The sequence below is a fragment of the Rhinolophus sinicus genome, linkage group LG06, assembly GCF_036562045.2.
Source record: "Rhinolophus sinicus isolate RSC01 linkage group LG06, ASM3656204v1, whole genome shotgun sequence".
In the NCBI taxonomy this organism is placed as follows: Eukaryota; Metazoa; Chordata; class Mammalia; order Chiroptera; family Rhinolophidae; genus Rhinolophus; species Rhinolophus sinicus.
The window spans coordinates 71852105-71996283 of NC_133756.1; the positions used below are offsets into that span (position 1 = coordinate 71852105).

Consider the following 144179-nt stretch of genomic DNA (forward strand, 5'->3'; position numbering starts at 1 on the left):
TTCGAGCGTCATCCTCTGATGGGTCTTTTTTGTCACCCAGCATACCCATTGCAACACGCCCACAGCCTCTTCATCCCTTCCTCAGCCACCTGCTAGGGCAGCTCAGAAATTTCTACTTCACCCAGCATTACCCATCGGTGTCTCCAGCAGAGACTATGTCCATCCCCTGCCTTGCCTAGATGTTAAATCTTGACTCTGGAGAAATCGCCACTGAGTCAATGAATTTCTGCTTTCTTCATTCTTACATTCTGGCCCCCTTGATCAAGTCCCCTCAAAATTCAGTGCCATGAGTGCTCCCCTAACTCTTGCCAGTAGATATGGATAATTCTTGCAGCAACTCTGGTGTGTAATTTCTTTCATTCCCTACCAGGCATGGCACATCCCCAAACAGGTTATGCTGGACCTGACAATAGTTACCACCTAGGAGTGGAGCGAAGAGGTGGAGAGATGCCAAGGGGCACCAGTTACTTTTCAAGGAAGACTGGGAGGACCCTCAGTGTTTTGCAGGTTTAACCCCAGTGGAGGGCACAGGAAAGGAAGAGCACCTATGGTGCAGGTCTAAGAAAGTTTCAGCCAGGCTGGTGAGGAGTCTTAAAGCCAAAGTTGTTCATTAAAGGAGTCCTGTATCTCCCAGACACAAGGCATCCCTTCCCTTCTGAGTGCAAGACACTCAGATCCTGGTTTATGAAATGAGACTGGTATTTATTGTACAGAGAGCTGGGAGGATGGAATGAGACAATGCCTGAAAATGGACTCCACAGAGGATGGCAAAATATGCCACTCTCCTTTCCATATCCAAGGCAGATGTCTCAAGTTCATGGCAGCATTTCCCCGCAGGGAGGCCTGATTCAGCCCCTGAAAATATTCTCTATATAATGTAGAAAACAGTCTCTGAAATAAAACCTTATTCCCAAATGGGATTTAGGCACCGGCCTGACTCTCTGTCCCCAGAAAACTCTTTGTTGGAAGTCCCAAGACATTTCAAGGGTTTATTAATCTGGTAGCTATGTTTAATGAGTATATTCTGTAACTTCCAGGTATTCTGTTAGGGTACTATTATCCAAACAGTGCACAGCAACACTTTGGTTCTTGGGGAGGACATTCATTTCCTTGAGTTCTTTGCCAATTTTTGATGTAGGGAAGTTGAGGGTGGAGGCTCTGGTAACCATGGTGAAGAGAGGAGGGAAGACAGCTGGATTTGTATGTATGCAGAAATAGAGTGGGTGGGGTTGTGGGCTGGGTTGTCAAAGGGTCTATTTCTCTATAGACTGAGGTGAAGTTATGTGCTTCTGCGAGGATCCCCACAGGGTCACAGGTCTCTGTCAACTGACTGAGTGAAGGTTTAGAAATACGGTATTCAACCCAAAAGTCACCTGTATTAAAGAGAATGAAGAAGAAGGGAAAGGGACAAATTTTCTTCTGTCTGCTTCTTTCTCTTTCACTCTCTCAACCAATCCGACTGGCCTTTGGCAGCTCTGGGTGGAATGCAAATGGATTCTTTTCGAAGCAGCCTGTAGGTTCTATCAACACACACACACACACACACACACACACACACACACACACACTACCACCACCATCACCACCACCACCACCGTTTTCAGCAGTGTTCATACAAGAGACATTGCAAGGAGGCTGGAAGTATTTCCTGAGTCAGCAGAGCTCCGGCCGTGCTGTGTATTAATAGCTTACCAGCTGACACATATGCACAATATCTGATAGTGACACCATCTTCTCATTGTTTCATTAAAATTTTTTCTTTTTGACTGGTGGAAGAAATAGATCACACTCTCTCCCCTTCCTCTTTTCCCCTAATAGCTGTCTGTGTACATTTTTCTATTTAACTCCTTGGTGTCAAGGAAAGACAATTCTCATAATTTTCAGGCATATAAAGTTCTGTCTCTAATGCCTGTTGAGCTTGAAAGACAATCCTGCTTGCTTTTGGACAGCCTCAGGAAAAGCCCTTTTCCCAGCCCCAATTTACCCTTCTGAGGAAGAATCTGTGTCATGGATGCCTCTCTTTGTGCAGGGTGTAAGAGACCATGATGGTTATTGGCTAAAATTGGAGATTTCTGTATTTTCCTTATGCTTCTTTTTCCTGTTGTTCCTTTTATGACATCTGCACATGCTTGAGTTTTGCTGATGATTTCAGATAAGTATCCTTCAGCATTTAATGAGGTAACTGGTGTGTGTGTGTGTGTGTGTGTGTGTGTGTGTGTGTGTGTGTGTGTGTGTGTGTTGGGAAGGGAAAGGAAGAAAGAAAGGAAGGATAGGAAAGCAAATATTGGGGTAGAAATATAGCACAGTCACTGCTGGGCCAGCAACATTGAGCAACGTTGTCTATGAAGACGCCTGGAAAGGATTTTCTAAAGCAGTGCTCTGGTGGAAGAGGCAGGTGTGGCTGTTTGACTCTGCCCATTTCTAGAGGACTCTGACTCTCAGGAAGAGATGTTTTCATTTAATGGCGTGTGAAGAACAATTGAGGCTGCATGTGCCAGGGAGTGCCATCTGCAGGCTAGACTAGAGGTGGGGGGTTGGGGGAATCCTGGTGTGGGGGCGCGTGGCTGGCTGTTGGAATTCCTCAGGTAAAGGGAGAAAGGCCTGAATTGTGACGGAACAGTTAGGGACACAATGCAGCAGTTAGATGGGAAGGGCATTTCAGAGGTCTGTGCACAACCACTGGTGGGGTCAGGAGTCAAGGAAGAGGGAGGAGACAGAGACAGCTCCTCCGGAGTCAGAGGGTACGGTCTGGAAGGTGGCAGGGCCTTGGGGGAAGCAGGATGATCAGAAGGAAGAAGAGATTTTGTGTGGATAGATGAGTTTCATTTGTTTTTGTTTTACATATGTACAGCTGAAAGTGCCAGCAGAATGCCTGGGAGGAAAGGTCCAGTTTGACCCAACAAATGTGGGTCAGACTTTCAGGAGAGAGATTTGGACCAAAGATGTGGATATAAGCATCATCTGCTTAGAGGTGAACATTGACTGTAAAAGGAGATGAGACCCCTGATGGATCATGATTAATTAGAAAATTTAGATCTCTAAAATCCTTGATGACATTTTTATTTGTAGGATATCTATCTATCTGTCTGTCTGTCTGTCTGTCTGTCTGTCTGTTTGTCTGTCTATCTATCTATCTGTCTGTCTATCTACAGTTATGTATGTTAGGGGCTGAATCGTGTCCCCTCAAATTTGTATTTTCTAGTCCTAAGCCCTATAATCTCAGAATATGGCTGTATTAAGAAATAGGGCCTGAAAAAGGTGACTAAGAAATTTAGACACATAAAGAGCCACCAGTACACTTAAAGAGACACAGAGACACATGTGCACAGAGGAAAGACCATGTAAGGACTCAGGGAGAAGACAGCCATCTACGGGCCAAGGAGGAGGGCCTCAGAAGGAACCACCTCTGCTGACACCTTGATATTTGACTTCTATACATACGTAGAATATCTTTTTTTCATACAGAAAAAACAAACACAAAAAAATGTGATAGTATAGTTGGACAGGAGGCTAAATAACACAGGCACAGAGGAACCGCCTGGTGGCAAATGGTCTAACAAAGATACAGCACATTAGCACTAATGATTTTTGAGTATGAAGGCAACTTAGATGGCCCTTTTATATTTTTCATGCCCAAGGAGTTTTCTAAGGCCTAATGAACAGATTAGAAAGTATCATAGGTATATCTTCCTATGCAGTAACTCTTTGAAATGTGCTATCGTGAAATTAGATAAGCAGGGAAAAGATAGGGAGTCCACCTGCCTAACATTCACATTAGAAAACTCTCTAGGAATCTAAAGAACAGAATAAATGAATAAACAAAACAGAAATAGACTCAGAGAAATAGGGAGAAAAAACAACAACTGAGGGTTGCTAGACATGAGGGAGATGAGGAGAGGGGAGAAGGTAAAGGGATTAGAAAGTACGAATTAGTAATCACAATATAGCCACAGGGATATGCAATACAGTTTGGGGAATATAATCAATAATGTTGTAAAAATTATGAAGGAGGTCAGATGGGCACTTGTCTTATTAGGGAGACCACTTCCTGGATGGTGTAGATGCCTGACCACTGCACTGTACACCTGAAGCTGAAGCTGAATAATACTGACTGTCAACTGTAATTATATATATATATGGTCATGGGCTGTGGAGTACAGCATAAGGAATAGAGTCAATGAAATTGTAACAGCTATATATGATGTCAGAGGGGTAATCGATTGAGAGAGGGAGCTTATCCCTTTGTGAGGGGTATAAATGTCTAACTATTACATCATTTATATGCCTGAAACTAATAAAAGAAAGAAAAACTCCCAGACATTTGCATCTGATGCAGCCGTGAAAAAGCAGTGACTGCTGGAAAGATCTGCCATTTTCCTGCCTCATCCTGATGACTAGGTACTGCGGTGGCCTGGGCCCATGAAAGGAGTACCTATCGCATGACTCACATCCTCCTTGGCCCCTGTGTCATGGCCTGTACACGTGGAAAGGAAAGACAGGCAGTGTGTTACTGGCTGGACCTATCCTGACCCATAAGCACATGGCATGGGCATGTGCAGACACTGAACTCAGAAGGGTGACGTCGCTGTGGTCCACAAAGGCCTTGCTGATCCTCCCCTTCTCTAAGCCATCAGAGCTCGTCCATGGCGCTTGGAAAGTTTCACCTGTGCTGAGGTTATTCGGAGGCAATGCATTGTAAGAAAAGCACTTAGCACTGTGCCCCGCCTTGGAAAGCTGTCAATCAATGTTAGCATTAACCATTGTTATTATATACTTGCCATTCCTCTTACTCAGCTGCAAACTATGTGAGGGAAAGATTTGTGTAACCTTGCAATGTGGGTCCCTTACACAACTTAACCGTGGTAGGTTCAATTATGTTTGTTAAATGATTAAGAGTAGGGCAACAAGCATTTTCTTCTTCACATCACAGCGTTACAAGCAGTCTTTGCTTTGCTTGGTAGTGTGGGACTGGGCAAGCTGAAACTGTGAGGCAGCCTCAGCAATCAATGATCAATAATCAATGAGATTGTTTCATGACCTGCAAAACTTTCGTTAAAACATTAAGAACTCTCTTACTGTTGGTTATAAACGTGTAAGGAAAGTTTTGAAATAGCAAAACTACTATTTATTTAATATAGTATCATTTAAACATTAGAAATATTGAGAAATAATGTCTTATTACTTTGAGAAAAAGTTTCAAGAGTTTTAAACAGTGTTTGCCTACTTCTTAATGTAAAGTTTATAATGTGACTAAGTATCTTTTCCATGCCTTGGTGAGTTGTCATACTCCTTTCTAAATTTGGGTCAGCTTCCAATATTTTATTTTTTGCACTTTCAATGCCATGAAATATCTCCAATACTTCCTTTAATATGACCTTTTCCTGCAGCATCCATACCATTTTTGTCACAGCCACTTTCCTCATTTGTTTCAGTAAAGTCCACTGAGCCCCTCTGGCTGCGTGTCTAGAATCTCATGAACAACAGCAGCACTGCTGCTCCCATGGCCAGGTTTTATTTTATAACTCTAGTCACATCTGATTAAACTTGCACTTCCAGACTTATCACTTTTTGTTTCTTCCACCTTTGTTGGCTAATTCTCTCTTTAATTATCAATTTCTGTAAAACGTTACGTGGGTTTATCACTGGATGACAAGGTGGCCACACAACTATATGTTTTGCTGTCTGTGTGTGAACTGATAATAGATGCAAAGTGACCAGCCACTGAGAGACCCTGAAGGAAGTGACATGATCGTCCCTGCACATCTGTAATTTACGTAGTGATGTGTGGGCTGAGGAGCAAGCAGCAGGACTGTTTGTACTTGATGCAACTGCTCACAGTTAATATGCGGTGGTGACTGATACTGGGACTGGCCGTTGTGGGGAATTGGTATTACTTAACCTCAGGCACCAGGGAGTAACTGAAATTCGTGCACGTGGGAAACGTGCAAGGGGAGGAAGGACGGACATTCCACAATGAGATGTGTGCTTGAGAAAACAGGGCATAGATTATCAGGGAGTTTTGTGTTATTCTTGACCTTCAATTTATAGAAGTTCTTGTTGATGCCATCAGGTTGCTCATGTGTGAATGAGCTTTACCCCTCCATGAAATGGCATCCCCAGTCCTCTTTTTCGAATCCATGGCTCAAAAGACATCTGAGGGAAGTGTGCTCACCCAATGCTTTCCACAGAAGCTTTCGTGCTGTGCTACTCAGAGTGCATTTCTAGATGGTAATGAAGCATTGAGGAACAAGCGTTAAAGAGGTTGCAGGCTTTCTCACATTGTGAATCTCCCTGAGATATATCAAGTTTCCTGGATTCTGAACTGTTATCATTTTAAAAGTGTCATTGAGTTAATAACAGCTTTGTAGGAAGTGTCTTAGTTTGCTCTAGATAAATATATCTACTAAAATAAGATTTTGTTCGGGATTTCCTGGTTGTCTAAATATGTTCATAGAAAATTTACCACAATTACCAGAGGCTTAAACTCTTGTTCTCCAAATACAAGTGTAAGGGCTCCCGAAATGTTGTCAGTTGCAAAATGGTGCTCTCCAGTGGGGGTGGTCCCTTCCTTCCCTGATGTTCCTTACTCTGCGAGGCTACTTAGCTGCCAAAGCCACACGTCATCAGTCAGGACTCTGGGTTGCTCATCTGCCTCATCTCAACGTGGAATGGCTCTCGTTTCCCGACACAGTTCCAACCCCACAAGGGACATGTGCAGGCCCTCTCCAGCATTCAGATGTGCTCAACCGGGAAATAGGGGCCAATGGGTCTAGGGGGCCAGTGGATAAATGTTTCTGCCTTTCATCCTTCAGGCACATGATACTGAGATGTGCTCTAAATGTCCTGGCAAGATCTTTCTCCCAGGCTTCTGCCTCGGTGGCCAATTTGCTAACACACCCTGGTGTTGACTTTTCCTTTTTCCCTCACCCCTATTCCCTGGACCCTATTCCCAGATAAGCTACTGCATGTAACATTCTGCTTTTGGGGAAACCCAGGCTAAGGCAGATGGGGTCTTATAAGTAACCAGGCCCGAGTCCTGGGTCTTTGCCTAGGGCTGCTAAATGGTAGTGAGATAGGATGGAGTGCTGTGGGTAAGGTGGGGAAGGGGCAGATGCCCGATGGAAAGGAGAGCTGTTTCCAGAAGCAGAGGGGAAGTAAGCTGTTCAGGCCAAAAGCAGGAGAGAGAGACAGAATAAGAGAGAGAATTATTCACTATCTATGTGTATAATGGCCTTGAGCAGTGGTAGAAACTAGACTCCTAGGAATATGGTTTACTAACTGGTCAGGCTGGAAGTTCACCCACAATTACACTGCAGTGGTATTTAGCATTCCCTCTATGTTCCACCCTAGAGAATACAAAACAGCCACGTTTCTCAAATCCTTAGCCCTCAGAACACACTTGTAGAGGAGGTAAAACTATTATTCTCATTATAAAGATGGGAAACCAAGACAAAGTGAAAAACTGATCTCCCAAAACCATAACGAAAGTCAGTGCTGAGTTTGGGATTATGTGTTGGGCTTCCCACCCTCTGCAGCTGAGCCCCACCTTTTACTGGAACCAACCCTGGGGAAGAAGGTTTGCTGGGTTTCCTGGAAGGCAGAGGTTTGTATTTGCCTGCCCTGTGTTCAGGCCTTTATCTGGATGCAGACAGGAGAATGCTGCAGTTGGTATGCCTAAGGAAAGGGAGGGGAGAGAAACATTCTGAGCAAGCCAGGCTTGGAACCTGCTGTGTCATCGCTAATCGTCTCCCATGACGGGACTTGCCACTGCCACAGAAGAGTCTGAGTCCATGGACACCGAAGGACAGACAGAACTTGCTGCTCTACAGACTTCAGTCATGCCAACACACTATCCTTTACAAAATTGTCTGTTATTTTTTATGTGTTGGTAAAAAAATATATATATATGATTTGGAGGAAGGATTAGTTCAACTCAGGAATTTCACTGAAATACAGACAAAAACATGCTTCAGTTTTGTTTTTTCTTAGGATGGTTCTGATTTATTTTCAGTCTTTGGGGGTGATGGCTGGGGCTGGCTGCATTTTTAAGGAGGAATCAACAGGGGGACCAAAACATATTGACATTTATTAATGGCATTTACATAGGTTACTTTGTTTACCCTGTATGACAACACTGTGAGACATGTGCTATAATTATCCTTTCTGTAGATGAGCAACCTGGAGCTTAGAGGCTCGGTAACCTGAGCAGCACTGGGCAAGCTGAATGAGAAAACCAGCATCCAAGCGTGGCTGTACCGACCCCCACGCCAGGGCTGTTCCGTCTCACTGCGCCTCCCAGGCTTCCGAACGGCCCAGGTCCAGCTTCCCGCTTCTCACACTGTTGGTTGACACTGTGAACAAGCTGCAGACGTTCTGGCGGGTTGACTGCCGCAAGAATCCCAAATCACGGGTTTGCCATGTTTTTTTCCAAATGTGTTTTTTCTACTTTTTATTATGGATGCCAGATTTCCCCCCTTCCTCAGCAGTTATCTACACACACACACACACACACACACACACACACACACACACACCTTTATCTGGGTGGGAGGACGTGGAGATGGGAGACGGCAAAAGTACATGATAAGTCCCAGTGACCCTATGTTTCAGCTCAGGCGACAATAACCAAGTGCCACACACTGGGTCACTTAAAACAACAGAAATTGTCCGAGAGCAGGGTGCCAGCAGGATGAGGTGGGGCCCTCCGTCGGGTATCAGACTTGTGTCCTCACATGGCAGAGGGAGCGTGAGGGAGCTCTCTGGGGTCCCTTTACAAGGGCGCCAGTCCCACTCCTGAGCCCTGCACCCACAGAACCTCATCACCCCCCAAAGACCCCACCTCCTAATACCATCACATTGGGAGTTAGGATTTCAACATAAGAATTTTGGGGGGTCACAAACATTCAGACCATTGCACCCCATTTCAATGATTCTAGGAGGAACACTTTCTCATACTCTTACCATTCTGAAATCTCCATGTCTTATACTCGCTGTCAGCTAAGCAGCTGTGTGTCATAGGTGTTACTTTCACTATATGAGAATCAAAGCTTAGAGAACGAGGAATGGGTGCCAGGGGCTTGGAGGAAAATCTCAAAGATAATTGTGGAGCACTTTTAAAGAAATTATGGCTTTACCAGAACGCTCCTGAAGGATCTTGATGGCTCATAAGACAACGGTGTCTGGGAAAATATGGATTTCAAAGGTCCTGCCTCAAAGAGTGATTCCAAAGAGACACATTCTGAATGTGAAACAGTTTTAAGCATACCTTAATCAGTCTATTTAGCCTATATGCCCTTTTTGTGTGTGCAGAAGAGTGATATATGATTAAATAGGGCTAAAAAAGCTCTTTTAATGTATTTAAAATGAAAACTCTAAAAGCATAGTCAGATATAGCGTTTTTCCATTCTTAGTGCATCATTAAATAGCAGCGTGGAGTTTTAGATCCCTAGAAATATGGTAGTATTTATATTTTATGCTTCAATAGTCATCAATCTGTTTCCAATGTATTTATGGAAAAATATGTGAGTCATCTTGCCATTAAACTGTTTTCAAAATCTTATGGAAGCCTGCCAATGTTTTTAAAATTTAGCTAGGAAACTCTCTTGCTGGGATGGGAAGTTCCAATATTATAAGGCTGTGTTTCTGGGTATAGTTTTGGTTAAGTTTTTCTTAATCCTGGCATTTGTCTAAAGCAAAACAAAATAAAAGGAGAGCAAAATTAAAATGCTTGTATTATAAAGTGTGGATTCTGGAGAAAAAAGACTCAGTTGTGCCTCGTTGGGGTGGCTTTGATGGAAGTGTTTCCGTTCCAAACCCTTACCTTTCTGCTCCTGTGTTGACCAACTCATGATGAGGGATGTGTGTGTCCTTGAATTCCCTTGGTTTTGCCCCATGGATATATTTATTAATGTATTTAAACAGAAAAACTTAACCTTACCATTGGTGCTGCAGGTGTGTTTATTTATACTATCTCTACTTTTAGAAAAACACTATTATAAAAATATCGCAACCTTAAATTACTTCCCACACGCCTCAAGTTTCATGCAGCTCATATCTGAGCAGAAAGAGAAATCAATATATTCTGGCTTGAAGGGCAATGGACTTTGGTTTTGTCAGACTTTTACAGATAACAAATGCCTCACATAAAATAGACCCATTCTTTCCATTTTGCACCATTCTTTCAGTACTGGCACTGCTATGCAGTCATTATGTCTGGGCCAATAGTGACTTCTAGGTTTGGAGGAAATTGCCTTTCTAAGAAAGCAGAATGCGTACATCCCCCAACCTATGTGCACCTGCATTAAACATAGCTCCCACCTAACTGAGCTCCCAGACCTGGGAGATGGTGCCCTGTTGGCCTTTAGAACAAGCAACTTCTCTCCCTCCCCAACACAGAGGCCGACGTCTTCGGGGTCCCCCTGCCTGCCCACCATGGCCAGAGCCCAGGCTCCTCCTTCTGTGTGCATGCTTCTCCCTGCTGGCCTTTCAGGTTCCAGATCTGGGGCCAGAGTTTCCTCCCACTGTCCCAATACCTTGTCAGGGAGAAGGGTTTCAGCCTTTCTGATGAGGTGTCTCCCCTGCTTAAAACCTTTTGATGTTGCCCCGTTTCCCTCACGGTAAGGTCCAAACTCCTAAAGGAGTTCTTCATCAGCTCCTCTGTGCATCTTCCACTGTGTCACTCTCTGTTCCCTGGTCCTCTGCATCAATTCTCCTGCCACTCTGAACTTGCTTCAGTCCCTCAAAACATGTCAGATTTCCCTGGTTCCCCTTTCTCATGAGGCCTAGAGAGGATTTGATTGGATTTTAGGGAGTCCTGCAAATGCACCACCCCAAGCCTCATTGTTTTAATGGGGAAACACATTGCGAATCACCTTTCAAACCAGCATTTGGAGCACAGTTAGTCAGGGCTTACACAGGTTTCGTTAAATGAATCCAGTTACATTAGAAAAGTTTGTGCCTGGCAGCTAACCCTGCTCCTCCTGTAGGACCGACCCCTTCCATACAGAAGCGTGACCCATGATGTGCCTGCCTTGTTTGGCACGGGCGGCATTTGGAATAGATCTGGGCCAATGCTGAACTCCGAGGTGGCTTTGGCAAACAGTGTAAGTTCTCATGGGTCTGCGGGCGAGAGCAGCCAGCACACCTGGCCCCACAACAAGAGAAAGTGGCACACCTAATTCACCTGCAAAAGATACCTAGGGCCGGTGCAAGCTCATGCTCTGGGTTAATAGGTGTGAAATTGGTATTTATAGACAGTGCCTTTTCATTGTGTGACTTCTGCGAGTTCCCACCTTCTTTCTAACCTTGGCAGGACACCTTCCCTCCTCTGTAGTTCAAATATGTGCCAGAGCATTGGCTTGGGCTCAAGGTTTCTGATTCCATATAAGCAAATATTTCTAGTTACTCTTATCAAATCAGCAGGTGACTTTTCTCTGGCCACAGTGAAAGGAGAAGCCTGGTCAGGTAAACCTTGGATGGTGGCCCAAAGTCAGGACCATCCCAGGGGTGCAGAATGTGAGGGGGCTAAACCACAGGGTGGGCCCTCTGGAAGCATTTTCATATGGATAGAAAGGAAAATCTCCAGGGCATCTTGGCTGAAGCAAAGAAGGGATTAGGCAGACTTGGTGGGTGTGTGTAAGATGGAGGAGGGACTCTATGCCCGTGCGTGTGTGTGTGTGTGTGTGTGTGTGTGTGTGCAGGGTCTTTATAGATCTATGCGTTTGAAGAGCCTCAGGGCAGGCTTAGCATCTGCTGGTGGTTAGCTCTATTTCATGACCATTTCCAGGTCAAGTTTCTGTCTCTGATAACTACTGTTTATCGAGTGCTTTCTACAGCTCAAGCTCTGTCCTAAAGACTTAAATATGTGATCTCATTTAATCCTCATACCAATCTCTGCTCCAAGTACTGTTTCCCTATTTAACGCACAAGAAAGCAGAGGTTTGCGAGCTTATGCTACTTTTCCAAATCCTGGCTCTGGGTCCCTCTGATGCTACAGCCCACCAACTCTTCTGCTATCATTTATCTCCCTGAGGACTACATGGAAATGGGGGGCTGCTTCCCCTCCAAAGATACAGTAGAGAAAGGAAACTAAGAGCTCATTGCCAGACATTTCTTCAGCATTCTTCAAAAGACATTATCAGAGATGCACTAAAGATGGCTGGATGCTGAGATTCAGGGATAGAAACCTGTTTAACTTGAGGCCTTCCTACTGTCTTCTTTTCATCGCCACTTCTAACTTCAGTTAGCTGTCTTAACAGCCCTGCTTAAAGGCTCTGAATGATGCTCATTGCCCACAGGGACAGGTCTCGACTCTTTAAGTGGCTTCCCAAATCCTACCCTTCGTTGTCTGAGCAGGCACACTAGTTCTGTAGCTTAAAAAGTGGCAATAATACCATTTTAATTAAACCTCTCTCAGGAAGAGAGACCTGTGTTTACAAGAGAAAAGCCCTTGGGTGTTGCTGGTGGGAAAACACTTGGTTGGAGTGACTCGGGACTTGGGAACAGCTCTTACCTCAACGGTTATTCAGCTTCTTGTTATTTCCTGCACAGCCTTGCAGCGTGCTCAGCCTTCCGGGAGCTCTGGCCAGTCTAACAGCTTGGCTGGGTCCTTCTCCTTCAGATCCCTTCCCACAACCCAAGGGCCCATCTCAGAAAGTGTGGGGCTTTCCTGCGGGGGAGTGTGCCCACTCTGCTGCGTAAAATGCGCAGCTGCGTTTTGCTGCTGGAAAAATATTTATTGAAGGTCTGGCTATAGCTGGGATACTTTGACAACTTGTAAGGCACAAACATTCTTTATCTGCAGGATGAGGTTAGTTTCTGTTTGGGCCTGGTGTTTTTGTAAGAAGGAAATCGCTTTCATAAGCATCCTATTAGATCCAGGAAGCATCCGCAGGACAGTGAAAAGCTGATAGAGGCAGAGCAACGGGCTTTTATCATTGGTCACTACTGCCATCTACTGGATGGTCATGTGAACTACATAGTATGGGCTTTTTAGGGAAACTGTATTAAGATTACATAAGCCACTTTGCCCCCTTTTACAAGCTCAGTGTGGTGCAAAAGAAAAATGAGAAAAAAATATTACTTAGATAGAGTATGTATTGGTATTTTTCATATTAGAACAATGATAAAGCAGACAGAAGAGTGATGAGTAAAAACATAGTGAACTGTTCTCACTTGAGGCAATAAAGAATTCATCAGAGCAATCTATTATACCTTCTAACTTAGCTTTATCCAAAGTAAGTTTTCAGCCCTTATCTGAGTTTCTAAAACTTCCTACCCACTCTCTAAAGCTGCAATTTTAGCAATTTTAGGGAAATTTACCAATCATTTTGGAAAATTAGTGTAAAATTAAGGACTTAAGTGACATTACAACATAAAAATTATTAGGTTTAAGACATGTCTTTAAATTATTCAATAAAAATATTAGGTTTGGTATCCATCCATCCTCATCATTATTTCATACTGGTTTTATTCTTAGGGACTTATTCTCTAGAAGTTTAAATTCTAAGTTAGAAAAAGGATTATTGCAGTACACATACAATACACATATATTCACAAAGGTGGAACTGAATTTTACTAGCTCTTTAAATTATATTTTGGGGGCAGGTTGCATTTTACCTTTAATATCAAATGTGCTGAGATGCTCAGGTGGGCTATGGCTGAACTGTGTTAAGGATACTGGCAGAGAAGTCTCAGAACCCTTTCTCTCCTTTTTCTTCGACGATAGAAACTGCAGATTTCCAGCTGGCCCATGGCCACTGTGTTAGCCTGGGTATTATGAGAAACAGATGCTAAGAAGGGATTAAACATGCAAGGAACTTATTAGGGGGACCATCTGTTAGAGAAGATGGGAGGGAGCTAAGGAAGACTGGGAGGGCCACCAGACCACAAGGCAGGTCTGACTCAAGTGCAGGAGACAGGGAAGGAAGGGAGGGAGGAAGGAGGGAAAGGAAGATGGAGGGAAAGAAACAATGAAGAAAGGCAGGCTGGCTGGAAGCATCTTAGACTCCAGTGTAGTTCTTTATGTTTGTTTTGTTTTGATGTTTTGTTTTACCTCCTTTATTTTTTTAAAATTTAATTTTTTACCCAAAGTGATTTTAAAATTATTTATTTATTTTTAAGATTATTTATTTATTTCAGTTACAGTTGACATTCAATATTATTTTATATTAGTTCCAGGTGTACAGCAAAGCAGTTAGACATTTGTATAATTTATGCAGATATTTCCCTTGGATTAGTCTAGTACCTACCGGGCACTATATATAGATGTTGTAACATTATTGACTATATTCTCTATGCCGTATTTTACATCCTAGTGACTATCAATTTGTATTACGTAGTCCCTTCATCTTTTCACCTAATGGCCCCAACACTCCCTCCCCTCTGGCAACCGTCAGTTTGTTCTCTATATCTATGAGTCGGTTTCTGTTTCGTTTGTTCATTTATTTTGTTCTTTAGATTCCACATATAAGTCTGTCTGATTTATTTCACTTAGCATAATACCCACTGTGTCATCCATGATGTTGCAAATGGTAAGATTTTATTCTTTTTTATGGCTGAGCAATACTCCATTGTGTATATATACCACCTCTTCTTTATCCAATTGTCTATTGATGGGCATATGGATTGCTTCCATATCTTGGCTATTGTAAATAACACTGCAATGAATATATAGATGGCCATGTCTTTGTGAATTAATGTTTTGGATTTCTTCAGGTAAATACCTAGAAGTGGAATTCCTGGGTCATAAGGTAGTTCTAGTTTTAATTTTTTGAGAAACCTTCAAAGTGTACAATTTGGCTGCACCAAATTGTAATCCCACCAACAGTGCATGAGGGTTTCTTTTCCTTTGTGTCCTCACCAACACTTGTTGTTTGTTGATTTATTGATGATAGCCATCCTGACAGATGTGAGGTGATATCTCATGGTGGTTTTAACTTGTGTTTCTCTGATAATTGGTGATGTTGAGCATCTTTTTATATGTTTATTGGCCATGTGTATGTCTCATTTGGAGAAATGTCTATTCAGATTCTCTGCCCATTTTTTAATTGGATTTTTTTTTTTGGTGTTGAGTTGTTTGAATTCTTTATAAATATTGGATATTAACCCCTTATCAGGAGGAATATCTTCTCCCATGCAGTAGGCTGTGTTTTTGTTTTGTTGATGGTTTCCGTCGCTGTGCAAAACCTTTTTAGTTTGATGTGGTCCCATTTGTTATTTTTTCTTTTGTTTTCCTTGTCCTCAAAGAGAGATCAGAAAAAAGATCACTAAGAGTAATGTCAGAGAGTTTACTGCCTGTTTTCTTCCAGGAGTTTTATGGTTTCAGGTCTTACATTTAAGAATTTTGAGTTTATTCTTGTATATGGTGTAAAAATGTGGTCTAGTTTCATATTTTTTTGCATACAACTATCCAGGTTTCACAACACCATTTATTGAAGAGACTGTCTTTACCTCATTGTGTATTTTTGCATCCTTTGTCATAGATTAATTGACCATGTAGGCATGGGTTTATTTCTGGGCTCTCTACTCTGTTCCATTGATCTATGCGTCTGTTTTTATGCCAGTACCATGCTGTTTTGATTACTACAGCCTTGTAGTAGTTTGATATAAATAGCGTGATACCTCCAATTTTGTTCTTTCTCAAGATTGCTGTGGCTATTCAGGGTCTTTTGTGGTTCCATAAAAATTTTAAGATTAGTTCTGTAAAAAATTCCATTGGTATTTTGATAGGGATTGCATTCAATCTATAGATTGCTTTGGGTAGTATGGACATTTTAATGATGTTAATTCTTCTTATACATGAGCACAGTATATGCTTCCATTTATTTTGTATCTTTTCCAATTTCTTTCTTCAGTGTCTTATGGTTTTCTGAGTACAGATCTTTTACCTCCTTGGTTAAATTTATTTCTAAGTATTTTATTTTTTCATGCAATTGCAAAAGAGATTGTTTTCTTAATTTCTCTTTCTGACAGTTCATTATTGGTGTATAAAAATGCAATCAATTTCTGAATATTTCTGAATATTAATTTTGTATCCTGTTACTTTACTGAATTTATTTATTGGTTCTAATAGTTGTTTCGTGGCATCTTTAGGGTTTTCTATACATAGTATCATGTCATTTGCAAATAATGACAGTTTTGTTTCTTATCCAATTTGGATGCCTTTTATTTCTTCTTCTTACTTGATTGCTGTGGTTAGGACTTCCAGTACGATGTTGACTAAAAGTGGTGAAAGTGGGCATTCTTATCTTGTTCTTGATCTTACGGAGAATGTTTTTAGCTTTTCCCAATTGAGTATAATGTGAGCTGTGAGTTTGTCATATAGGGCCTTTATTATGTTGAGTTATGTTCCCTCCCACTTTGCCGAGAGTTTTTATAATGAATGGATGCTGGATTTTGTCAAATGTTTTTTCTGCATCTATTGATACGATCATATGATTTTTTTCTTTCATTTTGTTTATTTGGTATATCAGGTTAATTGATTTGTGGATATTGGGCCAAACTTGCATCCTAGGAATAAAGCCCACTTGATCATAGTTTTTGATCTTTTAAATGTATTGCTGAATTCGGTTTGGTTATATTTTGTTGAGGATTTTTGCATCTATGTTCATCAGGGATATTGGCCTACAGTTTTCTACTTTGGTAATAGCTTTGTTTGGTTTTGGAATCAAGATAATGGTGGCCTCATAGAATGAGCTTGAGAGCTTTTCCTCCCCTTGAATTTTTTGGAATAGTTTGAGAGGAATAGGTGTTAATTCTTCTTTGAATGTTTGGTAAAATTCACCTGTGAAGCCATCTGGTCTAGAACTTTTGTTTGTCGGGAGTGTTTTGAATACTGGTTTGATTTCATTAGTAGTAATTAGTCAGTTCAGATTTTCTGTTTCTTCTTGATTCAATCTTGAAAGAGTGTATGTTTCTAGGAAATTATCCATTTCTTCCAGATTGTCCAATTTGTTGGCATATAATTAATTGTAATATGTTCTTGTAATCCTTTCTATTTTTCTGTGGTGTCAGCTGTCACTTACCCTCTTTCATTTCTGATGTTATTTATTTGGTTCCTCTCTCTTTTTTTCTTGATGAGCCTGGTTAAAGGTTTGTCAGTTTTATCTTTTCAAAGAACCAGCTCATGGTTTCATTCATTTTTTAAAATTGATTTTTATCCTCTATTTCATTTATTTCTGCTCCAATCTTTATTATTTCCTTCCTTCTACTCACTTTGGGCTTTGTTTGCTGTTCTTTTGCTAGTTCCTTTAAGTGTTAGATTAGATTGTTTATTTGAGTTGTTTTTTTGTTTGTTTGTTTCTCAAGGTAAGCCTTCTTTTCTATGCATTTCCTTCTTAGGACAGCTTTCACTGTGCCCCATAGATTTTGGGTCATTGTGTTTTCATTTTCATTTGTCTCAAGTATCTTCTGATTTCTTCTTTGATCTCACTGTTGACCCATTCATTATTTAGTTGCATGTTATTTAGCCTCCATATGTTTGCCTGTTTTTAAGTGTTTTTCTTGTAATTGATTTCTGGTTTCATACCACTGTGGCCAGAGAAGAGGCTTGATATGATTTCAACCCTTTTAAATTTATTGAGACTTGTTTTGTGGCCTAGCATGTGGTCCACCTTAGAAAATGTTCCATGTGCATTTGAAAAGAATGTGTATTCTTCTGCTTTGGGGTGAAATACTCTAAAAATACCAATTAAATCCATCTGGTCTAGTGTTTTTTGTTGTTTTGTTTTTTTTAATTGGGGAATCTTAGGGAACAGTGTGTTTTTCCAGGATGTCCAGTCGTTGTTTTTCAATCTAGTTGTGGATGGCGCAGCTCACACCAAGGTCTTGGTGTTATGAGCACTGCACTCCAACCACTGAGCCATGTGGCCACCCACTGGCAGCTCAGCTCCAAGCTCAAGTTATTGCTTCTCACTGGTCCACGTGGGAATCGAACTGGCGACCTTAGTGTTATGACCACCGTACTCTAATCATTGAGCCAACCCATTGTCTTGTTTTTTAAGGCTGCTGTTTCCTTGTTGATTTTCTGTCTCGTAGATCTGTCCATTGCTGTCAATAGGGTGCTAAATGCCGCACTATGATTGTATAACTGTTGATCTCTCCCTCTATGTTGGTCACTATTTGCTGTATATATTTAGGTGCTCCTATTTTGGGTTCATAAATGTTTATAAGGGTCATATCCTCTTGTTGAATTGATCCCTTTATCATTATGTAATGTCCCTCTTTGTCTCTTATTACTCGTATAGCCTTTGTTTTAAAGTCCATTCTGTCTGACATAAGTATTGCTACCCCAGCTTTTATTTTTCATTTTTATTCACATGAAACATCTTTTTCCATTCCTTTACTTTCAGTCTGTGTGTGTCTTTTGATCTGAGGTAAGTCTCTTGTAGACAGCATATGTATGGGTTTTATTTTCTTATCCATTCAGTTACCCTATATCTTTTGGTTGGAGCACTTAATCCATTTACATTTAAAGTGAGTATTGATGGATACATTGTTATTTCTATTTTATTATTCATCTTTATGTTCTCCTTCCCCCCATCTTCTTCTTCTTCTTAAGAAGTCCCTTTAAAATTCCTTGTAATACTGGTTTAGTGGTGATGAACTCTTTCAGCTTTTCTTGTCTGGGAACCTCTTCATCTCTCCTTCAACTTTAAATGATAACCTTGTTTGGTAGAGTAATCTTGGTTGTAGTTACTTGCTTTCATTTTTCATCCCTTTGAATATTTCATGCCACTCCCTTCTGGCCTGCAAATGTTCTGTTGAGAAATCACCTGACAATCTTATGGGAGCTCATTTGTAAGTAACTAGTTTCCTTGGTCTTGCTGCTTTTAGGATTCTCTCTTTGTTTTTAACCTTGACCATTTTAATTATAATGTGTCTTGGCGTGGGCCTATTTGGGTTCATCTTGTTTGGAACTCTCTGTTCTTCCTGGGCTTGTATGTCTACTTCCTTCACCAGATTAGGAAAGTTTTCTGTCATTTCTTCAAATAGGTTCTCAATCTCTTGCTTTCTCTCTTCTCCTTCTGGTACCCCTATGATGAGAATGTTGTTACACATCATGTTGTCCCAGAGGTCTCTTAAACTATCCTCATTTTGTTGGATTCTCTTTCCTTATTGCTGTTTCAATTGGGTGTTTTCTGCTACCTTGTTTTCCAAATTGTTGAGTCAATCCTCTGTTTCATCTAGTCTGCCGTTGATTCCTTCTAATTCATTCTTCATTTTAGTTATTGTACTTTTCACTTCTGACTGGTTCTTTTTATGGGTTCTATTCCCTTTTTAATATTTGCTATCTTTTTGTTGAAGTTCTCACTGTGTGCATCTATTCTTCCCTAAGTTCCTTGAGTAACCTTCTAAGCATTGTTTGAACTCTGTGTCTGGTAGGTTGCTTGCCTCCATTTCATTTAGTTCTTTTTTCTGGAGTTTTTCTCCTGTTCTTTCATTTGGGACATATTTCTTTGTTTCCTCATTTTAGCTGCCTCTCTTTGTTTGTCTGTGTGTATTAGATAGATCTCCTATGTCTTCCAGTCTTGACTGGGTGATCTTATGTAGTAGGTGTCCTGTGGGGCCCAGTGGCCCAGTCTCTCTGATCACCTATGCAAGGTATTCCAGGAGAGTCCCTTGTGTGGGGTGTGTGTGCCATCCTGCTACAGTTGAGACTTGATTGTTATTAGCACGTCAGTGGATAGGGTTGACTCTCATGCTGACTAGATGCAGGGATTGGCCACGTCCACAGCTTAAGGGCTGCTATGCAGGGGGCCTACCCTGCAGAGCAGGATTTGCCCAGTGAGCTCTAGTGCCTGTTGAGACCTCCCTTTGGGTGTGCCACTTGTGGGGTTAATTGGGTGGTGCTCTGCTGTGGTCTGAAGATGACCTCCAGGTTTGTTGGTTCTGGGACCTCTTGGGAAGGGCTTCAGTGCAGGCCCAGGTCAGCCACTGCCCATGACCAGCTGGGGACTAGCTGGTAGGAGCTACAAAGCGATCCATGGTTGGTTGCTGCCTGTGCTAGACCTGGATGCATGTGGTAGAGGCCATGCTGCAAACCAAGGATGGCTTCCAACAGTACTAGGCCTGGAGTATCTCCGCAAAGAAACCTAAGACACCCTGAGGCATGCTGCCACCTACTGGCTCCCATACAGATCAGCTGCTGATAGAGTCTCATGCAGTACACAAGTTGGTTGAGATAGGGTCTCGGAATCACCAGGGTGGGATGAATGATGTTCACTTCGTTAATGTAGAATCTGGTTTGGTGTCAGTGCTGAGCCTGGATCTACTCAGCAAAAGTCTCAGTGCACACTGAAGCCAGCTGCTGCCTGCGTGGGACCCATGGACCCTGGGAGTTGACCAAGAAAGAGTGGAATGTTGGGGCTGGCTGCTTGCTGAGAAAGTGCCTCTGGTTTTGCATAAGTTGGGTGGGGCTGGGCCCCAGGGAGTCACCAGAGTGAAGTGATTGGAGCTCACAAGGCCAATGCAGATTCAGATTTGGCTGGGTGGGGTGTGGCTCAACACAGGAAAGATGGCAACCTCCTGCCATCTGCATGGGAGGAGAATTCTACACAGGGAAAATGACCATTGCTTCTCCAGTCTTTGCCTTGAAGCCACACAGCTTAGTTTCTCCCTGTATGTGTCTGATGCCACCCAATTCACCATCCCTCCACCAGAGCCTGCGATTGAGTGATTCTGTGTGGGCCCTTTAAGAGGATGTCTGTGTTTCCTGCAGCCTTCCATCCCACCCAGATGGTCAGAATTCCCACTGTTTTTCATAGCCAGATGTTGGGGGGGCCTCCTCTTCCCAGCACCAGTGCCCTGATCTGGGGAGCCTAGTGTGGGACTGGAGTCCCTTGGTCTTTTTTGGGGAAACTTCACAGCTGAGATATCTCTCCTGATTCTTTACTGCCACACAGGATTGGGGCTGGCCCACTCCATGTCTCTGGCCTGCCTACCACTCTTGACCTGGCTACTTTATATCCTTACTTACAAAACGTCTGTTCAACTAGAATTCAGATAGTTCTCCAGGTTGATTGTTTTATAATTTAATTGTAATTTTAATGTGGTCACTGGAGGAGGCAAGCATAACATTTATCTACACTGGATCCTTCTCCCAGTGTAGTTCTAAGGAAAATTCTGCAGGGCTGTCAGGGATTCTCCTGACAGGTAGATTTCAGAGATGACGCCCAATGACCTCTATCTTCTGGTGCCCATGCCTTTATGTATCCCTTCCCTTTGAGGGTAGACCAGACACAGTGACTAGCTTCTAATGAACAGAATGTAGCACAGGTGATGGGATGTCACTTCCATGGTGCTGTTATAAAAGACGGTGACTTCCGTTTTACTAGAATTCTCTCTTGTTAATTTTGATGAAGCAAGCTGCCATGTTGGAAAGTCCCATGTAATAAGGAACTGAGGGCAGTCCTCAGCCAACAGTCAGGAGAGAACTCAGAACCTCAGTCCAGCAACCCATGAGATGCTGAATACTGATAACAACCACTAAGTGAACGTGGAAGCAGATACTTCCCCTGTCAGGGCTCAGATGAAACCACAAACCTGGCTGACACTTTGATTTCAGCCTTATGAGATCTCTTGAAGCAGAGTACCAGATAAACTGTGACTGAATTCCTGACCCAAAGAAACTGAAATAATAAATGTATATTGTTTTAAGCCACTAAATTCTGGTGCAACTTGTTATATTGCAATGGATAATTAATACAGTCATCTAGCCAATGTTTCCCATCAGAGAAGTCTTATGACTCCTAGAAACGAGCCTGCGTTAATATTCCTGATGTGCTCAGTCACTGGCTGGGAGTGGTTTTTGAGAAGCTTGATCTCACTGCAAATGTGGTGATAGATTTCAGAGCACAGTAGCTAGGGCCCTAAGACAATTACACTCCCTGTAGTCGGCGATCTCAACAACTCATTCTCATTGCTGCTGAAGACACCCAGAACAAAGATTATGTTTCCCATCCTCCCTGGAAGCTTGGATGATTGTGATTGAGTTCTGCTCAATATGGTATATGTGCAAGCTGTATATACAACTTTCAGGAAGCGTTCTTTAAAAAGAGGGTTATTCCTTTTCTGTCCGTTCTCCTCTCTTGTTGGCTGGAATGTGATGAGATGACTGGAGCTGGACAGCCATTTTGGACCATGAGACAGAAGACATCTATGCAGTATGATGAAGCAACAAAATAAAACAAGCCCAAACCCCACTGATCATAGATTCCTAGGTTCATTGGAGAGAGAAATAAACATCTAACTTGTGTAAATCACTGCTTGATTTTCTGTCCCTTGAAACAGAACGGAACTTGATTCTAATTGAAAAAAATCTACATTTTCTATGTAAAGTCTGAAGGTTAAAAGAGTAAATTTTCCCCAGAGGTCTAATATAGGTGATGGAAAGAGAACTGACTCTGGGTGGTGAACACACAATGTTAGATATAGATGATGTATTACAGGTTGTACACCTGAAATCTATGTAACTTTACTAACAATTGTTACCACAATTAACTTTAATTAAAAAAAAAAAATTCCCAGAGAAGTAATCATGGCACAAAGAAGTTCAATTTCCTAGAATTATTACTGGAAGATGACAGTTATTCCATGTGGTGAGGGTAGTAGCAGATCTCAACTTCTCGTTGCTGGGAGAGTGTCCTTCTTAGCAAGGATAAGAGAAAGAAACCACTCATGTTAATCGTGGAGAGGTCTTTGGAATCAGCACATAAGAAAGCAGCTAAAACCCGCTACTGTGTTCCAGCCTAACAGAATTTGTTGAAGGAAGGGACCAAGAAGAAAACCAGCTTGATTTTAATTGTCTGTCACATCTGTTGAAAACTAATTTTTTCTAAACTAATTCTTTTTGAAGCTTTCCAAGATTGAGAACAAAATAAATGTTCCCGCTTGTCAGGCTTGTCATTGATTCAACCCAGACCCATTCTTTGGCCATGGCATTGTGTGTGTGTGAGGGGTGCGTTTTCTGGAAGAAGATAGGGTTCTCTTTGATGACTTTCAGAACATGAATTTATTCATGAAAACTTTTTGGCTATATTATCCATCGCTCAAATGTATTTTCAATGTGTGGTGTCAGAAGGTTAGCAAGTTCATGTTTACTAAGTGTTGCATACATAGGTCAGGAGGCGGTATAGGGGAGTGGTAAATATATGGGCCTGGAGATACATGCACAGGTTGTAGTTTGAGCTCTCTCACTGAGCAGCTGTGTCACCTTGGGCACATGCTTAATCTGTGAGACTGTTTCCTCATTTGCAACATGGAGTTAAAATTGTTCTTAGCTTATGGGATTGCTTGAGGACTAAGTTTGATAATGCATGAAAAGTCTTAGAAGCTCAGGAAAGTGCTGCAATTTTTGTAAATACACAGTAAGCATTACCTATTACTATTAATATTAATACCCAATCTCTAGTCATGTGTTGTCCAATATGGTATCCACTGGCCACAGGTAGCCGTTAAGAACTGGAAATGAGGCTAGTCCAAATTGTAACATACTATAAGTATAAAATACAGACTAGATTTTGAAGTCTGAGTAGGAAGACAAGAATGACAAATATTTCCTTGATAATTTTTAAAAATATTGATTACAAATTGAAATGAACATTTTGGATATATTATGTTAAATACAATCTATTATTAAAATTAACTTCATGTTTCTTTTCTTTTCTAAAATGTGGCTACTGGAAAATTTAAAAATCTGTACATGGCTTGTACATCAGATTTCTTTTGGATAGCATGGGTCTAGGCAGACAGATGGGGTGGGGGTGGTAAAGTGAACCAAGAAATCATGCTCTACTTGATCAGTATCTGGTGGTGATCAGGGGCTTCGACAAAGAAGGCAGAGCTTTGGGGGGGAATATTGACTTCCCAGGCAGTGTGGATACTGATGCAATTCAATTTCACAGGTATTGACTGAGGCCAAGGGGCGATCACCTGAGGAAGCGGCACTCAGCCATGGAAGTCTAAAGATAGGCTGGACATCTGAAGGTTCAGGCCGTGGAGGCTGGAGGGGGCAAACCAGGATTTGGAGCGGAGTCTCAGATTCAGGGTGAAGCATATTGTTGACGGAAAACCACATGACAGGGAGTTGTCATGGGCCTTAAGCAAGGAGGCAGTAGCTTAGGGGTAGGAAATCCACTTCTCGGGATGCTATTGGTAACAACACAATTGAATTCTGCAGAACTTACTGAGTGACAGACCTCTATTAGAAACGAGAAAACACAGTGCCTGCCTGCACAGTGCTCACAGTCTAAGGGGCAGACACATGGTAGGAGACAGATAGGTGAACAGATAACGGCAGCACGGAGTGATGCAGTGCTGTGATAGAATGCAGTGGGAGCTCATTGTAGAGAAAGCGAATCCATTCTGGGGAGAAGGAACAGTTTCCCAGAGAAAGCAATACCTCAACTAAGACTCACGGGAAAAGTAGCCAGGAAAGAAGGGAGACTAACATTCTAGGTAAGGCAGAAGCATGTGCAAAAGCTAGGAGGTCAGGAGAGCGCTACTGCTCCAGGAGCTGCCGGTGGTTCAGTGTTGCTTCGGAACAGAGTAAAAGGTGGGGATGGCTGGAGCTGGGCAGAGGAGGAGAGGCCAGATTATGAGGGGATTGTATCACAGATGAGAACATGAGGTGGGAGTTTTAAAGAAGTTTAAGCAGAGGAGTGACATACGCAGCTTTGTGCTTTCGAAAGATCTCTCTGATCTTACTGATTTTATTGTCAGGGTTCTGGTTCTGGATAGTGTGAATTAAACACAATCCACTCGATCTCTCCCACTGAAATCAGCTGTAAAACCTGAACCGAATGCCTGGAATGGCTATTTGAGGACTCCAAAGCTTAAGCAATAGCAAGTGGATTGGGGAGGAGGCAACCGAAGGGTCACTAAACCGGTAATAAATTCACATTTTCTCCCTCTGGTTTTTCCTTGACTCAGTATGGCCTGAAACCTTAAAGGTGGCATTAGCACAAAGAAGGATCCAGGAGAAACAGCCTGATTCAGGTTTGAGGAGTGAGAAAGGCCATCTCCTTGCGGGAAACCCATATTATTTTTCCTGTTCTCCATTCTCTTGTATCTCAGCCCCTAAGCAATCCTGCAGTGGTAATAAAGAACAGTGGCAGCAATGGGAAGCCCAAAACTCTGAGGGAGGGGGAATTTCCTCTCTAGCTGGAGGAGCTGTGGTCTCAAGAGGATGGGCTGAACCCTTGTTGCTTTTGTTCCATCACTTACCGTGTTTCCCCCAAAATAAGACCTAACCAGACCATCAGCTCTAATGTGTCTTTTGGAGCAAAAATTAACATAAGGCCCAGTCTTATTTTACTATAATATAAGACTGCGTCTTATCTAACAAAATATAATATGATACTGGGTCTTTTATTAATTTTTGCTCCAAAAGACGCATTAGAGCTGATCGTCCGACTAGGTCTTATTTTTGGGAAACATGATAGTTCCAGACATGGAATCAGTTGCAGCAAGTGAGTGGCAGAGTAAATAAATAAAGCCTCAGCTTTCTGGCTGGAGACTGGAAAGAAGAGTCCTGGGGACCAGAAAACACTGGGGAGATCATGGAGAAGAAGGAGCTCAGGAAAACAACCTCACATTTTGTTTATGAACCCCTGGGCTCACCCCTGAACTGCACAAGCATGGCTCTGACCTTGGACAGAATGTCATAGACTTTGAGAAGTGGACCATGCCATAGCTCACAGTCCAGCTCTTGGACCACCCATTGGGTGGCACACATGTGGGACACATCTGAATAGCACTGCAAAAGCTTTGAAAATGGTACTGACATTTAAACCACATGGAGAGAAGGTCAGTCAGTACTTACAGCCTGAACCCAACAGAGTCTGCTAAACAAAGTGGTTTACCTGCCTAAACAAAAACATTAACATTCCCCATAGGATTAAAATAAAACCTAGTGTCTTATAGCATAATATCCAAAATATCCAGGAAATAACCAAAAATTACATAGTATGCAAAGAACCAGGAACACTTTGACTTGTATGGAAAAAGAACCACAGATGCCAAAGCCAAGATGTCACAGATGTTGGAATTATCTGACAAAGACTTTAAGGCAGCAATTATGAATGTTCCAAGAAGTAAGAGCAAATCTTTTCCAAATTAGTTTCAAGACAGAAAGTCTCAGCAAACATATAAAAAACACTAAATAGGAAAAAGAACCAAATGGGAATTTTAGAAATGAAAAACAATGATAACCAAAATTTTAAAAACTGAATGGGCTCCATGGAGATGATAAAGGAAAGAGTCACTGAACTTGAAGACAGATCCCTAGAAATGATCCCATATCAAGAACAGAATGTTCCGCTTCTGACGTTCAAAAAAGATTTTTACAGCCTGACCATAAGGTTTGGTAAAGGAGAACATTTTCTAATATTTTTAGGTCCTGTTTAGAATCTCAACAACCAAGCCTGGGGGGTTCAGATGGTAGAGGTAGGGTACAGAAGACGCCTAACTTGGTTCTGGGTAGAGGAAAGAGGGGAAATGCATCCCTTCTCATCTTGGGAGAAGATGAGAGGAAACACTAGTGAGAAAGAGACAGGAGAGAGGTATCTGGTTGGAAGTTTGTTGCAATCTTCTCTCTTTATGCTGTAGAGGATTGAGAGTGTCAGGGTGTCCAGGTGTGTTGAAGCTCATTTGTAGCAGCTCTTGAGAGCTGATTGTTAAAATTTCAGAAATTTTATAGGCTGATTGTTACATAGTTGACAGTTTGAAATTGGACATGGTGGGAATATTTGCAAACACTTCAAATCCCTTCCAGCATCCCGCTGGTGAAAGATCAAAGAGAAGATGGAAGTGGGAAGAGGGTGGGGCATGTTTTCCCTCTGCACCATTTGGAAGACTGGAGGAAAATGCTGTGCGGGGACTTATACTAACATGGCATGATCCAGCATGGTGGTGGGACATGGCTAGACAGAGGGTGAGTCTGGTTAATATTCTCAACCCTACGTAGTGTCTCACCTTATGTAAATGCTGAGTTGAAAGCCAGTGAGTCAGTGGGACTCACTGTGGTAAGGTGAGGGGCCCCACCACAAAGCCTGGCCAGGGAACTCAGACTCTGTGGTCTGTTGACCAATGAGAGCTGAGAAAGGCTGAATCAGTGGGCGGACCCACTGGGGACTCACAGGTTCACGAGGCTTAATATCCTCAGCAGACTGGCAGATCCAACAGACAACGTCAGGCCAACTCTACCTTAGTGCCAGATTGGCCAAGACAAACATGGGGCTGAAGATAGTTCCTGGATCCCCAAACTCCTCACACCATCACCAGGAGATCACAGGAGGGCTCCTACCTCATACACCAGGTACCATCTTGGAAAAGGTGGGCATGGAAATAGGGGACTGAAATATAATTCCCCTAAGAATAAAGAGCAAAGGGTCTGTTTACATTACTGCATGTAACTAAGGTGGACAATCAGTCTATACATTAATGATCTTTCGTCTGCTACCTGACAGGCAGGTGCTCAGGAGGAAAACAACATCAGGTATAGACCAAAACAAAAGAGACTGCATTTTGTCTTCCTCTCTGACTGGTAGTATAAATTTGCCATCCAGTGATACCTGGAAAATAAACAAAAAGCATAACTTGTGCTTGTTCAAATATATGATTCATAAATTGTTTTTAAAGCACAATCATTCTTTGCAAACTGAAGTTTGACTTCACTTTTATTTTATAGATGAAAAAGAGGCTGGAGCTTATTGCACTTGAGGAATTTGAAGACAGAATGATTAAATCTTCAGTGCCTCTCCATGAGGTGGGCCTTTGCTCTCAGGCTGGTAAATACAGAAACTAAATTTTATCATTTCTCCCCAGAATAACAAGGATCAGAGGAAGTGGCTCCTCTTAAAACTCAGGAGAGGTGAACTGATACAGAAATACTGAGTTCATTTAGTTGCTGTGAAAAATGCAACTGTAGTTGACTGGGATGCTTAATGATACAGGATGTTAGGGCCAAAGAGATATTTGCGATAATTTAGTCCAGGAAACTGAGTTTCAGAAAGGTGAAAACATATACTCAAAGTTAGATAGTTTGTCTGTGGCAAGGTTGGAACTCAAACCTTGATCTCACTCCCTGTTTTATAAGGACTCTAGGATTTGCCCCAATCTCTGCCTTTGCAGAAGCGTCTCTGTGAGAAACCAAGTCACAACTAGAAGGCTGCTTAATGACCACGGAATTAGAATAAACAGGGGAATTCTCCTCTGAGCCCATCTTTCAGAGATACAAATTCAGACTAATCTTTTTCTAAACTCCATGAAGAAAGACCACTGGATCTTTACTCAGGTTATAGCAATGGTTAGTTAGGGTATGTTATTTTTGAGTGAAATGCTAAGCCCAACACACATTCTTGATTGGATTGCAATATGTCCCAACTCATTTAGTAATAATAACAGATGATGATAGCTTCCATTATTGAGCATTTGCTGTTGAGTTGAGCACTTTATATGCTTCAGCTCTTTATTAACAGACTTACAAATAATCTCTAAGGGTCTACTAGCTTCCACCTCAGAACGTGGTCTTTCCCCCACATCTCTGGCCCTGTGTGACCTGTGTAGCTACATGGCTGACTGGCCACATCGGCAGCGGAGCTCAGTGTGGCTGCCCCAATGTCCGACCTCTCCTCTCTCAGCTCCCAAGGAGCCCGTGTGCCTGTGTCTTGAAGGACTTTGAGCCCTGGGAATTCTTGGGGTTGCCCAGTCGAGCTCACACTTTCTCTCTCTTTTTTTAAAATTTTGTTTTATTAAATTTATTGGGGTGACAATTGTTAGTAAAATTACATAGATTTCAGGTGTACAATTCTGTATTACATCATCTATAAATCCCATTGTGTGTTCATCACCCAGAGTCAGTTCTCCTTCCATCACTATATATTCGATCCCCCTTACATGGATTCAAATCTCCCTGTTGGCTTCTGTGTGAAGCTGGTGCGCTGCTTTAGAGGTACTTGTATTTTGTTTTCAACAAGGTGAAGGGAAAAATAAATAGAGGCACTGACTGAGAACTGGAAATGTTTACGAGAAATTTAATCTTCCAGGGATACACACATAATATAGAAAAGTGTGTGTAAGTCATCTGGATTTATGGTCTACACCTTAGGATTTGGAGCATTGTGAGTCCCTTCATAAGAGGAAATGGTGGGCGAATCACCTTGGGCTGCCCCGGAACTGGGAAGGAGGGACTGAGAGTGGGGAAAGCTACAGATGCTGGTAGAGCAGCTGTGCTGCTGTTAAAGAGCTCCTGAGAAGCTGACTGAAACAGGAGATTTGGGAGTGGGGTGGGGAGGGGAAGATGTGACAAGGAAAACAAGAAAGAAAACCTGGCTTAGATGCCAAGGCAGAGGATGTCACGCTGGGAACAGTGGGCCCCATTGCTCTCTCTACCTGGTCTGCCCATTCAGATCAATGTGAACTTCAGGAACAGAAGAGCTGATAACAACAAAGACTCGACTAAGAGACCATGCGCTTCATCAGTGCTTCTCTGGTATTTCTGTTTCATTTCTTAATCAATGATTGAAATGTAAAGAAATCCACAAAGTCCTTTTTCATTATGATAAAATATGCATAATGTAAAATTTATCCTCTTAGCCACTTGTTCAGTGTCATAAATTACATTCACATGGGTGTGCAACCATCACCACCATCCCAAACTGAAACTCTGTACCTGTTAAACTTTAACTCCCCATCTCCTCCTCCCTCCAGCCCCTGGCAACCACCCTTCTATTTTCTGTCTCTATAATTTGACTGTTCTAGATACCTCATATAAGTGGGATTACACAATATTTGTCATTTTGCGTCTTACTTTACTAAGTGTATGTCCTCAAGGTTCATCCATTTGTAACATGTGTCAGAATTCCCTTCCTTTTTAAGGCTGAATAATATTCTTTTTTATGTATATTCCACATTTTTTAATCCATTCATCCACTGATGGACACTTGGGTTGTTCCTACCTTTGGTTATTGTGAATAATGCTGGTATGAACATGGGGGTGCAATATCTGTTCAAGTTCCTGCTCTCAATTATTTTGGGTATATACCCAAAAAGGGAATTGCTGGATCATGTGGTGATTCTGTGTTTAATTTTTTAAAGAAATGGAATATTGCACACAATATTGCGTACACTCTGCCAGCTCAGACAAAACCATTATCTCTTTAAAACTAACTACTGGTTTCAGATTATCAGAGATTTTCTGTTACGTGGTCGTACTGGGTTGGAATATTTTAACTTAACAAAAGATCCCTTTCATTTTTTAAAAAGTATGGAAAGAGTCTCACTGAAGTCAGCCTCTGCTTTGGGTGCCTGGCCTGTGTCCCTCAACCTCATTTGGTGAGGAAGATAGAATAAGGGCCCCAAAGATGTCCCCGTCTTAATCCACAGGACCTTATGTGGTAAAAGGGACTTTGCTGGTTTGATTAAGGACCTTGAGATGTGGAGATGAGCCTGGATTACCCAGGTGGATCCAATGTAATCACCAGGGTCCTTAAAGGTGGACATGGGAAGTAGGAGAGATTCCAAGGAAGATGGGACTATGGAAGAAAGATACAGAGAGAGGCAACGTTTTGAAGATGGAGAAGAGGCCGTGAGCCAAGAAATGTGGGTGGCTCAAGGGCAAGGAAATGGATTCTTCCCTAGAGCCTGCAGAAGAACACAATCCTGCCTCCACCTTGATTTTAGTTTAATGAGACCCATTTCAGATTTCTGACTTCCTGAACTCAAAGATAATAAATTTGTGTTGTGCAAAGCACTAAATTTGTGGTGATTTAGTATAGCAGTGGCAGGAAACTAATACAGATGGGTCCCATAGGTCCTGTGTTCACATTTTGTACTTTCCATGTTGTCTGCCCTGAGAGCAGACGCTGTGCCCACCTGCTCACAGTGTGACCCCCAAACCCCATCACAGGGCCTTGTGGCAGAGACCTGACGAACACTCGCTGAAGAAACACGGGTGACTAGATCACACTGTGTGTCAGCACAAAGGGGACGAGGAATAAGCCAGGCCCAGGTGGGGCGCCATGCTACCCAAGGCACGATGGCTTCACCTAGCTTTAAGAGCTTGGACAATAGCCCCAATGGGGGACTCATGTACTGCCCACTCATGCACCTGGTCTCCATACTTATCAAAAATGTGGTTCTGCTAAGAATGGTTCTACTCAAATTATTGACCAGATACTAGTTTCAATCATGGTAAATGGGTAATTCATTTAATCTCTTTGAACCTCATTAAAAAAAATCTTTTAAATCAGGAGAGTATTACTTTACAGGGTAACGATAACTTTTAAATTACCTAATTTATGAGAAAGTACCTTAAAAGCCAGCCAATAATAGGCATTTAAGGACTGAGGAAACCATTTCAGGGTAAATCCAGGGTCAAGGTGCTCAAGGTCACTGATTCTCAGTGAAGTGTTGTCTTCTCCCATTTTCACTCTTTCTGGGGTATGTGAGCAAATTCGTTTGCTTGCCTTGCATCTCAGCCCCTTGTTACCTTCCTTTCTTCAGGAAAAGGGAAAGAAAGAGAAATGGGTACGTGAGGGGAAGCTTCTCAGTATTATGAGTCTCAAGAGAGCCAAGAGCTTCGCTCTCTGTATTTCTCTGCTGTAAGATATTTTTCCTATCTCATAAGAGAGTTTGAATCTGTTCCCAGCCTCAGTTAAAGGGACTGCCACCCTTACAAAGAACACAGGTTTTTGGGAAATTTAAACAATGCCTTTGAACACATTTTTATTATAGTTTCAATGTTTGTCAAAATTTTAAGATCAAAGAATTCTGAATGGATTTATACAATAGTGAATGAGTTGCAAAATATACTAGATTTTTCTGAAAGGGTGTGTCAAGTATTAAACATTCATTGTTCCATTTTTTTTTCTTTTCCCACTAAGGAAAGTAGTCTCGAACGAACTCTTTCTTATTTTTAAAAACGTAAAAAATTTTTGCTAAACTATATATAACATAAAATTTATCTTTTCACTCATTTTTAAGATTTCAGTGGCATTCAGTACATTCACTTTGTATTATAACCATCAACATTGTGCATCTTCAGAACTTTTTCATCATCCTAAACTGACCTTTGTATTTCTTAAGATACAAATTGCATCAGGAAATTTAGAATCCACATTTTCTTCTTGACTGTATTTACAATTGTTCTAATGTTCTATATAAATATCACATGCTTGTTGGAAAGTAAGCAGCTGAAAATGACTCAATGGGAAAAGGAAAGGGAGGAGGAAATATTTACCAAGTGTCTACCAAGCTCAACATGTTACATATTCCACACAACAATCTGTGAGACAGAAACTGTTTTCCCATTTTACAGATGAGAAAGCTGAGGCATAGAAGAATTAAGTAGCTTGTGCAAGGTCATGTAACCAGGAAGTGATAGAACTGAGACTCAACCCCCATCTGTTTTTCAATAGTACCATGTTCTCAAGTTTAGACCACTTTCAGCACAAAGGAAAGGAGGAGGAAGGGAGTGGGTGGGATGTGAACTTTAGGACTGTTGGGTTGCTAGATACACTTCCAGCAAAGTATGGGTTTTGCTTTGTCAGAGGTCTTTAGGACCAATAGTCAGCTCTGTTCCTGCCTTATGTATCCTCAGACTGAAAGAACCTCTAAAGGATTTCTGTGATTTTTGGTTACATTAAAGTAGTCCCATTGTTACCCATCTTTATGAAATAGTGACAATAGGGACAAAGATGGGGAAGAGACAGATATAGAGATCTAGAGGCAATGGAATTTCATGGCAGAGAGAAAGACGTCTGGGCAGGGTTGCTGCCCCTGGACATCCCTGTTTTGCTCAGAATATCAGATTCGAGCTGGAGGAGGCAAGTGCTGAAAAGGCAGCAGATGGCTTCTTCATGGATACAAGGAGAAATCTCATCCTCCACAGAGATAAACTGAAAACTTTGGCCTCATTTTTCACTGAATCCTGGTTCTGTCCTTGGGGCTGCTTCTTAGAAAGATGTAGTTGGAGGTATATCATGCCATGATAAGTGTATTAGTGAATTTTTGTCCATCTTTGTGATAGATGTCATATGATAATTGTTTTACTTGCATGAACCCCCAAATGACATGAAGACTTAGGTTCTCTTATTGTCCCTGTTTAACAGATGAGAGAATGGTGGTCACGTGGACTGAGGTGGCTGGAGCAGGACTTTAATTGAGGTCCATCTGTACCCCAAGTCCATTGTCATCTCCATCATAATGCTCTTATGTCCTGATGTCACATGCATATACTCATAGGTATTAAACTTGGCTCCACTACTCACTGCCCTGTGCTACTCATTGAGTCTCATCAGTAATATTATGGATAATGGGAATTGTACTACCTACTTCACTGGATTGCTATGTGGATTAAGTAAAATTACCTACACGAAAATGTTGGCTAGATCATAGGCAGATGTTACGGGTTGAATTGTATCACAAAAGATATGTTTTTTTGGGGGATACAAAACATGACCTTATTCGAAAATAAGATCTTTACAGAGGTAATCAAGTTAAAATGAGGTCATTCGGGTGGGCCCAAATTCAATATGACAAATGTCCTTATACAAGGGGAAATTTGGACACCAAAACAGACCTGCACAGAGGAAAGATGATGTGAAGAACAGGACTAAGGCCATATGGAGACGGAGGATTGGAGTGATGCATCTCATCTATAAGCTGAAGAAGCTAGCACAGGCACAGAACAGCTTTTCCCTGGCACCTTCAGAGGGGACGTGGCCCTGTTGATACCTTGGTTTTGGACCTCTGGCCTCCAGAACTATGAGATAATAAATTTCTGTTGTTCTAAGCCACTTAGTTTGTGGTAATTTGCTACAGCAGGCCTAGCAAACTAATACAGTGCACAATAAATGTTATTTTTCTTCCTTAGATCATTCATGCAACAACAAATATTTTAAACCAAGTGCTGGAGATTTCTTCAAGGTGAACAAGACCTTGTTTCTGCTCTGCTTAGGACATGACGCTAATGTCCTAGTAGGGTGGATACAAAGTAAACAAATGATTACAATAGCATGTGTCAAGTGCTGTGCTGCAGTCAAGGCAAGAGGGGAGGGTGCTGGGAGCCGGAAAGGGGCCTTTGATCCAGCCTGGGCACCAGACGTGAACGGCTTCGGGAGGGAGCGATATTCCGAAAATAATGTGGTAGTATTTTGGATAAGAGCAAAGCTGTCATGCTACAAGATTGTTAATGACTTTGTTGTTATAAGCTCATTCCAAGTTGATATGAAAAATGAGAGGGAACAAGGAAGACGAGAGGAAAACCGATGTGTTTGTTTCACTTTGCAGTTTTGCCTCCTGAATAACTTGTAGCAAAGCTGCCTCCTTATTAAGTTTGGCTGGTTGGTAATGGTGAGTGGGCACCGGGGTAGGGTGGGGCGATGAGCTCAGGCACCATCGATCAACAGGCTGAGACCGACGTCGTTCTGAGGCAGAATATTCCCTTTCGTCAGCTGTCCTTCTTCGACATGTACCATATCTAGGGAGAAGATTCCAAAGATTGGCCTCGGCCACTGGGTAAGGTTCTGTAGGTTGCGGACTGTACAAGAGGAGATGGGGGACTGAAATCCAGAATGTCCTCACTTACCAAGCCATGTGTCTGGGCACGAACCTTTGTTTGCCCAGAGGACAAGTACCCCTTTGCTTTACATAAAGTTGTCATCTTCTGGCCAAGTCACATGCCACTGATTCCAGTCCCACCCAGAATTCTGGTTTCTAATTCAAACAAAGTGTCATTAATCCTAGTGGTAGGCCCAAGCGGGGCACTTGGTCTGGCTATATGAAAAGGCATTTGTTTCTTTGAAAATAAGTCTATCCTATGCGCTGGAAGGCTGTCCAAGGAATCCTTGTTATACAGTTAGAGACTGGATCCGTGGAAGCTCTAATTGTGCTCCCATCTCGTTAGCTAAATTACTACCTGCCAGTTAACTTGCTAGTCTGAACCTTTGCTATATGGCTTTTGGCTCATGCTTCTGAAGTTGAGACCATATCTGGTTTTTGTGAAGCCTAGAGAGCAAGGGATACAAAAAGGCTTAAGCAATTAGTTAATAAATGTTAGTGATAAATATTGTCTGTGTGGCTAGGACAGTGTTCTCTACCAATTTCATTCTTGTCATATGCATAAATGTTTACTACTTTGTAAATTACTCTGAGTTTGGAGCTTCTTCTCCTCTGGGCCACAACACATATTTACTTTCAGAATAAGATAAATGGAAATGCTGAGGGGGTTGAGGGGTGAGCTTCAGTCCTGAATATAAACAGACAACGGATCCTTATGCTGTTCGTCAGGGGGATGGTGAGGAAGCGACTCTGTTCGTAGCAGGAGCAGCACATCCTGTCTGCCTTCCAGTAGAAGGAAGAACAATGGGGACAGTGCAGAGGTTATAAGTAAGAGCAAACGGACTTGCAGATGTCAGTGGGGAAACAGAAGGGGCTGGGGGGAGAGTCCTGGTAAGGAAATGGATTCCTGTTCTGGTGTGGCTCTGGGGGAGGGAAACCCTGCTCACCAGCAAAACTGGAATTTCTGAAGTGTTTGTGGGTTCGCAGAAAGACACTCTAACAATAGTAACTTAATTAAATATCACTGACTTAGCACTTCACTTGTATATTACAGAATCTCTCCAGACCCTCCTCACATTCTTCGCTGGTTATTCCTGGGCGTCTCATGTCAGCTCAAGAGCAGTTTTTTCCTGTTTTATTCTTTAACACCCTCCTCCTGGGGCTGCTGTCCGACCTCTTAAAGCTATGGGGAGGCAAGTGTTGTTGTGGTTGTGTGTTTGGGGGAGCAGCATGGAGCTCATGCCCAGGCCTGGTTGTCCCTCCTCTTTCTGTGCTGTCTCGCCCGAGATTTATGGAACAACCCTCTGCCCTTGTACCACATTGCCATGGGGGCCCCACAAAACGCCCCTAGTGCCCTGGAGTTTTTCTGAATCCCTTGTAAAGTCAGCTTCTGGTCAGATTCTGGCTGCAGCTTCTCTTCGAGGCTCTGTCATATGTCTGAGTCTCTGGGTGGGGAGATGGGATACCAGGTCCTCCTTCCCTCTCCTCTGCCCACAGGAGCTCACCCACAAGACGATGTCAATGCCATCACTTCTACCCCAAAATTATTCTGAAGAGGTGACACCGTACTTTGCTAAGGTGAGGACTGATTTTCTTCCAACCTTGTTCTGATTCTAACTCTTAATTTTTAGGTCTGTCCCTTGAAGGGCCTATGGGAATGAACTCCTTGAGAGAAAGAACAGGGACCACTTGGCTCTCAGCGATGACTTTGGTGGCTTGTTCCCGACACCAAGATTCTGGAAACCTGAATGTGGCTGTAAAATATTGAAGTCAAAACACATAAAATATTGAACAATGGAATCCAATTAAAAAGTTGAGCAAAAAGTAAACAACTGTAACCAAACAGCCCTCACGGTATGAAAATGAAGCAGTGTGTTTGTGTGGGGGGTGGGGGAACTGACATGAACAAACAAATAGTTGGCATCTTGTGATGAAACAGTTGGCAAATCCAATCTGATTATGAAAACTTGTGGCCAGGGAGCAAAGGAGGAGAGATCAGCACCTTTCTCCTCTGCGCAGGCTGGGGAAGGGAGACATTGTGAGAACTGCAGACTTAGCCCACTCGGGCTTGACCCCAGGTAACCAATAGAGGAGTTTCTGCATTGAGATGGTTTTCAATTCCATACAACAAAATGAGGCGGGAAAGGAAAAACAGAAGGGGAGGTTTGTAGTCTGAATGCTTGTGTCCCACAAACTTCATATGTTGAAACCTAACCCCAATGTGATGGTATTAGGAGGGGAGAGGCCTCTGGGAGACGATTAGATCATAAGGATGGAGCCCTCATGAATGGGATCAGTGCCCTTATAACAGAGACCCCAGACCTAGTTCCCTCCGCCTTCTGCCATGTGAGGGCACAGCAAGAAAACGGCTGTCAAGATCCAGGAGTCACGTTCTCACCAGATACCAAATCTGCCAACACCTTGGACTTCTGCTCTCCAGAGCTGTGAGAAATAAATTTACATTGTTTAAAAGCTTCCTGTTCTGTGGTATTTTTGTCACAGCAACCCAAATGGACTAAAATAGGGGGAGAAGCTATGAAGACCATGATCCTGGCTCTGGTAAAAGTTATGGCTCATGAGTCTTATTTTTTTGTGGAGTACTGTGTCAGGCTCTGAAAAGTAGTGGTGGGAAGAAAGAGCGCCAGTGGCCGTTGGCTCTGCTTGTCTAGAACTGGGCGCATGTAGAGGCTGCTGCCAGAACGAGTCGGCCCGAATTTTCTAACACCTCCTTCTCAGCACCCTCAAAACAGTTGCTTCCTGCCCCCTGCCCCTGCCCCTGCCCCGGCCCCTCCAATCTCTGCTTGCCTCATGGATCATTTGTTTGGGGTTTGATGCTGCCCGCTTGTTCAGACATGCTTCTCCGGCTAGCATCCTCTCTCCTTTCTCCATTTGTCCCGTCCCCGTGGAACCCTGCGTGAACCCTCGCCCCCACGAGGTCAGCCCCACACCTTCCACCACTGAAGGGGACTCAGACAACATGAGTCATACATGAAGAGCGGTGAAGATGTGCTTGGTAAAGAGAGTAACCTCTCTCCAGGGATGGGTGCAAAGGAGTTGTTGAAAAGGATGACAACTGGACCCTTTGGCAAGGGGATGGGCTTAGAGTGATATCTGGGTCCACAGTAGGCCTCAGTGAACAACACTTGTTGATTTATTGAATTTCAGGGATCACAACTAAGTGTTAACACAAAAGCCTTTACTTGGGTGAAAGTCTCTTTTTTATATACCTTTAGTCTAAAATGGAGTTCATTACCCAATGGTGGCAGAAATTCAGTGTCTCCTGATCCTCGGGAAAGAGATACCAGGGTCGGTAGGCAGGGAACCACAGCTGGGACTGCTCCCTTTTTGGACATCTGAACCTCTAAGGCCTTATCCTTCCTTCGAGGTCCAGGTCATGCACATTCCATCATGACGCCAACCCAAATGCCATTCCCACAAAATCAGTGTTTCATTCTTTTCTTTGGTTACCACTGGCTACTCACCATAAGAGACTTTCAAAACTTCCTTTCTTCCATTTTCTTAAAATAGAAGTTGATTTTAGAATAATATATAAATAATATTGCATATTATTGATTTTTATATTTTATGATCTATATTTTATGTTCTATCCAATACAGGGGCCGGCAAGTACTTGGTGCTGAATAAATACAGAAGGAAGGAAGGAAGGAAAGAAGGAAGGAAGGAAGGAAGGAAGGAAGGAAGGAAGGAAGGAAGGAAGGAAGGAAAGAAGGAAAGAAAGAGTAAATGAAAAAGCCAGACTATTCGGATCCATTCATCCATGTGGGTTTGAGAGTGAATGACCAAAGATTTCTTTTGTTGAAGAGTACAGTGGAATTCCTCCAAATCACAAAACTCAAATCACTATACTCCTTAAACATCCACAGTCATTAGTTTTTCCTGCTGTGCCCTCATCAGTAAATTAATCTAGTCCCTTTTAGCCTACCTTTGTTTTTAGCCTGTTTGCTGCTTGACTTAACAAACTCTACAAGCTCACAACTAAAACCATAAAGCATTCTTATTCTATAATCTCCAACCAAATAGCCAGGGCAGCATCAGCTAGTAAGAGCTTGGGATGGAGTAAGATTTGAATCCCAGACTGCTGAGCTCAGAAGCCTGGGTAAGCAGTAAACCCACTTTAATAACCTCCACGTCCTCTTCTAGATCGGGGGAGGTCATTGTATTGCCCACTCAGGGGCTGTTACCGAGATTAAGTATTGACATGCAGGTAAAATGCCTCACACAATGCCCGGCACATAGAAAATGTTCAAATAATTCTTAGCTTTTAAAAATTTGTTGTTATTATTGTTGTCTTTCTATACTCACACATTTTAATCTTTTTAGTCTACATTTATGTGCAAACCATGTTGTATTCCTTTGATCATTTCAATAATATTCTTTGGCCCTTTCTCAAAGGTTCTTCCACATTTCTGAGTAGAAGAAAGGGAAGGAATAGCCACAATAAAATGATACAGGCTTATGTGGCATGAATGTTTTCTTTCTTTCATCGTTCATTGGGTTTTAGGAAATCCATAAAAATATCACCTAGGGAAAGAAATAATTGCTTTTAGTTAAAATAATATCAATGCATGCATTCTTTTCCTCAGGATTGAGAAGACCAAGATACTGGAGGAAAGAATTTTGTTTTCTCACACCTTTTAAAGGAAAGCTGGCTTAGAGGAAAAAAAAAATTCAGGCCGGTACATTTGAAGGCAGTAGAAGTCTTCAGTTCCAAAAATCAAAACAAAAAAACAAACAAAACAAAAACCTGACGTTATTTTCAAACTAGATGTAGAATGATAGCTCTTTTCCAAATCCTCTGAAACCCCTACTTGCCAGATAAAATGATTGGGAAATTAGGCAAAGGAACTTGTTTTGCTGACTGAGAGAAACATACCTGATTCATATCTGAAACTGAACTGCTATGACAATAAGCTTTCTCTCCCTAACAATCCTGTTAAAATCAGGATATGGCCCTTTCCGTTCTCTCACTAGCTATTTTTGGGTTATTTTTTCTGAAGGCAGATGTAATTGTTAAATTTGCAGACGTTACTCTCAGTTCTTCACATCTTGCATATCTCTCTCTCTGTTTTTTTTTAAACAACTTTAATTAAAAATTACACACATTTTCTTTCCCAGGTCTTTGGGGCCTATTTATATGTTTCTGTTTTTGGGAAAACTAAGTGTTTTCCTTAGATTCTTTTTAGAGATGTAGCTCAGTGAACATGCTTCCATATATGTCAACACTTGGGAAAAATCAAGGTGCCAAGGAAACATTTCAGGACTTAAAAAGGAATGTGGGCTTATGCGTGAGGGCAGGGCTCAAAGACGTTTTGCCCCAATGATACAGGAGGGATAGGAGAGGCAAATTAAGAAACGGGTCTTTAGTTCCACAGGTGAATACTCACCTCTTAGGCAATGAATGTCTTGTCTCATGCCCATCCCTTGAATCTATTTTTTTGAAATCCTAACTCCCACCAATGTGATGGTATTAGGAAGTGGGCCTTTGTAAGGTGATTAGTTGATTAGTGCCCTTATAACAGGGACCCCCGAGAGCTCCCTCACTGCTTCTGCCATGTGAAGGCAACAATGAGAAAACAGCTGTCTTCGTATGAAACAGGGATCAGGCCCTTACCACACCCAAATCTGCTAGCACCTTGGTCTTGGACTTCCCAGCCTCCAGAATGTGAGGAATAAATTTCTGTTGTTTGTACGGCCCCAGTTTATATTTTTGTTACAGTAGCCCAAAGAGACTAGGTACCACCTTAAGATAATAATAACTCACTTTTATTGAGTTACAGGCCAGGTATTGTTTTATGCACCTTACATGCATTCTTTCATTTAATTATCACAGTGTTATTATCCTCACCACTTACAGATGAGGAAACTGAGGCTCAGAGGATTTAAGTCACTTGCCTAGTTAATAGCTAGGGAAGAGTTATAACTGAAAGCTGGCCTGTTTATTCTGGATGTATTCTGGACTCCTACTATCTCTCTCCTTTTTTCTACCCTTTTCACACTCCACGAGTTTCCATTTAGGGAATGGTGTGGTTCCAGGGAAACTAACTTCAATCCAGGTTTGGGGGTGGGTCACATGACTTAGGATAAGCCAATCCTCGCAGAGACAAAGAATTGGTCCGGAGTGGTCATGTGACTCAAGATATTACACTCAGAATAAATGGCAGTTTTTGTACTTGGCACAAGTGTGAAACCATTTGCTTTTTTAGGAAGGACTGTCTGTGGGTGAAGCCAATATTCAGGCAGGACAGAGATAAAAGAGCTGCAGAGAAAGTGCTGGTGACAGGGAGGGCCTGTGGCCCCAAAATGACTGGAGCGGGCTGATTCCCACAGGAGTTCTTTGGTTCTGGGAGCATAGCATAATCTTCAACCAAAGTGATTTTTTCAGGAAAGCTTATCGAGGAGCAACTTTTAGAATACTTGGTGGTGATTTTGAAACAGTAGTAAACTCTGTTTATGGAAAACAAGAAGTAAATTAAGTTCTCTGTCCATGCACGCTCACCCCCCACACCAGGCGCACACGTAGGTTTGCCTAAGAGAGCTTGTCTGGGGTTGGCTCCTCCACCTTAGTACCACCTGCCTCCTGGATGGCAATTCCTAACTTCATTTTAGTTACTATCTTCTGCTGGAGTGTTAAACAACGATAATGATTCTGGCTGTTTCTCCTACCTGGATTGTTTGTATTTTAATAAGAGACCTGTAAACAGTGAAAAATTTTCTCAACTTGCAGGAGTGAAACTCAACAGTGAAATTTAAGGCCCATGAAAGGACACTAAGGACAGACAAATCTGGGGGCCAAGAAACACTTTCTTTTTCTCTCAAATCACATCCTTAGTGCAACAGCTGTGTACTCAGACATGGCTAGGGTCAGCCCGTATGTGAAAATCCCTGTTTAACCCAAACCTATAGCATCTCAAACCCTCTCTCATTCACACATGCATACACATATTGTTGAATTTTAAGAAGATGGTGAAGAGTAGTGAAGGGAAGAGTTGAGTTGAAAAATAGAAAGTGAACTTGTTCCCTATTCCCCGCCCCATCTTTGGAAGGTGGTGACAGCTGTCCTGAGCTGTTGGGACATGCGTGTATTCAGAATCTACCCAGGGCCTTTTCTAGAATAGGGGTGTTTCCTGAAGAGGGAGCAGGGGGATATCTCGCTAGCGGGAATGGCGAAGGATCAGAAACTCAGTTTGCTGTTTGTGTACCGAACAGTATCACCCCGTGTGTGGTCAGAGGTTTGCTCCCGAGCCTGGCATGCCCAGAAGTCTTTTCTCCTGAACACTTAAGGGTATAGTCAGGGACACTGCTGTGATTTTGTCTCTCCATAACCTGGAAAACCTCAGATGCTGGTTTTAAAGTTTTGATTCACCAGGCATTTGCAGCCTGCTATTCTAGGTAGTTCAATTACATACATATAAGAGTTAATCGTAATGAACATTTTTCAACTGTGGATTTTTTTCCTCTTTTAATCTCTAACAGAGTGGCACTTTTATGGATAGAAAAGACCTGCAAACGACAAAGTTAAGCCAGTCACCTGGCGGCAGCCCCTTAGTTCTTGGGCCCAGGAATACCGGAAGGAGAAGGAAGGAGAGGAGGGCCCAGGATGGTGAAGGGGCTGCTGGGGAGACCCCCATGCAATTCTGCACATGTGGGGACAGGAGAAGACGGGGCTGCCAAAATGGCTCTGACAGCAGACAGTCACGCTGCCCACTACGGAGGGCACTGAAGTGCTTCTGTACATGAATGAATGTGTCCACTCGTCGACATGTGGCTTTTTAGTATTTCAGGGGACTGCGAGCTCCGTGAAGGCAGGGGCAGTATCTGTTTTGGTCCTTGGAGTATCCTAAGTGTTGAGCACAGGGCCTGCTCTACAGTGTTCAGCAGTTATCCATTGAGTGAATTAATGAATATATTAATGAAAGCCATCGTGTGCTGAGGCCAAGAATAGCCTTGTTTTTGGAGATGAGGCTATAACAAGGTTTGGTCAAGTAAGATTTTGATGCCACTCTTTATGAGGTTTCATCTGCTTCTGGGCCCTCATGGTCCAAGAATGCAGGGCTTGCCCAGAAGAAGTGCTCTAACTTGGCAGGGCTGCCATCCTGAATCTCTTAGAATTACATATGGTACACCAGCCCCCAGCACTTTGTCTAGAGGAAATTACATTATAACTGCAGTACTGTACTCAGATTCTTTGAACAACCACAAGGAACAACTGTGGGCCATCTTTCTTTATTCTGGGTAACAGAGGAAGTGCTCCTAGGAGCTGAAGTGCAGGGGCATCTGGTGTGAGGTCCCACACAGAGAAAACGGATAGACACTCAAGAGTGCTTAGTGACTCCCAGGAGAGGAGGCTCCTTAGAAGCAGGACATTTTAGGTGCTTCATTTCCGCTGTGGAGGCTGGGGCTTCCTGGTCCTGGGGCTAAAGCCAGAGGCTGCACCTTAGGCGACCCTTGTAGAGGCTCTGTTGTCAACTGGCTCTTCTTAGACAGTAGGTGCAGTGTGAAGAGCTCAGAGTTCCCGTGAGACAGACTGCTGTGTTTCTGAACTACTCAGGAGGAAATGACGGTGGCATTGGCACAGGCCACTATGGAATGCTTTTCATTATATAGTTTCAGCAAAACCTGGTATTCTCCCTGAAAGGAACATAGGGAAAGCATGAGTGTGTGACCAACAGAACAATCAACTATTCAATAAATCGTTAATGAACATCTTCTCTATGCAGGCACTGTTCTAGACACTAAGGTAAAGTTGAACCAGACAAACTGAACTTTGCCCTGTGGAGCTCATGGCTCACTGGGAGAGACAGACAATGCACTAGCGTGTCTATGGTATGTCACATGCTGATGTTACACAGAGAACTCAAGCAGAGAAGGGGGGAAGGAGACTGCTGGGTAGCACAGAGTAGAGGGAGATGGGGTGAGTGCTGTTTGCAGGTTTAGGTAGGATGGTCAGGGCAGGCCCTGCTGAGAAGGTGAACTTTGGACAAAGATCTGAAGCAGGTGCAGGAGCACGCCATGTGCCCTGGGGGCTGTAGCTCTTGTGTTTGAGGAACAGTGAAGAGGCCAATGGGGCTTTGGGGAGAGGGAACCATGTGAGGAGTGAGGAGGAATGGCCTCCCCAGCCATGGTGGTGACGCTGGCTCCCACACTGAAAGGGACGCAGGTCATGAGACTGTTTTCCTCAGAGGACTAGTTTGAGCTGATATATGCATATGTGTTAATAGGAGCCCTCTGGCTGCCATGTTGAAAGAGGCTGTTGGGGGAGAGGGTGGAAGCAGGTAAGAGGTGTCTGCAATCAGCCAGGTGAGAGACGGTGACGATTTGGAGCAGATGGTGGGAATGCGAGTGGGAGTTGGATTCTGGCTAGATTTTGAAAGAAGAGCCGATAAGATTTGCTGAAGAAACCCATGTGGGTGGGAGAGAAAGAGATGGGTTAAGGGTGAATCCAAGGGTTCTGGCCTGAGCAACTGGAAGGATAAAGTGTCATTTGCTGACACAGGGAAGACTGTGGGGGAGCGGAGTTCAACTGCATGGAACTAGAATGCTCTATCAGGAAAAGCACTGCTGCCTTTTAGTGTTCCTTTCTGGCTGCAGCACTCTGCGGACGAACCCCTTCATCTGTGCTTCGCGGCTGTTACCCTGGGCTTTGTGGAACTGCAGAAAGAACCCAGGGGTTGAGCCACATCTGTTTCACTTCCAGTTGAGGCCCTGCCCAGCCCCCACAGGCCTACGTGTAACATGTCTGTAGATTCAGCAGTCTGGAGGAGAAAAGCTTGGGTGGGGGAGGTGGTGCTGAGCAGAGCAAAGGGCCCAAGAGGGAAGGATGCAGAAGACATTCCTGGTACATCTTTGATGTGCCTGTCACCTGAGGAAGGAAAAGGGCTTAATCTATGTAAGCCAGAGGGAAGAAATAAATCAGACCACGGAGTAGAAGTTTCATGAAAGAGGCTTTTTGTAAGAACTTCCTAGCAATTAACAGAGGTCCAGGAGCAGGCAGGTTCCCTGCCACTGAAAACTGTATTCAAGATACCCAGGCTCCGCTCTGGAAGGTGTCTGAGCATGAAGACTGATTAAATGCCTCAGGCACCTTTCAGCTTGAGGATTCTGTGCCATATAGGCTCCTGTGGGTCTCATGGCTCAAATATCGAGCAGCTGTGATTTCAGAAGCAGTATCAGGAATTTAACCAAAGCAGTGTAAAAGTTAGAGAATTAATTATGAGGACAGAGCAGCTCAAATTTGCATCTGGTTGTGTTGAATTATGATCATCTACTTTTCTTTTAACTCTCAATGTGCATTGAGGTACACTCTACAAAACCGAATGAAGTTTTCATTATTGCTTTATAAGCCTAAGAAAAGATGTAGCATTTAATGGAAGCGCTTCTAGATTATGAATTACAAGATATATATACTCTGGTTTAAGAGGCAAGGGTATTTAGGCAACTGTGCCCATCTGTAGGCAGGTGGAAGTACATGCTAGAAGACAGGAGGGCAGAGAAGCGACAAGAGACAGAGAGCAGTGGCCTTGAGATGAGAGAGGAGCACTGACTTTGTGAATCAGGAGTTTGTAATGCAGTCCAGGCTGTACTACATGTTGTCCTTGTGCTTTGGAAGCCCAAGGCTCTCTGAACTCTAATATAGAAAAGAGTAGTTATTGACAGATGCAGGGCTCCAGGCAGGGCAATCCGTGCCAAGGGATGGGTTGTGTTAAAAAGTAAAGAATACCAAGACGCCGAAGATTGGCTGCTGAGTGGAAAAGTTTTCAGACAAGCCGGTACGGTATTAGCACAGAGACCATCTCCCGGGATTTGGTGGGAGGAGGGCATTTTTAAAACCAAAAGTGTTTGCACTGTCTCTGTCCCATATTAGGATGCAAAGTCTCTGAAACTTGCTGGCTGGGCATCAGCCAAGGAAGTCTGAGCTGCCTGCAGCTGGTCCTCAGCCAACATGGGAGTTCATGTGGGGATTAAGGTCTCCAGCTGCCTCTGCTTCTTATGTGACAGGTCGCATGTGTCCCACTTAGGTTATGTCTCCTGTCAGGTCTGGCCAGGTGTCAGCAGGCTGGGGTGGGGTCAGCGTTGGCCAGGTTTCTGCTTCCCAGGCTCAGGCTTCAGAAGGGGAAGAGGCAGGAGGACCAGGCAAACAGAGTCTGGATGCTTAACCACCCAGACCCAGGGCCATGTCTCCTTGCCCTTACGTTGGACAACAATCTTGTTGGGCACTGTTATTGGTTGACAAACAGGTACCTCCCTCACCCAAGCATCCTGGGTGATGACAATAAAGCTTTTTGTACCTCTGGTAAATTTTCTCTCAAAGGGATTCTATGACTTTAAGAAGTTCTTTTCTCCTCTATTTCATAGCAATTGCTAAAGGGAACGGGTTTATAAAAAATAAAACATTATAATCTCAAGATCCATCCATGTTGTCACAAATGGTCCTATTTCATCTTTTCTTACCCCTGAATAGTATTCCATTGTGTATATATACCACAACTTCTTTATCCATTCATCTATCGAAGGACATTTTGGTTGTTTCCATGTCTTGGCCACTGTAAATAAAGCTGCAATGAACATTGGAGCACATGGGTCTTTATGGATAAATGTTTTCAGATTTTTTTGGTAGATACCCAGGAGAGGGATTGCTGGGTCATATGGCAATTCTATTCGTAATTTTTTGAGGAACCTCCACACTGCCTTCCATAACGGCTGCACCAGTCTGCATTCCCACCAACAGTGTATGAGGGTTCCTTTTTCTCCACAGCCTCTCCAACACTTGTTACTATTTGTCTTGTTGATGATAGCCATTCTGACTGGGGTGAGGTGATATCTCATTGTGGTTTTTATTTGCATTTCTCTGATGATTAGTGATGTTGAGCATTTTTTCATATGGCTATTTGCCATTTGTTTGTCCTCTTTGGAGAAATGTCTCTTCAGGTTCTCTGCCCATTTTTCAATCGGGTTGTTTGTTTTGTTGTTGTTGAGTTGTATGAGTTCCTTGTATATTTTGGATATTAGCCCCTTATCGGAGACACTGTTTGCAAAAATCTTCTCCCATTCAGTTGGTTGCCTTTTTATTTTGTCGATGGTTTCTTTTGCTGTGCAGAAGCTTTTAAGTTTGATATAGTCCCATTCATTTATTTTAGCTTTTACTTCCCTTGCCTTTGGAGTCAAGTCAGACAGAAAAAGCAGAGAACCGTATGATTTCACTGATATGTGGTATATAAACCAAAAACAACAAAAGAACAAGACAAACAAATGAGAAACAAAAACTCATAGACACAGGCAATAGTTTAGTGGTTACCAGAAGGTAAGGGGGGAGGGGGGTGGTAGATGAGGGTAAAGGGGATAAACTATACGGTTATGGAAGGAGAACTGACTCTAGGTGGTTAACATGCAATGTGAGTTATAGATGATGTAATACAGAATTGTACACCTGAAATCTATGTAACTTTACTAACAATTGTCACCCCAATAAACTTTAATTAAAAAAAATTAATACACACACAAAAATAAAATAAAATAAAACAAACAAAAAGCCAATAATGCAAAATGAAAATCAATTGTTTGCAAATTTTAAGTCAATCTCCAGTGGGGGTGAGGGTCAGAAGGAAATGGGGAAGAAAAAGAATTCAAATAGCAAAGATTTAAAGAAAAAACTATCTGGAGAATTTAGGTCCCATATTCTAAAAGTGAAGAGAGTTTGCAAAACTCATTATACTGAAAAGCTGCAGAGAAAACTGGAGAAGAAGAACCCCAGAGGGGGACGGGAAGGTGGGAAACGTCCCAGCTGCTAGAGCAATGCTGGTGAAAGTCCCAGATGGTCTAGAGACATGTGGCTTTAACCTTAAGAACCCAGAGGCTGGGATTGAAAGGAAACATGCAAGAAAAATGAAACTAAATTAAATAAATTTTTCATGGAGAAGGAGATCCGTTTCCAGAGTCATGTACAGGTTTTGGAGGATGGAAAGGATGACATTGAAAAAAAAATTAAAATTGTTACACTTTTGTGATTCTTTTTATGTTGTTCCATAATATTCTCTCAGGAGTAGCATACTGAAAATTTATTGCTTATGCCAGAACTGCTTGAGTTCAGCCATCTGATAAAGTCACACTAGTTTGAGAAAAAAGAAATTAGTGGAAACTTCTGCTCTTAGCTGTGAGGCTCGCAAGCGAATGCTCGGGATGTGGACATTTGACTTACTTAGTGGCAGCCCGTGAATACTAGTGCAAGGATGGTAACAGAGGGACCCATGAGCCCTCGTGGCTGTGTTTCTTCCTTTCTCTGAGTGGCCAGACTTACTGAGCGCTAAGGACAGCAAGCCTGTGGCTGCCTCCCACACCCCAGCAGCTCCAGCCATGTGGACACTCCTGCAGGGCAGGATGCCTGCGTCCCTCCAGGTGGGAGATGTCTACCCAGAGGGTCCCAACGGGTCTGACAAGACATAAAATGTTAGAGGCCAAAATGACAAAGCCAGTGTGCAAAGCATTTGTAAGCACCCACTATGCAGACCAGCTTTACTGAGAAAGAGTTTTTTTAGTGATGGCCTATCATTAAGTGATGGTAAAGGTTCAAACTGTTTAATTCCCTGCTCCTCTTTCTTCTCCACCACCTCCTCCTTCTTCTGTTCTCCTACTTCAAGAATCTGCTCAACACATTAATTAAGCAACAAAATAAAGTAGAAAAGCAGAACCTTACCTCAGGAATTTCAAATCCAAGATTATTGGCAGGGCCAGCATAATAAATCTGCTCTGGAAAATATACAAAATAAACATAGTGTTATTCAACCATTTAAAACAAAAATGATTTCTCCTATTATCTGTGCTTCCTCTACCCTGGGGATCCAGTGATGAAGAAAAAGAGACCTGCAGGTGATGTGAGAGAGGCCGATGGGGTGCTGGTTAAGAGGTTAGGCTAAAGCCAGGCCGCGCAGGGTTAAATTGTAAGACCATCTCTGACAACTGTTTGACTATGGACAGTTATTATCCCTTTGGGCTCAGTTCCCTCATTTTAAAAATGGGTATAATAATGACAATAACAGTGCCCGCTTCGTCAGGCTGTGAGGATAAAAGAGTGAATCAATGTAGAGCACTAATAACAATGTTGGGAAGTTCTCAATAAATGATTGCTAAAAGTATGACCTGGAAGATGCTGCATTTGATAGGATGGCTGGTCAGGGAAGGCATCTCTAAGCGGATGCTATTTGAGCTACGCCCCAAGGGAGGAGAATGAGGCAACCATTTAAAGAGCTGGGAGAAGAGGACTTTGGGACATCAGAATAAGGAGAAAGGCCTTGATATGGAAAAGAGTGTGTGAAGCTGGAAGGACAGAGGGGAGATGGGTGTGAGGAAACACAGTGACCTAAAGAGTCTGTGTTGAGAAGACACTGAAAAGATTGAGGGGAGACAGGTATTTTAGGACCTTGAGAACATGGTAAGGAGAAAGGTGGTAAAAAGTCAATGAAAATACCTAATTTATGTTTTGAAGAGATCATTCCACTGTTTGCAGAGCCCTATAGTGGAGACCGATCGGTAGCTGAGGTGAGTGAAGGACTGGTAAGGTGTGCTGGTGATGGTGGAGATGGAGAAAAGCAAGTGAGGTCACGACTGTCCCGGAAGATAGGATTTACCGGGGTTGTATGTGGAGAGGACAAGGGGTTTTGGCTTGAGCATCCAGGAAAATGGGGGCGCTATTTACTAAGATTAGGGGTTCCAGGGAGGAAGAAGAGAGAGAGAGAGTGTGTGTGTGTGTGTGTGTGTGTGTGGCGATGAAAGAACTCTATTTCTAGGAGGTGATTATTAAGGGTCTGTGAGAGCAGTTGGATACATGAGTCTGAAACTTTTGGGAAGAGGTCAAAAATAGAGCTATGAATATGGGAGTCATTAATATGTACATGGTGATAAAGCCATGGGACAGGATGAAACACCCCCCCTTCCCCCCCAGGAAAGTAGAATTAATAGATAGAAAAGGGGAAAAGGCCAGAACCACTTCTGAGGCCCTCTAACACTCAGGAGTGGAGTAGAAGAGGAGAAGCCAGCCAAGGAGACCAAGAAGGAAGGAATGGCCATGGAGTGGAGGGCAGCCAGATGTGGGATCAAAGAAGCCAGATGAATGTTCTTCAGAAAAGAGGGTCCAATCAACTGTGTTGAATGCCACTAAGATTTTGTTTAAGAAATGTGCAGTAGATTTGGCAACATGGAGGTAATTTAGTGAGCTTGAGTAGAACACTGGAGCAGTGAAAACAAATGCCCAAATGGGGTGGGTTGAAGAGTGATATGGAGGTGAGGAAGTAAAAAAGTTTTGTTATAAAGAGAAGCAGAAAAAATGAATGACAACCACAGATAGGTGTGGGGTTAAGAGTGGGTTGATTTTTTATTTAAGATGGGAGATACTGTACCATATTTGTCATTCGAAGCGAATGATTTTGTAGAAAGATTGAACATGTAGAAGAGAGGGAATAACTGAAGGATTGAGGTGTTTAAGAAGATGGGACGGGAGGGACTTTTGCCTTGAGAGGAGAGCACAAAGATTGCTCCTGTAGTTACGGGAGAGAAAACAGCAGAGGGAGTTCAGAAGTAGATAGATTTATAGATTGGCCAGTGGACCAATGACAGGGCTACAGTCTGATTGCTTCTGTTTTCTCAGTGAAAGTCATGAGCAAAGAGGTAGAGGAAAGTGGAGGGTGAAGATGTGGTCCATTGAGAAGCAAGAAGATGTTATAGAGAAGTTATCTTGGACAGTGGGGAAGAAATTTACTGGAAAAGGATACTGGGATTCCTGGGTAGTGTTGAGTGCTTTTTAATTTTTTTGACGTTTATGGCCATGAATTTAAAGATACTCTGGTCACACCAGATGTCTATTTTCTCAGCAATATTCAGTAGTTCTGATGCAAAAATAGGTAGGGCAGATGGTTGGGTTGGAATTTTGCTGGACAAAACTAATAAGGATAAAAAGGCAAGGGTGCTGGGAATTGATGCAGGAGAAATCTTATAATAATAGAGCATGGAATCTAAGGAGGGTCAGGAGGAAAAGGAAGGCAGGATGGGTTCATTGATAGTAAAAATAGTGATGGAGTCAGTTGAAAGGAGTTTCTAGTATTGCAATCAAGGTCCTAGAGTAAATGAGCTGGAAGGATATGGTGAAGCCAGAGGGCAGAAGTATTGACACTGAGATTTCAGAAGCGATGAATTTACTGGTGATGACAAGATGCAGAGTGGACAGGAAAGACAGTAGTTGAGGTGAAATGATGAACATGGTCATTGGAAGTAAGGTCAAGGAGCTGAGACACGGTGCTGGGTGGGCCACCCATGTCAATACTGGAGTCAGCAGGAAGGATGGGACCTTGCCCGGCTCCCAGAGGGTGACTGCCTCCTCCGTGATTCCTCAGCACTGTGCATGCAGCATATTATAAGAAGAGTGGCTAAGAGCACCAACTCTGGGGCCAGACTCTCTGGGCGGGGCTTGAGTCTTGGCTCTTCTTCCTACTAACCGGCCAAGCCACCTAACTTTCTGTGCCTCAGCTCCCTTACCAGGAAATGGGGGTGATAATAATACCCACCTCACAGGGTTGTTGTGAGCATTGAACGAGTTAACGTATGTAAAACTCTTACAATAGCACCTGGCACAAGGTAAGCACTCAGTCAGTGTTTGCCATTAATATAGTCACTCACCAATCCATACTACGGGCATCCATCTGATACAGGCCAGGCACTATTCTATGTGCTGGCTATAATAGTAGACAAGAACAGTATGTGAACCGTTTGAGTCATTGGCCACCTGGAATTGTAGTCATTTGTTTACAGGGCTGTTTCCTTCACTGGCCTGGGATTCAGTGCTTTCTTGTCTGCATGGTTCTCAGTACATTGCACAGAGTCTAACGCACAGCAGAGCGTGACATATGGTTACTGAATGAGGTTCTTGGACAAGCAGATCCAGTCAGGACATGGGTTTGCCAACCAACTTCATTCTTGCGCCTGCTATTTTAATCCTCTACCTGCTGGAAGGGTCCGGTCTGGGATGTGCTGACACAAGCGACTGGGGTAGGGAATGAGCCATTCAGAGTAGCCAATCTGGTGATGAGGGTGGTGGCGGAGGATGAAGGTGAATGCATGCTGATTGGTTTATTGATGGTGTTAGGTACTGAGCTCTAATGGCACAGTGACGTCCTGCTTCACACAGTATCTGGCACTACACAGCAGCTCAGTAAATACTTGGAGACACACCAAACTGTCCTTAAAAGGGGCTTTGGGCCAGGTGCAGCGTGGCTGGGGCATGAGCAGCTGCCCACACGGAATAATACCAGAAGCACAAGGATAATCCCCTTTCATAAAGGCCTCCCCAGGGAAACCTGAGGCTGAACTTCTACCAGGAGACCCGTCCTCAGCATCGACTTTGGCCTCTGTTAAATGTCTATGTCCTCCACATATCTACCCTTCCCTCCCGCGGCCAATTCCTGGTACTTTGCAAGGATAACGTGCAAACATGGCGAGTGACAGGGGGGTGACATTCCTATTTCATTGCACTCTATGTACTGGTTCATTCATTTTTATTTTAGTCTATACATATTTTTTGGCAAGAACCTGCAATCATTTTTCATCACAAATTTTAGCCAGCAAGAGACCAGGGAGTGAGGTGGTGGGCAGCCTTGAGGCGTAGTATTCAGGCTAGCGTTCTTGTTGGCCTGCACCTCCAGGATGCCCTCCACGTAGTCCTCGTGGGGGCGCTCCATGGTGCCCTGCATGGTGCCATCATGCCTGCCTCTGCACACACAGCCTTGCACTGGGTCCTGCTTAAGTCATTCGTACAGAGGGCCAGCTCCTCACAGTTCACAGCAGGAATAGCATTTATCTTTTAGGAGTGGATCTGCATGATTCTGGCCCGGGCCTCCTCATTGGGCATTGGGAACTCAATCTTTGGTCCAGGAGGCCTGAGTGGAGCAGGGTGGGGTCCATGATGTCACCCTGTTAGTGGCTGCAATTACCTTTACTTGGGTGTTGGGCTGGAACCCATCCAGCTGGTTCAGAAGCTGTAGCTTGTCCTATACACGCCCCAGTCCCCGGCCTTCTCACTGTCAGAGCACTTGGTGCTGCTGGCACCCAGCTCGTCAATGAAGATGATGGATGGAGATTACTCCTTGGTCAGGCAAAAGCATCCTGGACCAACTTGGCACATCCCTGCTGAATATTTGCACCAGCTGGGGACAAACCAGCTTTAGGAAGGTGGCCTTGGTCTGTGCAGCACAGGCTGGGCTAGCAAGGTCTTCCCTGTACCCAGGGGCCCATACATCAGCACCCCCTTTGGAGGGTGGATCCCCAGGTTCTCAAAATTCTCCTTGTGGTTTATTGGAAGGACGATGGCCTCCACCAGCCCTGAATCTGCTTGTGCTGGCCTCCGATGTCACTGCATTGTTCCATGGGCCTCTCGTCCACCTCCACAGCCTTCACCCACAAATCATACTCTGTGGGCAGGTCTCAGGGTCCGACAGGAATCTTTGTTACCCCTATCAAGTCTCCTGGCTTCAGTTTTTTCAGCATCCACCACCCCAGTTACAGGAAGTATGTCTGTCATGTTGAGGTTTGGATCGCTGCACAGCCGCCCTTCCTCAGGGAGTCCAGGTCAATATTGGCACCATCCTGCTCTTGGTCATTAAGGATCAATATCCAAAAGCTGGATGACATTCCAGACAAGGTATGGCAGGGTCTTGTTCACTTAGATTTTCCCATTATTCTCTTTCATCTTGCCCTTCATGGCTTGGAGTTCATGGGTAACTTGTAACACTTTGCTCTTCACAACCTTGATTTCATGTCCAGCAGCCATGTGCACTGGATAATACCTTCTGTGGAGATCTTAAGCACCTCCCTTCCAACTCCATCTTGCTCAGCCTCATCCCACACGGTTGCCATTTTCTCCTGCTGAGGTCCATTCATTTTTAAAAGGAAATATATATTTGGTTGTGGATATAAATAAGAGTTTTATTGGAAACTACCACTTTGTGTGATGTGGTATTAGAAATTGAGATGTAACATTCTGAATCCTATCCTTAAGAGTCTTCCAGTGCAATATTGGTTCAGCCACTATGGAAAACAGGATGGACATTGCTCAAAAAATTAAAAATAGAACTACCTTATGACCCAGCAATTCCACTCCTGAGTATTTATTTGAAGAAATCCTAAACATTAGCTTGAAAAGATATTGCATCTCTATGTTTATTGCAGCACTATTTACAATAGCCAAGATATGGAAGCAACCTAAGTGTCCATCGATAAATGACTGGATAAAAATAATGTGGTACATATGTATATGGAATATTACTCAGCCATAAAAAAGAATGAAATCTTTCCATTTGCGACAATATGGATGGGCCTAGAGGGTATTATGCTAAGTGAAACAAGTCAGACAGAGAAAGACAAACACCATGTGATTTCACTTATATGTGGAATCTAAAGAACAAAATAAACAAACAAAACAGAAACAGACTCATAGATACAGAGAACTGACTAATAGTTCCCAGATGGGAGGGGAATTGGAGGGCTGGGTGAAAAGGTGAAGGGATTAAGAAGTACAAATTGGCAGTTACAAAATAGTCATGGGGATATAAAGTATAGCTTAGAGAATATCATCAGTAATATTGTAATAACTATGTATGCTGTCAGATGCGTACTAGATTTATCAGAGGGATCACTTCATAAGTTATATAAATGTCTAAACACGATGCTATATATCTAAAACTAATATAACATTGAGTGTCAACTGTAATTGAAAAAATAATGTTAAAAATAAATGAACAGTAAATATGTGGTGATAAAAAGAAGAATCTTCTAGTGGAACTGGAGAAGATACAATAACTAAGCCATATAGAAAGTTAATTGTGTGAGGAGTGAGTGGTGTGTGTGGGTGGTGTATCTAACAAGCAAAAAGTTCAGAGGGGCTGCCTGAGATTTATTTGTACTGATAGTGTGTTGTACAGCCTGAGGGCATATCATTCACGCTATAATCTTTGTGAATGGTGTCCCCTGGAGTGGTGTGACACAGTGGCCCAGCTACCAGCACATTTCATTTTAGGAAATTATCTCTTCCCCAGTGGATACTCTCTGACCCAAGCCAGGACAACTGAGCAGAAGGACAAAGAGACCCAGGACCAGTCTATTTCGGCAAGAGGTGGTTTGTTTCATTTCAATTGGCCATTGTCTAGAGCTGCCCACTTTCTGCCTGGTGCAGCAGCCTTCTCACTGACTCCTTCAAGAAAATGTCTTTGTTTTCGTTGACTGGAATAGCTTTCTATTGCCTGCAAGTCGGGGATTTTGACTGCTATGGGCATGAACCAGTCAAACTCACTCATGCTGGCCCTCAGGGTATGAGACGCAACATGGCGCAGGAGCAGAGTCCAAGGATGGGACTGTGTATTCCCATCTATTTCGGATCTGAGTGGTTCCTTTGGACACGTTTTATACCCACACTGTTTTTCTACTTATTGTGTTAAGGTGGCATAGTGCAAACAACTTGACCTAGGAAGCAGGCAGATTTGGGTTCAGGCCTCAGCTCTCCTACTCACTAGCTAAGTGTTGGTGGGCAGTTTGCTTAACCTTCCTGAGCCTCAGCTTCTGCACTTTGCAAAACGGACATAGGAATGTCTCTGCTGGGCATTATGAGGACTCTAGAACTCTCATGCAAACTCACCGAGCAGAATGGAGTCCCCAGTAAGGGCAGAAAAAGTGGTTGTTTGTTGTATTATTGTTCACCGGATGTGAAGAAGAGTAATGTAATGCAGACTCACTTGGCAGATGCTGAGAAAGATACCAGACTTGTTTGGGAACCTTTTTGCTGAGCCAATGTGTGCAACCTTTAAGATCTGCTGGTGTCTTTTTTTTCAACTTCTGTTTTTTAAAAAATGGATGAGTAAAGGTCTTTGAAGAATACCATTAGAATGATATTGAGCAATCTGTTATGCTCATTTACTGTTCCAAGACTTCTAATTTGTGCTCTTCAGTATTAATGGGTTATTTACTGGCTGACACTGTCATTAAATCGTTCCCTAACACTTTGTAGTTTCAACAGGAGCTTTTCCAGGGGCCCAGAAGTTTTTGGGAATTGCTGCAAATAATGCATGAAACTTTTATTATTTTTTTAACCTGATGAAACACCACCTAAAAATAAATTCTTGCTCCCACTTTTCTCAGATCCTCTCTGATTCTGAGATTTCTTTAATTAACATCCTCACACTCCAGTACTATAAAAAGATCCCCAGTATATCTGTACCCACTTCTTTCTCTCCTTAATTTGAAATCTTTATCAGTTTTTAATGTGCAGCGGATTAAAGAAGTTCACTTCCCTGGGTCTGAACAATGAAGTCATTTCTGTGAATCGGCCTTTTGTTTTGTTTTGTTTTGACCCAGATCTTTGTGCGGTTGGCACATACTGTCTTTTTAGAGAGGAAATTGATTTGAAAATTGTGGAAATAAAAGGTCCCAAAGGGTTTTGGATTAGATGGATGTGAGACTTGTGCTGCAGCCACAGCCTTTTATTCCCCGTCACCAGCACGGGTGCTGGCCTGGAAGTGCTGGCTGATGCAAGGACTCTGTGAGGCGGCCTTCTCACCGTTTCTCGGCCCTTGCAAGTATCTTGTTTGAATTCCTTCCAGTCTTCCACATTTATTACAAAAACGTAATCAATATTTAAACATTATTAGGGTGCTAGGCGGTATGCCATACTTACAGTTTCAATTTATCATAAATAGGCAAATTAGTATATTCAGAACACTTTTTTAAATGATCGTTTATTTATTTACTCTATATTCGAGCCCTTTTCCTATCTGCCAGGCCCAAAGGAGTCCTGGGGAGGAGGACAAGAAGGACATAGCCCTCACCCTGCTGTCCAGTGAGTGGGGGTCCTCAGGGTCTGGGAAGATTTCATTACAACGGCTTCTGTGGGCAGTAGTCTCCCAGTGAGGAGGGAGGTGGGCGGAATGTCCCAGGCAGACCACGGCCTCATCTCCGGAGTAAGAGGGAGCGAGTGTATTACTTCATTTTGGTGAGCTCTCAACAGTCTTTCTTCCTCTCCATGCCTTGAGTATTTCCTTAAGGAGACCCAAATTTGGCAGGTGGCGAGGCCCATCACCCTGTGCCTCCGCTTTTCTCTGACTTGGGCTCTGCTTTCTTCAGTCTCTGACCCTGGAACCTGCGGTAAGAGTTTCCCCGTGCCACAAGGCGCTGAGCTGGTTGTTGGTTAGAGCTTATTTAAATTAATAATGAACTTGCCTAGGGCTGGAGACTCAGAAGAGTGCCTGCTGCCTCCGGAGTGAATGCGCCTGTAGACAGAACTCCCGTTGGATTCCAAGCAATGTAGGTAGGTAGCTCCAGGCTAAGCCCAGGCTCAGTTTTTACTTTTATTATCTATTTTTGGTGTGTCCTAGTTTGTCAGCTTCTTCATCTCCCAGGCCATTGTACCTGTTACTCACTAGGGCCTCAGCAGTTCTTTTTGTCTCTCCTGAAGGGAGGCCACCAGAGGACTGCAGTGTCATAGGCATGTCTGTGTCATCTCAGAAATGATCCTGCAGATGCACCACATACAGTCGCACAGACCAGGCCTGGCTGAGGGGCTGAGTGGGAGCAGAAATCCAGCTCCTGTCCCACTGGGCCAGGCCATGCACTTGGGCGCTGGACTGGCTCCCATCTGCAGATGTCCCGTTTCCACTGTGAAGTCACAGCAGCCATGGTGGGTGTCAGCTGTGCCTCCGTCACGGGCCTGCCTCCTCTCCACAATTGCCTGCTGCACAGCAGCCTAGGAAGGGCAACTGGAAAGTACCAGGACATTATCCCCTGGGGAGGGCCTCAACCGAGGAGGACTGGAATCAGAGATAAATGTCGCAGCCTCCTGACCTTCAGAGGGACAATTCTGAGACACACACTACAGTTCCTCAAGGGTCTCGGGGCTGAGCCCAAGTTTCCCACACTGGTAATCAGCTCCTTGTCACATCACTTCCTGGCTTTTCCTCCTGCCCGAGTCCCTCTTGCCCCTCTCTAACTCCTGCTTCCTGGCGTCACGTTTTAATAAACTACTCACCCCCACGTCCTTATCTCTGGCTTTACTGGGAGAAACCCCAAACTAAGCACACTTCCTGGTAGAAGGTGTACCTTTTTCTAATTTCTATGAAGACCACTATGAGTTAGTGGTGGTCCTAGAAACCTGGCTGTTGATATAGTTGGACCTGTTTTTGATGACGGAGCCACCCAGCCTAGAAGCTAAATCTGAACTCCCTGGAACCTCTTTTCTGACTTTTGTGCCAAAGAGCAGGAAGGAGGTTGAATACCCTGGATTGTCCCTCTGGGGCTCTGAGCCTCCTACTTTTGGTAGAAGACAGGAGCTGAGAGAGGGACAAGGCGGTGAAAACCACAGCTGTGCCCAGAAGTGGGTGAACAGGGGTGGGTGGGAGGTCCTGAGGGAGCCAGCAAGTTTGAGAAGAGAGGGAGCAGAGGAAGGAGGGGCAGGTGCACAGCTAGCCTTGGTTTCTGTTTTCTTTATTCCATTGGATGGAGCTTTACGGTCACTGAATAGTGGACCAGTGTGGTGTAACCTGCAATAAATAAAGTGTACTCTAATAAACTGCATTTGCAAATGGGTATTCCTTGGCATGTCAGATGACCCTTTTATCGGTAGGAACGTTTCTATTGCTACTGGGAGCTCAGTAGTTAGAACATGTTCAACTTTATTTCCATGTTGTTTGGTCCCTTTGACTGTGTGTAGGGTCAATGTGTCCTGGGAATTGTTGCTTTGCTCCTTTACAGAATCACAGCTGTACCTGGGAGCTCATAAGTATCTAATTAGAGTTTGGATTACTACATGAATTATCTCCGCTTTCCCTATGCTAACTTGTCCCTTCAAGCAGGCTGGTGAGACCTTCTTTATAGCCTATCTCTACTGCAGAAACGTCATGCTATTTAAAACATTCACTCTGTGCTTGCAATGGATCATTCACAAAACCGTCAAATAAGAACCCTTCCAGGGCTTGTTCACTCAGGTGCCGCTACTTCCACCTCTCCAGTGACTCGGAGATGTGCTTGTCATCCCTGCTCTTCTTTCCTAACAGCACTCTGGCCTCCTCTCGGTGATAAAGTACTGTCAGGGACTCACTGCCATCTTATCCTCTTTCTCTGCCAGAAATGGTTCCAACACAGGGGTCAGGTGTGATTGACTTCTAGCCAAATATTTTCTCCTCCTGGAGGAGCCATGGAAGAGGGGGGCTTTATAGGGGCGAGAATAATGCCCAACAAGGCAAACCTTTTCTGAGCAGTGATAGGATCGCCTAACAGATAAATGCATATCTCGTCTCAGGTAAATGAATGACGGTGTTGTCTGTGTGGTTCTCAGAATTATTTGACATCTATGAGGGCACTTTCATTAAAAACATGCAGAGTTTGAGTTTTCCTCGGATCATGCACAATTTTTTGGCCTCTTCACACGGTGTGCAGAGGTCAGACAAGGTGTATTTGTTGTTTGGTTGGGGATTGTGCAGGCTAGTCATGGTCCAAAGATGCCCAGAACCTGTGAGTATGGTACCTTATCTGGCAAAAGGGACTTTGAAGACGTGATTAGGTTAAGGATTTTGAGATGGGGGGATGATCCTGGATTATGTGGGTGAGTCCAGTGTAATCACAGGAATGCTTATAAGAGGGCGGCAAGAGATCCAAAGGAGAAGGAGACATGAGGATAGAAGCAGAGTGGAGTGCTGTGGCTACAAGCCAAGGAATGCCAGAAGCTTCTAGAAACTGGAAACATCAAGGAAATGGATTCTTCCCTGAAGCCTCCAGATGAACACAAGCCTACTGACACTTTGATTTCAGACCTCTGACCTCCAGAACTGTAAGAGAATACATGTATGGTGCAAGTTTCTAAGTTTGTGGTAATTTGTTACAGCAGCAGTAGGAAATAATACAGCAAACTTGGATTACTCCAGGTGCTTGACCTGGGAAGGGACACAAAGAGTGGTGTCTCCCAACAAATGGCCCTTCAGAAACAAGACACAAGCATAGTCTAGGATTTTAGCAAAAGAGAAGGTACTTAGGCCTATGGCTGGACTAGAGAGTGAAATTTCTAACATAAACTTGTACAAACAAGTTCAGGACAGACTGTTAAAAAAATATTTGGAGCAATATAGACACTACTGGGTCAGTGCTGCCTAATAGAACATTCTGCAAAGATGGGATGTTCTATATTTGCATCATCAAATGTGACCACTAGCCACATGTGGCTATTGAGAAGTTGAAATGTGGCTACTGTGACTGAAGACCTGAATCTTCAATTTAATTTAAATGTAAATAATTTAAATAGCCATAGGTGACTAGCGGCTGCCACACTGGACGGTGCAGTTTTAGGTCAACCGCCTAATAGGAATATAATGTGACCTACTTCTGTAATTTAAAATTTTCTAGTAGCCATATTTAAAAAATAGAAAAATGAAACAAGTAAAATTAATTTAATAATATATGTATTTTAACCTAAATATTAAAAATATTACAATGTCAATATGTAACCAATACAAAAAGTATTAAAGAGCTATTTTAAGCTCTTTTTCTATGCTAGTTTTTTGCACAGTCTTCAAAATCCAGTGTGTATTCGATAGTTAGAGCACATCTCACTTTGGACTGGCTACATTTCTGGTGCTCAATAGCCACATATGGCTGGTGGCTATTTACCGGATGGTGCCAATTATTAATCACTAAGTCATTGATGAGGAATTGAGGTGCAAAAGGTGAAATTATCTGTTTCTAGCTTTATTCCTCCTTCACGATCTTTTTGTCTTTACTGCCCAGGTTCCCTCCAAGAGATACGTAACTTCTGGCAATGAGAAGGGAGAGAGAATTTCAGTCTTTTTCTCAGCCAACCTATTTCTGGATTTCTGTGGATAAACACTTAATATAACTTTCAAAATAAAACTTGTGAATTGGTGGGCTGATTGGATTCCCAGAAATGGAAATGAAGAAGATGGTGATGAAAGGAAAGAGAAGAGAAGAAATTGAATTGACCTCCAGAAACCTTGGCCAGCCACAGGAAAGAGCAACGTGATTGGAAATATGAAACAGACACTGCAGAGGGCCCTTTTCAGATTGGGGGTCTCTGGGGTCCATGCACATCAGAGCTCAAGGGATGTTTGTTAAAAAACAAATACCAGCTATCCATGGGATCAGAGTTTTAGGGAGCTGGGAGTTGGCCTTCTTAATTAGCTTCCTAAATGATTATTACACGAAAGTGTGTGAGTCATTGAGCCGGATTTATGAAATTCCATACAGGCCAAGAATTTGTAAAAGTGCTTGTATTATGTTAAAATTTAAAATGCCTCTAGTCCTAGGTCATCATTAGCCTCAATATGCTGCACTCAACTAAAATACAGAGTTGACTGATATCACAGGGCAGTTTCGACATATTATTGGCTCTTACTAATGGACTTGAATTTGAAGATAAAGGAAAAGCTCCCAGCACTAAAGGATTCCTCAATAGACAATATGTTTCTTTTTTTCCTTCTCTCTCTCTTTCTCTTTTTTAGCAAGAAAAAGTCCTCTTTGGTTTGGTCATTTCTGGTGCCCTCTCTCGTGTGACCATTGTTTCTCACTCTATTTTTTTGCAGTGCAAGAGTGGGAGTTACCTGCTAATACAATACTAACGAATTGTACTTGTTAATTCTCTATGAATTTGTGGTAGTGGTGGCTGCCCAGGAATCACAAACAGGAACCCACAGCTGCTTGAAATATTTTGAAGTATGGAAAGAATAAAACATGAAGAGAAGAAAAGAGAAAGGCAGAGGAGATGGTGCCTCACATTTCCTATTCCATGAGAAGTGCAAATGGTGCTCGCTCCCCAGAGGCGTAAACGGGCTGTGGAGACCCCACTTTGTCATCCACCAGAGAATATGCAGCTTGGACCAAAGCCCAGTTTCTGCTACCTCTGAGGAAAAAGGCCGTAAACTTCTAAGTCTCCAGGGCCCTACTGCCTGTCCAGGCCTTGTTAAAATGCAGGTTTCCACTCCGAGATTGATGACTTCGGGGGCTCAGAGCCCTTGTGAGAGACATCCCTAATCGGCTGCGTGAAGTAGCAACTATTTATCACTTAGTGAGTGCTTACTGTGTGCCAAACTCTGTTCTGAGGGCTTTACATATATTATCCCATTTTATCCTTAGAACAATCCTGTGAGATCACTCGTGTTCCTTATCATACAGATGAGGAAACTGAGGCTCAGAGAAATTGAGTAACTTGCCAGAAGTCACATAACGATATGAGGCAGTAAAGGCCTATCTCTATCGATCTGGCTTCTAAGCCAGTGCTTATTATCTGCTCAGCTAGTGGTTCTCAGAGTGTGGTCTCTGGCCCAGCATCATCAGCCTTACCTGGGGACTTGTAAGAAAGGAAATCCTCAGGCTCCTCTCCAGAGGTACTGAATTGCAAACTGGGGCTGGGTCCACCAGTCTGTGGTTGAACAAGGTGTCCAGGTGAGGCTGAGGCAAGGTCAAGTTTGAGAACCACCAGCCTGGGCTAAGGCCCCCACTCTCCAGGGCAGCACTGCAGTGTGAGGAGGCAGGCCGAAGAAAATTCTTTAAGAATGATATTGGTTTTGGTAACATGCTGCCTGCAACTACAAAATGACAGTGAGATGATGATGGCAGGAGAAAATGTGCACCTTCCCAGATGGCAGAGAACCATCGCTCCCCCACAGGTCTATTGATTCTTCTATGGAAAGTGAAACCAAGACACACGAGTTCTCACCTTGGTCACTTTGTCATGTGGGCTATTAGAAATGGTTGATGAAGGATGGGACCAGAGCGAGGGTAGGGAGAGACTGAGAATAAAATGCAGGGACCAGCAGAGCAGAAAGCCTGAAGCAAACAATCTTGTAGCAGCCACTGGTCTAAAATGGCCCAGAAATCAAAGATGAGCAAACAGGTAGCACAGAGTTGACACCCTGGGGAAGATGTATTTTAACCAAAGCCTCGGTTAAAACCGTTTATTTTTCTTCTATTACAGCAGAAGTCAGTGACTGCGTGCCTAGGGCTTGCATTTGTTAACGCATGCGCAGTGCATGTGAAACGGCTGGAAATTGAGGCCCATGGTAGTGGCGCATGGCTGTGGGTGTGTCAGGTCATTGGCATAGATTGATTAATGGTGGTGCTTCTTCAAGAAAACATGTGCCTGGAAGGTGGCTTTTGCCATCTTTTACTAGAGCAGTAAAAGCTACAAGGCATTTTTCAGAAAGCAGTTACGGCAATTTTTCTAAATCTAGGCAATTTTCAAATTTCCTCCCTTTCATAGAACTGTGAAAAAAAGAGCACATAGAAACAGAGATAGCTAGGGCAATAGGACTCTAGCCGATGAAATCTGAATTGCTGATGCAGATAGAACTGTTGGGACTGAATTTTGAATAGTTACAGACGGTGAGATTGAGAAGGCTCTGCAATTAATGATTCTTCGTGGATGGCCAGACACATGTGTTCAGCACGAACTAGGACACACAACAAACGCTCCACTTATGAAAGGGAGGGAGGACAGGTAGCCAGCCAGAGCGCCCACTGTGCTTTCACCTTTGTCTTACTTGTATATGTTAAAGCAGAATCCCTTAGCTGCTGTCAGGGATACTCTGCCTTTTGGGCAATGGCATATCAGACTTTAAGTACTGTTCTTAGGGGATCTATTTTGTTGTATATGGAAATCCATATTATTATCATGTATTCCCCACTTTGGACAGACACAAAATAGGAAAGTTTAGATTTACACAAAGGATAAACCAGGGGGCAATTATTTTTCTCAACTAAAGGATTCTTCAACTTGCAGAAAGTGTCATGGTAATATTTATTTTAACTACAAGATTTCCAGATAAATGCATTTAAAACTAAGTCCACAACTAATTATTTTCTGTAGCTTACAATTATATGAAGCGAAGTTTTATCAATATCCATTGTATGTATTTCATAATAGATTTTTACCAACTGGAAAGTGGTTAGCGCACACATACAGGCCTGGGTGCCCTATGCAGCCACAGTTCTTGTGGGCCCTGCTGGATTCTGACACACGAATGAGATCAAGTCCTCTCAGGTTGTCATTGTGTTTCATCTATGTCCATCACAGTTGTCAAGGGCTCAAAAAAGAGCCCTTGACCTACAGGTCTCCTAGTGTATGATCATACTATATACCCAGTGCGCAGTGCATGTGCGTGCGTGTATGCGTGTACACACACAAAATGTAGTTATTTGCCTGCTCTGAGCCTTTATTTTAATTTCAGTTGGTTTTGGCAAGAGGGTGGGTATAATTGATACCCACAAGTCAATCTATGAAACAAAAGACAAATCATTTTTGAAAGCCAATTATTACTTAGTGCTGTGAAACCAATGCCTTTTGCCTGGGTTGACCTACCTTGGCTAGAACTCATAGAGGCTTGGGCAGAGCCAAGTTTAACAGTTGGTGTGCCTTGTTTGTATCATCAACAATGAAAATCTTGTCTTCATTCTATTTAATTTGTAACCTTAATCTGGGTCTTTGCCCAGATCTCTAGGTTCATTTCCAGTTGAGAATCTCTTTTTTGCATAGCCCTGCACAATATATTCTAGACAGCCAAAACATGACCCACCTGTTCCTTTTAGTAATTCCCCCACCTTACATTTTTTATTTGAGGGGAGAGTGTCCTGGATGGGTTTGGTCCGACTTCCCAGATTGACACTTTCGTTTCAACAGTAAGTCCCACCATCAATATTTTGCTCTATTTCACTTATCAGTTCACTCTTATCTTCCTGAGATGAGATATTCTAGGAAATGTGTTGAACAAAATGAACACCATTTCTTGTTGAGAATGGACTCCAAGGTGGACTTCTGATAAGTCAGAAGAGAATGAAAGGGACTGGGGTGAACTCAACTCATTTCCAAGCTAGCCAGGACTGTGCGTGTCTCATTTGTGATGTTAACTGCCGACCAACCCAGACTTTGGGAAAAGTCCTTACGTCAGACGATAGTGGGATAATCTGGTTGGGGCCATGGGGTTAGACCACACCTCTGTGAATAGATGTCAGGTTTCCCTGAAGGGAGAAGACATTCCCACGGTTAGTTATTCTAGAAAGAAGTCAAGCCAGGGGCAGAAAATGAGAACTTTAGACGCTCATCTTAGACTGAGGTGAGAAAACAAACAGCATGGAAAGAGACAAGAAGAAAAGATTTCTTCGGTCACCAGCAGGACATCCTGGGTTCCTGAGCAGGTAGGCAGTGTTGAGCCAGCTGCCCTCTGGCTTCAGGTGAGTTGCTTTGAGTCAGAACCCTCACCTCTGGCTCGTTTCTATGACAGACCCTAGCCCAGGTTGATAAAGCAGCTGTGGGTTACTCCAGCTGTTCCGCCACCTGCCTCAAGTTCCCTCAGACAGGGGAGGAAGCAGAAAGAGGCATGCCATTCCCATGTTCATTGCATGATTTTTAACACACCAGGCATGTAATACTTCTTTTCTTTAGTCTTCCACTATTACCAATAAAGAATTATGGTTACTCCCATTTTAGAGATGAAGTAACTGAGAACCAGAGATGAAATGATCCTCCAGCAAGAAGGGCCTCTGCCCCCAGTCTGTAAATGGCAGCTGTGGGGAGGAGAAGGAACCATTAGTCCCGCTCTCTGGCTTTTTTATAAGGTACTCTTTCTTCCTTGCTAACTGCCTTTCTCGTCAGTCTTTGTGTTAAGTCCCCTTTCTTTGTCCCAAGTCTAATTTGTCAGTACTGGCAAGGCATAGTTAAAGCAAAGTTGTAGAATTTTTCTAAGCAACTGGATCTGAACTTTTCCTCGGCTTTAGGTCAGTGTTCACCATAGTGAAAGCCAGGGGATGGGAGGGTACTTGTGCTCAGTAATCTTATAGCAACCTTGTGTGGATAGAGGCCCAGAGAGCAGTTTCCTCAGCCTCATGTAGGAAGGTGCTTGCTCGGTTATTAGATGGCCATCAGCTGTAATCAGATGGCCGTCCTCTGTGGCTGGGTGGCCATCAGCTATTGCTGGTTAGCCATTAATTAGCCACTAATATAACTGCCATGGCTAGGCTAGGGGGTTGGTTGGTTGGCAGAGAAGTGGACAGTGGATTGCAGCTAGCAAGTGCAGTTAGCAAGCAGATTGCGGCTAGCAAGTGTGGTTAGCAAGCGGATTACATTGTGTATCGTGTTGCTCCTACTTCCTGTGTCTCACCTAGTGAGACTGGGGTGCAGGAAGACTCTATGTTGGGGTACTGGTGGATGTTTGCTTTTGTGTCTCGAACAGCCACCATCGAGAATATAGCAGTATGACTCCCCTACCTATGGCTCCGTGGGTGTTCCTTTTTGGCCTCACCATATCCTGCGTTCTTGTGTGGGGAGCAGGAGCTGAGACCCTGCATTACAAACCTTCCTTGTCACTTAACAATATCCTTATGAGTTTATTTTCATGTAATTTAATAATCTTCTGCCACTTAAAAGCACAGCATATTGTACCTTTGGCCGAACAATAATCTACTTAGTCCCCTATAATTGGACATATAAGCTGTTTCCCCCAAATTACCAATCACACCGTAAATGATAATACCAAAAGCGCATCACTTGGTCTTCAGATCCAGTGTGCTCTTGCCTTAGCTGAGCAAGATGCAGAAGAAAAGAGAACATCTTATCCACAGTCTCCCTCAGCCTGACCCATTCAGTAGTTTTATCTGGCTTGGAGAACAGCCAGTGGGGAGCCAGTTGCAGAGGGGTGCACCATAATGCCGGGAAAATCCCCAGCAATTCAGTTGCAGCTGACCCCATAATGGGTTGCCTGTAGTAACGCCAAGTTTTCTCAGAAGACCTGCAAACCCCAGAAGGAGTTTGCTTCCTGCTTCATATGTCAATAGCAGCTCGTGGTTGGGTTTGGACTGGCTTCAGTTCTCAGTTCTGTGTTTTCCTGTTAATTCTGCTCTTACAATTAATCACTTATTTTCAATAGAATCATTCCTGCTGTAGGTTGGTGGGTGGATTATAAAACTTTAATAACCCAAGAAGCCTCTGAAGTTAACGTTTGAGTTTCTCTGGCTTACTGGTTTACATAAGTATTTGTTCATGCAGTGTTTGTATATCACTTTTCTGATCATTTTATGCTATATGAAATTTCCAGGCAATTTCCCAAGTTGTGACTTCTCAGCCTGCCTATGCAGCTATTAACCCCGTGGCAATAAAGCAAACAGTGGAAACGCTGCCCAGCATTTGATTAAGGTAAACATCAGCCTTTTGAGCTACTAAAACTGAATTGGGCACCTTAATTCTGGGGAAACAATATGTCTTCTATTTTATTAATTCTATTATAAAACTACTCATAGAGGAAAAAAATAGATTTCCTTAAACTTGGAGTACCAAGATAATTTACCGTTTGCTAGAATTTGATGTACCTGTGACTTTGTGACATGCACAACCATCACTAGAGAGTCACCTTTGAGGGGGTACTTGCATTCAGTCTGTCACATGCAAATTCAATAAAACAAATATTTATTACACATTTACTCTGTGCCAGGCTCTCATTGTCTGCAGAGTCTGCAGAGACAGAGAGGAGCAAGAAATATTCCTGTCTTCAAGGAGTTCAGTTTGAAGTGTCTGCCTTCAAGACACACACCACACCACACACACACACACACACATATCACACACACACACACACACACACACACACACACACACACACTAACTATAGTTCACAAACTATAGAACAAAATACAGTTCTGGCTGAGAGAAGTGAGAATGTGATGCTCTAGAGGCTTCCAGAGGGAGCAACTCACTGGCTGCAGGTTGGAGGAAGGTTCTCAGATATGATACTTGAGTGAGGTCTGGATGGAAGACAAATAGGAAACACACATTAGAGACTAAGGGAGCCATTAGAACAACGTCATGTGTGTTAAAACACTGGGTATGGTCAGAAAGCGGCAGAGGATTTGGTGAAGCTGTTGCTAACGATGCTGTGGCTGGAGAAGTAGGTTAGAGTCAAATCCATGATGAAGTTTGATCACTAAAGAACTTAGACTTTGTTTTATAGAAAGGGAATTCTTTGGGGAAGGACGGCGGTGCTATCAGATCTGTATTTGAGAAGACTATCCTGGCAGCAGCAAAGAGATAGGAAAGCTGGTTAGGAAGCCATTTTCATTGTTCAGGAGGGAGGGAGGGAAACTTGATCCAGGGAATAAAAGAAGTAGGAATAGAAGGGAAGCTCAGCATGGGTTCTTTCTTACGCAGTTGATAGTACTTCCAAGCATACTGTTTCCACATTTGGGTCCAAGAATACTTATTTTGGGGAAAACTTGGAAGGATAAGCAAAAGACAGGAGGTAGGACAATAGATGCTCTGGGTGACAGCCTCTGAAGTTGTCAGTCTTTCTTGGAGGTTATCAGCTTAAGAAGCCTTGAGTTCTTCCAACACATTCTATACAATCAGGAATGCTTGCAGAAAGCCAGCGTTATTATGCTATGAACAAATTATGTAAACGATGCTGAAACGCCTATAACAGGCTTTTAAATAGCCTAAAGCAAACAGGAAAATAATTCTGTATTAAATTTCTAAGACTTCCCGTGTTCCAATAGGTTGAACCTATTGGAGGTGAGCTATACCTCTCAAGTTTCCTTGGCGTTTTGTTTGTACCTCTTTAATGCACACACCACACATAGCAACTGGAAGAGTTGTTTTCTGGATCTCAAATCTCCTCCAGTCCATCGTAAATGTTGTTGAAGGTAGAAACCATTCTTGGTTCATCTTCAGGCTCCCCAGCATGCTTGGCAAAGAGTAGGGACTCGGTCAATGTGGAAGGAAGGAAGGACGAGGGAAAGAGGAAAGAAGGAAGGAAGGGAGGGAGGGAAGGAGGGAGAGAGGGAGGGAGAAAAGAATGGCTGATTATGGGGTGAAGCGTTTGAAACAAGTATGGCTGAGGGCAAGTAGAAAAGGTTAAATAAAGACCAACTAATGAAGAGTTCACCATGCTGAGGAAATACAGGAATGCACCAGATTAATCAGAAATATTTCCAGAAAGTTCAAAGAGAAAAACTGACTAATTCTATGGTAGGTTAACTAGGAAAAAAAATGTCCCAAACTGAAACAAAGTCAGATCACTGGCCAGAAAGAGTTTTAAATGATGACTTTTAAATAAACCCCTGGTCAAAATGTACACACATCCATTTCATTGCTGCTTCTTTTGTTTCTTCATTCTTTGTAGGTTAAGGTTATGGACCCTGGAGTCAGCCTTCCTGGGTTTGAGGCATGGGTCCCTCACCAGTTCTGTGACTTGGTGCAAGTTCCTAAACCTTTCTGTGCCTCAGTTTCTGCATGTATAAGGTTAGAGTATGAAAAGTACTAACTCTTAAGCTTGGGGTAGTAAGCAAATGACTTACTGGATATAAAGCTTTTAGAACAGTGCCTGGAATGAATGTTTAACATTAGCTTTTTCTCTGTATGTTTGCTGTATTTAGCACTTCATATGTATCAGGTATATTCAAAATCCTTGGAATAAAAATACAAAGATGATATTACCCATCTGATAGTCTATCGGGGATAACAAGTGGGAATAAACAATTACAGGCCAACATGGCAAATGTTGTAAGAAAGGCATGCATTACACACTTCAGGGAGCCGAGAGGAGGGTGAGGAGGGAGGGCTGAGCTGAGATGGGTCACCTGCACAAGACTGAAAAGTCCGCCAGCTCCACCCCTTCACTCCCTTAAATTCCCTGTTTTCTTGTCTTACAGACAAACTTCCTTTGTCTGCATCCCTTACTATGGGAAGGGGACCCCCCTATCCTCTAGATTCTTTATTGAGAAAGCACAATTGGGTGATTTTCTCTAGCTTCTTTGAACAAGGGAATAGAGGAGTGGGTGTTTCCAGGGTGTGATGCTACGGGCATGCTCCTTCTTGGCCAATCGAAACAGGAAGAAGGCTGTGGGAAGGAGGAAAAGAACAACTTCTGGGGAAGGACAGTCACAAACCAGACCCAAGGTTTAGGTAAATAAACAGAGGCATCTCAGGGCTTTGGTGAAGATGCTGGCTGAGGGCAAGAAGAGAGGAGAGGTGGGGACAGGCGAAAGTGGGATTCCTGTGCTCTTCTGAGTTATGAATGGGAGGGGTGGGAGATTAGTGAACTGGAGACAGAGGAGATAATACAATGGGTTTTATGCTTCTGTATTTTGAGTGTAGCCACCTAATGCCCCATCAGTCAATGACTCAAATGGGAGAGACCACAGTAAAATGTTGACATTTAGAAAGCTTCTTCTTTTTTTTTTTTTCTTTTTCAGAAGCCATTGCTATATTGAGGAGACCTTGTCAGAAAGGGATTGCTGAGGAGAAACCTGAAAATACTTTGAACCTCAATGGATTTGGGGAAGCGATGGGTTCTTTCTGTTGCCAGCCTTGTTTTGTGCGTGTGAGGTGCGTCACTAACACTAACAATGATCTGTTTGCAAAGTAGCCCGTAAGCATGTTTCATTTCATTTTCACACCCACCTTGTAAGGTAGGCCCTGTGGATGGGCCTTAGGGTGATTTTTATACAACAGCATATGACACAGCACTTTTATGCTGACAAGTGAGGTGAAGTGTGTCCACTGGTGAGGCATAGAGCCCGACTCTGGCCGGGGTGTCCTGACCTCAGCGGCAAGCTTTCGTTCTGGGGCCTCAGCAAACAGTGAACAAGACAGAGCGCTTACCCCCTTTCCTTCTCCCGCAGAAAGAAAACTTGGGTAGATCCTCTTCACAGACAGCATAGGAATAACTCAAAATGGATGCTCCTTTAGTGAGGAGATTTACGTCAAGAAACAACTCTTTGATGTCCTCTCCTAAAGGGAAAAAGAAGATCAGCTTTACTATTAGTGTGGGTTTTGCTGTATATCAAAGCATTCAAAATTTATAAAAGTTTGAGCCCAAAGACTTTTTATTTCTAGAAGTCTGTGCTGTATGGGGAACAGTTTTCTTCTTTTCTTGGTAAAACAGCATTTAGGCAGTGCTACAGGGGATTACAGTGACAGCTCTGGATATGAGACACGGTCCTTTTATATACTTTATCTGCTTGGAGCCAGGCAATTTATCTGCTGTGCTCCCCTGCCCTGCTGCCGCGGCCACTTAATGTGATGGCGGCGGGTCTAGCTTCAACAGCGTCTCAGCTACGTAGTATTACACACCTTCCCTGAGAGCGCTGGGTTTGGACAGACCTCCATACCCCCCACTGTTGCTAGGCAGCTGTTGTAGCATAGTTACCTGGGAAGCTTCAGGGTGCTTGGCAGTGCTGGCTTCCGACGCTTTCTGGAACTGGTTTCTATTCCTCCCTTTTGTGTTCTACTTACTGTGTTTCCCCCCAAAATAAGACCTAGCTGGACCATCAGTTCTAATGCGTCTTCTGGAGCAAAAATTAATATAACTCCTGGTCTTATTTTACTATAAGACCCGGTTAATATAATATAATACAATACAATACAATACAATACAATACAATACAATACAATACAATATAATACCGGGTCTTGTATTAATTTTTGCTCCAAAAGACGCATTAGAGCTGATTTTTCGGCTAGGTCTTATTTTCGGGGAAACATGGCAGTCCTCCTTCCACTCCACTTCTCTTTCTTTGTTTCTCTCCTCAAAGCATTTATTGAGCTGCTGCTAGAGTCCAGATATTGTGCAAGGTTTTGGAAATACAATAATGCATGAGAGTTCTTGGACTCTGGGAATGTTCTTTCCATTTCTCTGGAATGATTCCACATACTAAGTTTATTAAATCTTTCTGCTCTGGTTTCGATAAAACTGTTTTAGAAAGGAGACACTCTAGTAGCTATAGCGATATAATGACTAACAGTAATGGCATGACCACATAAAAATAAACAAACAGGAAGCATTCTAGCTCATTGATTGGGGTGAAGGAAGAAGATATTACATGTCTTGCCTGCGTCAAGGTTTAAGAATATGTATTAGCTATTTGGGAAAAAAAAATATCACAAAGACAAGTCATGCTGCTGGTAGTAGACTTGTTTGTTGCTGAGATAACTAAGCAAAAACTCTCTCCTGAGCAGATGTCAATACTTAGGCTCCAAATATTTTCTTTCTTTGCTGGATGTACTGATTCCAGGTGCTCATATCATCCAAATGAGTAACTGGAGTCTTTTCAGTACAAGAGCATAGCATTAAATGAGAGTTCTACTCTATCTGGATGTCAACCAGAGAGAGAACTGAATATGAAGAGGGAATAGAGTTAATCCCAGAAAGTGATGGGGAACGGTGGCTTAGGCAGCCACTAGTGTCAGTTCAAGTAACTGGGAGTGTGAAGAGGCCGTGCAATGTTTTATTTCATGTCAATAATCTTTACTTACTCAGAATGATTCCAAATCTAATGTTGAGATTTGGTTTTAAATATTTGGAACACTGTTCAACAGACAAGCCAAAATCTTGTAACGGATCTGTCAAGAAGAAAAACACAGATTAGCTGTGAGTACATTGTATGCTCTGCAAACTCACATTCAAAATTCACACCAATTATATTATTTTTTTCTATATGAACCACTAAAATTGACTCACAAACATATCACCCAATACTTTTTTTTTTTTTTTTTTCGTAGATCCATGGGGCTTTCAACAGCCCCTCCCAGTTTCTGCAAAGTCAACGTTGGTCAACGTCAAGTTCACTCTGATGTCAGGGTCTCAGTCTATGAAATGAGCAGTGCCTTGATGTGTGAGTTGCCTCGTCACTTGTTAAAATTTTTATCGTTGTTGAATTTTTTAATTCCTTGAACTTAGACTTCAAATAGTTCATTAATCACACCAAACATTTCACAAAGTATTTATTATTATAATTAAACAGATGCAAATATATGCAGATTTTCCAAACTAAGGCCTCCATTTAAAATTCCATCCTATCCCATCACATCCTATTGAATGTAATACGCCCCACGACCACCAAATATTCCTCTATATGCAAGATATTGCATTAGCCATGATAAGGAGGACAAATATAATATTTTTTACACATAATTTCTACTTATTCAAAGAGGTCCAATGGCTCATTTACACCTTAGAATAGAGTCAAGAAATGTTCACCTGGCCCCATCCTCCATCTCCATATCACAAATCCATCCTTCATCCCTTGAGATCAGGGCTGCAATGTAAGCACCCAGCAAGTTCCCACCCTGATTGGTTTGCTCATGCGGCTCCTCCCATTTCTAATGGTCTCACCCCTTTGGGCCATTGTCTAAATACTAAGTGTCACTCATTCCCATCTTCTTTGTGATGGCTTCCTTGATAGTCTCCAAAATATTCGTTTGCTTCTCTGAATTCTTAAAACAGTTATGTCTGAAATAGTTTTTGTATGACTTTGTCCTTTGTTCTTTGACTTATCCTGCCACACTTAATCTAAACACAGAACTCCTGAAAGGCAGGGGCTGGTGTTTTGTTGTCCATTTCCTTCTCCTTTGTGCTTCTCGCTGAGCCTGACAGAGTAGAGCTGGGTCTGTATTGCACTAGTCACTGAGCTGTGCACTTTATAAGAGTTTTCCATTTAATTCTTCAGACTCCCCAGCGTCTAGCAGAGAGCCTCACAGTCGGACACATAGTAAGCACTCCATAAATGCACAAAATGAATGGATGAATGGACCATGCATTAAGCTATCATCTCTCAACTCCAAATCCAGCCTTCTAAACTCTGCTTTGAGAAGCTGGGCTTCTCTGCAATCACGTTTCTCCTTTGCCATCCGCCAGAGGGTGCTAGAGGGAGACTGAGGCTGCGCAGAAGGGACTTGCTCCTTCTTGCATACTTGCCGATCCTTGAGAGTGTCACCTGCTGATGGCCTATCAACCTGCCGGTCGCAATTGGTTCCAGTGTTCAGCTCCTTTTGCACCATCCCGGAATCAGCTGAGGCTCAGTTCTGTGGGCCCCTAAGCTCCTGTGATGACAGTACCTCAGGAGCTGTCACCCCTTCACTGGCAGTATGTATCTCAGTTCCGTACGACTCTTCTTTCAAGCTTCTAGATTCTAATAGCTCCAACCTCTGCCCTCTGCTCTTCCGTCCGTTAGGGTAGCTGCTTCCTAACTGTCGTTTTTTGCTGTTTTGTTTCTCTAACAACTGCTTAACCAGTTCCCTATATTAAATCCTCTCTGTTAAAATAACAGATATGGTCCTGTTTTCCTGACCAGACCCAGACTGCTACAATAAATCATGATTTTGAGAGATAGGTATGATTTACCTCATTTCATTGATGGGAAAATATAGACTCAGAAAGGCTGTATTAACTGGCAGAGTCAAGATTCAAACCCAGCCTTAAAAACAAGCAAACAAACAAACACACAAATTGCCTCCTCTCCTAGTATTGTGCAGGGGCACTCACAAAGTAGAGCCTCAAAAATGTGTGTTCATTATTTGATTTGTAGGATTGCCTAGAATATTTTGTGTGTAGGCCTACGGTGTCTGGTAGATCTCTTTCAAAACTGGTTTCAATTTCAGCTGAGCTATGAGCTCACATTTATCAGTGATAGAGTTCCAGACAGTTTTATCACCCACATTACTGACCTGGAAGATACATACTTGTTTGTGGTTTCTTCCATGGAAATGATCACTAGGTAATTTCAGCCTTGCACATCTAATCTAGTGTACTATTGTTTTATCAAACCCCCTTTGATCTGGTCACTAACTTTTCCGAGGGGAAAAAGGGATTTTCGGTTATGATCGTTTTACTTCTTCATAAACATTTTTGTGCTGTCCCAGGTCTTCCTTCAACTTGGAAAATCGGAGCAGGGAGTATGGAGACAATTGCTTTTATAAGGTATTTGGCAATCAGTATTGAAAAAGAGAGCCCGACTAACAGACGTTTAGGAGAATGCATCCTCGAAACTGTGAATAAATTTAAGTTGCTATCTGAGGAAAGGTAAAAGAGGCTAAGTATGTACTGCTTAACCAATTGGCAGTTAAAGAATTATACTGTATGTTTATCAATATTTTAAAGCTAGAGCTAGAATAAACTAAGGGCAGAAGAAAGAAAGAAAACATCTCCTTGATACCGGAAAATATTAGTAGGGAAACAATAAGGCACAAAGTCACAAAGAAAGCAGTCGGTTGATTCTCTCTGAAGATGTGTATATAAAAACAAAAAGATAGATTGCTTAAAAAGTGCTTAGAGTTTTAGTGATCTTTCCTAGCAGGTATCTCAATTTTACATTCGAGAGCAAATTTTATATTTGAGAGTGAATATGAAGTGTGCAGTTTTCTTGGGGAAAATGACATCAGTTCCTCCCGTCCCCCAATCCCACCCTCACAAACTCATGTCCTTCCCTCTATTGATTTGTATTTTCACTCAGGCACTTAGCATGCCCTATATTACATTACATTTTCTTGTATATCTCTGTCATTCCTCTACTAGATGCTGCAAGGCGGGCTCTCCAACCCCAGGGCATAATGTCTTAAAATTATACTAGGCTCCAAGTAGTTGTTTGCTGAATGAATAATAAGGGTTATATGTACTTTTTTTTTTGGTGGGGGCTGTCCTGTGCATTGTATGTGTAAGAGGCTTCTTTGGCCTCCACCCAGTAGATACTAGTAGCACTTTTACTTCCAACTCTAGTTGTGACAATCCAAATTGTCCCTAGATATTACCAAGTGTCACCTGGGGGACAAACTCACCCCTGGTGGAGAACCACTGCTTTAAAGAACTGTTTTTTCAATTAACAGATTACCAACTGCCTCAGAATCACCTGCCAAAATAAAAGGTAGTGGATTGTATTTTTAAGTAGTACTTATATAATAGCAGAACTGATGGGGTGGGGGCGAGAGGGAGACTTTCCCCTGGACACTTGCCTCAGCTAATTTTTAAAACACATTAATTGGATTATCTGAATTTGGATTTTCTCAAAGAATAAAATTGGGAGGTTAATGAGAGTTGACCTTCTCAGGCTTCGAGGGCAGAGAGAAATGTTTCCTCCAGACCCTTTATTGTATAGTGGCAAACAAGCTGAGGAAAGCTTCATGGTGAAATATACAATCTGTTCATGTAAAATATTTTTTCCTTACCCTTTAAGTTATACCCACTTCTGTCTGTCCTGTGGACATGTATTGCTTCCACCCACGGGAAGACGGTATTTACAGTGAGTGAGCCCAGTGTGCCCCCAAACCGCCCTGCTGCCCCAGGGCCCTGGGACATGTCTGCATGGATGGCAGGCCCCTCTAAAGAGCTGAGAGCCAGTCCTGTTGGGGCTGAGGAAGAGGCTTCAGGAAAGCAGCCCTTAGCATCTGCCTTTAAGGGCAGCGACAGTTAGATGTGTCCTGGAGCTGTTTTGGGCTCATTCATGGAGTAGAACAGACTTAGAGAAACAGCTGGGGCTTAGCAGATGCAGGGTCTTAACAAATCTCAGCTCTAGAAACATTCTTGTGCCTTAAACACTGATGGTGGCCTGTGCTCTCGTGCCTGGGCTGGGCTACAACTGAGTGGTTGTCTAGGAGAGGACAAGCTTGCCTTGGTATTTGCTAGCCAGTGCTGGGGTCTCAAATGGAATCAGGGGTAAGAAGAAAACCCCAAGGACACAGCCTCTGGAAGTGCAATTCCCCACCAAGGATGGCGCTGTCACCAGCCTAATGGGCTCCGCCGGTGTGGGCTCAGACACACCTCTTGTCATTAGTGCTAGAGTCCACTGCATCATGGGGCACCCTGCAGCCTGGGGTGATGGGTGGGTGGTTTTAGGGACAGAGGAGGGGCCAGCTCTCATGCTGCTAGTGCCATTTTTATATTTCATGGCTCCGATTCAGTTTTTTTTTCTTTTAACTTTATATTTTGAAATAATTACATTCTCACAGGAAGTTGCAAAAAGGTAAAGAGAGGCTTCAGGCACCCGATACCCAGCTTTCTCCCATGGTAACATCTCACATATAATACAATATAAAAACTAGGAAAGGGACAGTGGTATAATTTACAGTGTTTATTCAGATTTTACCAGTTTTACATGCACTGTGTGCACATGCGTGTGTGCATGTGTGCGAGTGTGTGCCTGTATGCACATACGTGCATGTGCTTGCAGTTCTATTGCTTAGGTTTTAAAAACTGCTGCAAAGTGGGTGATGCATTGGCTTTCCTGCTCCCATGGGAGGGTGGTATTCTCACAACAATGGCTAAAAAAGAGCTGACGTCCCTCCAGCCACACCTCCACTAGCCTTCCCCATGTTCATATCCAAGTCCTTCCTGCTACATGAAGTTTGTCTTCCTCTCTCTCCTCTTTCCCTTTCCCTCTTCCTGCCTCCTTCTTCCCTTCTCTTTCTCTCCTCTCTGTCTCTTCCTCTTCTTCCTCTCTCTCCTCTCCTTCCATCTGTCTCCCTTTCCTTCCCACCCTCCCTCTCTCGCCCTCCTGTCTCCACTCTCCTCTCGCTCTCTCTTTCCCTCCTTTATTCCTCCCTCTTTCCTTTTCCCTCTTTTGTTTGCTCCCTGCACCCCTCCAGTACTTAGATGGACAACATCCTGAGGTCCAGAACACGGATTTTCCTTCTAATCTACCTTAACCTCCATGATTCATTCCCTGTAGCCCACATTACTTTAGGAGCTGGTATTGCTTCCTGCATGTTCTGTTAGCAGAAAATAGGCTGACTCTAGGAATATTAGATGTTACAAAGCATGTTTCATAGCATGCTTCCAATAGAGGCACAGCTTGGGGAGGGTAGAAAAAGACCATAGAGAATGGGGGAGGCCTTACCATCATCAGTGTATAGCTTAGATGCACTGGCAAGATCAACTCTAACAGTTTATGGAGAGAAGAAAAACTTGGGCAAGCAGAATGTGAGTAAAGCTTATTTACTTCTGGTTGCTTAATAAAATAGCACTAGATGGCTTCTTGTTATTTAATAAAAAGGGGGTATATTAGGGTTCTCCAGAGAAACAGAAGCAATAGAATATATATAGATATATATTCTATATATATTCTATTGTGTATGTATAATATATATGTATTACATAGTGAATATATAGTACGAGGTCTGTCAATTAAGTTCGTGAACTTGTTGCAATGATGTTGCTAACCTTTTTTGATATGAGAGGGGTTATTCATTATGAATTTGTACCAACTAGACAAACAGTTAAGCTGACTATTTGGAAGTGCTGAAAAGGCTGCATGAAAAAGTTAGACGACCTGAACTTTTCGCCAACAATTCATGACTCTTGCATCACGACAATGCACCAGGTCACACGGCACTGTCTATGAGGGAGTTTTTAGCCAGTAAACAAATAACTGTATTGGAACACCCTCCCTACTCACCTGATCTGGTCCCCAATGATTTCTTTCTTTACCTGAAGATAAAGGAAATATTAAAAGGAAGACGTTTTGATGACATTCAGGATATCAATAGTAATACGATGACAGCTCTGATGGCCATTCCAGTAAAAGAGTTCAGAAATTGCTTTGAGGGGTGGACTAGGCACAGGTGTCCATGCACAGCTTCCCAAGGGGAGTACTTCAAAGGTGACCATAGTGATATTCAGCAATGAGGTATGCAACACTTTTTCTAGGATGAGTTTGCGAAGTTGATGGTCAGACATCCTGTATCTTATCTATCTATCTGTCTGTCTATCTATCTATCTGAGAGATTTATTGTAAGGAATTGGTTAACATGATTGGGGTGGAGGTTACAGCTGATAAGCCTGAAATCTATAGGACAGGCCCTCAGGCTGGAAATTCAGGTAAGAGTTGATATCTTCAGGGCAGGCCAGCAGCCCAGAAACTCAGCCTGCGTTTTTGTGTTGCAGTGTTGAGATTGAATTGCTTTTACTTCAGGAAACCTCAGTCTTTTCTTTTAAGGCCTTCAACTGATTGGACGAGGTCCACCCACAGTATGGAGGATAATCAGATTTACTCAAAGTCTACTGATTGTAAATGTTAATCACATCCACAAATGCCTTCACAGCAACATCTTGACCAAACAATTGGGCACTAGAGCCTAGCCAGTTTGACATATGAAGTTCACCGTCACAGGGGGCCTTTGGTGTCATATTGCCTGAATCCTCAGCAGCAATTCCAGTTGTGCATTCAGAATCCCTCTTCCTCTTATATGGTCAATAGCTAGCTTGAGATTCCAATGCCACTGAGTGGCTCTACATGTTTGTGAAGTGAATTTTTTGAGCACCTGTCAGTGGCAGGAACTATACTGAGTGCTTGGGATATAGAGGTTCTAAAAAGCCATTTTAGTTTCCGGGACTATGATGCGTAGGGATGTCCTGGTTCCGTGGAAGCGCAGAGTGACTCTGTGGGGAGCCAGTATCTTCCCGGAGAACCAATGACAATTTTAGAGACAAAGGCTGACACGTCCTGATCTGTGCCTTCATTGCCTGTGGTGATTTCTCTCCTTTCTAGCCAAATCCTGACCTTTGTGGGAAATGTTACCTCATCCCATCAGCTTCTTTCTCTCCATCCTATGAACTTACGATCTATGCGAGTTATTTAGCATGTGACAGACGACACTGTGTAGTTACTCAATATGTTATAAGATAATGCCTTGACTCCTCAACTGATGTCAGATCCTCAAGGGTAGGACTTTATATATTATTATATTATATCCTCTTATATTTTTGATTACCCCTCCCCTTCTCATCATGTCTGATATGTACCTGCAATGGCAGGTGCTAATTCAGTGTTTGCTGCATAAATGGCTCTTGCTTTTTATTCTCTATTTTCAGACAACATGTTTACCTCCATCTGCAGTGTAAAAATCAGTTTGGACAGTTTCCAGTAAATGCCTTGTGAGAGGTTTAGATCTCCTTATAGGAAAACTTTGGTTACCTCTCCCCGGCCTTTTGTACCTTCACAATGCAGCTCACCCACATACCTCTCCAAGATGCCATCTGTACTTTCCTCTCTGGCCTTCCTTTGGTCTCCCGTGGCATGCTGTGCATATCTTTATCATACCTTTATCATCACACGTGTGGTAAGTATGACTAGTTTGCCTCTCTCGTAGATTATACTAGTGTATAACCTGTGAGAAGTTAGGAACTATGTTTTATTCAGATAATCAGCATCTACTCTAGTGGATGTGCCCAAGAATGGCACTTGGAGGGACATAGATGAAAAGGAGAGAAGGTCAAACACTTTGATGACAGCAGAAGGGAAGTTGAGCTTTCATTTCCGGCTGTGCTGGGTGCCGGCGATTCCTTGGGAAGCCTAAGTTATGAAGCCACTAACATTGATCTCTCACACTTGGAAGGCTCTCTGAGAAGGTGTTAGAGCAGGGGTGTCCAAACTGCGGCCCGCGGGCCAACTGCAGCCCGCAATCCATTTTTAATTGGCCCGCAGCAAATTCCAAAAATATATTTAGTTTACTTAAATAAACCAGGTGAGGCAATACGTACTTCACCTCGAGTGAGTGGCCCGGCTGTTTGTGTATTTTACCGCATATGGCTCTTGGTGAAAACCGTTGAAAACAGTTTGGACACCCCAGTGTTAGTGCATGACCTTTGTCATCATAATAATGAGACCTTGCTCTGGCACTTAGGATGGAGATTCTGAGTGTGGTTGAAAACCTAGTCTCAGGACAAAGAGGAGCAGATATTCCTCTGCTATCGTTTCCAAATAAAACAAAACAACAAAAAGAGCTTGCTTTTGATTTCTTCCTTTATGTTGGATGGTTACCAATTCTGGAAGCTTGTAATCTGTTTATGATACAGGTCTAGCTGTGCATGGATCTGAAAGCTTGCCTTCTTGCTTGGCTACATTTTGATTGGGGTGTTTTAATTTTCCTGTGTGATTCATAGGGTAATATTCAAGTGTCATTGTGGATTCCTAAAAACAGCATGGTTCATAAGGCTTCAGTGACATGCCATTGCTGGAAATTCATTACCACAAAAACACAAAATTAGCCTTCCTCTTCTCTGTCCTTGATGCCACTAAAGTGTGTTCCTTCCACCCTTTCCCTTATGCTCCTTCCCTGCCTTTGAAGAGAAAACAAATGACTTGTAATGTGGCAATGTGTTCTAACTATGATGTTCTGTTACTTCCTGACTTCTTCTTTTTTTCTGCCTGTCAAATCTTATCACTATGGAATCGCACAGCTAGACCCCTGATGGCCACTATTTCAAATAAGAGTAGTTCCATCCTCATTCAAGTCTCTTTGGTCGGCATTTCATTGGGAATACACTCACACATTTGAATTCCTACATGTGATCTGGCTTCTTGTGTATGCAAAATGCTTAAGTATGTTCTTGATATCGGCCACAGCAGAAGTGGGATGGACATCACCACAGTGGAATATCTATTGTTGGTAATATGAGAGGGCAAGAACTCAAACACCTTGCAGGCTGCCTGGTAAGCTTGCTGAATGCATTTTTGAGTGTGAATGTATATCTGGGTTGCCCAATTCAAAATTCTGGATCCCTCACTTGTCTGTTTCTAACTGCAAAAGAAACGGAATTCTTTGGAATTCATTACTGATGGAAAGGGGGTATGAACCCGCATGCCCCCTGACACCTTGGCCTCTGAATTCCACTCCCCTGGAATAATCTGAGCTTGGCTTCCCTCAGCTTAGGAGGAGATGGTTTTACATTATAATATAACTGACACCATAAAGAATAAGAAAGATAAACTTTCATCAAAAATACCTCGCCAAATGTCTCAAGGAACATAAGGACCCATTAGAGGCTGTTATGCTTGATTTTTTGCATCTTAGGAGTAGATCAACAATGAACACTGAATTCACAGTTGTATTGTGTGTTGCCAAGAGGGCACCATGGTGCCCCATAGCACAGAATCTTAACATGAGGATGAGAGCAAACTTGAACCTGTCTCATAGGTGACAGAGCATCTTACAGGCTTGAGAGTTGGAATTCCAGTTTAGCTTCACTCTCCTTTACTGAGTATCTGACATATGGCAGGAAGAACACTAGGCTATGGGGATACAAAGACAAATCAGAAAATGCTTCTGTTCTCATATGGTTTATAACACTTCCATCATCTAATTATAATACTATACAATCAAGGAATAAGATACTCATGAAAAAATACATATATACTTCAATCTCTCATTTTTATCATCAATGTTTCATGGTCTTCTCTGTGCACGGTGGGTCTTCCATGCACTCACTTCATACTACCTGACCCCTTTTCCTTTTAAACTCAACCTTACTGACAGTGTTGCCACTGTCAGTATTTATTAACTGTGTATTATGTGCCAGAGACTGTAGCTGTCGTGGGACCAGGCAGGGCAGGAGGCTCCTGACCAGGTCAGGTTTTCTACAGCCCTAGTTTCGGCTGAGTAGTGATCAAATTACCAGGGCTCCCCCAAGTCTAGAAGCATCTGGGGAAGTTGCTTATTGTGGTGGGTACTGATAATTGTTAATTTTCTGTTACTAATCTAGAGTCAGTCTGTGTAGGATAGAAAAGCTAATCTGTTCTGTCTTTTTAATGGGAGATTAGAATTCAGAGCATGTGTCTATACTGCATTTCCAAGGAGGGGATTCAGATTTCACTAGTAGGCAGACCCCTCCTGGGGAGGGGGTCCTTGGTGGCTCCATGACTCCTGGGCTTAGGAGCAGTGGGAACCATGGCAGTGTTTGCTGACACCGAGACACAAACAGATATTCCGGTTGTATTTCATTTTGGCATTTCCTGCAAATCTGGCCATCTATGACAGGGGACAAGAACCAGGCGGTGACGTACAGGGTGCCTTAGCTGTTGGAGTGCATGGTTGTGAAGATGAGCCCTGGGACTTTTCTTATCATTCTGGAAAGGGTGAAAAGGAACCCTCTCTTGCTTCTGGAAGTCATGAGCTGGGTATGTTTGTTTTGTTTCTTTTTTAAAGCTAAGGTGTTTGTGCTTGGCGTCTGAAGCTGTGGAATATGCTGCATGAGGAACAAGGACCGGTAAACTGGCTGAGGAGTAACATCTGACAGAAGCCCTGGCTTTGCTTATTTAGAGAACTGAATTTGAACCCAGAGTCCCAGGAGGTTCTCATATGTACGTGAATCATTGATTCTCTGCCAATACTTCTGAGTGGCAAGGACATCGGGTGTTAATATACCTGTTTTGTGATGAAGAGGCTGAGATCTAGGGCAGCGAAGAGACTGCCTCACGTCTCCAGTGTCCTCAGTGCCACAGGGAGCTTCTGCTGTGGCTTTGCCCTCACACGGCCACATGTGGGGGAGAGACAGAAGGCGAGTCAGGACTCGGAAAGAAAGAAGCAGAGCTTTGGTCAGAGGCAAAACGAGCCAAACACAGGTGGCAAGACCTGCCCCTCTTACGCTTCAGGCTGATCACAGGAAAGGACGAGACAAACCTCACCATTCAATTTCCATGCTTCCCAGTTTTGCGAGGCCTGCTGTCCAGGACCACACGGGTCACTGTTACTCTGCTAAGGGGCAGCTGTTTCTCAACCCCAAAGACACAGGCACAGCAGCAGACTAAAAAGCAGAGGCCTTAGAAGGTTTCTGCAGGACTTAAGAAGAACAAAGTATGCCGAGCATCTAGGCCAGTGCTAGGCAAGTAATAGACACTCAATAGTTGGGCAAAAAAAGGTGGATTTTGATAGAAGCGCAATATTGACTATTTTCATTACGCCTATCAAAAATGAAATCAACTTATTTTCAAATTTTTCTTTTGAACATCAGAGCACTCCAGGTTTAAAATAATTCAGTCAAGTTCAACAGATTCTTCTGAAATAAAACCTAGATGTCAGGGAGGGCCTTCTAGCCCTTGAGATGTAAATTGGATTGTACGGAACACAGTTGTGGTTGAGGATGTTCGTGGCCACCAGTTCTCAAAGTTGGTGGTAGATTGGAATCATCGGGGCGATTCTGTAAAAATGCTGATGCCTAGGTCCCACCCCAGGCCTTCTGGGTGCTGCCTGAACATCGAGATTGTTAAATGCTCCCCAGGTGATTCTGTTGCCCAGCATCGTTGGAAACCACTGCTAATGGCCACATCGAGTTCTGTGCTCCTTTCCTGGTGTATGAGCTGATGGATGGGCTCCTAGATCTACACGGCATCACTCCAGGCCAACAGTTTCACCCCTTCATAGATTCCTCAAAAACCTCTGTGGGGTCAGAGCCAGGAGTGCAGGTTCCAGGCTCTCGGCCTCATGTGGAAAGGTGCTGGCTCAGGTGGTAAATGGCCATCAACTGTGATTGGATGGCCATCCGCTATGGCTAGTTGTCTGTTAGCTATAACCAGTGAGCCATTGGCCACTAATATAACTGCCGTGGCTACGCTAGCAGCAAATGGGGGCCTAGCAAGAAGATGGTGGCTGAGCTAGCAAGTGCGATTGCAGTTAGCACGGCAGATTGCAGCTGGCAAATGAGGTTGGTTGGCAGAGAGAAGCAGACAGTGGATTGCGGATAGTGTGGCTCCTGCTTCCTGTGTCTCTAACCCAGTCACCAGCGAGACTATAGTGGTATGACTCCCCTATCTATGGCTCCGTGGGTGTTCCTTCTTGGCCTCACCGTGTCCTGTGTTCTTATGTGGGGAGCGGGAGCTGAGACCCCGCATGACACCCTGCATGACAATCTCCTTACAAACCTATTCACGAGTTTTATAGAATTTATGAAGATTGACGGGTTCCAGGGAGGCAGCCCCCTCCCTCCAAGCTATCTGTCACTGTATTCCTGGCTCTCTCCTTCCCTCTCTTTTCATCATCTCTCTAACTTCTTTTTCTAGAGAAACAACAACATATTTCCCCTGTCTCAGTGCAAAGGAGGGAAACACACCAGTTCCCCCGAGGCCTCAGCAGCTACGCCAGTGGCTTGTTAAGGAATTATTTCAAGAAAGGTAGGGCTCTGCTTAATTAGAATTCTTGTAACAGCCCCTAAGAGAATTTTTTCTGTTTTATTTCAGGCTCCTTGCGTCTGTGCCAAACACTAACCTAGGCCCAGAAAGGTTTGAGATGGGGTCCAGGGATGAAGAGGGCAGAGCTAAAATGATGGACGATGAAAGCTGTTGGAGGACTGGGTGCATAAAACGTGGCACATCTATAACAAACTCCAGCTGTGGAGAAGATCCTGGAAACACAGCAGATTGTTGGCAGCCATGAGTGGGAGGGGTGGGCTTAGAAGCGCTGGGGTGGGAGGAGCCCCGGGGCCACTGCAGGAGTGGTGGCCACCTGCAGGGGCTCACGCAGAGCTCTGTGCTGACGCACAGCAATCACGTGTGGGTGGGATCAAAGCAATCCTGAAGTTAAACTAAACCAAAACAACCTGTGATTGTAAATAAAGGAGATTCAGCCTTAATTACGGACATGAAGAGAGCAGAGGCATCTTTTGTAGCCTCATCAGCTTTGTCCTTTTCTGTCCTCTGTGTTCATGGGAGGTGGCCAAGGTTCAGTCTGGGGAGTCTGGGTACCATTCTTCCCATGGTGGTGACTTGAGTGGAGCGTTTTGTGTTATGTTGTGTTGCATGTGTGTAGGGCCTCTCCACAAACTTCCATAACCTGTGGGAGTGGAATACCAACTCATCCATCCACTTTTTTCATGAGCACGATTGCACTTCCTGGGAGGCTGCCTCTGGTCCTAACACAGACTCAAATACAGGCTGCACAGAAAGAACAATGTTTTTGCCTTTCGAGAGATGTGGAAGGGTGTAAGCTATAAACTCTCTGCACAATAACTCCGTAAGAATTTGAAAAAACAACAACAAAAAACCCCCAAAAACAAACAATAACACACAGTACCTTTACTATTTCTGAGTTCCCCACTTCAACCAACCTTGTTTGGCTCATTGCAGTGTGATAGGTGCTGCATAAATGTTTATTGAGTGAACAGTGAACGAAGGAATGTTGATTAACAATCAGACAGGGGGAAGGTAAAGGACCATATTCCCTTAGTAGTAAAAGAACTGATTTTGAAAATGGCCTGCCTGCTCCTTTATCTCAAATGTTTTGCTAACACATGTTCTTTTTAATAAGTCAGTTAGCCCTCAAAATCCCTCAGTTTGCCCTCTCGCAGTACAAAGGGCTATAAAAATTATTTTTCCCTTCATAGTTCTCAGTACTCAGACTGGGGAATAAATGTCCCCCACTTAGACTGTGTTTAGGACACACATTTGAAGTCTGAGCAGCTATCAGAGCATGCCAGCAATTTGATTTTTCCTATTTTTGGTAAATCCTGAGAATAAATAGAGTGGGAGATGCTACTTGGACAGCAAAGACAAGAAACTGATACCTGTTGTTTGTTGATCCCATCATAAACCTGTTCTGAGCCCTACTGCGTGCTGAGCGCTGAACTGCATGGGGGGATGCAGATGACTTACTTTTAGGCAGAGCCCCTGACTTTTCTTTTAAGGTTTTAATTGGTACTTCAGTGGAGTTTTTTTTTCTTTTTTCTAAGTTTCAGATGTACCCTCTGACATCATATATAGTTATTACAATTCCATTGACTCTATTCCCTATGCTGTACTCCATGTCCTGTGACTATACATATATATTAAATTATAGTTGACATTCACTATTATTCAGCTTCAGGTGACACTGCAGTGGTCAGGCATCTACACCGTCCATGCAGTGGTCTCCCTAATAAGGCAAGTGTACAGTTTGGAACAGAATGTAGAAGAGAAGGTAAACATGGTCGCTGGACCGTGTAGCTACAAGATGCTGCAGAACACAAGAGAGGAGAATGTAATGCAGTGTGGGTGGTCCGGCAGGGGGTGGAAGTGACACCAGAGATCAGGCCTCTGAGCTGCAGAGGACCCAGGGGAACATAATGGGAGTGGCCACTTTTATAGTTCTGACCACAGGCAGGTGCTGTTCTAAGTATTATACATGTATCACCTTGGATCCTCACAGGGGCCTAAGACAGAGATACTATTCTTCTCTCCATTTTAAGAGTTAAGACAACCAAGGCAAAGAGGGTTTACAGAAATTGCCCAGGGTCACACATCGGGAAGGGCTGGAGCCTGTCTTCAGGGTCCACATGAACTCTTTTCTGTGAACCTTGGGGCAAAGAACAACATATACAAAGTTCTGAAGAAAGTGTAATTTCTGGGAATTTGCCAACAAAAGCTCTTGGTGAAATCAAGCCAGTCCTACATTGTGGTGTTCACCTTGAATACTATCAATGCAGTTCTTTGAAGACCTGAGGTCAGAGGTGTTTGCAGGGACATCCACAGACCTTAAAGATCCTAGAGTCACCTGTGGAAGGATCCTGGCAAGGCCAGAGACTTAATTTTTTCCCTGTACTTTCCTTTACTTAATAGCTTTCATTTATTGCTTAAAATGGCACCAGAAAGATAGCTTTCTGCTCTCTTCCTCTATACTCCCAGAGAAAGAGCCAACCTTGGTGAAACAATTTCTGCGACTGTTGGGGTTAGGGAGAGTTTCCACCGTCATCATTGGCCCACGTCTTGTAGGTAAGTAGCTCAGTCCTTCTCACCCTTTCCTGACTTTGCTGAACAGCTGGCTATCACGTGGAACTGAATTACTGTCCCACTGATGCCCATAATTTGACACCAAAATCAGTTTATCCTTTGCAGCCCTTAAATATACACATACACACACACTCGCACACATTTTGGAAATACAAAAACCCCAGCCCTGTCTCACTTTGACCTTTTAGGCTAACCATTTTAAAGCACTCTTGGCTGGAGAGGTTCTAGGAAGAGCTGCTTCCACTTAACTCAGAATCTAAATTGGGGTGACAGCTAGCAATCACCTGGCCTCACTGAGCTTCCATTTCCTCCCCTGTAAAAGGGGACACCTGGCACCATTTACAACATCACACTTCCCTCTGGTGCCAGCTTCTCAGAGGCCCTGGAGGCCAGGGCTGTAGAGCCTGCCTCAGGGGCTTGGGGCCTGCACTGTAGACAATACTCTTGCAAGGAAGACGTGTAGCTTTAGGGTCAGAGCTAGGCCACGTCTTTCCTTTTTTTTAAATTAACTTTTTATTTTGAAATAATGATAGACTTATAGGTGCTAAAAGACCAGAGAAGCCATGGGTGTCCTTCACATACTTCCCCTCATGGTAACATCTTACATAACTGGATATCAAGGCCAGGACACCAATGCTGGTACAATCTACAAGCCACCTTCCACTCTCACCAGTTTTCGTGTGCACTCGTGCATGTGTAGTTCTATACACATTTTTTTTTGCATGTAAGCACCACCACAATCAAGACACAGACACAAAAGCTCTTTCTCATGCTGTCATTTTAGAATCACTCCCTACCCGACGACCCCCTCGCCATCTTGAGAATGTTGTGTCACTAGAACCATACATTATGTAACCTTTTGAGACTGGATTTCTTTTCATGTGTCATAATGGCCTTGAGATCCTTCCAGGTTGTGTGTATCAATAGTTCATTCATTTTTATTTCTGAGTAGTATTCACAGTGTGAATGTATCACAGCTTGTTGAACCACTCACCTGTTGAAGGACATTTGGGCAATTTGGGGCAATTTGGGGCTATTGCAAATAAAGCTGTTATGATTTTTCACTGACAGATTTTTGCATGAACATAGTTTTCATTTCTCTGGGAAATTTCTCTGGGATTGCTGGGTTATATGTTATGCATACATTTAGCTTTATAAGAAAAATGCAGCTGTTTTCCCGAGTGGCTGTACATTTTATGTTCCCTCCAGCAAGGCAGGTGGGTCCTCTGAAAGAGAAACTCTTGAAAGAGAAGCTTGTTCCCTGGGGAGAAATCAGGAGAGGGGCTGTAACTCAATGTGGGATGGACAACTTCTACACCCACTCAGCCTTCGAAGTTCTGGCAAGACTCCCTCCGTGAAATGAGAAGAATGTTCCTGGGAATGATTCAAATACTACTGTAGGAGCTGAGAAGTGCACAGCAGCCATGGCAAATTGTTGTTAATGCCTGTATGGGGGAGGGGGCAGCTTGGACGGCTGTGACTGGGTGGGGGGAGGCCTTCCTTACTTAGCCCCCACCCTTCCGTCTCAATGGTGCATTCCAGGCCCCGAGGCAATTTTGGCCAGGCTGTGTCATGTGGTGGCCTGCAGAACAAGTGTTAATTATTAAGATTTGTTTCCCTAATGCTTTCAAGTATGAGATCAACTTAATATATTTTTCTTCCTCCTTAAGTACTGCTCTCCCCACACGTGGTAATGAATTGTCCACTGCTGTTTCTAATCCTCCATCAGACTCACGAGAGGAAAAAATCAATTTACACTTTTCCTAGGAAGCAAGCCTATTGACAGAGCTGACATGTTGTCTGTCAGGCTGCCATAACAAAATACCACAGACGAGGTGGCTTGAACAACAGACATTATTTCCCACAGTTCTGGGGGCTGGGGAGTCTAAGATCAACATGCTGGCTTATTTGGTTCCTGGTGGAGAACCTCGTCCTGGTTTGCAGATGGTTGACTCAATAATCGCTCACAGGACAGAGGGAGACAGAGCCGGGGTCTCTTCCTCTTCCCAGGATCCAATCCTATTATGAGGCTCCATCCCCTTGACCTCATCTAACCCTATTTACCCCCTAACGGCCCCACCTCCAAATACCATCACGTTAGGGTTTAGAGCTTCAAACTTTGAATTTTGGGGGGACACAAACTTTCAATCCACAACACCTGTAAAGACCCTCCTCTTACTGTTAACAGGTCAGCAAAGGGGCCATAGTGACACTGTGTCTGAATGTGACCACCCAGATTTAGAAAAAGCAGAAGAGTGCCCCACAGAGACGTTTGAAAGTAGAGGAAGTGTTCAGAGAGGGTCGCAGACTCGTTCTTAACTAGAGAAGAAGAGGCACAGTGTATCCAGGGCATGGGATCCATTCTTCCTAAAGACACTGTGGGGACTTCCTGAGAAGGCAAAGGGGTACCAATGGGAGTTTCTACCAGGATGCTTTTTGCTGAAATCAGGGAAGTAGCACTCTGCATTCCTAAAACCAGCCCACCATTTCTTCGTGCATCTCTTACATTGGGATATGGAGGCAGAATGAGTTGGGTCTGATGTCCAACTCTATAGAGTTCTCCCTGACGGGAAGGAGAGAGATGTTTCTATGGTAAACTCTGCACTTCTTCTGTGTATTTTGTCATTTGTGTAACATAGGCCACCAGGGAATAGAATCCCAGGGCACGAATAATACAGGGCCATAAGCACTTACAGGTAGATGCTGGAGGAAACAAGAACTAGCTTCCTTTGGCTTCTGCCAGCAATATTCCTCTCTTCCAGCAAATCAGATCCCTAACCAAGTAAAGGACTCACTTCTCTGCTTTCTGAATCGATCCTACTGTTTCTCTCCTAATTAGAGTTAAAAATACTTTTGCTAACAATATAAAAAGAATTACATTGGAAAGTAGCAAACCAACATGAAAAATAAGATGAAAAAAACTGACTTCAGATTAATAAATGAGAATAGTGCACCTGCCAACTAATGACAGCTCTCCTGCTCCCCACTACCCTGACCACACATTAAACGGAACACATGAGTTGATCAAAGCAAAATTTCAAGTAGACCCTGACTCAACACTTCACCCTTCTCTTTCACACCATTGTTGCTTAGCCTTTTCTTAACGTCTGTTTATGTGTTTTAAGAACATAGCATTTAAAAACTATTATTGTATGCAAACATTACTAGACAAAACTGATAAAAATTAGAGCAGTTCTCCTAAATACTTTTGCCTGGGCTTAAGCTTCAGAGAAATGGAAAATAAGTCCAGAGCTGGGAATTTTTTTTCCTGACACAAGGAGACATAAACAATAGATGCTCACAACATTTGTAACTGTAAAAAATTGGAAGCAATCTAAATATTCATCAAAGAAGAATGGACACAACTGTAGTCTATAGACATAATTATATATTCCACAGCCATGAAAACAAATTAACCAAAGTTGCACGTGTTAGCTATCTCCTGGAATAATGTCATAAATCGGCCCCAAAACAAATTATTAGGTTGGTGCAAAAGTAATTGTAGTTTTGCAATTATTTTTAACCTTTTAAACTGCAAGTATGTTTGCACCAATCTAATATTAATGCAACTCTTTTTAATTCCAATAATTTTTAGATTAGGTTTTCCTACATGAACAGTCATATTGTATGCATATAATAATGTTTTTGTTTCCTCCTTTCAAATACTTAAACATTTTATTTTTCTTGTCTTATTATGCTGGCTAGCGCCTTCTGTGCAATGTTGAATAGAAGGGGTGATGGTGGGCATTCCTGTCTTGTTCTGAGTTTTAAAGGAATTGCTTTCAATGTTTCACCATTAAATGTTATGTTCACTGTAGGTCTATGTTATTATAAGTGTATTTCTGTAAAGAGCAGAGAGAGCTGATTTTTAAAATTCAATCTGGCATTCTTTTTTTTTTTAATCAGTTTACTTTAGTCAGTTTATATTTATTGAGACTTCTAATATATTTGTAATTGTTTCTCATTTATATTTGGGTTTTCTTTTTTATGCCTGGATTTTTCTATGTTCCTTTCTTCCCTTCTTTCCAGCATTCTTTTGGATTGATTGAAGTGTTTAAAATTTTTTTCCTCAATACTTTGAAAGTTATATACTATATTTCTTGATTTTTAATAGTTACCCTTGAATTTTTAATGTGAATATTTTGCTTAATAAAGCTTGAAGTTAATTTATTTTTTTACTTCTTTCTTGGCATTTATTTATTTATTTTTTAATAGATTTTTAAAAATCTTTCAATTACAGTTGACATGCAATAATATTATATTAGTTTCAGGTGTACAACATAGTGATTAGACATTTATATAACTTATGAAGTGATCACTGCAATGAATCTAGTACTCATCTGACCCCATACATAGTTATTGCAATATTATTGACTCTATTCCTTATGCTGTACTTCACAGCTTCGTGACTTTTACATTTATTTTTTATTGTGGCAAAAACCACATGATATTAAATGTATCACCTTTACCATTTTTAAGTGTATATAGTTCAGTAGTGTTAAGTACACTCACGTTGTTGTGCAACAAATCTCTAGAACTTCACCTTCTCCTTGAAAAATACAAAAACAAGGACATCAGAATGTTTTATGTTCCATCATCAGTCCCCTCTTCCATGTGCTATTGTGCTGTATTGTTCCCTTGTGGTGGGCAGCCTCCAGTACGGCCCCAATGATTCCTCCTCCTAATTCATACCCTTGTGTACACATCTCCCCTTGAGTGACCCAGTGACTTGCTCTAAAGCAGAAAACATGGCAATATGTTGGGGTGTTGCTTCTGGGATTAAGCTATGAAGACCTGTGACCTCTGTCTTTCTTGCCCTCTCCTTCTCAGAGCCCTGATTCGGGAGAAGCAGGGAGGTCATGTTGTGAGTAGCCCTGTGGAGAGGTCTACATGGCAAAAAAATGACGCCTCTGGCCAATAGCCACTGAGGCCCTGAATCCTGCTGGCAGCCATGTGAGCAAGCTTGGAGTGGGCCTTCTGAGGCCTATGAACAGCCACATACTCGCATGACTTTGGAAGGACATCTTTTCCTGATCAGGCCTTGAGATGGCGGCAGCCCAGAACAACAGTGATATGATCGGACTATGAGACCCTATTATCAGAGACACCTTATTAATCCACACCCAAATTCTTGCCCAGATCAAAACTGTGAGATACCCCCCTTACCCTCCTTACAATGGGATTTATAGATGATGTAATACAGAATTGTACACCTGAAATCTATGTAATTTTACTAACAATTGTCACCCCAATAAATTTAATAAAAAACAAACAAACAAAAAAAACACAAAACAAAACAAAACAAAAAAAAACTGTGAGATAATAATTTGCTGTTTTAAGCTGCTAAATTTTGGTGTAATCTGTTATGTAACAATAGAAGACAAAATATTTCTGTTTCAAATTAGACAATATTATCATCCTTACGTTCATCATTTATTTAAATTTACCAATTCTTTGCTTGTCATTCCGACTTGCATCTCAGAACTTACTTTTGGGAGCGTTTTATTTCTTTCTGAGGTATCTCTTAGAAAGTTTCTTTCCTGAGAGTCTTTTGGTATCAAACTCTAGATTTTGTTTGTTCAAAAAATATCTTTAATTTACTCTTATTATTGAATGACAATAAGCTATATACAGAATTCTAGGTAAATTGTTATTTTCTCTTTTCTCTGACTATTAATGTTGCTATTTAGAAATCTGCTGTTAGTCTAAATATAATATCTTTTAAGGTAATTTCTCTTGCTACTTTTACCAGTTGTATTTTGACTTGTTGATTTGTGGTTTTACCGTGATTGATCTAGTTGTGGAATTCTTTTGTGAATCCTACGTGGGAATTGCTGTGTTTACTAAATTTAAAGATTAATGTCTTTTATTAATTTTAGAAAATTGTCTGAAGATAAATCCTAGCATTTATCTTCAGAAATTGCTTTCCCCCCGTTTTGTCTATTTTATTCTGAAGCTGCAGCTCATATCTTTCATCTCTTTATTTCTTTGTGATACATTTTGAGTATTATCTCCAGAACTTTCATCCAGTTCATTAGTTCTCTCTTCAGCTATTTTAAAATCTGTGTTTTAACCTAACAATTAATTTCTTATTTCAACAATTAAATATTTAATTTTAAGGGGTTCTATTTGATTCTTTTTTAAATCTTCCTGATCTTTTTTTGACATATTTTTCCTTGCTCACATTTTAGACTCTCTCTTTCATTTCTTTAAACAAATGACACTTTCTTATTTTACATTCTGAATCTTATATTTTCTAAATCTAATGTATTTAAGGGTATTATTCTGCTGTGTTTTTATTTTTGTTTTTGTTTTGTTTTGTTTTTCTGATGATTTCCCCTCTAGATTGTTTATTTCTTCATATTTTTAAATTTTGGATTATGAGCTCAATTATCAGAAATCCTGTGAATTGAGGGTGTGTGTCCCTCCAGAGATGATTTACATTTCCTGCTGCCAATATTCCCCAGCTGTTCCCAATCAAGGCCCACTTTCACCTACTTTCTAGGCTTGGGATTTTCTGCATCATGAAGGTAACATACATTTGGGCACCAAACCTATGTGGTAGCAGGTCTAGAGCTACTAGTTCTCCGGGAAGACTTATTTTCTCTAGAGGCCAGGTAGGGCTAGATAAGTTTCCTTGTCTTCCACCTTTGCTGAATAATATATTTTTCTTTTCTTATCCAGTTTTTAAAAAATTGTGGATATAACTCCTTGAAGGTCCTGGCTTCATGGAGTGATCAATTTCCCATTTGCACAGCACAGGACACTCTTGCCAGACTCCCACACAACCACTGAAGTCTAAGTTCTGGTTCATGCAGACTGACATATTTACTAAAGGCAGACACAGCTTTAATGTTGAATTTTCTGTTTTGGGGCTTTCTGGAGGCTTCGCATCCTATCCTGCATGCTCAGTTATGCACTGAAAAATATTTGTGTCACATTTTACTCATTATTTTCAGCTAACAAGAGTTTTTCATGATATGTAGACCAGAAGATTATCTACACCATACATTTTCCCTAGGTGCACAGGTCATTTTTGGTGGGCTATCTTGGTCTGTTTTCTACCAGTGTCCTGTTCATGGATGCTTTAGTGTATATTAGAGATTCAAATACACAAGGACACTCCAGCAGGGCATTTATTCTCTGCAAAGCCTTCTTCTTACAAATACCTATGGCTCTGCCTGAGGGCTTTCTCTGCATGTGGGAGTGAGCTTGTTCCATCACAGTCAAGCCAGAAGTCCTGGGGAGTTAATGTACCTAGGAACAACCACAACAGATAAGAGTTGATAGATCAGTGCTCCAGTTTCTTCTCCCTTCAGATCTGACCACTCTGACTCATGTTGTACAGGTTCTCCCAGAGGTCCCTAGAAGGACTAAGCCCCAATTTACCACAGTGGCTATTTTGATTGGCTTCCTTTACTTCCTCATTTCACTTCTTCATTCTCTGTTGGTGCTTCTTAAGATCCTTTCTCAAATAAATTTGCATTCAATTCAGGTGTCGGGGACCATTTTTGAGAAAACGCTGATCTTAATATTTATACTAATTCTTTTAATTTATAGTGAGTATTGACTATGTATACGGTGCTAAGTACTATGGATTCAAAGATAAATTCTAAGGAATAGTTTCATCTCTGGAGCAATTTATACTCTAGGCTACCTGATTTCTTGCTATCTTTTAAAAATACACATTTTAGTGATGTTTGTAGGTAGCAAGAAATATTTCAACAGATTTGAGTCAAAATTGGCACAAAATCTAATTAGCAGTTCCAGTTTGAAGGATGATGGAAATTGTATGAACTGGACATGCTTTAGCACGTGATTATTGGGCTGGTAAGAATATTCCACAATGAGTAAATGGATACCTAACTGTTATATATTTGGCATTCTTGGGGATACATGTGGTGATGTCACTTTGATACAGAGAACAGTGATGGTAAAACTGAGCTGTAAGATGGTTTCTTAGACATGCTTTGAAACAAGGAAGAGAAGGCCTTTGAGTGGTGAAAAAAGGTTCAACTCTCCCCTCTCTTCAGGAGAGGCTGCAAACTGCTAGTCCATGGTTGCGTCTAGCTTTCAGATATATTTTGTTGGCCTGCACAATGTTTAAAAACACTTAGACTAGTTGCCATATTTATAAATTAAGAGATTGGGTCTCTAGATTAGAAACTCTAGTTTGTTTTGAAAAATTAGAAGATCGGACATCAAAGGTCCCACATGCCCACATGATGATCAGATGGAGAGGGCCAATAGTTTCCTCCTTCAGATGAGGCCAAAAGCCGTCGTCCCTGTCACTTTTTATTGTATATTGCAATTGACCCACTTCATTCATAATTTGCTTTTTCCATTAGGGTTTTTGCATTTTTGATTCCTCTTCTGGAATGGGTGAGATGTAGGGAGATGACTGATTTTGCAGGACGGTAACTGTGACCTACTCTTTCTTGCTTGTTCTCCTGTCACTGCTATCTAGAACTCCAAAGGTCCGCTCCCTTAGCAAGGCAGCGCTGCAGAGTCCCTGAGAGCAGGCAATGTTTGCAAAGGAGACTCCTGCTCATTATTTTGGTTATTGGCTCTAAAATGTCAGATACATTTTGGTTAGGACACTTAGTACTTGCTAGAAAGCCTGTGCTCTGTTCAACCACTGGTTCAAATAAACTAAGAGCCGTTGGTGATTTTTCTCCTCAGGTATTCTTTTTTTTTTTGAAATGTACATACTCACTTACACAAGAATTGCTCTTTAATTTAGTTAAGACCAAAGCCAAGTGGGAGGCAGAAAAGCTATTGTTCACCCTGGAAAAATAATCTTACTGCCGACTTTCCACTCCACTTGGATTCCAAACAGCTCAGTGTAGGTCAGGCTGAAATTTAGAGTCTCTGGAGAACTGAGCCTCCTAGTACTTCCGTTTTGGAATAGCCTCCATCCACAACCCAGACTGAGCCAGATGACCCCAGTGAGGGGAGTGGAAGAATTTGGGCATTTGCCTAATGGCTGAAGTTGGTTGTCCTTAGCAAGCTTTTCTATATATGGAGAAAAGACAAGGAGAAGCAAGCTGCTGGCATCAAGCTTTAGGGCTTTAGGGGCCAAGTCACCTCTCATTCATATGTAGGTCTCCTCTGCCATGGTTATTTCTTTTCTAAGTGTTGTTAGAATCCTGAATGAAACTCATACATACAAGAAGGCGGCTTTCATTCTAAACAAGCTCTCGCTTTCACTGCTCTGTGAAACTATGTCATTTCTATGTGAAGTCTGCAATGATAGTACATTTAAGGAACTGTTGGCCCTCTCAATATTATGAGTGAGCCACCATAGATCTTTTGTACATGCAAAGACACTTGGTTTTTAGGGCTGTTGGCAGATTGCCTGAAGAGAAGGGCTGAGTAGAAAGGGAAACTTTTGCACTTGGAGGATGTGGGTATGGGGGAGAGGGTCTGACTTTCATATATGTGGTATCTTTGACCTGAATTTTGGTAAGTTCACATCATGGCTTTTATGCTGACAGAGGAAGCAGAGCGACCTGGGAGGGTCCTCTCAGGTTCTGCTGCCATCTAGCTTTGCGGCTATGGTGAAGACACATTGCCCCTCTGGCTCAGAGTGTTTCTGAATAAGGAGATGCTTGGACAGGAGCCCTGAGTTTCTGTCTGGTCAGAACATTTCCCAGTTCTGTAAGAGGTTCCCAGTTTACCCTGAGCCTGTGGACAGGGACTGGCATAATGCTGACCCTGCTTATGTGCCAACAACTGCTAGGACTGTGGAGAAATAGATGGTCATGGAACAGCCCCCACCCCAGGACCAATTAGCATCTGTTACCACAATAGGTGTTCACAAGGCCAACTGTGAGCAAATGATCTTTTGGCCTCACAAAGCATAAGGCTGCTTCCAAGAGCTGCTCCAGCAACCTCACCCTGTTCTGGAGCATTTCTTGGGCTCCTTCCTCCCTTTGCAGGTATACAGCTACTGTGCACTGCGGTTGGCGACACTGGCCATGGAATTGTACACAGGCTGTGAGCCAGAGCTAGTGTAGGCTGCTCTGCTCATCTCTGACTCAGAGGAGGTGGGGAGGGGGGAACCACTGGGAACTTGCTCTCTTTTGCTGGTTGGAGCAAGCAGCATTTTAGCAATGCCAGGCAGTTGCTGGGAATAGGAAGACAGCGCCTGTTGTTTTGAGCTCTTGAAGACCTCATCTCTTGTGATTCTGTTTTTATTGATTACTTAGAAAGCATTTCTGGGTGATACAGGCTCAACAATGAATGACAGGAAGGAATTTGGGTTACATCCCAAGCACTAGAGGAACATGAAGCCGTGTTCCTAGTTATCTGGAGTTTCAGCATGTTTCCACCCTTAGGGACAGACCCCAGAGAATGGTGCAGTTTTCTCTATCTTTACAAGGAGGTAGGAGTAAGGACAAAGAGTTGTGAATGAGCCAGAAAAAAGCAGAACAGAAAGACTGATTGGCTCAAGTGTTCTCATATAAAAATTGGATGGAAATCAGCACCAGTGATCCCATAGCATATACAAGTAGAAAGACAGCCCAGTGCTATGTTCTAAGTGTTAAGATGATGAGTCAGCTAAATGCTGTACAGATGAGTGTCAACTGTGCAGACAAAATCCGTCAACTCTAAATACCCCTCTAATTACATTTTTTATATTACCATGGCAGGCTAATTTTCCAACAATGCTGACAGACCAGGTTAATGTATAATAACGCTAGGACAATGAGTAAGTAACATCACAATGATCCAGCAAAACACACTTTTTTTTTTTTTTTTTTTTTTTTTTTTTAGGAAAAAGCACCAGGACACAGGGAACTTTTGAAAGGAAGGGGCTTTAAAAGGTCTTCAGGATGTAAGACCTCAGGTCAAGTTTAAGGAAAGAGAGCTTGCTCTCCAACCACCAAGCCAGAATCGATTGGTAGCTCAAAACCTGTATCTTTGGCTGGTTTGAGCTATTACTCTCTAGTTTTGGCCTGGAACGTACTAGACACCTAGGAAAATACTGAATTAAGTATTACTATAACCCCAGGAAGGTATAAGAATACAGGTAGGAATAAATATTAATCTAAAGATGATAAAGAAATAAATATAGTCCCATGTAATCAATATTAAAAGGTAAAGATAATAAGTAGAATAATCATTGTGATAATTTGTTTGCTTCTCCCGCTTTTAAAGCATTTAAGGAAATCTGTATTAGATTAAATGCTTACAATTCTATTAATAAATTCATGATCACTGTATGCATGTCAGCAATAAAATTAATGTAATTTACAAAGTTTTGTTGTATTAATTATGCAAATAGTGTTTAATTGTGTAAAGGGACATTTTTAATACAGTATAGGAAGACTAAGTTGATCACATACAGAGGAACCCTTTGAATAAGAAAGACCCCAGCTATGAGAAAGGATCCTGACGGCTAACAGGCAGAGGAAACCCTCATCCTTGTATTCTGGATTTCACAGTGGGGCTGGCGCAGTTCCCCCCTGGCCATAAGGGGAGATGTCAGGCTTCAAACAATGGATTCCACTGGCAGCACTTTGGCTAAGCAGACAGTTTGTGAGAATCAATCCTCAACTATAAATTATGCTCGGAAGCAGCATTTTCTGCTCTAGGATCCTTTTCTTTCTCCTCCTAGCTATTGGGTTGGTTACCACTCACTTCTGCCTGAAGGCAGAACTGGCACAGAATTTCAAGAAGGGACACACAATGACGCCTTCTTGGATCCCACACAAGGACGCTGGCAGATGCAGACTCGCACATTGCCCACTGAGCATGAATCACCCATCAATTGCACCCAGACGGATGTGCATGTACTTGTTTCCTGGTAAATCCCAGAGCACGTCTTCCGATGCCCACATGACTGCTCTGGGATCCCAGAACAAAGCCACTGGATGGGGGCCTGCAATATCAGTTTACAAAGCATCCCAGAGAAGGACTGAACACCAACCCAGGTGGCATAGACTTGCTGGGCGGGTAACCCTTTTAATTAAAATCTGCGCCTGCCCCATTGTTGGGTTTTGGAGGGCAGTGCCTGCACCTGCGTGACCGTGACTGGCACTGCCACTGCTTTGTGCCTCCGACTGCTCTTATCAGTGTTGCTGAAGGCTCTGCCAGCTGCATGCTTCTTGTTACCTGGAGCCTGGTGCCTGCAGGCCTCTGCCAGGTGCTCCAGGGGCACAAGCTGGGGCTGGGAAGGGGCTCTCTCACCTTTGCCTTCCTTAGCCTCAAGGAAAAATAGCTGCTTTGGATCCCTGCACTCTCCCCCTTCTGCCGGCCCGAGTCTGAAGCCTTCCCAGAACCTCACACTGGTGACTACTTTGGGAATGCATTGTCAATGCTGGAGTTTCTACAGAAATAGCTGCAGAGCTGGGCCAGAGCCCTCACCCGTCTCCACCTCTGCAAAGGTTCTCCTCCAAAACAGGACCAAAGCTGCCCCTGGGGAGTTGGCCCGAGGATGGAAAGACCTGGGAAGACATTTCCTGCCTGCACAGAAGAGGCTTCTTAAACTCACAGACTCTGGGCTGATTTCTCTTTAGGTCCCTGTTCACTCAGCCTCTCCTTTAAAAAGTGTTTGGAGGAATTAACGGGGGAGCCCAATGGCTTCCCAGCAGAAACACACCTGTAGGCTCTGTTCTCTTCCCGCTCCTGTTCACTCTCAACTTTTTCCTGTTTCTACTTTTAAAAATCTGTGTCTCAATGTTGACATTCATATATATGTATATAACTAAAAAAAAATCAACATCCTGCCTTTACATTTGGGCCAAAAGATCTCATTCTGATCAAGGCAGCTAGCTTGCTGTTTAATCCTGCGTACCCAAGGTTAACCCTTTGGAATTGCATCTTTATTTCTCTGGTTATTTGTCTACTTTTCTTTAATTGCATTTTATTTATATCCTTATTAGTCTTGGAAAATAAACTAAGAGAGAAATCGCTTTCTGTGCGCTATATTTTAAAGAACTGCTAAATGACTACTTGGTCTGTGATGTTTACCATTATTACTATTATGTTTTGATGTTTTTGCTTCTTTTGTGTTGGTCTTAGGGTCCATTTGCTTCCAAATTATTAGGCTTTGAGGAAAGCAGTTTTTTCCCCCCTTCCTTCCCTCCCAGGACAGTTTTGAAAAATAATTTTTTTTCTATGAACATTTTATTAACATGCCTGTTCATTCTGCTGTACAGCTAGGTCATTTACAGCTTATCCTGTTTTGGAGGAGAAGTTGCCAGCATTGCTTTGTATTCTTTAAGTCTGATTAATTGTCCTGTTTGACTATCTTGATGGATTATCCAGGTGCATGTGACCTGATTTTGACTTTGTAATTAAGGACTTTTTGGAGGTCAGATAAAGTGCTGGCCCTGCAGCAAACTTCAGCAACAGGCAAAACCTATTTAGACCGACATGGACAAAGCTGATTGCCATCAAGAAGTGGGGAGCAGGTGTTGATTACAAGTTTGAAGCATGGTGAATGGATGCGATGGTTTCCTGACCCTAGAAACTCCCAGGTAGCTGGCTGGGCCCCATGGGTACCACCCACATACATCAACTTATTGCCAAAGCTAGGGATCCCTCTCTGCCCTCTTCTCCACTCACCATCTTCTCCACAGAGGAAACTGCTGTCAGGTGTGGGAGATGTAGGGTTTCCCTATGGAATAAGCATGCCGATCTTTTCAGGAGGGCTCTGACTGCAAAACATGCTGTTACTGGTAAGAGAATGGTAAATGTCATTCCCAGACACCTCTGCAACAAAAGAGAACTTGGTACATGCGACTGAAAAATGTAGGCGTGAGTGTTCCTTCTCCTCTATGGCCACTGCAGGTCCCTGATGGACACGGGAAGAGCCAAACTGGCCCAGCTCTGAGGCTCTGAGTGAGTGCAGAGAAAGGAGGCTGGAGTGGGTGGGGGTGGGGAAAGAGGAAACAATCCTTGAATTAGAAGACAAATGTCCTCCTCCTTCTCCTCCTCCTCCTTTTCCCCCTTCCATCTCCTCTTCCTCCTCCTTCCTTTTCTGGTCCACAGAACACTGGGGTTTTACCTCTTCACCCAAAGACTGAGTGTTTGAGCTGAGCCTTCTCCCTGTAGCCACCCTATGCTCCGGGGATCGTGTGGCCTGGGTTGCTCACTATTAGAATGCCACGACACAGCTTTAAGTCCCTGGGCATGGAGTCAGACACTTAGGTTTGTATCACGGCTCAGGTGTACTACTTGATTAAGGTAGTCAATATGTATGTGCTTCAGTTTCTCTATTTGGGAGATGGAGATACACATACCTCATAGGGTTGTTAGCAAGAATTGAATGAGACCTCATAGATGAAAGGAATTTATAAATTGTAAAATGTTAGGCAGAAGCAGGAGATTTTTATGGTAATGATGATTCTCTGTAAGGTCTCCTATAAATTCCTTGTGACGATGGTGGTTTAAAGATCAAGCCCACTTGACCATCCAGCCTCTCTATGGCTGCAGTCATTCCGAAGACCTAGAACTTGTGGCTCTAATCTGCTGAAGAGCTTGAGAGTCCTTCCTCACCTTGAAGAGGGACCAGCAAACTTCTTCTATAAGGAGTCAAATACTTAATATTTCAGACTCTGTGGGCTGTACAGTCACTACCACACCACCCAGCTATGTCACTGTAGCTTGGCAGCCACCAAAGACGATCCATAAAAGGGTGAGTGTGACTGTGTTCCAATGAAACTTTATTTATGGACACAGAAATTTGAATTCCATAGAATTGCATGTCATATATATATATATATATATATTTTATGTTTAGCTACTTAAAAATGTAAAAATCAGCCTTAGTTCGAGGGCTGGACAGAAGCAGGCAATAGGCGGGATATGGCCTGTGGGTTTCATTTGTAGACCCCTGCCCTAGACAACTCCCTGGAGCCGCTTGAATGGCCAGGTCAACTGTGAGTGTCAGAGAAATTAAACGGGGGACAGGCAGTCATTTAGACATGTGTCATAGGTCTCTTACTTTTATGACCCTCCTCTCTGCCTGGTTGATGTCAAAGCATGTTAAATGACAACATTGAAGTCTCTGCACTCAAGACTCTTGCCAGAAAATACAACCTAGATCTCTGTTCTCCAATCCTTATCAAAACCCCATAACAGCAGCAACAACAATAATGATATTTATGGATGGTTGCTGGGAGCACATAGCTCATCCATTCCTATGGGTAGTGCCTTTGAGTAACCCAGGCCTGCAAGTGCCACATCTGTGGAAGGTTTTACTGTGACCCTTGGCAAAATTAGTCCTGAATTGTGTTTTAGCGATGAGCCCTTGGTCCACACCAAGAGGCACCATGAAAAACAACAAATGTGAGTCACTGTGGCATCCTTTATCAAGATGTTGTCCAGGATGCCATCTCTCCAAGGAGAAATTCCTCTTAAGCTCATCCAGGTATCAGGAAAAGCTGGACATCTCCTTAAAACTGGTTTTATTTTGCAAATAATGTAATTTCCTTGTTTGATTTGGTTTCAAGAAAACTCATAGTCTAGTGACTGTAAAACATCTTACAAGTCATCAGTAGCAAAGATTTATTGCACATAGTATGTGCTCAGCACTTTTCATGCAATCCTTCACACTTAATCCTCACAGAGCCCTGAGAGGTGTGCACATTTATTATCCCTTTTGTAGTGGGCTGAAAAATGGCTCCCAAAGATAATCATGTCCTAATCCTAGGAACCCTTGAATGTTACCTTTTTTTTTGGCAGAAGAGACTTAGCAAATGTTATTAAACTAAGGATCTTGAGATAGTGAGATTATCCTAATCACAAGTGTCCTCATAAGAAGGAGGTAGAGGGAGATTTGACACAGAAGAAAGCAATGTGATAGCTGAAGCAAGAGGAATATGTTGTTGGCTTTGTAGATGGAGGAAGGGGCTGTGAGCCAAGGAATGCAAGGAATGCAGCTGTAGGAGCTGGAAAAGACAAGGAAAGATATTTTTCCCTAGAGTTTCCAAGGGAGTGTGGCATTTGACCAAGTGAGACTGACTTGGGACTTCTGACGTCCACAACTCTGAAAAAATAAATGAGTGTTGTTTTAAGCCACCAAGTGGTAACTTGTTACAGCAGCTCTAGGAAACCCATACACCCACTTTATAATCAAGGACAGGAGACTTAGTATATTGCCCAATGGTTGGATGAATTTGCTGATTCCAGGCGCCAAATCATATCCCTCGCACTGCCTCATCTGTTGTATGTGTCCTGACCTTCCCTGACTTTATTATTCCCCTTCTTCCCCCTGCCTTACCCTGCTTCTCCCAGTTCATCCTACCGTCATGTGTCCTTTTGTAATCTACCTTATGTCTTGTTGTGATAGAGGGAGCATGTAAGTAAATACATTGGTGCACATTTATTGTATGTGCATGGGGTGAGGTCCCTGGGCTTCTTCTAGCCCTGAGAATTGTTTTATGGTTTAATCAGAGAAAGGCCCCCAAATGATTTTGTTTCTGCTTTCCTTTTGTAAAGACCATGGTTCTCTTTTTTACTGCAGCACTAACAGTTGGACAGAGCAGGACTTCTGCTTTTTCAGAATATTTTGCTCACTTCCTGGTCAATATTCAGAGCTCAGCAAATGCTTCTGAGGTTCTTTTTTCCTTCTCAAAGATTTTTGTATTACTCAGAACAGTCTCTAGCCTAAGACTCCCCTTCCCACTAAAATTATTAAACAAAAAGAGAAGAGAGAAATGAAACACTAAACTCAGAAAATAATGGATCCTTTGTTTTGTCAGCTGACCCTCCCATGTCCATGTGCATATTGGAATTCTAGGAGCCCCTGATGTGCACTGAAGATGTCCAAACATCAGGGCTGGGCAGAGCATCACAACATGTAGCCTCTGTGCTGTGTTATCAATGTAAAGGTCATGGGGTCTGTCCTCCCGTGAATCCAGCAGCTGAGAAAGGACTGTCTCCATCTGGAGAGGGCTACACAGACAATGGCTATCAAAACAGGAGGCAGGGCCCATTCCTAGAGAAGCTCCCAGAACTTTGCTCACCTTTCTGTTAACTCCAAGTGTTCCAAAGACTCTGTCTGACATGAAGGCTGTTGAAATGATGCTGGTTCAGGCTCTCATTGTTTCTTTCCTGAATTATTGATTCTACAAGCTACAAACTCTGCCTCTAGCCTCAAACAGCTTTCAATCTAGTATCCACACCCCTACCCATTACTTGAGGGGTTTTCCAAAAGGCATCTTCCTCATTGCCAAAGAGATGCAACCCAAACTTGTCTGGGTCTCCTGTTGCCTCAGTCAGAGAAGCAGAACCAATGGAATTACATATGGAAGTACATATATATTACATATGTTTATATATATATATATTCTGGAAAGAGATTTATAATGAGGTGTAGGCTCCCATGATTATGGAGGCTGAAAATTCCCACAGTGTGCTGTCTGAGAGTTGAAGACCCAGAAAAGGTGTGGTTTGAGGCCTGAGCACCAGGAGTGCTGCAAGCGGGACACAGAGTCCCGCTCAGCGGTCAGGCCCAGAGTTATTCTCCCTTCCTCTACCTTCTTGTTCTATCCAGGACCTTAACAGGTTGGATGATGCCTATCCTCATTGGGGCGGGGTGGGGGAGGGTGATCTGCATTACTCAGTCCACTGATTCAAATGCTAATCTCTTCTGGAAACACCCTCACCGACATACCCAGAAATAATATTTAACTAGCTATCTGGACATCTATTAACACAATCAAGTTGACACATAAAATTAACCGTCACACTAGGGCTCTGCCCACATTTCCACCTCATCTTTCAGCCTGCCTTCCTGTTCCAGCCCTTCCTCTGCTCCCTGAACTCTCTGCCTGCTCACATCTGCCTCCTTCATACATGCCATTGCCTCCTTCCCGCTCCCCACTTCTATTCCACTGGCCTTGAGACAAAACTCTAGACAGCAGGAGATTAAGAGCATAAGCTCTGGAGTCAGACAAGCCTTGAATCAATTCATTTTAATTGCATAAATATTTACTCAATGCCTTCACCAGAGTTGTAATTCTGCCACCGTTGCTTGTGTGGCCTTGGAAAAGTTACCTGACGTCTCTAATCCTCAGTTTACACACCTATAAAATAAGAAGAATGCATACAAAACACTTGGCATGGTGCCTGGCACATATAAATCTTTCATGAACATGAGATGTTATAGTTACTATTTTATCACTCTTTAAGGTTGAATTCAAACTTGATGACCCTTCCCCCAACAGATTTGGTCTCCAGTCTCACCCTCTTCAACCTCCATGTCTCCTGCTGCACGATGCGTGCCTGTATGCCAGCTCTCCACACAGAGCACTTACCCTGTTCTTTAATTATCTGACCTCCCCACTACTCTTGGATGAGAACTGCATCTCCTCCGTTCTTCTTTTCTGAGTACCCGGAGCAGGGCTTGTGCCTGACATTCATGGACTCCTTGGAGCAGAGAGAGGAGATCTCCCCAGGATGGCTGGTGCTATGCTCTTGTTTAGTCCCTGTTGCATCCGCTCCTCTGGCCACTCCTGGCAGCCACTTGAAAGTCTGTGCCAAGCTTGGCTGTAGGCTAAAGGCTGGTCAGGGAGCTGGACCAGCCATGGCAACCTTTTATGGACTGATGAATTCGAAAAACAAATCTCGAGCAGTCCATTCATCTCATGTCTTGCTTCTCATCCTACACCTAAAATGAACAGACGCCAGCAGAAAGCCTCCCATTCCCATGGGAAGAGCAAGAGTAATGAGATCAACACATCAGCATCCAGCCATTCATTCTCTTTTACATTAAGAAAACCCAAAAATGTTTTGTGCACTTTAATGTTCCATGTTCCTTCTTTTTAAAGGAGTAAAGTCAAGTCAGACAAATGGCCCAAAAGACCAGCCTGACTGTCTAGATATCTCTGAGGCAGCTCCTTGGGTGACAGTTGTAGGGATCAGCTATCTGCTCAAGTGTAGCATCTCCCCCACTCCCCAGCTCATAATGGGGCCAAGTCAGATGCTTAAAGGGCATCTCCTTTCCACTTCCTTCAGTCCAAACAACACTGCCCCCGTGTACCTCCACAGCGTCATATTTCACAATGGCATGCCTTTTCAATAGCCTGAGCCTCTACTCTTCATTCCAGATGTGATCCTGGGGTTAGGCTCATTTCTCCACACTCAGGCCCCTTAATGGACTGAATTGTGTCTCTCCCACCTCCAACTTCATATGTTGAAGACCTAGCCCTCAGTATCTTAGAATATGACTGTATTTGGAGAGAAGGCCTTTAAAGAGATAATTAAGGTCAAATGAGGTCATAAGGGTGGGTCCCAACCCAATAAGACTGGTGTCCTTATAAGAAGAGAGAGGCACAGTAAGAATGTGTGGGCATTGAGGAAACCATGTAAAGACCCTGGGAGACAGCCATCGGCAAGCCAAGGACAGAGGCCTCAGGGGAAAGAGCGCTGCTCTCACCTTGATCTTGGACTTTTAGCCTCCAGAATTGTGAGAAAATAAATTTCTGTTGTTTAAGCCACCAAGTCTGTGGTATTCTCTTATGACAGCCCTGAAAGACTAATATAAATCCCAAAGGGTTGGTTCAGACACTGATTACTGCAGTTCCCTACATTCTGTTCATTAGATTGCAATTTCTGTTGGTTTATCTCTTTGTCCCATTGGGGTAACAACCATGGTTCATTCACTTTTGTTATGTTTTGCACTAGAGAAAAAGCAGGAATTAATAGCTGCCAGATGAGATTTTGCCTGGTAATGAGTAATGCTGTTGCAACAGAAGCTCCAGGAGTGTCATAAGGACGTGAATCTTCTCTTTGACACAAGTGATCTTTTCACTCAACTTGCAAACTAAAGAAACTGTCCAGGGGTACAATTTTGTTTTTTGAGGGGGGGGGGGTTTGCATAGAAGCATCTTTTCCTAATTTTGAACTGGCGAGGTTTCATGATTTGGTGCACTCATTGGTCATTTTGTTATTTTTCAGGCTCTGTGGTATTAGTGAATTGCTATATTTAGAATCTCAAAGTCTTTTTCTTGTTATTTTCTTGGCTCTCTTCAGGCTCTTCCCCACCCCCACCCGTCCTTTCCCAAGGACTCCAAATGGCCCTCACACACCTGTTACAAATAGAGAAAGTGTCTAGCCACTTGTCCCCTCACCCTTCACGCACCCCAACTAAACGCTACAGCAGCCCACATGGCCTCACTTTCCCTCAAAACACAAATGGATGTTTTGAAAGACCTTACCACAGCTCTGGTAGAGTACTTTCAAGCTCCCGTCCTCGCAGACTGTGTGTGTGGGCCAGGCTTGGCCACCATCACCGTTGGGAGAAATCAGAGTCCAGACGAAGAAGGCAGCCATGAAACCTTTCATGGTGAAGGCCTGTGTGTGACCAACTGAAAAATAACAGGCCCAATGAAAAGGACTTTCAGGGTGGTTCTTCCTCACCCCTCATTAAAGGGTGACATGGTCAGTTTCACTTCTCATATTTTATGCTCCTGTGGAACCACTGTGAGAAGCAAAAGGCAGTTAGCAGAGGCATTTGAATACTGTTCCTTCAGGACTTTGAATCAACCGGATGAGGCTAATTTGAATCAGAGGTAGGTTGGATGTTGACTTTCTGCTTTCATAGGGAAAATACTAGCAAGTGATGCATGACATTATGCCTCAGGTCCCCGAAACAGCTCCCCTAAGAGCCCCCACCCCAGATGGAGTGGTGAACTCAGGAAAGGTAAGCCACAGGCCACCATGTGTTTTCCATCAGTAGGCCCCTGTGTCTCTGCAGGCCTCTGATGTGGCTGTGGACCCGGGGCCTGGTTAGGGCTGGCAGGCAGCACTGGGCATTTGGGAATGAAGTTTTTGCACTATTGGCATCTTTCTTGCCTTTGGTTTCAGCTCCACTCTCTGGATGAAGATGTCAGCAGTGACGTGTGCAGCTGCGAGAACAGGGTCTTGTTCTGGGAGCAGCAGAGGTGGTCTCTGGAGATGAGGTGGAGGGAGTAGCCCTGAGAAGTGAGCTGTGTTTTGTTCCTGGGTTCAGTTTGGTAGATGGGGAAGTGAGGTTCTCCCTTTCAAGAGTGGGGGTTTAATTGTTTCAGTCATTGGCGGGATTACTAATGTTACATCTCATTTTCTTTTCAAAGCCAAGATTCTGTCCCCCTGTTCTCAAAGCTGTTGTCCTGCTTCAAGACAGCAAGGTTTCTGAACTCTGATTCCCCACTCACACCCCACGTCCACCTTAGCTGGAAAGAACCAGAATCAGGGCTAAGGCCAGCAGATTTTAGAAGTAACAGAGTACACTGTTTCCCCTGAACACACTAGGTAAATTGACCATTTCTACTGATGGCTAAATAAGAATTAAACTCTCTTCAAAACTTTTTTTGAAATGGAATCTAATTACCAATAAAGACAAACAAATATTTTGACATAATCAATGGAAGCTTTGTATTTCTTGAGAGACATCAAGGACTAGTCATTTGGGGAAGGGGCAGGAGGGCAGGTCTGGATTGATTTTTTTTTCCTCCTAGGTACTTGTCGTGTGGGGCGGCCTGTGGGATCTCAGCTCCTGCTCCCCACATAAGAACACAGGATATGGTGAGGCCAAAAAGGAACACCCATGGAGCCATAGGTAGGGGAGTCATACCACTATAGTCTCACTGGAGGCTGGAGTCACCTGACGGGTGACCTGCTGTCTGCTTTTCTGCCAACCAACCGACTCCCCTCTCCAGCGCAGCTGTGGCAGTTATACCAGTGGCCAATTGGCTAACCGTCTACAGCTGACGGTCAAGTAGCCACAGCCGACAGCCATCTACTACCCGAGCCAGCACACCTCCACGTGAGGCTAAGAGCCTGGAAACTGCACTCTGGCTCTGTCCCCACAGTACTCATCTGCAAATAAGTTCAGTAATGTTGACTTTCAAGCAGTCATTCTCAAAGTATGTTTTTGGACAGTAGCATCAACGACAAACAGGAGCTTGTTACAAATGCAAATTCTTCAAATTCTTGGGCTATGTGCAAGACCAACTGAATCAGAAACTGTGGGGTGGGGTCCAGCACTGCATATTAATGAGAGTATGACACATGCACAAGTGTAGGAACCACTGGTATATCTGTTACACATATATACTCTGTGCCCCCCAAATTAAGACCTAGTCGGACAATCAGCTCTAATGTGTCTTTTGGAGCATAAATTAATATACGACCTGGTATTATATTATATTATATTATATTATATTATATTATATTATATTATATTATGTTATGTTATATTATACCTGGTCTTATATTATAGTAAAATAAGTCTGGGTCTTATATTAATTTTTCCTCCAAAAGACGCATTAGAGCTGATTGTCTGGCTAGGTCTTATTTTCGGGGACACACGGTATATCAGATATACTGTCAGGCTCTGATATTAACTTCCATTACCTTAGCAAATTGAGTTCTGGTCCTATTCAGATTTCTCTTCTACTTTTTCTCAATAATCCTATTCCTTTACTTCTCAAGCTGCTCTCTTTTCACAGAGGTTAGCTTGGGAATGGTGCTTTCTTTTATTGAAGGGTAAAAATGTTATTGTTAGGATGACTGTCACTAAAAGTGTTTTTAAGAGGAAAGCTCATGTTTAAGGAGAGATTAAAAATAAAAGGTGAAGTTCTGAGGGCAAGAGTCCAACTATATAAGGAATTAAGAGTGAAGCTACTTCACATGAGGAAATAAAATGGACTAGGGTTTGCTTCAGCGAATAAGGGAGTAAAAGAGAAAGGAGTGAAGGGAAGAAGGAAGGAGAAGTGAGCTGGTGAAAGGGTGCTGCTGGGTAGTGTGAAGTGGCCTGTCTGCAGGTGGGACAAGCTGAAGGTCTTTTAAGAACAAATCCTAAATTGTTTGCTGTGTGGAGTGCTATGTGACAGCCCTCTCCACTCTGTTACCCACACTAGTTCAGTAGAAACTTATACACCCCGAAATGCTGTGTGTGTGTGTGTGTGTGTGTGTGTGTGTGTGTGCGCGCGTACTTAAAAAAAGGCAGAGTTTCATGTCTGCATCACAGAATTATAGGAATACAGCTCTCTTAGAATGTAATTCAGTCTTGGGGTGACACTGCACTTTCACAATGCATGGAAGGGGCTTTAGGCCAATTTTATCTACATTTCACATACCAGCAGATGGCAGATAACCTTGTTTGTTTGCTTGCTTGTTTGTTTGTTTGTTTTAACACTAAGCACTGATTATATAGCATTCTTTATCACCAATAGCAAATTTGTTTTCATTATCATTTGTGTTCAATTATGGCTGCTTCCTTTAATAGTCCTCAGGTATTTATTACACTAGGCAACAATTTCCTTTTGTGTAGCACGGCCACTTTGCTCCTTTTCTCTGTGGCCTGTCTCTGTGTTTCTGCTACAATAGTGGGAAAAGACAGGTTTGATCTCTTTTTGCTTTTGTCTTGTAGGTTGAGGGCAACCTAAAAATAGCTCCCCTCGTGTGTAGAAGTCAGGAAGCCATGCTCCTTCCTGCATAACACCATTTACTAGTCCCCTGGGCTGACTGCTGAGGTTTCACTCTTTAACTCTTTTCATACCCACTATTATGTGTGCTACATGAATATCCAGCCTCCTGAGCTTTTCAGTAAAATCTTTCCACAATCTCCCAGACTTCTGGAAGATTCACCCCCAAGAAAGTGTGAGATGCCCAGAAAACCCTTTAGATTGTTGATATCATGTATTATGTGTATGCATCTGATAGAAAAGTGTAGAAACAGCCTGCTCTCTGCAGAAAACAGGGAAAACTTCATCTACTTGTCTATTCGCTGCAGATTCATTCACTCATTTATTCTGCAAATATTTATTCCAACATGCCAGATACACTTCCATGCATCAGGTATACAGCAAACAAAGTCCCTATTTCCAGAGAGCTTACTTTGTATGGGGAGGAGACAATCAACAAATTTGTTTAGTACAATTGTTTAATAAAAGATGAGACCACTTTTTGAAAAATTGCTTGGGTTTCACATAAAAAATTAGACTGAGCTTTCTGAATTATTTTCAGAAGACTATTGCATGTATACACTAAACCTTTTTTTTTTTTTTAATTTACCCCAGGCTGGTAGTTCATCAGGGCTTTCAAATAACTATTTGCAATAATAGACAAACTGTAGCAAGATTGTCTGAAGTACTGTCACCTCCAATTTCCTTATTATTGCCCCATTTATTATCATTATTAATGTTTATTTATTCTGGAGATATAATATGCAAAGTACTTGGTTCCTAAACGTGTCTATTAATTCTATGACAAACTACAAACAGAAATGATTTTTTGTTTGTTTGCGGAACACGTATGTTGGGCCAAGAAAGAGGTCAGCTTTATAGATCAATCTGATCAATTTCCCAATGATGAAAAGGGCAACAAATTGCAGTATCTGAGTAAGGCAAAGAAACTGCTCTGAGAATCTGAGAGGGCAGGTCTAGTCTAAAAGGACTGATGTACATTTTCTAAAATTTCTCTACAGCCTGGGAGAAATTAGCAACTTGTAGCTAAAGCTCTCTGAAAATTGAGATGTTCTCAAGATTTCATTCTGTTAAGATTTCAGTGATTTTAACAAGCTGGAGGAAAAGCATTGAGGAGGAAACCAGAAACGTGGTGAAGCATGGAGAGCTCCTTTATGTGATGTGAAGAGGGGCACTAACTTGCTGTGGTAGCTTAAGCCCTAGGCTCAGGCTTCAATATACACTTCCGGTTCCAGCTGGTTCTGGTCATTATGGGATCTGCCCTTGTCACATTTGAGCCAACTAATTGATACCATATCCTACTGGACTGGCAGGTGATACAATAAAATAACTTACCCATTGTTTGCATCAGACACCAGGGTATTTTCTTGAGTTCTCTCTCCGGGTGGTGGCTGTGGGATCCACCTAGAATTCTTCTGAAAAGGTGTCCAGGAGAGCTTTCTATTCCCTGAAGTAATAAGCTTACTCAGCAGTAATGTTGATATATAAATGATAATCTTTGAAGTAGCCTGTGGTTTTCTTTGGTTTTCTTTCTCCTCTGGAATAAATAAGAATAACTAAATGTGCTGGACCCTTATTATGTGCCAGGCAGTCTTCTGAGGACTTCAGTACATATTCCCTCACTTACTTAATCCTCACAACAGCCTTATAAGGTAGACAAGGCTCCATGATTTCCCATCCACAATTTTGAAATACCAAAGTCTTGAAAAAGAAAAGTTTGTGTTTTTTTTTTAACTCTTTTGGTGGAAAAATCTGATTTAAGCTGATGAGACTTTATGGAAATATTTCACTGCAGAAAAATTAATGTGATTGATTAATGGGTAATGGGTTCTGCACCAGATCCCACTTGGGCCGTTATAAAATGTAAACCCTATTACCTTTCTAAAACAAGAAATTCTGAATTTTAAATACATTTGTACCTAAGGATTTCAGTTAAGGGATACTAGACTTGTTCTACAATGATCCTCATTCTCCAGATGAGGAAACAGAGGCATAGTTAGTAACTAGTCCCAGGTCACACATGTGACAGAGCCAAGTTGAAAGTCAGACAGACTCTGGAACCCAACTTCTTGATTAGACAGAAAAACAGCCTCTTTCCTACTGTGCATTTATGCTTACTTATCCACCCTTCTAGTGAGATCAAAGCAAATTACCCCTGCTACTTAGAAACTGATGGGACTTGGCCTTTGTAGCTTCAAATAGCAGTCTTGACCCACACTTCTCTCTCTGTCAGAGAAGAATTTCAACAATGGGGAGACAGATACTGGGGGAGGGGCAAAGAGGGGTATTGCAAAGAGAATGGGTTTTATAGTCAGATAGGTTTTAGTGAAAATACTGCAAGTCACACAACCACTCTGACTATAAGTTTCTTTATCTTTCAAAGTGTCAATAATAACCAATAAATGGTAACCATTTCTATCAATATTTTTTATTTTTAAAGGAAACCAGATACTGGAAGAGGCCTTGAGTGACAGGCTCAAGAGTTTCTCAATAATCTAGTTTGCAAACTTTGCCCTTCAGTCAAACCCAGGCCCTGGATCCCATGACAAGGTGACTAAATGGATGAACTTATGTGGGACATGAATGTCTTCTGATTATAAGAAATATCTTCCCACTAGAAATGTGAAGTGACGATGTTAAACAGTACCGTGAAAGTTCAGAAGAGAGAGGCCATGGAAGACGGCCAGTGCGAGGATGAGCCCCTGAGGCAGTCTAATGAGGGCACCGCTCCTGTCTCCACTGGATGCTGCTGAAGCAAAGGGTCAGACGACTGCATGGCAAGCCATTTAATATTCAGAAGTTGAGCTCTTTGCTTTCTCTTTGAAGCTTGGATGTGTTAGCTCCAATTGTAAGGTTATTGACGAATAAAGCAGGAAAAAAACACACGTTGTACTATTCAGACAAATGGCGCTTTCCGTGACTATGGTCTCTGCTCACCTGAAATTTAATTGTGTTGAAAAGCCATGGCCCTGAGTTTTCACTTCTTGCTCAAAAAACTGGTCTTTCCTCTGTTCGCACTTTTGAACTCCAAGATTGGAGACTACCCATCAGGTAGTTGAAATCACTTGAAAACAGTCTCTCCATCACCAAGTGCTTTCCATTGCACTGTGTGAGGATCTTTCGTCTTGTCATACCTGGCCATCCCTACCGCCACCACCCTAGCTAAGGGCTACCATGGTCTCCCAGGACCCACCGGGGCCTCCTCTCAGAGTCCTTCTCCAGTCAGCACCAAGATATCTGCTGAGATGCCATAACGCTTCAGTGGTACCCCCCGAAAGTGTCCCCACACCTTGCCTGATTTGGTGTCTCCCACTCCAGGCCCCACCCTCTCTCAGTTCCTATAGCACTCTGCTCTCTCCTGCCCCAGCATCGTCAGCACAGGCTGGTTCCTCACCCTGGAATGCTTTGTCCCCTTCCTTGTCTTAATGCCTATACTTCCTTCAGAGCTCAGCTCAAGGCTTGCTTCCTGGAGAAAGCTGCTCTGCCAGAACTGGATAACTCCCCCTACAATGACCTTACGCAGCTGGGTAGCTGGGTGGACCTCATCTCTTCACAGCACGGACCATTGTTCTGTTAAGGTCCGATTCCCTTATAATATATCAGGAACTCTTCCTCCTTCCCTTCCTTCCTTCTTTTTCTTTCTCTCTTTTTTTTTTGCCCTGACGATTGTATGCCACATATCTAGCATAAATGGGGACTCGGTAAAATATTTTAGTCAGAATGGATGAAACATAGAGGATGGGTATGGCTCAACAAGCTTGTGTTTTTAGTCTAGGTGACTGGACCTCTGGACTTAGTGGGCCATCACGAGTAAGGCAAAGCAAGGAGCTTTCACTCCCTGAGGAGTCTGCAATCCAATCCCCAAGTACTTAACAAAGTGTGATGTCACCTTTCCCAGGAGTATATTACAGTTTCCTTTTCTCTTTTTGCTTCTTATTCTTAGAGTAATGTACTCTAATCAAAGGACTTTGGAGACATACAGGACAACCCTTTCCTCTGGGGAGATGGGGCAGGGGAGCTAAAGAGAGAGGAAAAATAATCACCCATGATCTCAATATCCAGCGATAGTCTCTATTGACATTTTGCGAACTAACCTTTCAGTACACACACACACACACACACACACACACACACACACACACGATCATACTATATGAACTGCACACACTGTAATATACTACACTACTTACACTGGTCATTTAGAATTCTTCCATGACATGACTTTTAATGACTGTATAGTATCCTACTGTATGGACTGACCATGATTTATTTAATCAATTTATGCTTTAGACATTTAGATTGTTAATAGAAAACTAAGAAGAGATAATATAGCTGATTTTCTTATTGTTATATTTTAGTACAGGCATGATTGTTTCCTCAAAATACATCCCTACAAGTGAAATGCTTGATGAAAAATGTTATCAGATTTTTAAGGCTTTTGATACAAGCTACCATATTGCTTTCCAGATATATTGAATGATGTAAGAATCCCACCAGCAGCTAGGCATTAATATTTAAAACCTGATTTTGTCAATTTAGTAGATAACCATTAATTTTTCCTTGTACTTATTTATATTTCTTTCAGCACTAATACAGTTGAACATTTTTCATATTATTGTTATAGGTCATTTGTATTTTCTTCCTTTGTAAATGCTTGTGCATGGCTATTGCCTATTTTTCTATTACGATATCAAATTTAAGCGAAAGAAATGGAGCATAAGGGACGGCTGAATCTAGACCTTATGAGACTCTAATTAACATTAATTATTACCTCCTTTTTTCACAGTGCTCTTTACCCTCTGATAAACTGTTATAACCTGGTACAGGTAAAGGAAATCCTACCATGAAATTTTTTTGAGATAAGTTTACTGAGAGGATGACATAGACTATTAAAAAGATACACGGTGCTTATAATATAGAAATACAAACAAAAAAATTCTTTATGTAAGGTATTGTATTTGCTTAGGTAATTTCTTTATACTTGCAATGATTAACTTAGAAGTGTGGGAAGAGGAGATTTCTTCAGGTTTTCTGCTCCCGCTGCCACTCTTGACACGGAGCACATGGATCTGGACCACGACTGCCACTGTTGTTGCAACTGCAACTGCAAAGTATAAGGGAGCAATCCCTTATACTTTGGACAAATAGGAAATGGTATTGCTCAGCAATTGCTCTCTCCTGAGCACACACCAGAAGAGGAACCTTTGTAAGGAAGAGGTTGCAGGGGGAGTGAAGGTGGGGGTGGGTGGACTCAATCTGTGTTCTGGCTCCACCACTGACCTCTGTGTGACCTTTGCAAGGCAGAGTCTCACCTGTAAAATGAAGCTTGCTAAACCCATGTTTCAAGTTTGAAAGCAAAACTAGATTGATTGTGTATGGAAAGGGCTTGCTATATATTTGGCGCTGAAAACCTGGTAATCGTCATTAGGGACTAACTCTGGTTCTGTAAATTAGGGGCTGGGTCATACATGTAAATGAACACAATACTTTATGAAACAATGCTGGTGAAGAAAAGTATCAGTACTAACAATATTGAGTAAACTGTCTTTTTAAGTTCAATGAGAATAATTTATTCTGATTCACTGGTAGAACAAAGCCTACTAATGTTTAGGAAGAATGACTGGATCAGAACTATACTCATGATTTTTCCAGGCTCCTTGGTTACTGTGTTTTGCCCAGAAAAAAGATTACACATAGTAATATGAACACTGACATAGCAACATTTCCATTTTTACCCTATTGCTTGTCTCTACTTTCCTACTTCAGCCTCATAACAGCCTATTTAAACCATGTGTCTGACTTCTATGTTGAAGAAAAGGTATTTGCCATTCACTCTTGAATCCTGGCTGCCTTCAATGGTGTCTAACTCATGGTTCACGGTCCTTAGAGTTAGTTGACTAGATGATAATGATGATGATGATAATCATCATTATCTAATATTTTTAAGGGCATCCAAGATGACAGGCACTGTGTTTTACATGGATTTAAGGTAAGTATTATATAATACCCATTATACAGTTAAGTTTAGAGCCATTAAGTAACTTGTCACATAATAGCAATGCTGAGACTCAGATCTGAGGTTAATATCTAAGTCCATTTTCCTAACTACAGCACTCTGTTGCTCCAGTAAACAGATAAGTTATATGATAAAAGAATAAATGCAGGATCAGAAAGGTTAGGTCTCCTGTCTAAGTTCACAAAGCTTGTTAGTGGTGGCTTTGGGACTAAAACTCTGCATTCCTTGAACCTCTTGCTCACCGTTCCTGTGCCCTATCCCAGCTAGAGGCAACAGGAGATTAATTGGCCATACCCAGATATGCTGTTTGTTCTATCTATTCTTTTTCTTTCTTGCATTCTTCTGGATTAACATAGTATTTCTTTTGTATTCCATTTTATCTCCTCTGTTTTATGTTTTATGCTATGTTTTTGCTCCGAAGCTGTGCTCTCCTGCAGGCTGGCCATTAGCTACGTTAGCACTTGAATGGAAAGCAGGGACTCAAACAGATACATGTACATCAGTGTTCCCAGCAGCATTATGCACCATAGCCAACAGGCAGGAACAGCCTAAATGTCCATCACCAAATGAATGGCTAGACAAACTGGTACATACGTAGAATAGAGTATTATTCAGCCTTAAAAAGGAATGCAATTTTGATACGTGTTACAACATGGATAAAACTTGAAAACATTATTCTAAGTGAATAAGCCACACACAAAAGGACAAATGTATGACTTCACTTATATGCGGCTCCTAGAATAGGCAAATTCATAGACACAGAAAGTAGAGTGGAGGTTACCAGGGGCTGGGGCAGGCAGAAATAGGGAGTTACTGTTTAATGGTTACAGAATATCTGTTTGGGTGCTAAAAAATTCTGAAAATGGTGCTGATGGTTGTATAACATAGTGAATGTAATTCATGCCACTTAATTATACACTTAAAGATGTTTAAAATAGTTAAAAAATGGACTGAACTTGAGTTGCTTACTTTTTATTTTACAACAAATGGTGTAAGAAATCTCAACTTGTCATCTACTATTGCTATAATTGTTTTTAAAGACAGGATATTTTATAACCAAAAAAAGGGAAGAAAGACACATTCTCATATTAAAACATGGTTCTTTACAGTCAAAACAGTTGGCACTCTAACACTGACATTTATATTACTTTTATTTTGCTTATTTTGCTTGGGCCTAGTCAAAGTGTTCCAAGCACCTTCTTCAGTCTGTGGGTAGGCATTTCAGAACCATTGCTCACCACCTCAGAAAGCATTTTTGAGCTGAGTTGATGACACCAGGGCCATTTCATAGTGGCACATAGCCATGAATGACCACAAACAGCACAGTCTAACTTCTTTACATTATCCCTGGCATATGTACTATAAATTTTATGCTGAATGTTTTTATATGTAATTTTCACAACAGTCTAATAATGTGTGAGAGGCTGTAAAGGAAGGGATATTTTGAATTATATTTCTATGACATTTGTATCTTTTACAAAGATCACATTGCACTTAAAAAGAAAATTTAAAAATAATGTTTAACTAGTTGTTGTCACAAGTGGAGATTGCTACTTTCAGTTGTTTTTTTTTTGTTGTTGTTGTTTTTTTCGGTAAGAAAAGATGATATAGGAACATTTGTGACAACATGGATGGATCTTGAGAGTGTAATGCTACTTTCAGTTTTAATATCATTTCCTCAAACCTTAAAGAATGCCTACATTTAAAATCAGCTTCCTGTTGTAGTATCACCAGTTTTGTGTTTCTTTAATTTTCACACTTTCTATAGCAAGGGGAAATTTTAAAGTGATCAGCTTTTTTGATTTTTATAGGAGGGGAATGTTTTGCAGCTGTAGCGAGTTGTCTTTGGAAGATTAATACAAGATGTTAAAACTAGTCAGGAAATATTTAAATCAATCGACATGTCTTTGTTAAAATGCCAATTGTGGAAACACTTAAATATTTCCGTTTTTATTGAACAGGAGAAGCACATGTCTCCTGACCACACCCCAGTGAATGAATTTCCTCCAAGGACTGAGCTTCAGACAGTTGGAGGAAAAGGAGGACATATCAGTGGAAGCAGTATTGTTGTCACATTTTAAGAGCTTAACTTCAAGTGTGACCATGGCCTAGCCCTTGGGGTAGAAACGCAGAGAGAACTCCTCTCCAGGGGTTAGACAGGAGGTTGTGGGACTTTGGATGGCTCTGGATCTTATCTCCTAGACTTTCCCTCACTGAAGACAGGGAGGCCTGTTTCTATTGCTGTTTTTACTTAGAAGGTCAGTTGCAACAAGGAGGAAAAGCTGAAATAAACTGCTTGTTACAAGCTTCTTTTGCAATAGCTTTCATATCCAAGACTGAAGACTCCATTTACTTCAAACTGGGAACAGATTCTAAAATGGCAGGGACAGCTGCGGAGTGATTCTCTCAGTCCCAGGACTCAACACACTTGTGAGGCTGGGAGAACAAGAGAAAGAAGCTGTCCTCCAGCTGTTCAAATAGAAATCGTTTCCTATAAAAGATTCCCATTTAAACTGTGCACTCCTCTCCTTTCCCCCTACCAGCTCTTGGGCAGGCTTTTCTGTTTCCACTCACCGTCAATTCTCACGCTGCACCCTGAGAAGCTGTGCCCTACTCTACCTGCCACTCCCCCCCTCCCCAGGGTAGTGTGATGCATTGAAAGAGGGTGAGCCTGGAAAAAAATGTGTACCTGGGATAACAGGCCTGAATCCTGACTGCCTGGTGGTATCTTCATTTGGCTGAGCCCCACTTTTCTTATGTGTGTCATGGGGAAGATGGCATCCATTTATCCAGGTTAGTTTGAAGATTAAATGTAGTAGTCCATGAAAAAGCATTTGCTGTATACTAGGGATTCAATAAATTTAAACCCCAACCCCCTCTCTTTTGCACTGTGTCTCAGCACCATCACTTCTTAGCTGTTTTCCCACCTCCTCAGCCCTGACCTGCGTTCCCTGGTTCCAGAGCTGGTGGAGCAGCCGGTGGCCTGGTCTCCCTGCTTGGAGTCCCTTTTTCTTAGCCATCCTCTGTGCCACCGGGACGAGGTGTTCTGCGCCCCACTGGACACTCTCCCGTGCACAGCACATTTTGTGTGTTTTTTTCTTCCTTTAGGATCGTGCCAAGCTCCTTGGTGTGGTATTCTTGGCCTTTATAGTTGATGTTCCCAGTGTAGCTCCAAGCTTTCCCTTCAGGACTCTGTCTGACCTCCCTATTTACACCAAGTGGTTTGCCTTCTGTCCCCTTTCAAGCAGGCCACGTGGGTGCCCAGCTCCATCCCTTGCCCATCCCACTCTTCCCCAACTTCTCTTTTCCTCTGCTTCAGAGCTACTTTTCCATGAACTTGTGCCAACTACATTGGCCTCTGGTGGTCTCTCTCCTCTGATGTTCACCATGCGCTCTCCCCACCACAATGGCACTACTTTACATAGGTTCTGTCCCCTCATCTGGACTTACAGCTCCTCCAGGGGCTGTCACATATATCTTTAGACCTTCAGAATCTAGCAGAGTGTTCTTCACAAGGCTAATAAATGTGGGTTACTAAGAACCAAACTGGGTTGTGTAAAAGAAGTTTCCCCCTGACCTGTCTCTAACCTCCTTCCCATGCATGTTGTTCTGTTTCAAATAATTGCTCACTGTTATTTGCACACGGGCTTTACTCAACATGTACTCTTCAGTAAGTTTTTATTAAGCAACTACTATGTACTAGGCATTGTGAAGAAAACACTTCCTAAGTCCATTTGTTTCTAGAAACATTATTTCAATTCACTTCAGAAGTACTTAGAGAAGGGCAGGGGCAAATTCAGGTCTTGTGGAGCCTAAAGCTTTTACAAGCTATGGGACTTTTTGAAGAAAAAAAATTAAAAATTGTGAAAAAAAGATTGGAAAAATAATATATGATTACATTTAAAATTATTATATTTAAAATTATGACACCACAAACATCACAAAATTAATAAAAGTAACATTTTAATTAGTTATCTGATTGTCCTCTGTAAGTACTTGTTTCTCCCAGTTTTTGTTTGTTTGTTTGTTTGTTTGTTTACTTCACTTTCTTTAGATAGCAATTTTGTCCTATTTTCCTATACAGAGACTAGGAAGATAATTCATTCTTTCCTCTAGCATTGTTGATTGAAGATTTTTGTTTTGTTTTGTTTTTTAGTTATTAATAGTTTACAAAAAGTGATTATTTAGTTTCCCAATTTTCATAAATTTTTAGGGTTATCATCAAATTTGGGGAAACATCTGTGGAATTTCTTTCTTACAATAACTGTAAGATTTAAGGACTTTTCAACTTTTTTTGTACACTGATAAATTTTTAAAAATTTTTTTGGGTTGGCAACACTCATAAACAATTTTGTTACCAAGACCCTCATTTTGTAGCTTCTTATGAATCTTAAGTTGTTGTTGTTGTTATCAGTGGTTTGTGCCAAATCAATAAAAGTTCATACTTTTCCCATTTTGCTATGGGACTTACTCCTCTTCATTAATCGGCATATTGAACACCAAAGGAGTCCATTCTTTACTTCCACTCAGCATGTATCATTTCCTCTTAATGAATTACCACTTTTGGTTTAATATAAAGAAAAAATAATTTGCTGCAACTTACTTCTTAATATCAGAATCATTCCTACTGATTACATTGCTCATCTTCATGAGTTTTGTTTTATATTCCATCTACTTTTAGCAAGATTTTTCTCTTAGCTTTTTAAAAAATAAATCTAACAATGACCAAAATAAATACCGGTTTTCTATATCCAAATTGGGACTCTGTAATTTTTCACTTGTTTTCTTGATATATTCAAAAACTTCTTGCCAAATTGCAAGTAAAAGTGGCTTCATGCTTTACCTAAACATCTATGCCTTTTCAATAAGAAATAAAAAGATGATGTGTTTATAATTGTGTTAACTAAATCAAGTATATTTTTATAGGACAGAGCTTTCGTTTCAATATATGCCTATAAAATTGAATCTCCCATTTAAAATCATAAATGTCTGATGATTGAAAACATCCCAGGTTTCCATTTTAAACTTTGTTTCTGCCGCACGACCTGCATACTTCTGTTTGGTGCTATGGAGAGTCTGTGAGGCAACGACTCCCAGGCCCAAACCTTCTACTCAGTTCCTGCAGGTCAGCAGAGTGGGTGGTGGAAGCATTCTTGATGTAATTCTTACACCAGAACAAGGAACTCTAGAAACCACAAAAATAAATTCCACTTAGCCAACTAAATGGAAGCCCAATCAATCTCCCCTTAGTATCAGTCCCAAAATGCTGTCAGCCTCTTCACATCACCCAACAGGAGGAGAAATATGACAGAGAGTTTGTCAGAGTGGAAGACAATGGTCTTAACCAATCCTCGGTTTTACAAATTTAACAAATTATGACCTATGTGAACACATTGCTGAAGACCCTCCCAGGTCTCCGAAGGGGCCATGGAAGTGAGGCCCTGGAGCTGACTTCATTCATTTCATAACAAGTTTACAAGGAAAAGGGCAGATGTTAGTCCTATAGTAACTTCCAGGGACTTGGATCCTTTAAAACAGTGCTTTTCAGAGTGAGATCCATGGACCAGCAGCATCAGAGTCACCTGGGCTTGTAAAGATGCAAATTCTTGGGCCCCATCCCAGATCTACTAAATCAGATCTGAGAAGGTCTTTAGGTGGTTTTGATGCAGACTAACAGTTTGAGAGCCATTGCTTTAGAATCGTACTATCCAATGTGGTAGCCGCTAGCTGTATGTGGGTATTCAAATTAATTAAAATGAAATAAAATTAAAAATTTCTACCAATCCATGAACATGGAATGTCTTTCCATTTCTTTGTGTTTTCTTCAATTTCTTTTTAAAATGTCTTATAGTTTTCACTGTATAGGCCCTTCACATCCTTTGTTAAGTTTATTCCTAGGTATTTTATTCTTTTTTTTTTTGGAAAGATATTCTGTGTTCATGGATTGGAGGAAACAACATAGTTAAAATAGCCATATTACCCAAAGCAATATACAGATTTAGTGCAATCCCCATCAAAATCCCAATGGCAGTTTTTAAAGAACTAGAACAAAAAAATTACCAGATTTGTATGGAATCACAAAAGACCCCAAATAATCAAAGCAATCCTAAGAAAAAGAGCAATGCTGGAGGTATCACATTCTCTGACTTCAGCTTGTACTACAGAGCAACAATAATCAAAACAGCATGATATTGGCAGAAAAACACACACAGGCCAATGGAATAGAATTGAGAACCTAGAAATAAACCCACATAAATATGGACAGATAATTTTCAACAAAGGAGCCAAAAACATACAGTGGAGAAAAGACAGCCTCTTCAATAAATGGTGCTGGCAGAATTGGATAGCCATGTGCAAAAGAATGAAACTGGACTGCTATCTGTCACCATGTATCAAAGTTAACTCAAAACGGATCAAAGACCTAAACATAAGATCTGAAACAAAAAACTGCATAGAAGAAAGCATAGGTACTAAACTTATGGAAATTGGGTTCAAAGAGGATTTTATGAATTTGACTACAAAGGCAGGGGAAGTAAAAGCTAAAATAAATCAATGGGACTATATCAAACTAAAAAGCTTCTGCACAGAAAAAAACCACAAAAAACACAAAACAAAAAGAATCAATACAACAAAGAGGCAATCAACCAAATGGGAGAACATATTTACAAACAACACCTCCAAGAAGGAGATAATATCCAAAATATAGAAGGAATTCCTAAAACTCAATAACAAAAAGGCAAACAATCCAATTAAAAATGGGCAGAGGACATGAACAGAAACTTCTCCCAAAAAGACATACAAATAGCTAACAGATGTATGAAAAAATGTTCAGCTTCACTAGCTATTAGGGAATTTGCTATTATTCACTAGCAAATAAAAACCAAAATGAGATATTACCTCACACCTGTCAGGATGGCTATCATCAACAAGACAAATAATAACAAGTGCCAGAGAGGCTGTACAGAAAAAGAAACCCTTATACACTGTTGGTGGGAATGTAAATTGGTACAACCTCTATGGAAAACAGCATGGAGGTTCTTCAAAAAATTAAGAACAGAATTACCATATAACCCAACAATCCAAAAAATCTGAAAACACTTATCTGTAAAGATATATGTACTCTGATGTTTATTGCAGCATTATTTACGGTGGCCAAGACATGGAAACAACCAAATTGTCCTTTGATAAATGTTCGGATAACGAAGATATGGTATATTTGAAGGTCTGACAATTAAGTTCGGGAACTCATCCTGGGAAAAAGTGCTACATGCCTCCTTGCTGAATATCACTATGGTCACCTTCAAAGTACTCCTCTTGGGAAGCTATGCACTGATGCCAGTGCCTAGCCCACTCTTCAAAGCAATTTTGGAACTCTTTTTCTGGAATGGCCATCAGAGCTGTCATTGTATTACCCTTGATGTGCTGAATGTCATCAAAATGACTTCCTTTCAATATTTCCTTTATCTTCCGGTTAAGAAAGAAGTCATTGGGGGCCAGATCAGGTGAGCAGAGAGCATGTTCCAATACAATCACTTGTTTACTGGCTAAAAACTCCCCCACAGACAGTGCTGTGTGAGCTGGTGCATTGTTGTGATGCAAGAGCCATGAATTGTTGGCAAAAAGTTCAGGTCGTCTAAGTTTTTCATGCAGCCTTTTCAGCACTTCCAAACAGTAAACTTGGTTAACTGTTTGTCCAGTTGGTACAAATTCATAATGAATAATCTCTCTGATATCAAAATAGGTTAGCAACATTGTTGCAACAAGTTCGCGAACTTAATTGTCAAACCCCGTATACACAATGGAACACTACTCTGCCGTATGAAAAGATGAAATACTGCCATTTGTGACAACATGGATGGACCTTGAGATTATTATGCTAAGTGAAATAAGTCTGACAGAGAAAGTTGAGAGCCATATGACTTCATTCACCTGTGCGATATAAAACTGAAGGCAATAAAGTAACAAGACAAGTAAATAATGAAATAAAAACTCATAGACACAGATAACAGTCTAGTGGTTACCAGAAGGTAGGAGGGTAGGGGGGATGGTAGTAGAGGGTGGAGGGTCAAATATATGGTGATGGAAGGAGAACTAACTCTGGGTGGTGAACTCATAATGCACTATATAGATGATATATTATAGCATTGTACACTTGAAACCTATGTAGTTTTGTTGACTGTTGTTGCCCCAATAAATTTTTTTTATTTTATTTTATTAAATTTATTGGGGTGACAATAAATTTTTTAAAAAAGAAATTTCTAATGCTCAATAGCCACATGCAGCTCGTGGCTATTATATTGGACAGTGCAGAAATCAAATATTTTCATCATCACAGAGACTTCTACTGGATAGTGATGCTTTAGGAATATATGTCATCTAGGTTTGCCCTTATCCCCAACTCCTGCCCACTTAGAGCCCAGTTATATATCTCAACTATAGCATTTACGCACTACACCAACATTATTTATTTATGTATATACTGGTTCATCTATAAAGTGCATGAGTTCCAGGCCTCTGTGTTACTTATCTTTATATCCACAGAGCCTGGCTTCGTGTCTCATACATAATGATAGTTTAACAAATATTTGTATAACAAACAAACAAACAAATGAAATATATCAACAAAAACCATTCTTATAAAAGGATCAAGACATTTTCTATGTTTCTCCTGTAATTATAATTTATGTGTTTATGTTTTCTTATGTAAGAATGCTCTAAATTTATTATGAATGTTCTGATTTGGAGAAGACCAAATCTACTTTTTATTTGAGGAAGGCCACTGGCCTCAAGTTTACACTTTTACTTCAAAGCATAAATGGGACCACCCTCTATAAACATAGTTTTTAGGGAAATAATGTTTTTTCAGCAATCCCAGGTTGTTTGTGGAATAAATAAAACAAGACAGAGAAACACTGATGATAATGACATTCAGTCAATAACACTAAGATAGCCAAATTATTTCACCTACTTAAACCATTTTTTTCTATCTCACGAAAGAAAGATAATTTAATTTCAGGAGATTGGAAGCACTGATTGAGTTGTGAGTCCCTAAGGCATTTATTAGACAAATGAGACCAATGAAAAAGAAATGTGTTTTTCATCTTTAATTTCCATGAGAGATTTATAGCCAAACTTGGGAGAGTTGACTTTTAAAATATAACATTTCCCCAAAAGTTGACATCCACAGGACATTGTAGATAAAGATGTAACAGAGTTGCTGATAAAAGGTGGCCCTTGGGTTTTATGCTGTGTCATCACCTCTCGAACCTGCAGTCTTTGTTCTGAAGCCAAAGGCTGCAAAACCTAGAAGCAGCAAGAGCTCCTGTCTGTTGCATTTTGAATTGCGCAGACCTTCAACAGGTTAATTACAGCCATTATTACAGGGTGCACCAGGTACACTCAGTATTTTCCCTCTAGGATGACAAATATTTCTAAAAATTTCTAATTCAATTCTAATGAATGTCTCACTTTAGGCTTAGTGGAGATGAGGATAAAGGAGAATTTGTCTCATTGCATCTCAGCCTTTTTCAGCGTTTAACTATGAGGAACAAAACAAATGATATTATAGGATCAGACTCCTCCTTCCTCCCCATGAGGCTGTATTTGTACTAATCTAGCCATATGTCCAAAGCAGCACCACCCACCTTGCTTTATTCCAATTCTAACCACATTTATTTACCTTTATGCTTGCACCAAAGGTGACAAATCCTCACTAAGTGTGAGAAATACTGGCAGGAGGATAGTGAGGAGAATCCCATGCTATGCCCAGACTGGACTCAGTATATGCCTCTAAAGAAATGAGGCTGCAATGGGCAGAATGAGAGGAGGGACCCCTGGCAAATACTGGTCAGGTTGTCTCATCTTTGCACTTTTAAAGAAAATTTAGGGTTTTCTCAGGCTTGGAATCTTTGGTGAACACTTTCCTGGGTTTTAGCCCAGATGCGTCAGTGCTGTCAAGTCTCAACAAAGGAGAGAACACTCTAAATGAGAAGCATGGCTAATTTAGCTCTATTTCTAGGACATGTGTCCTCCTAACTTCAAAGACAGAAGTGTGGACCCATTCATAAGAGATGGGAGGTGCAGTGGAAGAGGCATGGATTCTATGGACAGGAAGCCTGGCTTATAAACCCAGCTCTGCCTCTTAGAGGCTGCTATGGACCTCCCTGAGCCTCAGTTTCCCTATTTGTAGATGGTGAAGTAATATAACAGTTATTGAAGTTCATAACTCTATAAATGTGATGCCTCTCCTCTCCCATTCAACTAAGTTTCCCCCACTGTTCTCTTGATCCATGAATCTATCCCAGTAGCCTACAGGTCACGCTGTGCTATTTGGCCATTGTGTCACTTCTAAATCCTTTTTCTACCTAATGAGATTTCTTCCAAGTGTGGGCACAGCCTCCTACATAAGCACAATTATAGTGACACTTCTGACCTATAAATCCTCAATCTGGTCTCTGGGCATCCCTGCTTAGCCCTCTGCAGGCTTCCAAGCGGGGGAGATGTCAAGGGGTTGAATCCCTTTTTCTCTATGCTCCTCCTCTGAAGCACAACTATAAACTCTGGAAATAATGCAAGAGACAAGCAAAGGAAAACCTTGAAAGAAAAAAAGAAGACGAATATGTTAGGAATCCTCGGACTGGAGGAACAACATGCAGGCAGGGCATCTTACAACTCCCAACCACAGACAGCCACGCAGATCTGGTGTTTCCCACCCCTGTCCCAACTTAGCAATGGAAGGCAGCCCAGGGAGGCTAATTCCACCCCTGCATCAAAGGAGAGTCCCTCTGTCTACATTCAGTGTACCCAATACCACTGGTCACAGGAGTCCTAAGACCAATGAGCAGCCAGGAGAAGCACTGTTCCCCAACAAGGGACAGAATCAATGAACTTGGGGGCAGAACAATAGAATTCACCCAATACAAACAACACAGAGTAAAATAGACTAAAAATAGACAAAAAAAGCAGAGCCTCAGGGACTGTGGGACAATAAAAAGATTCAACAATTTTATCACAGAGTCTGAGAAGAAGTGAAAGAGAGGACTGAAGAGAATTTGAAGAAATAATGGCTGAAAACTCCCCAAATAACAAAGAACACAAAATAACATATCAACAAAATGAGCAAATCCCAAACAGGATAAGCCAAATGAAAAACACATCAAATAATGTCATAATTAAACCTTTGAAATCTAAAAAGTCTTGAAAGCAGCCAGAGATAAACAATACATTATCTACAAGGGAACATCAATTCAAATGAGAGTGGATTTCTCTTCAGAAACCTTGGAGGCCACAATATTTTTCAAGTGCTGAATGAAAAGCACTGTCAACCTCAAATTATTTATTTGGTGAAACTATCCTTCAGAAATGAAGAAAAAATAAAGACGTTCCGAGACAAAGGAAAACTTAAGGAATGTGTTGCTACTGGACCCACCATTAAAGATTGGCTAAAGGATATCTTCAAACAGAAATGATTTAAAAAATAAAATAAAATCATGGGTCATCAGGAAGCAAGAGAGACCAATGGAAAGAGCAGAAATATAGGTATATACAGTAGACTAGTCTTTTCCTCATGAGTTTTGAGAATTGTGTAGTAAAGAATTAACCTTACCTAAAGAGAGGTCTGGCCTTTGCACTTGGCTCCTGGGAGGTAACCTCTAACCTCCTGGAATGTCTTACCTGATAAATGTGTTTTTGTTTACCTGGGAACCTTGGATCACATCAGACAGTCTACTTATTACCTATAGTGGAGGCTTTGGGCCACTTGATATCAGCTCAGTTTTTGGAGGGGCTTAGAACTAAGGCCAGCCATCTAGCTTATAGAGCCGTATCCCAATAAAACCTCTGAACACTAAGATTCAGGTGAGCCTCCCTGGTTGGCAATACTCTGTGACTATTTACATATGTCATTGCCAGAATTTAACACTGTCCACAACTCCACTGGGAGAAGACAACTGGACTCCACACGTGGAATGCTCCTGGACTTCACTCCATGTACCGCTTCTTTTGGCTGATTTTAATCTGTATCCTTTTTCTTTAATAAACCATAACTGTGAATATAATAGCTTTCACTGAGTTCTGAGTGTTCTATGAGACCACTCATTTGGTCATGGAGAACCCCAAACTTGCAGTTGGTATAATAAGTGAGTGTGGTCTCAGGGACCCCCAAACTTGCCGTCACTGTCAAAATTGGGCACTCTTGGACTCTGCATAAATCATATTAGAGAAATGAAACAAAAATGATAACATCTATCTTATGCTTAAAACAATACATTTGAAAATGAGGAAAGCAAAGGGGTCTAAACAGTATAGTGAGGTTTCTACATTTCACTCAAAGTGTTTATGTTGATAGTAGTAGACCGTTTTAAGCCACATATGAACAATACTCAGAGCAACCACTATGAAAACTAGACAAAGAGATACACTCAAAAACACCATAAATAAATAAAGATAGAATCATAAAAAATGTTCATATAACCCATGGGAAGATGAGAAAAAAGAAAGAGGAATAAGAAGCAAAGAAAAAAATTAAATAGCAATATAAACACTAACATATCCAGAATTATCTTAAATATAAATGGTTTAAATACATAAATTAAAAGAAAGAGGTTGGCAGAATATGTGTGTGTGTGTGTGTGTGTGTATACGTATATACATATATCCTATATGGTACTTCCAAGACACTCACTTCAAATTCAATGACATAAGTTGAAAGGAAAAGGATAAGAAAAATGTGTATAATAATAAAAACAATAATAAAGAAATCAGAAGTGGCTAAGTTATTATCTGATAAAATAGACTTTAGAACAAAGAAAATTACCAGAGAAAAAAAGGTATATTACATAATGATAAAATGATAAATCTACCAGGAAGACATAATGAACCTGAATATGTATGCACCAAAAACAGAGCCTCAAAATATACGAATCAAAACTGATGAAGCTGAAAGGGGAAATAAAAAAATCCACAATTATAGTTGGAGACTTAAACATCACCTTCTCAGAAACTGATAGACCTACTAGACAGAAAAGCAGCAGGGATATGGAACATGTGGATAACACTACCCAATTGACAGACTCTAATTGACATATATAGAACACTCCATCCAACAAGTGCACAATACACATATTTTTAAATTATCCTAGACCATTCATCAAGATACATCATATCCTGGCCATAAAATGAAACTCAGCAAAATTTTAAAAAATTATACAGAGTGTGTTCTCTGGCTATAATGGAATCAAGCTAAAAATCAATAACAGAATGACAAAAGGAAAATCTCTAAACACATGGAAATTAAACAACACACTTTTAAATAATCCACAGATCTCCCCTCGCGCGAGGGAAGTAAGAGAAAAAATAAACATCAAACTAAAAAGCTTTTTCACAGCAAAGGAAACCACCAATAAAACAAAAAGAGATCCTACTGAATGGGAAAAGATATTTGCCAATGATATATCTGATAAGGGTTTAATATCACAAATTTATAAAAAAACTCACTCAACTCAACTCCAAAAAAAAAAACAACCCAATTAAAAAATGGGCAGAGGACATGAAGAGACATTTTTCGAAAAAGGACATACAGATGGCAAACAGACATATGAAGAAATGCTCAACCTCACTAACCATCAGAGAAATGCAAATAAAAACCACAATGAGATACCACCTCACCCCAGTCAAGATGGCTATCATCAATAAATCAACAAACAACAAGTGCTGGCATGGATGTGGAGAAAAGGGAACGCTGGTGCACTGTTGGTGGGAATGCAGATTGGTGCAGCCACTATGGAAAACAGTTTGGAGGTATCTCAAAAATCTGAAAATGGAACTACCTTATGATCCAGCAATCCCACTCCTAGGTATCTATCCGGAGAAATCCAAAACTCCAATTCAAAAATCTTTATGCACTCCTATGTTTATTGCAGCACTATACACAATAGCCAAGACATGGAAACAACCGAAATGCCCATCGGTAGATGACTGGATTAAAAAACTGTGGTACATTTATACAATGGAGTATTACGCAGCCATAAAGAAGAAAGAAATCTTACCATTTGCAACAACATGGATGGACCTAGAGAACATTATGTTAAGTGAAATAAGTCAGACAGAGAAAGACAAATATCATATGATCTCACTTATATGCGGAATCTAAAGAAAAGAATAAGTGAATGAACTAATCAGAGACAGTTTTGGAAACATGGAGGAAAAACTGAGGGTTTCTAGAGGGGCGGGGGGGTGGAGATAAGGGGAAGGTGAGAGGTTTAGAAAATAGTTGGTAACCACAAGATGGCCACGGGTTTTGAAAATTAATTTGGGGAACGTACAGAGGGATAGTGGATGGGGGGAGGGGGGGTTCACACAGTGTGAGGGATATAAATGATAAATGTCTAAGTTTTGCTTTGTCTTGTGCACCTGAAACTAATAAAAAAATAAAAATAAAAATAAAAAAAATAAAAAACATGATTCCGACTAAAAAAAAAATTTATGCTTGATTCTCCCTTTCCAGGGAATTATGTATTCGTTCATTCACTTATACAAGAAGCATTTATTGAATGTCTCTGTGTATCAGGTATCATATTCACAAGACAGACCCAATTCTTGCCACTATGGAGTAAATAGTCAAATGAGAAGACATATTAAATGAGTAGTCAAAACCAAAAAAAAACAAAACAAAAAATAATAATAGTAATCCATAGATCAAAGAGGATTCTCAAAGGAAAATTTTAAAAACACAGAACTGAATGAAAATGATAGTAAAAGATATAAAAAACAATGTAAGATGCAATTAAAGCAGTGCTGAGAGAAAAATTATAGCGTTGAGTGTTTACATTAGAAATGAGGAAACATCTCAAATCAGTAATCTACATTCCTACTACAAAAAACTAGGAAAAAGTAGCAAGATAAGCCCAAAGCAAGTATAACAAAGGAAATAATAAAGAACAGAAATCAGTGAAATGGAGAATAGAAAAATAACAGAGAAAATCTCTGAAACAAAAAGCTAATTCTCTGAAGAAAAAAATCAATGAATTTAAAAAACCGCTAGCAATACTGACAAAAATGAAAATAGTGAAGACATCAATTACCAACATCAGGAATGAAATAGAGGACATCACTACATATCCTGCAGCCATTGAAAAGATAACGAGAGAATGCTTTGAACACTTTATGCTCATACATTTGAAAATTTGGCAGAAATAAATTATTTCCTTAAAAACAAACTAGTCAAACTTAACTAAGATAAAATAGATAATGTGAACATACCATAACCATTAAAGAAATTGAATTTGCAACTAAAACCATTCTGAAAAAAAGAAATCCTTATGCCCTGATGATTTTATAGCAAGTGTTGGGATTCTTCGATTCTATATCCCCAGGTTCTGTGGTTCGCCAGCGGGACTTGTAAGACTCAACATATTGTTGTACTCACAGCTGAGATTTATTACAGCAAAAGGATACAGAGAAAAGTCAACAAATGGACAGGTACACAGGGCAAAGTCTCAAGGAAACCAGATGTAAGCTTGCGAGAGTCATTTCCCAGTGGAGTCAAACAGTTCTTAATTCCTCCAGCAAAGAGTTATCACAATCCATGTGAAGTGTTGTCTATAAGGGAAGCTTGCCAGAACCTGGAAGTACAAGGTTCTTATCAGGGTCGCTTACATAGGCACCTAGCACCTGTGCGACTGACCATATTTACTGAAATTCCAGATGCCCAGAAGGAAAGCAGTGGTTTAGCATAAACCACACTACACTAACAGTTTAGGAAGAGTGAGCCACTCTTAGCATTCAGGGAAAGTGGTATATCACTTTAAGGAACTATTTGCCACCTGAATTTCCAGACATCAACCAAAGGCCAATTGCAAGCAGGTCTTTGTAAGAATCACAATCTCAGGTCTGTAATGTTATCTCTTTCTTACACATTGGAGAATTCTACAAAATAACTGAAGAAGAATTAAAACCAAGCATTTGACACAATCTCTTCCAGAAAACACAAGAGAAACGAACACTCCCTAACTCATTTTTTGAGGCCAGTATTATCCTGCTACCAAAACTAAAGAGATAGTACAAAAAAATTGAAAACGATAGATCAATATCTCTCATTAACTTAGATGCAAAAATCCTAAACAAAATATTAACAAACTGAATCCAACAATGTAGAAAAGGAAGTACATACCCTGACCAAATGGGATTTATTCCAGCCATGCCAGTCTAGTTTACTATTTGAAAATCAATCAGTGTAATCTATTATACCATAATCAAAACTCACATGATCATATCAATTGCTATAGGAAAAGCATTTGACAAAATCGAAACCCCCTGTATAATTAAAAATGTTGAGCAAATTAGGAATGAAGATGAATTATTGCAACTGGATAAAGAACAACTACAAAAACCCTATGGCCCACATCATAAACATACACCCTGGATGCCTTCATTCTAAGATCAGAAATACAGCAAAGATATGTGTTCTCACTACTTTTATTCATAGTACTGGCAGTTCTAGCCCCTGGAATAAGGCAAGAAAATCTAGGACAAGGCAAAACTTTTTAGGCTTTTTAGGATAATAAAAGCACAATTCATAAAATGAAAAACTGATAAATTGGACCTCATCAAAATTAAAACCTTTTGCTATGTGAAAGTCCATGTGAAGAGGATGAAAAGACAAGTTACAGATAACAAATATCTGACAAAGATCTGACAAATGATTAGTATGCAGAATATATAAAGAACTCTCAAAACTCAACAGTCAAAAAAAAAAAATCTAATCCAATTTGAAAATGGGCATAATACATGAAGAGACATTTCACAAAAGAGGGTATACAGTTAGAAAGTAAGCACACGAAGATGTTCAACATCATAGCCAGAAGTGCTAAAAACACTACACAAATGTTCATAGCAGTTTTAGTAGCCAGACCTTGAGTTAGGCTGGGTACAATTCAAACACACTGTAGTGTGTACAAACTGTGACTTGGATGAATCTCCAGGGAATTATGCTGAGTAAAAAACAAATCCAATCCTGAAAAGTTACATGCTGTATTATTCCATTCATATATTAGGTTGGTGCAAAAGTAATTGTGGTTTAAAAGGTTAAAAATAATTGCAAAAAACCACAATTATTTTTGTACCAACCTAATACTATTTTTGAAATGACCAAGTCTTAGAATTGGAGGACAGATTAGTGGTTGCTGGGGACTTGGGAGAGAGGTGAGTGTGGCTATACAAGGACAACATGAGGGATCCTTGTGGGGGTGTCATGACTGTGATGATGGATGCATGAACCTATGGGTGATAAAATTGCATAGAACTAAACACACACAGAAGAGTACAAGTAAAATCGGGGAAATCTAAATAAGATCAGTGTGTTGTATCAATTATCGTGGTTGCTATAGGATACTACAGTTTTGAAAAATGTTACCATTGAGGGAAACTGAGCCAAGCATACATGAGATCTCTTAGCATTATTTCTCACAATGGCTTGTGAATCTACAATTATTTCAATAAAAATTTCAAAAAAGAAAAAAAAAAAGACATTTGGTCCTTCCATAATGAAATGTTGTGTTGGGTATTTCTAAAAAGATTCTTGCTTCTTCAAGGACAGAATGTGCTGTGCCCTCCCTACATTTCTGTGATTAGAGGGCCATTTTTTGTGGCTTTTTTCAGAAGGTTTTCAGCAAGGCGCCTTGCCACCCAACCCCCGTGTGACACTGCTGGCCAATGCTAATTTCAGTTTCTTTCCAAAAGCAAATGAAAATAAAACAATTAAAACTCCTCCGCACTTGGAATGTGCCCATTATTATTACTTTCTACATCTCTATGGAAGAAGAAAATAAACAGTTTATTTGCTAAATCACGCCGAATATACCAGAAAACTTCAGGGACTGAGCCCTCTGGCTCTGGCAAACGCTGGTAGGACGCCTCCTCGTGGCTATCGGACTGGTCTGCAGCTTCTTTCAAGGCTCCTGGAATTTCAGCCATTGGTTACAGCAGAGGATAAAGGAATAACTCAGACCTTTATAATGCAAGCTCCACTTGAGTCCAAATTTAAATGTAGTATGGTGCACAACCAGAGTGCATAAATGGCATATTTCGTTGGCTTACTTCGCGCACAGCTGACGTCGTGAGGCGGAGCCTGCTCTGTTCTATACCTGGGTCTGTGTGAGCTGCTGCAGCCCTTGTCTGGGTCTGTTGGGTACTTGCAGACCACCCGGCCCCCGGTCTAATTTTCGGCAGTCCAGCAGCAGCGTGGGAATTAGAATCAAGGCAACTGTGCTGCTTCCTAGACGATGGGAAAGCTGTCTACGTCAACAAATTGCACTGTGGTGATCTATTCAAACTTGGAGAGGGACATCTGAGGAGACAAATTGAAGTTCTTGAGCAATACATTTGTTGGACATATGGCAGAGTTTACCGTTACTGGGAAATAATGTATTGGAAAGGACCTGGTGGGGTCAGATGCTGAGGAGTAGGGAAACTTTAATACACGGGGTCAAATAACGGATTCTGGTTCAAAAAATAATTGCTGTTATTTTCTGTTCCCGAAAATCATCTGAGTGCCTCTGAAGGGGCTTCACTATTCTGTCTCTTCATTCTGATATGTTCTAGGACAGTCATCTCACGATGCTATTTTGGGCCTAGGAAGCCAGATGGACCTGGCACAAGATGGCGAGGTGCAAGTGTTAGAAGGGAGCTGATGAGTCACTCAACATTTCCTCAGGAATTGTTAGGAGGGCTCAAATAAAGGAACTCCCCCAGCTGGCGCTTTCTAACAGCTTTGGGAGTGGCTGTGTCTGGTGCTATGTGTGTGGGCCAGAGTCTGGTGTGATTATGCTGAATAAATCATAATTAGTGTACTGTAAATTTGAAGTTGAGACCAAATATTCCATGAACTTTAGTGTAAAAGTCCTCTAGAAAAAAATATGTGTGTGTATATATATATATATATATATATATATATGCACTATATATATATATATATATATATATATATATATATATATATATATACCATGCTGTACATTACATCCCCATGACTTATCTATTTTATAACTGGAAACCTGTACCTTTTGACTCCATCCATTTCACTCACACCCCCTTGGAATGACATTTTTTAAAGATTTTAAACAAGATTCCCATTCCTGCACTCTCCCTCTACACCACTTAAACAAGGATAAAATTGCCTTTCTAACCCAGGATTCCATAAGGGATACGCTCAGTAGGAACCAGCTTCCACTATGGAGGGATACAGTAGAAGCTGAAAAAAGAAATCCAAAAGAAACAATAGCAGGTAAGGCATGGTCTCTGCCATCAGAATGTTACAACGTAGTTGAGAAGATGCATCATGTACAAAAGAAAAGTTAACTAGAAATATGGGAAAGTGGAAATGCTACTCATGCGACACAACCAGCTGACCGTGCAGAGTGAGATGAGGGAGGGGTCACTGTATACAGAAGGCCAGGGAGGGCGGCTGGGTTGCAGTGGGATATGAAGGAATGGATCTGTTGAGAAGAGGGAGCAGCGCAGTTCAGATGGGCAACTGCTTGAGCAAAGGGACAAGGCAGAGTGGATCAGTTGGGAACTCCATTGTTTACCCATGACAGAAGCCCAGCCGGTGGCTTAACCCAATTGGGGTATTATTTTTCTCTCATAACCTGGCGTCTCACGATAGGCAACTCAGGGTTGGTAGAGTGGCTCTTCAACGCCATCAGAGACCTAATTTCCTTTTATCTTTCTGTTCAGCCTTCCGGGCACATGGCTTTAGTCTTCATGGGTTTCATCTTTGTATTTACAGGGGCAGCCACTCCATCTTAGCTTGTTCAAGAAGAAGGGGAAGGACAAAGTAGCATACTGGCAGAATCTACCCCCTTTTAGAAAGCTCCCAAAGCAGCATCACCCAGAGACTTCCGCATTCTCCTGGAAATGTGTTACATGACCTTTCCCCGCCCCACCGGATGCAAGCACTAGCTGTGTACATCACCACCCTGGACAAAACGGAGGCTCTATTGGTAAACTGGATGGGGGTAGGCAGAGGAAGGAAAGTGCAAGGTATGTTGGGAGGCTAAATTCTGAGTGGAGCAGAAGTCTGTACAATAGTTTGTGTGTGGTGTAGTCAATTGTTTTCCAATTCCTTGCACATTTCTTTTTACTAGGTAAGAAATTGGTCCCCAACTATGGAGTGCATCCTATTGGTCAGAAGCTTTGGATGGCTATTGACACATCCCTTCCCTTTTCCCAAGTCAGCAGTGGCCCCTCTTGTCTGGAATGTACCTCCAAATGTTTGCAATGTACGCCAGTTTTGCTGCTGCATTTCACAGTCTTATGAATTTGGGGCAAAGGCTCTGATTATGTCCTGACTGAGTCTGGTGTGGCCTCAGTTTATTGATGCTTGGACCTCAGCTCCCTCCAATATTTCCCATCTATCTCTTCAAGTACTTCTGGGGAAGGGGGCTGGCGGGAAATTTTCAAATGACCTCTCTACTCTGCTGTGACAGGGCTGCAGCATCCATACTGCATTTCCAAGTGGCCAGCATGTTGTCACCCATCTTTGCTCTTCTGAGTACTGTAGCTTCTCATGCTTTTATAATGGCCAACCCAGGACTCAAGCCAATAAAACTTCATGGGGTTGCAGCCTGCACTTGTGATCTGTTGTGGTGGTAGGGAAGCAGCCCTTTCAGTCTCACCACCCTATGCTCAGGACTCAGACCTGTACAGGAGACAATTTAACCATCGATCTGGAATCACAAGGTCCCTCTGATGCCTCAGGTGTTATTATAGCTCAATTTTGGAAACCCGACTCCTTCCCTACTTAGAGTTAGTTTCTTATAAGAAATCCTTTGGTGATTCCTGAGCAGAGAGCTCAAGCCCTGCAGTGTGTAGTGGAAGGTTACAGATCATGCTGACATCTCTGGTCTACAGGACAGCTAAATCAGTTGGAATCAATATACTTGATCAGTCAGTAATTATTCTTTGATTGGTTCCAGGTACAAGTCCTTGTATCAGACACAGAAGAGGATTCTAATATAAGTTAACGTGATCATTGGCCTCAAAAAGCTAACGTATTAGCGTCATTATCCTCTCTTCCGGCTCTGCTCTATCTCTTTCTTTAGTCTAATTTATTCTTCTCCTTAGGATTGTAGGAAAATGTTAATGTTGGATTTGGAAACTCCTCCTTTACCCCAAGTAGGCACCCTTCAATTTTCGCAAGCTTGAAAACTCGATATCAGTCATATCACCTCTCTTTTGTTTAACCTTCACAGCCAATCCATTTTCAGATCCTTCTGAGTCTTCATTTTGGACTTTCCCCTTGTCTTCCAGACCCCAAACTACTATCCCATTACACAATTTCATAGCTGAATCACTGCTCTCTGCCCTAGGTCATCTTCTTTCCTCACCTGTCTCTCTTTTCCAGATCATTTTATATAAAACTCTTCAGGCAATTCTCCTTCAATGGCTTACATCACTGGCCTTCAAGCTCCCTCACTAATTTCTCCCTACCTCGATGTCATCTTTTTTATCCCCCATAGGAACTTTCACTCCACGTAAGCCATCTTATTGTCTTCTGCACATTATCCGCTCTTTTCTGCACTTCTTATGTGCCAATATTTTCATCTGGTGTGTATTCTTTTCATCTTTCTGCTAATGCTTGTTTTTGCCTCCTACAAAGCCCAGCTTCATCCCTGTGAATCTTCCACTGACTGATTTTGCCAGTCTCCTTTCTTCCTTGGCCTCAGAACAAGCATGAAATCTGAAGTATGTTATTGTGTATTTGTTGAGATGCTATTTTTTAAAAAAATTTATTGTGGTGACAATTGTTAGTAAAATTACATAGATTTCAGGTGTACAATTCTGTTTTACATCATCTATAAATCCCATTGTGTGTTCACCACCCAGAGTCAGATCTCCTTCCATCACCATATATTTGATCCCCTTTACCCTCATCTACCACACCTCCACCCCCCTTAACCTCTGGTAACCACTAAACTATTGTCTGTGTCTATGAGTTTCTGTTTCTCATTTGTCTTGTTCTTTTGTTGTTTTTGGTTTGTATACCACATATCAGTGAAATCATATGGTTCTCTGCTTTTTCTGTCTGACTTATTTCGCTTAGCGTTATACTCTCAAGATCCATCCATGTTGTCACAAATGTTCCTATATCATCTTTTCTTACTGCCGAATAGTATTCCATTGTGTACATATACCACAACTTCTTTATCCATTCATCAATCATAGGACATTTCGGCTGTTTCCATGTCTTGGCCACCATAAACAAAGCTGCAATGAACATTGGAGCACACGTGTCTTTATCTATAAATGTTTTCAGGTGTTTTGGGTAGATACCCAGCAGAGGGATTGCTGGGTCATATGGTAATTCTAGTCTTCATTTTTTGAGGAACCTCAACACTGCCTTCCATAGTGGCTGCACCAGTCTGCATTCCCACCAAGAGTGCATGAGGGTTCCTTTTTCTCCACAGCCTCTCCAACACTTGTTACGATTTGTCTTGTTGATGATAGCCATTCTGAGTGGGATGAGGTGATATCTCATTGTGGTTTTGATTTGCATTTCTCTGATGATTAGTGATGTTGAGCATTTTTTCATATGTCTATTTGCCATTTGTATGTCCTCTTTGGAGAAATGTCTCTTCAGGTCCTCTGCCCATTTTTCAATTGGGTTGTTTTTTTGTTGTTGAGTTGCATGTGTTCCTTGTACATTTTGGATATTAGCCCCTTATCAGAGGCACTGTTTGCAACAATCTTCTCCCATTCAGTTGGTTGCCTCTTTATTTTGTCGATGGTTTTTTTTTTTTGCTGTGCAGAAGCTTTTAAGTTTCATATAGTCCCATTCGTTTATTTTAGCTTTTACTTCCATTGCCTTTGGAGTCAAATTCATAAAATGCTCTTTGAACCCAAGGTCCATAAGTTTAGTACCTATGTTTTCTTCTATGCAGTTTATTGTGTCAGGTCTTATGCTTAAGTCTTTGATCCATTTTGAATTAATTTTGGTACATGGTGACAGATAGCAGTCCAGTTTCATTCTTTTGCATGTGGCTATCCAATTCTCCCAGCACCATTTATTGAAGAGGCTGTCTTTTCTCCATTGTATGTTTTTTGCTTCTTTGTCAAAAATTATCTGTCCATATTTATGTGGTTTTATTTCTGGGTTCTCAATTCTATTCCATTGGTCTATGTGTCTGTTTTTCTGCCAATACCATGCTGTTTTGATATTGTAGCCCTGTAGTACAAGCTAAAGTCAGGGAGTGTGATACCTCCAGTATTATTCTTTTTTCTTAAGATTGCTTTGGCTATTTGGGGTCTTTCGTGATTCCAAACAAATCTGATGATTTTTTTGTTCTATTTCTTTAAAAAATGCTATTGGGATTTTGATGGGGATTGCATTATATCTGTATATTGCTTTGGGTAATATGGCCATTTTAACTATGTTGATTCTTCCAATCCATGAGCATGGAATGCCTTTCCATTTCTTTGTGTCTTCTTCAATTTCTTTTAAAAATGCCTTATAGTTTTCAGCATATAGGTCTTTTACATCCTTGGTTAAGTTTATTCCTAGGTATTTTATTCTTTTTGCTGCAATTGCAAAAGGAATTGTTTTTTGTATTTCTTTATCTGAGATTTCATTGTTAGTATATAGGAAGGCAATGGACTTTTGTACGTTGATTTTGTAGCTTTACTGTATTCGTTGATTGTTCCTAATAGCTTTTTAGTGGTCTTTAGGGTTTTCTATATATAGGATCATGTCACCTGCAAAGAGTGACAATTTAACTTCTTCATTCCCAATTTGGATGCCTTTTATTTCTTTCTCTTGCCTGATTGCTCTGGCAAGGACTTCCAACACTATGTTGAAAAGCAGAGGTGATATGTTCAGCTCTGTCATGTTCCTGAACATAGAGCAAAGGGCTTCAGTTTTTCACCATTAATTATGAGATTAGCTGAGGGTTTGTCATATATGGCCTTTATTATGTTAAGGTATTTTCCTTCGATACCTATTTTATTAAGTGTTTTAATAATAAATGGATGTTGTATCTTGTCAAATGCTTTTTCTGCATCAATTGATATAATCGTATGATTTTTGTCCTTTATTTTGTTTATGTGATGTAGCACATTGATGGATTTGCGGATGTTGAACCATCCTTGCGCCCCGGGGATGAACCCCACTTGGTTGTGATGAATAATCTTTTTAATGCATTGTTGCATTTGATTTGCTAGAATTTTGTTTAGGATTTTTGCATCTGTATTCATCAGAAATACTGGTCTGTAATTTTCTTTTTTGTGTGTTATCCTTACTAGGTTTTGGTATCAGGGTAATGTTGGCCTCATAAAATGAGTTAGGGAGTACTGTCTCTTCTTCAATTTTTTGGAAGAGTTTGAGCAGGATTGGTATTAGATCCTCTTTGAAGGTTTGGTAGAATTCACTGGTGAAGCCATCTGGTCCCGGACTTTTGCTTTTGGGAAGGTTTTAGATGACTAATTCAATTTCGTTACTGGTGATCGGTCTGTTTAGATTTTCCAGTTCTTCATGGTTCAGCCTAGGAAGGCTATATGTTTCTAAGAACTTGTCCATTTCTTCTAGGTTATTGAATTTGGTGGCATATAGTCCTTCATAGTATTCTTGGATGATCCTTTGTATTTCTGTGGTGTCCGTGATAACTTCCCCTTTTTCATTTCTGATTTTGTTAATTAGTGTCTTCTCTCTTTTTATCTTAGTGAGTCTAGCCAAGGGTTTGTCAATTTTGTTAATCTTTTCAAAGAACCAGCTCTTTGTCACATTAATTTTTTCTATTGTCTTTTTGTTCTCTATTTCATTTAGTTCTGCTCTGATTTTTGTTATTTCCTTTCTTCTGCTGACCTTGAGTTTCATTTGTTCTTCTTTTTCTAGTTCTTTAAGGTGTAACATGAGGTTATTTATTTGGGATTTTTCTTGTTTCTTGAGATAGGCCTGTAATGATATAAATTTCCCTCTTAAAACTGCTTTCGCTGCATCCCAAAAATTTTGGTAGGATGTATTTTCATTGTCATTTGTTTCTATGTATCTTTTGATCTCTCCTCTAATTTCTTCTTTGACCCAGTCATTCTTTAAAAGTATGTTGTTTAATCTCCATGTATTTGTGTTTTTTCCTGCTTTCTTTTTGCAGTTGATATCCAATTTCAAAGCCTTGTGATCAGAGAATATGCTTCGTATGATTTCAATCTTCTTAAATTTGTTGAGGCTAGTTTTATGTCCCAATATATGGTCTATCCTTGAGAATGTTCCATGTACACTAGAAAAGAATGTATAGTCTGATGTTTTAGGATGAAGTGCTCTATAAATGTCAATTATGTCCATTTCATCTAATGTGTCATTTAGGGCTGCTATTTCGTTATTTATTTTCTGTTTGGATGATCTATCCATAGCTGTCAATGATGTATTTAAGTCCCCTAGTATAATTGTGTTTTGGTCAATTTCTCCCTTTAGTTCTGTTAGTAGTTGCTTGGTATATTTTGGTGCTCCCTGATTGGGGGCATAAATATTGATGACTGTTATGTCTTCTTGTTGTATAGTCCCTTTACCATTATGAAATGTCCATCTTTGTCTCTTGTTACCTTTTTCACCCTGAAGTCTGTTTCATCTGATATCATTATGGCTACACCTGATTTTCTCTGGGTACCATTTGCTTGGAGTGTCAATTTCCACCCTTTCACTTTGAGTCTATGCTTGTCCTTGTAGCTGAGATGTGTCTCTTGGAGACAGCATATGGTTGGGTTTAGTTTTTTGATCCAATCTGCTACTCTGTGCCTTTTTATTGGTGAGTTCAGTCCATTTACATTTAGGGTGATTATTGATATGTGAGGATTTCCTGTCATTCTATCTTTAGTTTTCTGGTAAGGCTGTGTCTCCATTGTTTCTTTGCCTTTGTGTTGTTGTCTCTTATTTCTGTGTGGTGGTATTCTATGATATTTCCCTCTGTTTCTTCTTCTATTACAGTATATATTTCAGTTCTGGATTTTTTTTGAGTGGTTTCCCTTAAGTTTATGAAAAAGAAAGTTTCATATTTAGAGTATTCCATTTTCTTCAGCACGCTTACTTTCTCCATTTCCATATTTCGGTTCAGGCCTTTACTCTCCCCCTTTTTATGTTTTCGTTGCCACAAATTGTCCCTGTTGATGGTGGTCAAATAGCCTCCTTTAGTATTTCTTGCAGTGCAGGTCGTGTATTAGGAAATTCCCTCAGCTTCTATATGTCTGGAAAGGTCTTTATTCCTCCTTCATATCTAAAGGATATCTTTGCTGGATATATTATTCTTGGCTCATAATTTCTCTCTTTCAATAGTTTGAATATTTGGTTCCACTCCCTCCTGGCTTGTAGAGTTTCTGCTGAAAAATCTGATGATAATCTAATGGGCTTTCCTTTGTAGGTTACCGTCTTCTTTTCCCTGGCTGCCTTGAGGATTCTTTCTTTGTCGTTGATTTTAGACAGCTTCAATACAATGTGCCTTGGAGAAGGCCTGTTGGGATTGAGGTAATTAGGTGTTCTATTTGCTTCTTGGATTCGAGGATCCAGTTCTGTCCACAAGTTTGGGAAGTTCTCATCAACAATTTGTTTGAATATGTTTTCTGTTCCCTTCTCTCTTTCTTCTCCTCCTGGTATGTCCATTATTCTTATATTGCTCTTTCTAAAGGAGTCAGAAAGTTCTTGTATAGTTCTTTCATTTCTTTTAAGTCTCAAGTGTCTTTCTTCTTCCATCTGTGTCATCTCCAGGTTTCTATCTTCAATGTCACTGATTCTTTCCTCCATCTAGTCAACTCTACTACCTAAGCTGGTTATTTCATTCTTAATTTCTTCTATTGAGTTCTTAATCTCCAGAAATTCTATTTGGTTCTTTTTTAAAATTTCAATCTCTTTCGTAAAATGCTCATGCTGTTCTTTGATTGTGATTCTGAGGTGATTAAACTGCCTTTCTGTGTTTTCTTACATCTTGTTGAGTTTTTTCAGAACTGCAATCTTGAATTCTCTGTCATTTAAGTCACATATTTCCATATCTTTAAGTTCCTTTTCTGGAGACTTTTCACTTTCTTTCTGAGCTGTCTTGTTTCCTTGGTTATTCATGGCAATTAATGATTTATTATTTTTCTTCCTAGACATCTACAGGAGTGGCTTCTGCAACAGGTTGATAGGAAGAGGTCTTTCTTTTGTTTTCCAGTACTTGTTGGTAGAATGTTTTATTTTCTCTCTGACTGCAGCCTTTTTTTCTCTCTCACACGGTAGTGCTATGTTTTCTCTGCACTATTCCAGCTTCTCACACAATGGGGGCATTCTCTTGGAGATGGGCTTCTCCTCTGTTAATAGTTTGCATGGGTCACAGGGCACAGTGTCCGTGTGGGTATGTGGAGAGCTTTTGAAGTACCAAAGCTCTTCCTGCACCAGATTCAGCGCCCATATGTTTCAGCAGTTCTGTTTACTCCTGCAGGGATCCACCCAGATAGGTGGGGACAAGGGCGGGGTGAGTTGTGAGAGGTGGCCCAGAGCAATGGCGGCGACCGCCACCACAGCCGGTCCTGCTTCCACAGCTCCCTCCCCTTTGCTGGAACTAGTTGGGCTGTGAATTTGTGTCTGCGGTCCACAGTTCTCAAAACAGCAAATTTTCTGTTGTTTTGATCTGACACTGCTACTGTTTTGCTTCTAGCACCGGGCAGGTGGGGGCGGGGCGAGCTCTGGGAGGGGAGGGAGGGGTGGCTAGTCTCAGTGCCTAAGGCTCCGTTCTCTGCTCGGCAGTGAGGGCTTAAACCACCGTTTTCAGCCTTCTTCCCTCAGTCTTTTCTCCGAGGTCTCTGCCGTGAGCGTTGGGTTCAGCCGTGTTATATGCTGT

General features: G+C 41.9%; 1 protein-coding gene, 1 long non-coding RNA gene and 1 pseudogene across 7 annotated transcripts; 1 reads left to right on the forward strand and 2 right to left on the reverse strand.

Annotated features, from left to right (window-relative positions):
* Positions 1-42788: 42788 nt before the first annotated feature.
* LY86 (lymphocyte antigen 86) lies at positions 42789-107307 on the reverse strand. 4 transcript variants are annotated; one of them, XM_074335270.1, is made up of 5 exons: positions 107061-107307; positions 71900-71986; positions 70247-70375; positions 48269-48321; positions 42789-43209 (listed from the first exon to the last, which is right to left on the reverse strand). In XM_074335270.1, the coding sequence occupies exons 1-5, from the start codon at positions 107185-107187 to the stop codon at positions 43126-43128; spliced, it is 480 nt and encodes a 159-aa protein (XP_074191371.1). In that variant the 5' UTR covers positions 107188-107307; the 3' UTR covers positions 42789-43125. The 4 variants fall into 4 exon arrangements, with proteins under 4 accessions (XP_074191371.1, XP_074191372.1, XP_074191369.1 ...); XM_074335271.1 differs by lacking the exons at positions 42789-43209; positions 48269-48321 and adding an exon at positions 58008-58139 and having other exon boundaries at positions 107061-107214; XM_074335268.1 differs by lacking the exons at positions 42789-43209; positions 48269-48321 and adding an exon at positions 58146-62189 and having other exon boundaries at positions 107061-107214.
* Positions 52116-53496, reverse strand: LOC109454606 (26S proteasome regulatory subunit 6A-A; annotated as a pseudogene).
* Positions 107278-113195, forward strand: LOC141572155 (uncharacterized). Of its 3 annotated transcripts, XR_012497336.1 has the most exons (5): positions 107297-107414; positions 107710-107826; positions 107958-108135; positions 108342-108442; positions 112753-113195. It is a non-coding gene; the product is annotated as an uncharacterized LOC141572155 (long non-coding RNA). The 3 variants fall into 3 exon arrangements; XR_012497334.1 differs by lacking the exon at positions 107958-108135 and having other exon boundaries at positions 107278-107414; XR_012497335.1 differs by having other exon boundaries at positions 107710-108135.
* Positions 113196-144179: the final 30984 nt, after the last annotated feature.

Bases quoted from the DNA above. Each gene is read 5' to 3' on its own strand.
- LY86 (XM_074335268.1), bottom strand. From the start codon at position 107,187: ATGAAAGGTTTCATGGCTGCCTTCTTCGTCTGGACTCTGATTTCTCCC. The intron at 70,376-71,899 runs GTAAGTAAAGAT...TTTTCCCTTTAG, and splicing joins TAGATTTGGAATCATTCTGA to GAGAGGACATCAAAGAGTTG. The intron at 62,190-70,246 runs GTAAGCGCTCTG...GTCATTTTGTAG, and splicing joins CTGCGGGAGAAGGAAAGGGG to TTGCAGGCAGCATGTTACCA.